The sequence below is a fragment of the Pelobates fuscus genome, chromosome 5, assembly GCF_036172605.1.
Source record: "Pelobates fuscus isolate aPelFus1 chromosome 5, aPelFus1.pri, whole genome shotgun sequence".
Taxonomy (NCBI): domain Eukaryota; kingdom Metazoa; phylum Chordata; class Amphibia; order Anura; family Pelobatidae; genus Pelobates; species Pelobates fuscus.
The window spans coordinates 259,207,121-259,351,299 of record NC_086321.1 but is presented as its reverse complement, the minus strand read 5'-3'; the positions used below and the strand labels follow the sequence as shown (position 1 = coordinate 259,351,299).

The 144,179-nt window shown below is 41.5% G+C and overlaps 2 protein-coding genes across 4 annotated transcripts; one reads left to right on the top strand and one right to left on the bottom strand.

The window, feature by feature from the left end:
• Positions 1–27,952: 27,952 nt before the first annotated feature.
• On the top strand, positions 27,953–85,545 carry RIGI (RNA sensor RIG-I). 2 transcript variants are annotated; one of them, XM_063455254.1, is made up of 20 exons: positions 27,953–28,062; positions 45,545–45,713; positions 46,617–46,748; positions 49,478–49,659; positions 50,024–50,174; positions 50,990–51,103; positions 52,327–52,386; positions 52,522–52,626; positions 53,916–54,069; positions 57,817–58,075; positions 59,119–59,281; positions 60,671–60,775; positions 68,223–68,380; positions 68,838–68,973; positions 75,983–76,125; positions 77,393–77,483; positions 79,537–79,707; positions 80,771–80,922; positions 83,174–83,320; positions 85,174–85,545. In XM_063455254.1, the coding sequence occupies exons 2-20, from the start codon at positions 45,608–45,610 to the stop codon at positions 85,486–85,488; spliced, it is 2,844 nt and encodes a 947-aa protein (XP_063311324.1). In that variant the 5' UTR covers positions 27,953–28,062; positions 45,545–45,607; the 3' UTR covers positions 85,489–85,545. The 2 variants fall into 2 exon arrangements, with proteins under 2 accessions (XP_063311324.1, XP_063311323.1); XM_063455253.1 differs by having other exon boundaries at positions 45,528–45,713.
• A 1,432-nt stretch (positions 85,546–86,977) lies between these two features.
• ACO1 (aconitase 1) lies at positions 86,978–138,716 on the bottom strand. Of its 2 annotated transcripts, none has more exons than XM_063455251.1 (22): positions 138,558–138,716; positions 122,886–123,002; positions 122,011–122,179; positions 120,985–121,122; positions 120,285–120,354; positions 119,834–120,017; positions 119,208–119,347; positions 114,971–115,142; positions 113,439–113,539; positions 113,053–113,169; positions 112,320–112,479; positions 111,700–111,835; positions 111,077–111,161; positions 102,655–102,811; positions 101,068–101,192; positions 98,685–98,789; positions 97,233–97,375; positions 96,008–96,155; positions 95,627–95,749; positions 92,246–92,437; positions 90,121–90,247; positions 86,978–87,272 (listed from the first exon to the last, which is right to left on the bottom strand). In XM_063455251.1, exons 2-21 carry the CDS (start codon positions 122,980–122,982, stop codon positions 90,134–90,136), a joined length of 2,676 nt encoding a protein of 891 aa, XP_063311321.1. In that variant the 5' UTR covers positions 122,983–123,002; positions 138,558–138,716; the 3' UTR covers positions 86,978–87,272; positions 90,121–90,133. The 2 variants fall into 2 exon arrangements, with proteins under 2 accessions (XP_063311321.1, XP_063311322.1); XM_063455252.1 differs by having other exon boundaries at positions 120,285–120,345.
• Between the last annotated feature and the right edge of the window lie 5,463 nt (positions 138,717–144,179).

Genomic DNA, 144,179 nt, shown 5'->3' with positions numbered 1-144,179 from the left:
AGCAGACTTCCTCAGCAGTAATCATCTGGATCCCAAGGAATGGCAATTAAATCCCAAGATATTCCATCAACTGGTCTTGAAGTGGGGACGACCAGAAGTAGATCTAATGGCTTCAGTGAAGAATGCTCAACTTCCAAAATTATTTTCAAGAACCTTTCATCCCAGAGCTCTGAACACGGATGCCCTATCTAGCTCCTGGGAGTTCATGATGGCATATGTGTTTCCCCCATTTCCTCTTATATGGAAAACATTGAAGATAATCAAGAAGGAACATCTCCGAGTAATAGCGATCATTCCATTTTGGCCTCACAGACCATGGTTCCCCCTCCTCAAGTCTCTTGTGATCTCCAAGCCGTGGAAATTACCGGACATTCCGGATCTCCTCATTCATGGACCAGCAGTGCACCCGTCGCCAAGGACTCTACATTTGATGGCATGGAAACGGAGAGGAGGTGTTTAGCAGACAATGGCTTTTCGTCAGCAGTAATTGACACTCTCTTGAAGTCTAGAAGACATTCTACCTCTTCTACGTATTACCGCATTTGGACAGTATTTGCAGATTGGGCTAAATTCATTAAAGTCTCTTGTTTGTCTCCCACAGTCTCTAACGTTTTGGAATTTCTGCATCTGGATAGGGGTCTAAGCCTCAGTTCTCTCTGTGTTCAAATTTCTGCTTTATCGGCCCTTACTGGCTACAGGTGGGCTCTGGACAACATGGTGATCCGTTTTCTAACTGCAGTGAAAAAGTCAAGACCTTCTATCAGATCTTTAACGCCACCCTGAGATCTTCTGTTAGTTCTAAGGGCTTTGTCTCTCCATTCAAACCTCTTTCAGATGCCTCGGATAAATTGCTAACTTTTAAGGTTCTTCTTCTTGTGGCTATTACATCCGGGAGAAAGGTATCTGAAATTCAGGCCTTATCTACGGAAGAATCCTACATGAAGTTCTATCCGGATAGAGTGGTACTAAGAACAAATCCGGAATTCTGGCCCAAGGTAATGTCAGAGTTTAATTTTCCTTCTACACCAGAGGAAGAGAGGTGGCACACTCTAGATGTCTCCAGATGCATTTCTATTTATCTGGACAAAACGGCAAGTTGGAGGAAATCTCCTACTCTTTTTCTAAACTTTGTGGGATTCAGAAGGGGATTGGCTGCATCAAAAGCCACTTTGAGCCGATGGATTGTTTCAGCTATTTCTTCTGCATATCAGTATCAGGAATCTCAAGTCCCTAAGGGATTAAAGGCGCATTCTTCTAGATCTCCCTCTACTTCATGGGCAGCTGCTACTAACACTCCTATAGAAAGTATTTGTAGAGCGGCTACTTGGGTTTCAGCTAATACCGTACGCCCTGGATGTGAGATCCAAAGCAACCACTGAATTTGGAAGAAATGTTCTTTCCTCGGTCTCTTGACTCTGAATAAACAAATGCTTATATGAGCATGAATACCTTGTCTTAGTTTTATTTGTCCCTCCCATAAAATTAGCTTGGGTATTACCCTATCGTGATGCTGCCATGGATTAGTATCCAGGAATTCTGAAAATTTCCTCATACTTACCGTAATTTTCTTTTTCTGGATACGTCCATGGCAGCATCTATTATTTCCCTTCCCATTTTTGTTTTTCTTCGAGCGTGTTACTTGACTGAGGATGCCAGGCAAGGAGGGCCTATTTGTAAGTATTTCCTGTCCTAAACATCCAAGGGGGAGGGGCTAACCCTATCGTGATGCTGCCATGGACGTATCCAGGAAAAGAAAATTACGATAAGTATGAGGAAATTTTCCGAATTGTGACTAAGTGGCTACTAGAAAAGACTGGGCATAACCCATTTGTAATTCCTTGGGTTGTCTACTTTTGCAAATGGTTGCCATCATGGAGGTAATTTTCATTCTTGGGCTACCATTTGGTCTCGAAGGCAACGTAACTAATCTGGCGAATTTCAATGTGTATAAACTGAAAAATGTAACATGCTATATTTGTCCCTGTAACCAATGGCATACATATAGGGGTCACTATAGGGGGCCCGGCCGCCCTGCGGATCCCTGCGACTGGGTGCCTGGTCAGGGAAAGTGGGCTCATGGATCAGTTTCGCACCAGGGCCCCATGGATTGTGTGTATGCCACTGCCTGTAACTTTCCAAAACTCCATAAAACCTGTACATTGGGCGTACTGTTTTTTTTTTTTTTTGTAAATCTTTCTTTTATTGAGGCATATGATTATGGTGATACAGAATAAAGAGAGGGAGACTTGCAGGGGTTATACAGGTTAAGGACAGCATAACAAAGTACATCATCTCCTAAACTTATCAGCCTCATTTTATATGTATATAAACACGCTTAAAACATCAATTGTGAAAACAGGTAGACAGAAATATATGTCTTAGTATTCAAGTTTAAGTACACGTTAGGAATCATAGGATCCGATTGGCTACATGCTAGAGTATTATATAACATTAATTTGTGAAAACAGGTGTACAGTAATATATGTCTTAGTATTCAAGTTTAAGTACACGCTAGGTATCATAGGATCCGATTGGCTACATGCTAGAGTATTATATAACATTAATTTGTGAAAACAGATGTACTGTAATATATGTCTTAGTATTCGAGTTTAAATGCATGCTAAGAATCATAGGATCCGATTGGCTACATGCGAGAGTGTTATATATTTACGGTTGTTTTCAACTGAAGCTTAAGGCACAAGCAGTGTGGACTCATTAGCAGTATAAGTAAGTATGTAATCAAGGATCATAGGGAAGTTCACGTTGCTTATGACGATATATGCAGGACTCGCTTTGAGCTTATTAGGAAAACAGGTAAGACATGCTAGATTTACACCAGGTGCAGGCTGGGGCTTAAGACCTATTAGTAGCATTTGCAGTATGGACAGTGGATGCATGGGACTCAGCTGTGTAAGATGTACATTACATGGTTTATGCATCAGCTAGGTAGTAAAACAACAATCTTGTTAGACTTGGCAAAACTAGGCTGTGTTTGATACACCCGTGGAGCAGCAGAGTCAATGATTTAGTCATTGGGACAATGCTCATAACTATCAGGTTAATAGCATGGAGGAAAGATTGAAGGACAGAATTGAAGCCGTTTACAGGAATATAACTGCTAGACTAATGAGATGAGAGTGCATCAGGGTGATAGTTAAGAGTGTGTAGACAGTCAGCAGTAAACATATAAAGCATACATTGCCCTAGCCAATGCTATCTCTGCACGCTGAGCCCACAGGGTTTGAGCAGTTACATTTTTGAGGCCCAAGTCCCAGCCATGGTAAGTAATATGGCTATTGCCAGGGAGTCCATTGCTGTTCTAGTCTGCAGTCTTCCCGGTTCGCAGGGTATTGCGCTGTATCTCGGGGTAGGTGCCGCTTGCTGTTTAGCTGGATGGTAGAACAGCCCCAAGCAACTGATCATCCCAGTGTCGTGGCGACTCTGCATCCGGGGCCGCTGTTCTTCGGCCTGAGGCCTTAGTGGGGGCTCGTGTGCAATCGCCATTGGTCCCATCAACAGGACCGTGGTCCCCGGGTTCCATCGGGTGCCGGCTTTCCCCTGGGGGGTATGGCGCGCTCTGGAGGGGTACCTCCCGGTGAGCTCCCAGCTCAGAAGAAGGGTGAGCGGTCTCTTCCGCCGGGCCGTCCACGTGGGTGGTGTTTCGTGACGGGTTATCAGCGCCATGCCTCTGGATTGTCTCCCTATGCAGGCGTTGCCGTGAGGTACGGGTCGCTTGGTTCATGTTGCCGTCGGGTAGACGGTGTCCGGATACCGCCATGGGCTCTGTGGTGCGGTTCCCGCTCGCCTGGCATCCGCCATCTTAAGTTTGGGCCCGATGGCCCAACAGGGTCCCCGGGCATAGCTCTGAGGCATGGACCGGGATCACCCCCCCGGTCCAGAGGGGGGGGAACCGGGGCCGGGTCCGCCGTGATCCATGTTCATATCAGGCTCCGTTGGGCAGGATAGTGGAGTGGCGGCCGTCCACTCCACTCACCGCCAGGTAGGCCCTCCGTCTGGTACAGTAGGTGCCTCTCCTCCGAGGGACTAGAACTCGAGGAGCAAGCCTCTCCCCAGCTCCGGTAGCCTGTGTGCATCGAGGGTCGTGGATGGTGACCGTTAATTCCCCCGAGAAATTCAATTTATGTGTTTATCAGGTCATATTGTGCGGGAGCCGATCTATCTTGCGACCTCTCGGCTCGGCGGCCCGGCCCCACCCCTGGGCGTACTGTTTTACACGTGAGACATCGCTGAATACAAATATGTGTATTTTATGGCAGTAAAGGCAAACAGTATTATGACATTCACAGTTAACATGTCATGTAGAACTAAAAAAAAATTCTTATTTTTTTTATTATATTTTATTCATATTAAATTATGTTTCATAGCTATATATTTGATGTTAAATGAAAGCCCTGTTTCCCCTGAATAAAATGATATATAATAAGTGTGTGTGCACCTAATATAAAAGAGGTGAATTACACCTGAAAAGACACATAGTCAAATTCCAGGTTTTGTTTACGTTTTATTTTGATCACAGCGTGTACATTTGGCTCAGTCGTTAAGGGGTTAATGAATAGCTCTGCACATACTTATTTTTTTCGGCACTAATCTGCAATGCATGACAAAGGTTGCAGACATAAAGACAGAATGTCTCTCCAGGTTTTCAGTCAATACTTTCATGAAATTTCCTAAGTTTAAATTTTCATTTAAAGCCTGGATTTTAGGTTTCATGTGGAATGAAAGCGCAACTTTCACCGTTGTTTCTTACATTTGCCAACTTTCACATGCATTTATTAATTTATTATGGGGTTTGGTCATCCTTTTTTGGGGGGACGGGGTACCTATAGTAACAAACAGGCTGTCAGGATGGATTGTGGCTTGATATTGCATGGTTTTAAACAGTTCATGATTTATATGGTTTGTGATATATTTATAAATAGTGTTTTTTCTTGTGTTTCCTAACTCCTTTCGATAGCTATGGCCCTTTATATTTGTATACACTTTCTTACGTAATTTTTGTTTTTTAGGTCTTTGTCTTACAAGTTATAAATAGTTATAAGCGCGTTTGGGCAGATTGAGGTTACATAGTTACATAGTTAGATAGCTGAAAAGAGACTTGCGTCCATCAAGTTCAGCCTTCCTCACACCTGTTTTTTGCTGTTGATCCAAAAGAGAAAAAAACAAAACAAAAAAAAAAACCCCAGTTTGAAGCACAATTTTGCAACAAGCTAGGACAAAAAATTCCTTATTGACCCCAGAATGGCAGTCAGATTTATCCTTGAATCAAGCAGTTATTACCCTACATTGAAAGATTATATCCTTGAATATTCTGTCTTTGCAAGTATGCATCTAGTAGCTGTTTGAACATCTGTATGGACTCTGATAAAACCACTTCTTCAGGCAGAGAATTCCACATCCTGATTGTTCTTACAGTAAAAAAACCTTTCCTTTGCCTTAGACGAAATCTTCTTTCTTCCAGTCTAAACGCATGGCCTCGTGTCCTATGTAAAGTCCGGTTTGTGAATAGATTTCCACACAATGGTTTGTATTGGCCCCGAATATATTTGTATAATGTTATCATATCCCCTCTCAGGCGACGTTTTTCTAAACTAAATAGGTTTAAATTTGTTAACCTTTCTTCATAGCTGATATGTTCCATTCCTTTTATTAATTTTATAAACTTATAAATAGTTGTAAGCTGATCCCCCTTTACCTACAGTTTCAGTGCATCAAACATGTTTTGTTAGAATTGTGTGTCTTGTTTACCTACTGTACAGCGCTGTGGAATATGTCAGCGCTATATAAATAAGATTGTGAATGTTATAGTAAAAATAGTGATGATTTTCTTGACCTTATCAAGAAAGGATTATTGAAACACTGTAGATGTGTCTTTATGCATGTTATTGAGCAGAATAATATAGAATGGCCCCCTCTTCCACGAAGCTTTGTCAGACAGTGAATATGACTTGAGGACTTGTTGGAGTCTGCTCAGTGTCTCTGTTACAATGTAGTTTCAGTTTCATTTCTCTCCCAGCAGAGCTCCGGTGTTCTATCAGATCTCTATACCTTGTCAGAATGGTATACCGGAAGTGACGCAGCCGCACCGGAAGTGACGAGGCCGCACCGGAATTGACGTTTCGGAGCTGGAGGAGGAGGAGCGCCTGCGCAGAAAAACAGGTAGGTGAAAATTTCACACAGATCGGGAGCGAAGGACACCTAATGCGCATGCGCGAAACCCACACTGCGCCTGCGCAAGTAGCTACAAGGGAGGGGGGATGGAGGGGATTTAACGTGCCAGTGCGCACGCGCGCCGAAGTACTCCCGCCGGGCACAAACAGCGCACCAGCGGGCAGGGAGATCGATTCAGCCGAACATTCATCCGATCTCCCTGCCCCACACTGCGCACGCGCCCACCAAGCCAGGACAGCCTCGGACACCGCGCATGCGCACTAAGGGGGTATAGAAATCTGATGGCCATATCTTCTAAGAAATCTCCTACCCCCTGAGTGCGCATGCGCGGTGTCTGCACTGTATCCTGACATCTCTCAGGTAAGCCTCGCTCACAACACTCTCAGCCATCAGGGGGGACTGTGCTGTATGGAGGGGGTGTATGTACAGTATTGGGGGGGGGGTCTGTACAGTGGTGGGGGGGGGTCTGTACAGTGTGGGGGGGTCTGGACAGTATGGGGGGGTCTGGACAGTATTGGGGGGGTCTGGACAGTATTTGGGGGGTTCTGTACTGTATGGGGGGTCTGGACAGTATGAGGGGGGTCTGGACAGTATGGGGGGGGGGTCTGGACAGTATGGGGGGGTTCTGTACTGTATGGGGGGGTCTGGACAGTATTGGGGGGGTCTGGACAGTATTGGGGGGGTTCTGTACTGTATGGGGGGGTCTGGACAGTATGAGGGGGGTCTGGACAGTATGGGGGGGGTCTGGACAGTATGGGGGGGGTCTGGACAGTATTGGCGGGGTCTGTACAGTATGGGGGGACTGTACAGTATGGGGGGGGGTCTGGACAGTATGGGGGGGGGTCTGGACAGTATGGGGGGGTCTGGACAGTATTGGCGGGGTCTGTACAGTATGGGGGGGACTGTACAGTATGGGGGGGGGGTCTGGACAGTATGGGGGGGGTTCTGTACTGTATGGGGGGGTCTGGACAGTATGGGGGGGTCTGGACAGTATTGGGGGGTCTGGACAGTATTGGCGGGGTCTGGACAGTATTGGCGGGGTCTGTACAGTATGGGGGGGACTGTACAGTATGGGGGGGTCTGGACAGTATGGGGGGGGTCTGGACAGTATGGGGGGGTCTGGACAGTATTGGCGGGGTCTGTACAGTATGGGGGGGACTGTACAGTATGGGGGGGTCTGGACAGTATGGGGGGGGTCTGGACAGTATGGGGGGGGTCTGGACAGTATGGGGGGGTCTGGACAGTATTGGGGGGTCTGGACAGTATTGGCGGGGTCTGTACAGTATGGGGGGACTGTACAGTATGAGGGGGGTCTGGACAGTATGGGGGGGGGGTCTGGACAGTATGGGGGGGTTCTGTACTGTATGGGGGGGTCTGGACAGTATTGGGGGGGTCTGGACAGTATTGGGGGGGTTCTGTACTGTATGGGGGGGTCTGGACAGTATGAGGGGGGTCTGGACAGTATGGGGGGGGTCTGGACAGTATGGGGGGGGTCTGGACAGTATTGGCGGGGTCTGTACAGTATGGGGGGACTGTACAGTATGGGGGGGGGTCTGGACAGTATGGGGGGGGGTCTGGACAGTATGGGGGGGTCTGGACAGTATTGGCGGGGTCTGTACAGTATGGGGGGGACTGTACAGTATGGGGGGGGGGTCTGGACAGTATGGGGGGGGTTCTGTACTGTATGGGGGGGTCTGGACAGTATGGGGGGGGTCTGGACAGTATTGGGGGGTCTGGACAGTATTGGCGGGGTCTGGACAGTATTGGCGGGGTCTGTACAGTATGGGGGGGACTGTACAGTATGGGGGGGTCTGGACAGTATGGGGGGGGTCTGGACAGTATGGGGGGGTCTGGACAGTATTGGCGGGGTCTGTACAGTATGGGGGGGACTGTACAGTATGGGGGGGTCTGGACAGTATGGGGGGGGTCTGGACAGTATGGGGGGGGTCTGGACAGTATGGGGGGGGTCTGGACAGTATTGGGGGGTCTGGACAGTATTGGCGGGGTCTGTACAGTATGGGGGGACTGTACAGTATGGGGGGGGGGTCTGGACAGTATGGGGGGGTCTGGACAGTATTGGCGGGGTCTGTACAGTATGGGGGGGACTGTACAGTATGGGGGGGGTCTGGACAGTATGGGGGGGTTCTGTACTGTATGAGGGGGGTCTGGACAGTATGAGGGGGGTCTGGACAGTATGGGGGGGGGTCTGGACAGTATTGGGGGGTCTGGACAGTATTGGCGGGGTCTGGACAGTATTGGCGGGGTCTGTACAGTATGGGGGGGACTGTACAGTATGGGGGGGGGGTCTGGACAGTATGGGGGGGGGTCTGGACAGTATGGGGGGGGGTCTGGACAGTATTGGCGGGGTCTGTACAGTATGGGGGGGACTGTACAGTATGGGGGGGTCTGGACAGTATGGGGGGGGTCTGGACAGTATGGGGGGGGTCTGTACAGTATTGGCGGGGTCTGTACAGTATTGGCGGGGTCTGTACAGTATGAGGGGGGTCTGGACAGTATGGGGGGGGTCTGGACAGTATGGGGGGGTTCTGTACTGTATGGGGGGGTCTGGACAGTATTGGGGGGGTCTGGACAGTATTGGCGGGGTCTGTACAGTATGGGGGGGGGGGGTCTGGACAGTATGGGGGGGGTCTGGACAGTATGGGGGGGTCTGGACAGTATGGGGGGGACTGTACAGTATGGGGGGGTCTGGACAGTATGTGCAGTATTGGGCGGTCTGTGATGTATATTGGGGCGGTCTGTGCTGTGTATTAGGGGGCTGTGCGTTAGATGTGGGAGGCAGTGTATTAGGGTGCTGTGTGTTAGATGTGGGGATTGTGCGTTAGATGTGGGGGGTGGGCAGTATGTGGGGCCTGTGTGTTAGATGTGTACAGCCCTGGTTTGACTACCAAATATTTTGTTTCAGAGATCTCAGACGCCATGGCCTGCTTTTTGCTACGAAAGCCCAGCCATCTAGTCACTCACCAGGGGTGGATGAGAAACTGCACCCCAGCCAGAGGGACTGCCCCACATCTGCAACCAAATCCGTCTGTCACTGAATTCTGTAATCTCCGTGTCTTTGTGCATTGTGTATGTATAGTACTCCCAATTCTTATATTTAATACGGTGTGTCTCTCACAATCTTTGTGTCTGTCTGCTGTAAATATGTGGCACGCAAGTCTGCATGCACTGTGTCTGTTTTGCCATTTTACTCTAACCATTATATTTTTGTGTGTGTCACAACTCTGACAAGCATGTTCTCCTATGGGGCACGAAGTACATAAAGAGGAATGAAGAAGTCCCCGTTTGAGGCTCGCGTCCAGGGTGGATTATTGAAGTGCCATCTGACACGTGACAAGTTTCTCCTGTTTGCACGGCGACTTCAACACTGTGTACTGTGATCAGAGGTAGGTAACCTTAGACAGTTCAGATGCTGTGAATTACATCTTTGCCAGCAGGTGTAGTCCAAAACATCTGGAATACCGAATGCGTATGAATGAAAAGTATGGTGTGTGTGTGTGTGTGAATGGTCAGTAACAAGGGTTGAAGCCTTGACGTGGCGTTACTGCTCACATGTGTTTTCATGTGCCAATTCAACCAATGTGAGTCACTGTAATACTTATAAGGTAACCAAAAGTACTGTGATTGTGGAGAATTAAACGCCTGTATCACCTACACACTGCTTACACTGTGACCGTATGTCCTATACACTGCTTACACTATGACCGTATCACCTAAACACTGCTTACACTGTGACCGTATCACCGAAACACTGCTTACACTGTGACCGTATCACCTAAACACTGCTTACACTGTGACCCTATCTCCTATACACTGCTTACACTGTGACCGTATCACCTAAACACTGCTTACACTGTGACCGTATCTCCTAAACACTGCTCATACTTTAAGCACAGACATGCTTTTATTCAAAATTGAAAGCGCTCGACCATTCTTTCTATTCTACGCCTCCAATCTCCAACATTGAAATTGTCGTTTGTAATAATATAAAATAAGTATTATGCTTTCTGGTTACGATTTGGTGAGTTGTAACTATATTTTTTATTTTTACAGTTCCAGAGGGAAGGAGCAAACCGCTTTGAGGAGTCCCTGCACAAGAGACTATTGGATACTGAAGGGCTGTACTGCAGTGTCGGCTCTAGACTTGGCAAGGCCTTGGGCAAAACTCATACATGAGACCCCACGAAGAACACCATTATTGAAGAATAAATAGCAGTTGACTTTGTGTATAAGGAGCTGTAGATATATTGATGGGGGAGCTTTCAGCACTGGATACACAGAGCTAGTCTCTGTAAACATCGTTTCATTGTCTACCTGAGTGTGTGTCTGACAGTGAGTATCCTTGTATCTGTATGTATGTTTCTCTGAGCATGTGTATGTTTGTGTACTGACTGGCCTTTGGCACTGAGTTTATGGCGAAGCTAAGTTTTATGACGGTGTGTGTATAATGATTGCCTTTGGGGGGGTGACAGGGTGAGTAAAGAGCAGGAGGGTGCCAGCGTGTTGATGGTTGACAGTGTGTATGGAGGGAGGTGCCAGAGTGTGGAGAGTGGTGCTCGTGTGTACGGGGAGTGGTGGCCGTGTGGGGAGGGTGACATAGTGTGAGGGTGATGAGATGAGGGGGGAAATGACAGAGTAAGAGGGGGGGTGATGTAATGTGAGAGTATGGGTGACAGAGTAAGGATGGGTGACATAGTGTGAGGAGGGTGACAGAGTGAGGGGGTTATGGTGAGGTGACCGTAAGAGGGGGGTGACAAGGGGTGATGAGGTGAGATGACAGGGTGTGGGGGTCTGACAGGGTGAGAGGGGGGTGACAGGGGGGTGACAATAACAATATCTGATATTAGGCCACATGTGCAATTATTATGTAAATAATGGACAACATACTTTTTCAATTTTGTTCAATTAGAAATTAAATATTGTTTGACTTTTTTTATATTGCCACTTTTAAAAAGATTAAAACTCTTATTTTTTAAATCTACAGTAATTTGTCTGTAATAACGTTAACCTGTTAATTATTGTGGGACAGTGGAGAGAAAACCGAAACTGGGACTCTACTGATACCGGAGAAACTGACGGAAGCCAAGCACAGAGAGATGGACACAGGTTTCTTCAGGAAGGAAGAGATTCTTTATTGGATCACCGATCGGGACTCAGAGGGACTAGCGTCACCAAAATACAGCAAAGTCTGAGTACTGAATACATAGAGTACATTCCTTATATAGCACTGTAGCTCCTCCCACAATTAACTACACCCACACATACCCTTAACCTATTTAATGAATAGAGTCTAAACTCATCCATCCGGTCTAACCACGTGGCTCATCTGATACAAAGGAGAGGGACGCGTAATTCCAGTTCTTACATTCCTGCACCTGGTCAGTACAGTGATAACAGTATCTTAGTTACGTGTAATTAACTAACTGATACTACAAACACATATACATACATATGCCTTGTGGCAATCTTAGCCTGCTAAACTTGTATTTTACTGGAATTACATCACATTCCCCCCTTTGATGCCTCTGATATTTCACAATTACTTGAGGCATCACTTAACCTTGGTTTGCATATACCTCAGGTTACCATGAACCAGACCAGACTTATCTTATGATGTGAATCTTTTAACACTCATCTTCCTGCATTGGTTCTCCTTGATCTAGAGCCTTATACTTATATATCGCCATTATCTGTGCAGCAGCCTTCCTCTCTGCTATACTTCCTATCAGGCTTTGCACAGACCTAACTACTAAGGGTATAAGACACGGTAGGAGTAGACACAACAGTAAAATCAGTAGGACTCCACCTACCTCTGCCTTAAGCCCTCCAAACCACTCATACCAGCTACCAAACCAACTACTTGGATTGTACCCTTTCCATACCTGAGTAGGCACATGCACTAGTTTAACCATATGGCTAGTAAGCTCAGCTATTGCTTGCCCTTCGTCATCTATTTGAAGACAGCAATTACTTAGGTTAAACTTCCCACATACACCTCCCTCTACTGCCAAAAGGTAATCCAAGGCTAATCTATTTTGGTACACTGCTGTCCTCATCCTGGTATTATGCTTCGCTAGAAGATTGAGCGCTTGTGATGTCTCATTTGTGATAATCTCAACCACCGCCTGTAATCTTATAATACGGTTGAGCATATAAATTGGGGTTCTATAACCAAAGGTACCATCCTCAGCCCACGTGGCTGGCCCATAATAATCTATGATACGCTGGGGAGGCCATTCATCATCTTCCCAGGCGCCTATCTCTATGGGTCCCCTTTTCTTCCTATGATTCACATCATACACTTTAACACCTAAAGTCTCACCTGTTTCAATCGGTAACAAGAAGAAGGATGGTTTGAGCATACCCAACACACATGCCCCTTCCCAGTCCTGTGGCAGCTCCGAATAGGCTTTCTTACCACAGATCCAGTACAAATTTGCTGGGGCTCTCCAAGTAGATGTGATGGATAGATCAAACCACACATCCTTTAAATTGGCATATCTAGCAAACGGGTTAGATGGTTCTGAGACATTTGAAGCCGACCACCAAGTTGTATTCTTTGTATCATCATCATAAGCTTTTTGCCCTAGACAAGTTAATTCTCCTACAGAAGTATTATACATTATTCCTTTCCTTGCTATGCAAACATAACCTATGATGGAGGTCTTTAATCTCCACTCAGATTTACCTCTAACACTCAAATGATAATCGGCTTGTGTAGATATTAGTTGGTCAACTGCCTCAGAACCGGACATTACCTCCTTTGCTTCCTAAGGCCATTGGTCTCCCATGTTAGTACCTCCACACACATAGCAGTTGGTAACATTAAGACTACCGGCAATACTTTCAGCTAGATCAATGAACAGGTTTTTAGCATTATGGGGGATCTTATTATCTATACTCATCTCTTCGTAAAAGGAATGGTATACTTGATGAGTCTGGGAGGATACCGTATCAGTCTCTATTCCTATAAACAATAATGTCCCAGGATCTAAACCCGTCCCGTATATCTGAAACCCAAATAAATTTCCATACTTATCTAAGAACTTGTTGGGGTTATTAATGAGTATATGGACTGGGTTGCATTCCATAGACTTACAATAAGGGCTAGTCGGCAACTTAGTCACTATCATGTCTTTGTCTACTGTCTGTCCCCAAGTTGCCCACCCCACACAAGACCAATATGGACAAAAGTTATAATCTCTATTTGGGCATCTAGGACTTACATATTTATTTTTGCTACTGGGACAAATATATTTATCGTTAGACCCATACGTCCTCTCCCATCTAAGATCCCCACATACATTCCACGGCTTTCTACCACTCGATATCGCTTTACACGCATCAAATAGCAGAACACCCGAAGAATGTACGGATTCTAACACCGTTTTATTAATTAGGGTCCCCTGAGGATCTCCATTCCTGAGAGTCAACCAAATTGTACGAGGTTGATACTCCGGACTGAAGCACTTAGGTTCTCCTACTCCTAAATGGCACACACTATAATCTATATTTAGGTATCTACATCTTGATACCTCTCCTTTACATTCGTATTGTGAATGCCAAATTAGGGTTTGGGAAATATGGTTACCTGTTCTCGTAGTCTTAATGCATACCTCACAGCTAGGAGTGTCGGTACCTCTACCTTCCTGAATATAAAAACACATATAAATAAACACAATCAAAAGCACATCTTTCGCCGTCATCCTCAGTCTTCGTCCGTGCGATGGAACCTCAGCTTCCAGGATGTGAGGGCTGCAGGGAATGGAGTTCTGCTCGTCTTCACAGGTGTCCCTTCGAGACTTTCCTGGCTTATACACTATGTGTTGGTAAGCGGACAGGCTTTATTATGGCCTTCTCACTCACACCTGTAACAATAAAATTTGTAATCCACAATAATTCCTCGTTACTCCGACTGAGTAGTACGTTTTAACCGGATCTTGCAGGGATTCTCTGGATCTGCTGTAATTTGCCAAGAATCGACTGCTGCTGGTTTAACCCTGGAGTGATGTATCCACGGAGTTACTTCGGCTACTTTTATCGCTGTAGGGGTAGACAAAAGAACAACATAAGGACCTCTCCACTTGGGCCCTAACGGTACATTATTCCACTCTTTAATCCACACTTGGTCTCCTGGATGATAACTATGAACAGGGGGATAAATATTCACAGGTAATCTATCTTGTACCCATTTCTGTACCTCCTCCATAGTCTTACCCAACTCTACAACCTGCTGCCGGGTAATTCCTTCTCCCAACTGACTCAAGTCCCCCCTTAAGTTACCAAGTACGGGAGGTGGTCGCCCATACATGATTTCAAAAGGAGAGAGGCCCATCCTTCTGGTAGGGGTACTGCGGATTCGCAATAAAGCTATGGGTAAGAGAACGTTCCACTTAAGTTGGGTTTCCTGACACATTTTAGCCAACTGGTTCTTTATAGTTCTATTCATTCTCTCTACCTTACCAGAACTCTGGGGTCTATATGCAGTATGAAGCCTCCACTTTATACCAAGCATATGAGTCAGTTGTTGTAGGCACTGATGAACAAAAGCTGGACCATTGTCCGATCCTATAGAACAGGGTAGTCCATATCGGGGTATTATTTCTCGTAGCAGGAATCTTACAACTTCTCCTGCTTTCTCTGTACGAGTAGGACATGCTTCTACCCAGCCTGAATAGGTGCACACAATTACCAACAGGTAACGATGTCCACCCGATTTAGGCATTACTGTAAAGTCTATTTGTAGATCGGACATGGGGAGTCCCCCCATAAACTGGACTCCTGGTGGCTTTACTGGTCCTTGTCTTGCATTATTTTTAGCACACGTTACACATCTACGTACAATGGCCTGAGTCAAGTTGGACAATCTTGGTATGTAGAAATGTTTCCTGAGAGATTCTTCAGTACTGTCTCTCCCAGAATGTGTCCCGTTGTGATAATTTTGGACAATTTCTACCGCTAGTGATGCTGGTATAACTATTCTTCCATCTTCTAGCTGATACCACTTGTTCTCCAAATACTTTCCCGGTTCAGTCTTTAACCACTCCTCTTCTTGAGCTGTATAAACTGGAGTCCATTGGGACAGTGGAGTTGGTATAAGAGCAGCTATATGCCCCACATACTCCTGTCTTCCTGATTCAGCAGCACGCTTAGCTGCACTATCTGCCATCCGATTTCCCTTGGTTACATCACCATCTCCTCTCAGATGCGCTCGACAATGTATGATACCGACTTCTTTCGGCTCCCACACTGCTTCCAATAGTTGTAGGATTTCAGCTGCGTACTTGATTTCTTTGCCTTCTGAATTCAGTAGTCCTCTTTCTTTATACAAAGCTCCGTGGGCATGAGTGGTTAAAAACGCATACTTAGAGTCCGTATAGATATTTACTCTTAAACCTTCAGCCAATTGTAACGCTCGTGTTAGTGCTATTAATTCTGCCTTTTGTGCTGATGTTCCTTTCGCCAGTGGCCGAGCTTCTATCACCTTGTCTATTGTTGTCACTGCATATCCTGCATAGCGGATCCCTTCTTTCACATAACTACTGCCGTCGGTGTAATATTGAACATCGGGGTTCTGGATGGGAAAATCACGAAGATCTGGTCTACTTGAAAATACTTCATCCATTACTTCCAAACAATCATGTTGACTTTCAGTAGGTTGCGGCAAAAGGGTAGCTGGATTTAAGGTGTTTACAGTCTCTAAATGCACTCTTGGGTTTTCACACAACATTGCTTGATACTTGGTCATACGGCTGTTACTAAACCAATGATTTCCTTTGTAATCCAACAACGTCTGTACTGCATGTGGGACTCGTACATAAAGTTCTTGACCCAGAGTGAGTTTATCGGCTTCAGCTACTAGCAGGGCGGCTGCAGCTACGGCTCTTAGACAAGGTGGAAGTCCGCTGGCCACTGCATCCAGTTGCTTAGACATGTAGGCAACAGGTCTTTGCCATGATCCCAAGTACTGTGTCAATACTCCCACAGCCATTCTTCTTTGCTCGTGTACATATAAGTAGAATGGTCGTGTGTGATCAGGTAGACCTAATGCTGGGGCACTCATCAAAGCCTTCTTCACATCTTCAAATGCCGTTTGCTGTTCTTGGGTCCATAAGAAGGGGTCGTGCTCTGTACCTTTGATGGCTGCGTACAGAGGTTTTGCCAGTATCGCATAGCTGGGAATCCATATCCTACAGAAGCCTGCTGCCCCCAAGAATTCTCGCACTTGTCTTCTATTCTTGGGTATTGGTATTTGGCAGACAGCTTCTTTTCTCTCTGGCCCCATAATCCTTTGACCTTCAGAGATATGGAATCCCAGATACTTGACAGTTGGCAAACACAACTGAGCCTTCTTCCTGGACACCTTGTATCCTGCCTTCCAGAGAATATGTAGTAGATCGTGCGTTGCTTGCTGACATTTTTCTTTTGTAACTGCTGCTATCAACAAGTCATCTACATATTGTAACAATACACACTCTCCTGGGATAGACTCGAAATCCAGTAGATCTTGACTTAGAGCTGAACCAAATAGGGTAGGTGAATTTTTAAACCCTTGGGGCAGTCTTGTCCAAGTCATTTGGCGTTTTGAGCCCGTTACAGCGTTCTCCCATTGGAAAGCGAAAATACATTGGCTTTCTGCGGCAATTCGGAGGCAAAAGAAGGCATCTTTGAGATCTAAGACTGTGAAGTAAGTAGCCCCGCCCGGAATTAAAGCAAGCAGGTTATATGGATTGGGTACAACTGGATGTATGCTAACAACCGCATCATTGACTGCTCTTAAGTCCTGTACAGGTCGATACTCATCTGTACCGGGCTTTTGAACAGGCAGCAATGGGGTGTTCCAGGGGGAAGTACAGAATTTTAAGATACCATACCGTATGAATTTATCCAGATAGGATTGGATGTTCTTCTTAGCCTTCTGCGGAATGTGATATTGTCTTAGGCTCACTGGATAAACCCCATGTTTCAGTTCAATTTTTATAGGTGGAATATTGCGGGCCAGTCCTGGTGGGTTGTTCTCTGCCCAAACTCCTGGTATGTTAAACAATGTCTCATCACTCCTAGGGTTTTGGCTAGTCAACACTGTATAAAGTCGCCACTCTTCTTCCTTTGGTACGGATAAAGTCATAATACCTGAAGGTCCATTAAACTTTAAGGATGTTGTTCCATTTGGTAGGAACGTAATCTGCGCTTGTAATTTTGATAGCATATCACGTCCCAGCAATTGGACTGGACATTCAGGCATATAAAGGAATTGGTGTTTTACTACGTGGCCTCCCAATGTACAGAGTCGACTTTTAAGAACCGGTTTTTCAGCACTTCTTCCAGTTGCTCCTATCACAGTAATAGTCCTTCCAGATGGAGGAGCAACTAGATTAGTCACCACTGAATGTTCAGCACCAGTGTCGATCATGAACGCACTCCTTTTCCCCCCTATTGATACATCGACCATAGGCTCCGCTCGACCAAGGGGGATGGAGCCCGGTCGGTATCAATAGTCCTCCATGACAGTGTCAGCCAATCCTACAAAGTCCCTACCTTCTCTATCGCGGGACCTTTGCGCTGCTGGAATATACCTGTCTTCCCTAACACTTCCTCTGTTCCCATTACTCCCTCTATAACCATTACTCCCTCCGGGGCCTCCTCTACCTCTCGCTCTACCTCTAAAGTTTCCGTAGCCTGCCCTGGGTTGGTCTCTCTCGTACTGCTCTCTTTGCGGACATTCGTTCCTCCAATGCCCTTCTTCCTTGCAATACGCGCATTGATCCCTACTCAAAGGCTCCCTACTCCATCTATTATTGCCTCTATCTGGGCCCCGTTTATCTACGCCTGCGATCGCTACCGCTAGCATATCAGCCTTTTTACGCATCTTGCGCTCCTCCTCTTTCTTGCTTTCTGTTTCCCTATTCATATAGACCTTATTAGCTACCTCCATTAGTTGGGAGATTGACATACCTGCAAACCCTTCTAGCTTTTGTAGCTTGCGCTTAATATCTCCGTAAGCTTGGCTGACAAAGGCGGAGTTAACCATTCGGGAATTGTCTGCGTCTTCCGGATTAAAGGGGGTGTACAAGCGGTACGCCTCCAATAATCGGTCATAAAAGACACTGGGCGCTTCATCGCTTTTCTGGATCACCTCAACTGTCTTCGACATGTTAATGGCTTTCTTTCCTCCGGCTTTCATGCCAGCAATTATAGCGTCTCTATAGGCTCTGAGTTGAACCATATCAGCACCATTTACGTTCCAATCGGGATCGGTGTTGGGATAGTGTGTCGCGGCCCATGCTGCTGGGTTAGCTTGGTTCAAAGCACAGGCTCTATCCTCTAATGCTTTAATGGCTGCTTGATTTATTCTTGTCCTTTCCTCATTGTTAAATAAAGTCATTAGTAACTGCTGGCAATCAGCCCATGTCGGATTATGCGTCTGTACTATTGAGGTGAACAGATCAGTCATGGCTTGTGGTTTCTCAGTATACGAGGAATTGTGGGTCTTCCAGTTTAAAAGATCGGTTGTAGTGAAGGGAACATATACGAAGACAGGGTCAGCTTGTGCCATTTGACCTGCGGCATTAATATAGGCTGACCCGGGATTCAGACGAAGAGGCATCTGATAGTGTCTCAATTGTTGGGCACCGGTCAACTGTCGGGTCTGTATGGGGCTACGTGGAGGGGCGTCAGTCATGGGTTCCGGTCGGGGAGAGATAGGGTATGGGGATGTGGGAGGTTGGTTTTGGGAAAAGGTGGTAAATAGAACACTTCGGGCCGAGCTAGATGAAGCTTGACCGGAAGTCTGAAGTGGCGCCAAATCAGGATATTCATTTTTAATGGAGGTTGGTCTATCTGGTTCCGGAAGGGGGGATTTAGTACGAGGGGGGGTGGATCCTGCACTGGAGGAGGAAGCGGAAGTGGATGGGGGTAGTGAGGGAAGGGTTACAGGACTTCCTGCATTTGCGTCACTTCCTCTTACCGGAAAGTAAGGGGGCGGCAAAGGGATCTCGGACTCAGGGGGCGTGTCCAAAATGGGCCTAACACCAGTCCTAGTGGACGAACAAGTCCTAGCTACCATGAGGCGACACTGCTCCTCGTGGCATGTCCGGAGCCATTTTGGCGAGTCATTTACGGCCTGTCTCCAACAATCAATATAAGGAAACTGGCCGTAAAGTTCAGGCCTACCTGATACAGCCACGTGTAAGCGCTGTACCAGAGTTGGATCCAAACTGCCACGTGGCGGCCATGCCGCAACCAAAGTAGGCCACTCCCTAGTGCACAAAGTGACCAAACGTACAGGAGACATCTTTACCCCAAAATCACAAACTTTGAATCCCTTTTTAAAATTCTTAACCATACATCCTAAGGGATCCGGAATCGTTGACTGCGACGCACCCATATTTAACAGTGGAACGTCGTCGACAACGATTACTATACACGCGTACTATTCAACAGTCACACCCGTTTCCTCTGGCAACAGCACCACGTGGTACGGTTATCAAGTGAAACGTACACCATAACAATAAACACTCAGGGAATTCCCGTACACACACAGCTGCTACACCAGTCACTATATAATCAATATTATGCCCTTTGGCGTAACTATACAGTCACCCACGCTATAATTCTCTATATACGAATTACCCGTCTATAACACACCCCAGTAACATCGTCTTTTACAAATAGCGGTTACAGTACGGTTAGCATAGGTCAAAGCACAAGTTAAGGTCACAATACAATTATTAGTGGTTATGGTGTTAAACATGCAATGGACGACAATGATTAGTACTTATTATATAATGTCAGTAAATATACAGGGTTATGGTACCGTGCACTATAATACAGCAACACACTATTAACACTCTCGCTAGACGGCTGAGCTCGCGCTATCTAACAAGATATACACTTTACTAAAACAATCGTTAACACATTTACAATTCCCAACTAAACTATTGGCCAGTACCTTGAATGGACTACCTAAAACTATATACACCCGTTTTGGTTAGCCACACTGCCCAATCACCACATATACATAGCGAGCTAGAGATCCGAATTTACACAGGCGCCTCTTAGTCGCACTATACAACGAGCTAGAGATCCGAATTTACACAGGCGCCTCTTAGTCGTACTATCAAAAGTCTAGTGGGTTCCAAATTTACACGCCTTCCCACTTAGCCCAGATAGGATGAGAACTAGCGAACCGAATTTACACAGGCGCCGCTTAGTCTCCCGGTCCCTCCGACCTAGCGAACGTAATATACACCCTAGAACGCTAGTCTAGACAAGACACCGGTGTCCGGCTAGGGCTATTTACACCAGGACCCCGCCTGACTAACCAAATCAAACGGTCTGACTAAAGAGCGTTCGATCGAGCGGTGCGCCTTCGCTCCTTCCCTCCGACAGAGGGGGCAGATACAGATTCAAAAACCCCTTTGGGCCTACCGCACAATCGGTATACCCCTAGCGGGTCCTGCCGTCTAAAACAGCAGTTATCTTACCTCCTCGTTCCTGAACCTGAGTTCACACTCATCGACGGGGACACCCCAGCACTTCTCACGTAGAGGCCGATGATCTCCTGGACAACAGACCAGTGGCGCCGAGACGAAGGGAGGTCCACGCAGAAGTTCAGGGGTGCAGCCGTAGAGAACGTGGGCAAAGATAGACCGTCTCACGCCTCTGCCTCTCAGCTACCGTTGAACGATGAGCTTCCCGGCCAATGCACCAAATGATACCGGAGAAACTGACGGAAGCCAAGCACAGAGAGATGGACACAGGTTTCTTCAGGAAGGAAGAGATTCTTTATTGGATCACCGATCGGGACTCAGAGGGACTAGCGTCACCAAAATACAGCAAAGTCTGAGTACTGAATACATAGAGTACATTCCTTATATAGCACTGTAGCTCCTCCCACAATTAACTACACCCACACATACCCTTAACCTATTTAATGAATAGAGTCTAAACTCATCCATCCGGTCTAACCACGTGGCTCATCTGATACAAAGGAGAGGGACGCGTAATTCCAGTTCTTACATTCCTGCACCTGGTCAGTACAGTGATAACAGTATCTTAGTTACGTGTAATTAACTAACTGATACTACAAACACATATACATACATATGCCTTGTGGCAATCTTAGCCTGCTAAACTTGTATTTTACTGGAATTACATCACACTACCAAACAATCCAGGACTGTTAGGAAATATGGCTTTGTAACAACATTTGATAATTTATGGTGCATATAGGTCCTCTTGTCACTGTGCCAATGCATAGGTTTGCTTATAAATGTGATGACTTTCAAAAGATAGCAATAAGCATAGTAAGAAGTTGCTCTTTAAAAGCCCACGTCATCTCGTTTAACCCCTTAAGGACCAAACTTCTGGAATAAAAGGGAATCATGACATGTCACATATGTCAGGTGTCCTTAAGGGGTTAAATGGTTTTGTGATGTAATTCCAGTAAAATACAAGTTTAGCAGGCTAAGATTGCCACAAGGCATATGTATGTATATGTGTTTGTAGTATCAGTTAGTTAATTACACGTAGCTAAGATACTGTTATCACTGTACTGACCAGGTGCAGGAATGTAAGAACTGGAATTACGCGTCCCTCTCCTTTGTATCAGATGAGCCACGTGGTTAGACCGGATGGATGAGTTTAGACTCTATTTATTAAATAGGTTAAGGGTATGTGTGGGTGTAGTTAATTGTGGGAGGAGCTACAGTGCTATATAAGGAATGTACTCTATGTATTCAGTACTCAGACTTTGCTGTATTTTGGTGACGCTAGTCCCTCTGAGTCCCGATCGGTGATCCAATAAAGAATCTCTTCCTTCCTGAAGAAACCTGTGTCCATCTCTCTGTGCTTGGCTTCCGTCAGTTTCTCCGGTATCAGTTTGGGTGCAGTGCCAATGTCCCCTTAACCCTGCAATGTTAAATATTGCAGTTTCTGAGAAACCTACAATGGAACGCAGCAAGTGCTGGTATTATTTGTAGCTAAGTAACACAAATTACATGTTAAGGTGTCAGCAAAATACTTTATTTATTCAAAGTTAATATGCAGTTTACACTTTATATGTATAGTGGAAAACATAAAAAGTCAAATTTGGAAACTGGTTAAGAAAAGTCACACTGTGGTATCCAAGAAGGAGAAAGTTCAATCACATGTAAAGAAAGGCTGTATGGCATTAGGAAGGCAGTATCTTAATAATATAATGGTCTCTTTCCCTGGACGGTCCACTGGAAAATGAAGGTTACATCATGTCTGCAGCATGCGTTCCGAAGCAGCCATATGGAAGTTTTCTATAGAAGAAGGTAATCTCTTCTGTTTGAGCAGGTGGAGGTTAATGGTGGTGGGTTTGTCTCTGGAACTGGAACCATCAGTAAAGGAGTGTAAAATGGAGAGGATCACCTTGTTCTTCCCACAAATGTAAGAAAACACAGAACAGAAGATTGAGGACAGAGGTTAACAAATATATGAAACCGCAAACACTAAAACTAACTTGAAAAAATAACATTCACAGTGTAAGCAGTGTTTATGGGATACGGTCACAGTGTAAGCAGTGTATAGGAGATACAGTCACAGTGTAAGCAGTGTATAGGAGATACGGTCACAGTGTAAGCAGTGTATAGGAGATACGGTCACAGTGTAAGCAGTGTATAGGAGATACGGTCACAGTGTAAGCAGTGTATAGGAGATACGGTCACAGTGTAAGCAGTGTATAGGAGATACGGTCACAGTGTAAGCAGTGTATAGGAGATAAGGTCACAGTGTAAGCGGTGTGTAGGTGATACAGGCGTTTAATTCTCCACAATCACAGTACTTTTGGTTACCTTATCAGTATTACAGTGACTCACATTGGTTGAATTGGCACATGAATACACATGTGAGCAGTAACGCCACGTCAAGGCTTCAACCCTTGTTACTGACCATTCACACACACACCATACTTTTCATTCATACACATTCGGTATTCCAGATGTTTTGGACTACACCTGCTGGCAAAGATGTAATTCACAGCATCTGAACTGTCTAAGGTTACCTACCTCTGATCACAGTACACAGTGTTGAAGTCGCCGTGCAAACAGGAGAAACTTGTCACGTGTCAGATGGCACTTCAATAATCCACCCTGGACGCGAGCCTCAAACGGGGACTTCTTCATTCCTCTTTATGTACTTCGTGCCCCATAGGAGAACATGCTTGTCAGAGTTGTGACACACACAAAAATATAATGGTTAGAGTAAAATGGCAAAACAGACACAGTGCATGCAGACTTGCGTGCCACATATTTACAGCAGACAGACACAAAGATTGTGAGAGACACACCGTATTAAATATAAGAATTGGGAGTACTATACATACACAATGCACAAAGACACGGAGATTACAGAATTCAGTGACAGACGGATTTGGTTGCAGATGTGGGGCAGTCCCTCTGGCTGGGGTGCAGTTTCTCATCCACCCCTGGTGAGTGACTAGATGGCTGGGCTTTCGTAGCAAAAAGCAGGCCATGGCGTCTGAGATCTCTGAAACAAAATATTTGGTAGTCAAACCAGGGCTGTACACATCTAACACACAGGCCCCACATACTGCCCACCCCCCACATCTAACACACAGCACCCTAATACACTGCCTCCCACATCTAACGCACAGCCCCCTAATACACAGCACAGACCGCCCCAATATACATCACAGACCGCCCAATACTGCACATACTGTCCAGACCCCCCCATACTGTACAGTCCCCCCCATACTGTCCAGACCCCCCCATACTGTCCAGACCCCCCCCCATACTGTCCAGACCCCCCCCCCATACTGTACAGACCCCGCCAATACTGTCCAGACCCCCCCATACAGTACAGAACCCCCCCATACTGTCCAGACCCCCCCCATACTGTCCAGACCCCCCTCATACTGTACAGTCCCCCCCATACTGTACAGACCCCGCCAATACTGTCCAGACCCCCCCATACTGTCCAGACCCCCCCCCCATACTGTCCAGACCCCCCCATACTGTACAGTCCCCCCCATACTGTACAGACCCCGCCAATACTGTCCAGACCCCCCCATACTGTCCAGACCCCCCCCCATACTGTCCAGACCCCCCCATACTGTACAGTCCCCCCCATACTGTACAGACCCCGCCAATACTGTCCAGACCCCGCCAATACTGTCCAGACCCCCCAATACTGTCCAGACCCCCCTCATACTGTCCAGACCCCCCCATACAGTACAGAACCCCCCCATACTGTCCAGACCCCCCCCCATACTGTACAGTCCCCCCCATACTGTACAGACCCCGCCAATACTGTCCAGACCCCCCCATACTGTCCAGACCCCCCCCCCATACTGTCCAGACCCCCCCCCCATACTGTACAGTCCCCCCATACTGTACAGACCCCGCCAATACTGTCCAGACCCCCCAATACTGTCCAGACCCCCCCCATACTGTCCAGACCCCCCCCCCATACTGTCCAGACCCCCCCATACTGTACAGTCCCCCCCATACTGTACAGACCCCGCCAATACTGTCCAGACCCCCCCATACTGTCCAGACCCCCCCCCCATACTGTACAGTCCCCCCCATACTGTACAGACCCCGCCAATACTGTCCAGACCCCCCCCATACTGTCCAGACCCCCCCCATACTGTCCAGACCCCCCTCATACTGTCCAGACCCCCCTCATACTGTCCAGACCCCCCCATACAGTACAGAACCCCCCCCATACTGTCCAGACCCCCCCCATACTGTACAGTCCCCCCCATACTGTACAGACCCCGCCAATACTGTCCAGACCCCCCCATACTGTCCAGACCCCCCCCATACTGTCCAGACCCCCCCCCCATACTGTACAGTCCCCCCATACTGTACAGACCCCGCCAATACTGTCCAGACCCCCCAATACTGTCCAGACCCCCCCCCATACTGTCCAGACCCCCCCCATACTGTACAGACCCCGCCAATACTGTCCAGACCCCCCCATACAGTACAGAACCCCCCCATACTGTCCAGACCCCCCCCATACTGTCCAGACCCCCCTCATACTGTACAGTCCCCCCCATACTGTACAGACCCCGCCAATACTGTCCAGACCCCCCCATACTGTCCAGACCCCCCCCCCATACTGTCCAGACCCCCCCATACTGTACAGTCCCCCCCATACTGTACAGACCCCGCCAATACTGTCCAGACCCCCCCATACTGTCCAGACCCCCCCCCATACTGTCCAGACCCCCCCATACTGTACAGTCCCCCCCATACTGTACAGACCCCGCCAATACTGTCCAGACCCCCCAATACTGTCCAGACCCCCCCCCATACTGTCCAGACCCCCCCCCATACTGTACAGACCCCGCCAATACTGTCCAGACCCCCCCATACAGTACAGAACCCCCCCATACTGTCCAGACCCCCCCCATACTGTCCAGACCCCCCTCATACTGTACAGTCCCCCCCATACTGTACAGACCCCGCCAATACTGTCCAGACCCCCCCATACTGTCCAGACCCCCCCCCATACTGTCCAGACCCCCCCATACTGTACAGTCCCCCCCATACTGTACAGACCCCGCCAATACTGTCCAGACCCCCCCATACTGTCCAGACCCCCCCCCATACTGTCCAGACCCCCCCATACTGTACAGTCCCCCCCATACTGTACAGACCCCGCCAATACTGTCCAGACCCCGCCAATACTGTCCAGACCCCCCAATACTGTCCAGACCCCCCCCATACTGTCCAGACCCCCCTCATACTGTCCAGACCCCCCCATACAGTACAGAACCCCCCCATACTGTCCAGACCCCCCCCCATACTGTACAGTCCCCCCCATACTGTACAGACCCCGCCAATACTGTCCAGACCCCCCCATACTGTCCAGACCCCCCCCCCATACTGTCCAGACCCCCCCCCCATACTGTACAGTCCCCCCATACTGTACAGACCCCGCCAATACTGTCCAGACCCCCCAATACTGTCCAGACCCCCCCATACTGTCCAGACCCCCCCCATACTGTCCAGACCCCCCCCCCCATACTGTCCAGACCCCCCCATACTGTACAGTCCCCCCCATACTGTACAGACCCCGCCAATACTGTCCAGACCCCCCCATACTGTCCAGACCCCCCCCCCATACTGTACAGTCCCCCCCATACTGTACAGACCCCGCCAATACTGTCCAGACCCCCCCCATACTGTCCAGACCCCCCCCATACTGTCCAGACCCCCCTCATACTGTCCAGACCCCCCTCATACTGTCCAGACCCCCCCATACAGTACAGAACCCCCCCATACTGTCCAGACCCCCCCCCATACTGTACAGTCCCCCCCATACTGTACAGACCCCGCCAATACTGTCCAGACCCCCCCATACTGTCCAGACCCCCCCCATACTGTCCAGACCCCCCCCCCATACTGTACAGTCCCCCCATACTGTACAGACCCCGCCAATACTGTCCAGACCCCCCAATACTGTCCAGACCCCCCCCCCATACTGTCCAGACCCCCCCATACTGTACAGTCCCCCCCATACTGTACAGACCCCGCCAATACTGTCCAGACCCCCCCATACTGTCCAGACCCCCCCCCATACTGTCCAGACCCCCCCATACTGTACAGTCCCCCCCATACTGTACAGACCCCGCCAATACTGTCCAGACCCCGCCAATACTGTCCAGACCCCCCAATACTGTCCAGACCCCCCCCATACTGTCCAGACCCCCCTCATACTGTCCAGACCCCCCCATACAGTACAGAACCCCCCCATACTGTCCAGACCCCCCCCCATACTGTACAGTCCCCCCCATACTGTACAGACCCCGCCAATACTGTCCAGACCCCCCCATACTGTCCAGACCCCCCCCCCATACTGTCCAGACCCCCCCCCCATACTGTACAGTCCCCCCATACTGTACAGACCCCGCCAATACTGTCCAGACCCCCCAATACTGTCCAGACCCCCCCATACTGTCCAGACCCCCCCCATACTGTCCAGACCCCCCCCCCATACTGTCCAGACCCCCCCATACTGTACAGTCCCCCCCATACTGTACAGTCCCCCCCATACTGTACAGACCCCGCCAATACTGTCCAGACCCCCCCATACTGTCCAGACCCCCCCCCATACTGTACAGTCCCCCCCATGCTGTACAGACCCCGCCAATACTGTCCAGACCCCCCCCATACTGTCCAGACCCCCCTCATACTGTCCAGACCCCCCCATACAGTACAGAACCCCCCCATACTGTCCAGACCCCCCCCCATACTGTACAGTCCCCCCCATACTGTACAGACCCCGCCAATACTGTCCAGACCCCCCCATACTGTCCGAGGCTGTCCTGGCTTGGTGGGCGCGTGCGCAGTGTGGGGCAGGGAGATCGGATGAATGTTCGGCTGAATCGATCTCCCTGCCCGCTGGTGCGCTGTCTGTGCCCGGCGGGAGTACTTCGGCGCGCGTGCGCACTGGCACGTTAAATCCCCTCCATCCCCCCTCCCTTGTAGCTACTTGCGCAGGCGCAGTGTGGGTTTCGCGCATGCGCATTAGGTGTCCTTCGCTCCCGATCTGTGTGAAATTTTCACCTACCTGTTTTTCTGCGCAGGTGCTCCTCCTCCTCCAGCTCCGAAACGTCAATTCCGGTGCGGCCTCGTCACTTCCGGTGCGGCTGCGTCACTTCCGGTATACCATTCTGACAAGGTATAGAGATCTGATAGAACACCGGCTGTGATTAGCAGGAAGGCTGTCACACAGGGAGGGATCAGCTGCTGTGCTGGTTGATTGAGACTTTCTTGTTCCCAGGAATTGAGACAGAAACACTCACAGCGACTAGGACTTCTGACCTGCACTGGCTGCTGAGTGACCGACAGGGAGGTTAGTAAAAGAGACATAATAAGTATCGGTTTCCTTATCGGTTTATTGGCAAACGATAATGGGTTATTTGTTTACTATGTGACATTACTGTTATCTGGAAATTGGCAGAATTACAGTAAGAATAGGAAATGTACTTAGTTCTTCTCCCACAGTATTGTCTGTATAGGATAGAGAATGTATCTGGATCACAGAGAAGTCCACAGGTTCCATTTAATGTGCATTCACTCCTAATCTGATAAAATAAATTAATTTACAGCACAGTATCTCAGAGCTCCATTACCACACATACAACACACTAACCCAGAGCTCCAATGCCAGGTACAACACACTAACCCAGAGCTCTAATGCCATGCACAACACAGTAATCCAGAGCTCCAATGCCATGTGCAACACAGTAATCCAGAGCTCCAATGCCATGCACAACACAGTAACCCAGAGCTCCAATGCCAGGTGACACAATAGCCCAGAGCTCCAATGCCAGGTACAGCATAGTAACCCAGAGCTCCAATGCCAGGTACAGCACAGTAACCCAGAGCTCCAATGCCATGTGCAACACAGTAACCCAGAGCTCCAATGCCATGTGCAACACAGTAATAGAGAGCTCCAATGCCATGCACAACACAGTAACCCAGAGCTCCAATGCCAGGTGACACAATAGCCCAGAGCTCCAATGCCAGGTACAGCATAGTAACCCAGAGCTCCAATGCCAGGTACAGCATAGTAACCCAGAGCTCCAATGCCATGTACAACACAGTAATCCAAAGCCCCAAAGCCAGGTACAGCACAGTAACCCTGAGCTCCTATGGCATGTACAACACAGTAACCCAGAATTCATATCCCACGTACAACACAGTAATCCAGAGCTTCAATGCCATGTACAACACAGTAACCCAGAGCTCTAATGCCATGTACAACAAATTAACCCTGAGCTCCAATGCCAGGTACGACACAGTAACATAGAGCTCCAATGCCATGTACAACACACTAACCCAGAGCTCAAAGGCCATGTACAACACAGTAACCCAGAGCTCCAATGCCAGGTACAGCACAGTATCTAAGAGCTCCATTATCACAGATACTACACAGTAACTCTGAGCTTCAATGCCAGGTAGAACACACTAACCCAGAGCTCCAATGCCATGTACAACACAGTAACCCAGAGCTCCAATGTCAGGTTCAACACAGTAACCCAGAGCTCTAATGCCATGCACAACACAGTAATCCAGAGCTCCAATTCCATGCACAACACAGTAATCCAGAGCTCCAATTCCATGCACAACACAGTAATCCAGAGCTCCAATGCCATGTGCAATACAGTAATCCAGAGCTCCAATGCCAGGTACAGCACAGTAACCCTGAGCTCAAATTGCCAGGTACAACACAGTAACCCAGAGCTCCAATGCCATGTACAACAAAGTAATCCAGAGCTCCAATGCCATGCACAACAAAGTAATCCAGAGCTCCAATGCCATGTACAACAAAGTAATCCAGAGCTCCAATGCCATGTACAACACAGTAACCCTGAGATCCTATGCCATTTACAACACAGTAGCCCAGAGCTCCAATACCATGTACAACACAGTAACCCTGAGCTCCTATGCCATTTACAACACAGTAGCCCAGAGCTCCTATGCCATGTACAACATAGTAACCCTGAGCTCCTATGCAATGTACAACACGGTAACCCAGAACTCATATCCCATGTACAGCACAGTAATCCAGAGCTCCAATGCCATGTACAACACAGTAACCCAGAGCTCCAATGCCATGTACAACACAGTATCTCAGAGCTCCATTACCACACATACAACACAGTAACTCTGAGCTCCTATGGCATGTACAACACAGTGACCCAGAGCTCCAATGCCATGTACAACACAGTAACCCAGAGCTCCAATGCCAGGTACAGCACAGAAACCCAGAGCTCCAATAACATGTACAACAAAGTAATCCAGAGCTCCAATGCCATGTACAACAAAGTAATCCAGAGCTCCAATGCCAGGTACAACACAGTAACCCTGAGCTCCAATGCCATGCACAACACAGTAACCATAAGCTCCAATGCCATGTACAAAACAGTAACCTAGAGCTCCAATGCCATGTACAGCACAGTAACTGTCAGCTTCAATGCCAGGTACAACACAGTATCCCAATGCTCCAGTACCACTCACAACCCAGTAATACAATACTCCAATGCCACTTGCAACACAGTAACACATCAGAACTCCAGTTCCACTTCCAACAGTATCCCAGAGCTTCAATAGCACTTACCGCACAGTAAGCCAGACCTCCTGTGCCAATTAAAACACAGTAACCCAAAACTTTAATTCCACTTGCAGCATAGAAACCCAGATCTCCAATTTTCCTAAAATACAATAACCCATAGCTCAGCATAGGCGTGCACAGCCCATTTCATTACTGTGTGCATCTGGAAATTCTTCTTCTATGCGATTTTTTAATGTTATGTGTAACGGATCCCAATACCCCAGCTGAGTATATCCGTGAAGAATCTCCCAAGTCCCAAGCGCAGAAGTGATTATAGTGAATATAGCTCCCAATCCACCAAACATGAGCCAAGCCTTCATGAAGGGGTAAACTGTTCTGTTTAACCCCTTAACGACCGCTGACGGTTCAGGACCGTCATCGGAAAAATCCCTTTTAGGACCGGTGACGGTCCTGAACCGTCATAACGGTATTATGTACTTACCTGATCGCCGCCGTTCCCCCGGAGGCGATCAGCGTTGCTCCCAGTGAGGGGAGACTGCCTGACAGCCCAGGCAGTCCCCCCCCTTCGGCGAATTAGGACAGAGCGGTCACATGGCCGCAATAGGTGTCCAAGTATCTGCATGCAAGGGGACTGTCTGTGCTGACAGGCAGTCTACCTGCATGTGTAAAATAAAAATACATTTTAATAAATAATAATATAATTAGATATGTGTGTGCATATATATATATATATATATATATATATATACCGTATATACTCTAGTATAAGCCGACCCGAATAAGCCGAGGCCCCTAATTTTACCCCAAAAAACTGGGAAAACTTATTGACTCGAGTATAAGACTAGGGTGGGAAATGCAGCAGCTACTGGTAAATTTCTAAATAAAATAAAATCCTAAAAAAATTATATTCATTGAATATTTATTTACAGTGTGTGTATATAATGAATGCAGTGTGTGTGTATGAATGCAGTGTTTGTATGAATGCAGTGTGTGTGTATGTGTGCAGTGCGTGTGTGTATGAGTGCAGTGTGTGTGTGTATGTGTGCAGTGCGTGTGTGTATGAGTGCAGTGTGTGTGTGTATGAGTGCAGCGTGTGTGTGTATGAGTGCAGTGTGTGTATGTATGAGTGCAGTGTGTGTGTGTATGAGTGCAGTGTGTGTGTATGAGTGCAGTGTGTGTGTATGAGTGCAGTGTGTGTGTATGAATGCAGTGTGTGTGTATGAATGCAGAGTGTGTGTATGAATGCAGAGTGTGTGTATGAATGCAGAGTGTGTGTATGAATGCAGAGTGTGTGTATGAATGCAGAGTGTGTGTATGAATGCAGAGTGTGTGTATGAATGCAGAGTGTGTGTATGAATGCAGAGTGTGTGTATGAATGCAGAGTGTGTGTATGAATGCAGTGTGTGTGTATGAATGAAGTGTGAGTGTGTGTTTGTGTATGTGTTGGTGGGGGGTGGGCATTTTGATTATTGTTATTTTATTAATTATTATTTTAATCATTTTTTTTGTTCTATTATTATTTATTTTATTAATTATTATTTAATTTGTTTTTGTTATATTGTTATTTTTTTAAAATTATTATTATTTTTAATATTTTATTATTAATTTTTTTTTCATCCCCCCTCCCTGCTTGATACATGGCAGGGAGGGGGGGCTCTCCTTCCCTGGTGGTCCAGTGGCATTGGCAGTTCAGTGGGGGGGAGGGGGGCTGGCAGAGAGCACTTACCTCTCCTGCAGCTCCTGTCAGCTCCCTCCTCCTCCGCGCCGGTCCGGTTAGCTCCCCTGTCAGCTCACAGTGTAAGTCTCGCGAGAGCCGCACTATGACCCCGCGGCTCTCGCGAGACTTACACTGGGAGCTGACAGAGGTACTGAACGGACCGGCGCGGAGGAGAAGGGAGCTGACAGGAGCTTCAGGAGAGGTAAGTGCTCGCTGACAGCCCCCAGTCTGTATTATGGCAATGTAAATTGCCATAATACAGACAGTGACTCGAGTATAAGCCGAGTTGGGGTTTTTCAGCACAAAAAATGTGCTGAAAAACTCTGCTTATACTTGAGTATATACGGTATATATATTTCTATATATCTTATATATATAATGTCATACTAAGTGTATTTTTATATAAATATACATATATTAATATAAAAATGCACTTATTAATTTACACACATATATATAATATATATAATAACTATATAAATTGTGTATATATATATATTATAAAATACAAATAATAAGTAAATGAAAATAAATTAAAAACACGTAAAAAATATTTTAAAAAATTACAAAAAACTATATATATTTTTTCTAACTGTATTTTGATATTAATATATATATATATATTTATATCCAAATACACTTAGAATGAAATTATGTATACCTCTATGTATATATAAATAAAAATAATACGAAATATATATATCCATTTACAAAATTACATAAATAATTTCATAAATATACCCGTAGACTTTAAATATATAAATATGTATATATATTTAAATTCTACGTGTGTATTTATGTAATCTTTTTACATAATTAAGTAATTTTATTGATTGCATTTTGAGGGACCTGCCTGACAACCCAGGCCGAAAGTCCAGAGAATTTAATTTGCTAGCACTGTATTTAACCCTGTAACTTTCTGACACCCTAAAACCTGTACATGGGTGGTACTGTCTTACTTGGGAGACTTCACTGAACACAAATATTAATGTTTCAAAACAGTAAAACATATCACAGTGATGATATTGTCAGTGAAAGTGACATTTTTGCATTTTTCACACACAAATGGCACTTTCACTGATGACATTGTTGTGATACGTTTAACTGTTTGGAAATACTAATATTTGTGTTCAGCAAAGTCTCCTGAGTATAACAGTACCCCCATGTACAGGTTTTATAGTGTTTTTGAAAGTTACAGGGTCAGATATTAGGGTCAAATTTTTGAGAAATTACCAGGTTGGTTATGTTGCCTTTGAGAGCGTATGGTAGCCCAGGAATGAGAATTTCCCCCATGATAGCTTACCATTTGCCACTTAGTCAAAAACACTGGCCAAAGTTAGCTTTCATAATAGTTTTTTTTTGCATTTTTAACACACAAACAAATATAAATGCTAACTTTGGCTACTAAAAAAGACTGGGCCTACCCCATATTAAATACCCTGGGTTGTCTACTTTTAAAAAATATGTACATGTAAGGTTTGATTCAGACATTTATGACTTATAACAGTGTTACAATGTCACTATTGATACATTTTAAAAATATATATTTTGAAACAGCAATTTCCTATTTGCACTTATAGCCCTATAACTTGCCAAAAAAAGCAAAAAAGCATGTAAACACTGGGTGTTTTTAAACTCAGGGCAACATTTTGAATCTATTTAGCAGTTTTTTTTTCATTAGCTTTTGTAGATAAGTAAAAGATTTTTCAAGTAAAAGTCAAAAACAATTTTTTTTTCAATTTTCCTCAATATTTTATTATTATTTTTAATTAAATTATATGACATGATACAAATAATGGCATGTAAAGAAAGCCCCTTTTGTCCTGAAAAAAACAATATATAACTTGTATGGGAACAGTAAATGAGAGAGAGGAAAATTACAGCTAAACACAAACACCACAAAAGTGGTAAAACAGCTCTGGTCCTTAACGTACAATATGGCCAAAATAGTCCGGTCCTGAAGGGGTTAATCCAGGCCCAATGTCCTGCTTCTATACAGTACGAGGACGCAAAAACCACGCCCATGGCACTCCCATTAGCACACCACAAAATGTCCCTAAAATGCCATATCACCATGAAAAATGCCATGTCACCATGACTAAGCAAAAATGACAATTTACAGCAGTCACACAAAAATACATAATTTGCATAAAGAAACCCCCAAAGTTTATAAAACCCTGGATAGCCTGGATCTTAGTGCCCAACATATCCAAAAAGTGCTCCGATCCCACGAACACAGCCGAATCGCCACCAGGGTGAAGTTTTGACCTACCGCTCATGAGGCGCCTGCCCAAAATAGTTCCACTGTTTTAGAGGTAGTGGTCAGTCATGTCTGGGAGTTCCAAAACGTACGAAAAGGGGAACAGTTCCCCTGGCTCATTGGTAGCATTTGTTCGGTAGGTCCATCCATACAAAGCTACTGAACAGGCTCTGTTGGCTTGACGCGAACAGAAGCAGGCGTTAGCATAGTTTTACCGGTGTTTGTGCCGTCAAGTGTTCCAGACACTAGACGACCAAGTCCCGCTGCCTGCTTTTGTGTGACAAGATGGCTGCCATTTTCTCCACCACGTGGTGTTCGGTTATACGAATGGCGGCCACACAGAGAGAGCACTTAATTCTTGCGGTTTCTTTGAACTTAATAAGCCAGGGGGTGGTCGGTGTTCGATACTTTATAATCCCGAATGGCAGGAGGATAAGGGAACCAAAGTTTAAACAGATTCCCGAACTAAGGAGGAGAATGGCTCTGGGGAAGGCAAAATAGGGGTTTTGTCACATTATGTAATGTGAATATTTATTCAAATGTTAAGTGGACGTGTGGTGTGGGCATGTGTCTTGTGTAGGGTGGCTGTAAGTGTTGAAGCTATGTGTGAGGTGTATTGTGTCTTTCTGTGCATGATGTATAAGGCTGACACTGTGTGTAATGTGTGTGTATAGCTGTGAGTGGTATGTGTAGCAGTGTGAATAGCTGTGAGGATGAGCACATGGAGGGACTGGGGAAGGAAATGAGCAGCTAAAGGGATTCGGGGGGAATGAGACACGTGGAGTAGATGAGATGCGGTGGAATGGGCAATAGAGACAGACTTTGGGAGAAAGACAAAAAACAAACAAAGATAAAGGTTGCGACAAAATAGACAAATATAAATATGTATATAAAAGTCTTAGCTGAAAAGATCTTCTTTAGATCAAATAGTCTATAAAGTGCTTGATCAGGAACAAGATCCTCGCTGTCCTTCCCCAGGGGGATCCAATATTATGAAGTTATAAAACAGATAAAAAGACCAAAGAGTGTAGTACGTCCAATACGGTACAGGAAATAATAGAAGATAGGTAATGCACTCACATGTATTAGAGCTATAGCTAGCTCTAGTATGAAAAGCGTACAGTGGTATGATCCCCGCTTATGGGATATGGTGCAGGCTTCTTCTTCCAAGGGTATGTTCCAAACTCAAAATAAACAATAAAAAGAGAGACGACCAATAGTGCTCACTGGATAAAATAGTATAAATAAAATACATAAAAAGGTACTCACAAGAGTGGAGCAGGCAAACTGCTCCTTGACGACAGCGTTGGTGGTATGATCCCCACCTCAGGATTACTTGGAGTCCAGAAAGATAAAATGCCAGGTAAAAATAATAAAAAATATAAAAAAATATATAAGGTGTATTAAAAGATGATTGGCACAGTAAAAGGTGACCAAAAAATCTTTAATAGAATAAAATACACAATATAAGTTTCCACAAACGCGTTTCGCCAACAAGGCTTTTTCAATATGGAATAAGACATAATACCTGGCATGGTTACTTTAAATAAGAGTACAATTGTTTAAAATTGGCGCCAAATCTAAGGGCAGCCAATGAGAATACAGTAAATAGTAAAAACAATAAAAGTGTTTTAAAACATATTTTGTATAATGTAAATACTAAATATACATTAGATATAACTCATTGCTATGTATAAAGTACAAAAACAAGCATTATTCATCCTGATATTAATGTTTTTTTGCGGGCACGTGACTCACCGCAAGGAGATATGGGAAATGTAGTAGAACGGGGCGCATGCGCACGTCCCTGGAGACTAGTGTATACGTCGGCATGCATGATCCTGCGGCCGACGTAGGGAAAGGGGAGTTAGAGGGGGCGCGCCCAACAGGTCAATACGGCCAATGGTGAGTGGGCGGATAGGGGGCGGTAAACAAGCCACGACCGGCGGCAAGAGGGGAGTGTAATAAATAAAATATAATTAGAATAGGCGGCGGCACGATTAGGGGGCGTGCTGTCGATATGATTGACAAACATATGCCTCATAGAAGGAGGCACCAATATTGGGAAGAGAGGGGAGATAAGTAATAAAAAAATAAAGCAATGTATAACTAGAGCAGTAAAGGGGTGGGTATATAGACTGTGGTATAATGACTGATACAAGTAAAACTTGTGTTAAAATATCTAAATTGAGATGAATATTTAAAACATAAAATGACATAAAAAGTACATTAAAAACATGAAGGGGAGTAAAATTGGATAACATTTACATAAAGTTAAATATATCAAAATCAGCATTTAAACCATGGGGTATAAGGGTATGAAGCTTATGCACCCATTCCATTTCAGATCTTTATTGTGTTGAATAAAATGTTTGGATACTGAATGATTCAGATACTCATTTTTTTTTTTTTTATTCTTTATTTTGTTGGTGCAGTGGAAAGTTTAGCATTATATTGACTTTTACAGGAGGTAAAACATATCATATAACAATGGCGTGTATATCACAGTATTGTCAGGTTAAACAGCACACATTTTTCTTTTTTATCCATGTCACGGAACAATTGTCAACAGTTAGTGCCTTTGTTTGCTCCTAGGTTCATGGCCCTTCACGTTATAGTGTCATCCTATATATAGTGTGCTTGTGATACTATGGGTTGTTGAGAGTAGTTGCACTAGAGTGTGGTGTCAGTATTTTCGTGCAAGGTAGTGTGTCTCCAAGTTTGTACTAGCCTGCCGTTTTGTGCCCTCTGGAGAGAGAGTTAGGGTCTTTTTTCTAGGTCTCGGCTGCTGCAAGTGTTGTGATTGCCCCTAACCTAAGGGGGCAGCTGTGGGGGGGGGGAGAGAGTGTGGGGCTCGTCCACCCTAATGTGGATCTGTGCGGTTATCCCAGGATTTGGCCGTGATGTTAATCCGGGCCGTGTGAAGTGTGTCTGTGTACGAACTATGGCATTGAGCAACTAACTTTAACAGAAAAGATTTAACAAAACAGTATGCAATAACAGTGGGTTCGGTTTGACCGGATTGGGTGGTTTCACTAGTCAGGTCCCCGAGTCCTTGCGTGGGGTGCGAGGGGTGAATGGTCTTGTAGTAGCTGTATCTCCCATCTGGGATAGTCCCGTCTGAGCAGGTGTCTGGGTTGTATCTGGAAGTCCCAGGTGAGTGGAGAATGCAAGGATGTCCGCATCTGATGTGGCTCTGTGAGTAGTCCCATTGTGGGTGATTAAGAGGACCCTCGGCAGTCCCCATCTGTATTGTATGCCCGCCGTCCGCAGGCGGCTTGTTAGGTGTTGGAGCGATCTCCGCCAGTGCAGTGTTGCTCTTCTCAAGTCCTGAAAGAAAAGCAGGTGGGAGCCTTCAAATGGTAAAGGGGTTTTGCCTCTCACTGCTGACATTATTGCTGCCTTTCTTGGGAAGTGGTGCATCGCAGTATGATATCTCTTGCCTCCGCTGTAGCCGTGTTGTTCCCCGCCGGCAGGCGAAATACGCCCTCCAGAGTGATTTTCCGTGCCGTGTTTGGAGGCAGGATTGTGTCCAGAAGTCGTCTTGTGTAGTGAGGCAGCTCCTCTGGGGAGATTTCCGTCGGCACTCCTCTGAGTTTAACGTGATTGCGGCGCAGGCGGTCCTCTTGGGTGGCCACCTGTGTCGCTAGCGCCTGGTAGGCTGCCTGCAAGGACTGCAGGGCATCTGTAAGTGTTACGGTTACTCCCAGGCTAGCTGGAAGCTGGACCGCTTGGAAAGTCTGGATCCCAGTTTAGAGAGAGAGAGAAGCCGCTTTGTCTCGATATCCAGAAGGATCTTGTAAGTGTAGAACAATCCCACTAGCTATTTTACAGCTAGGATACTTTTTCCCCACAAAACGAGTCGAGGCTGCGATTTGAAGGTCAAACAAGAACTGATTTTAATGGCACACAGGGATCGGTATTTATGCAAACTCTCAGGTCCAGGGACAGTCCCCTCTGGACCTGATGGGATACAGGGATAACACAAGGCATCAACCAATGAGAGTACAATGTATCATTTGAATTTGATACCGCCCAGCTTGGAGATAATGAACCCAACGGTTACAGTAATACAATTATCTCCAAGCGCCTAAAACCCACGTTTATTTTCCACACAGAAAACACATTAAAAATACATAACTTCAACAGTTTTGTAGATATTTCGTCACTTTCACCACTCATTTCATAGCTCTGGTCCGTATGCACTAATCTACCGATTAGCGACTCAAACCCACGAACCCGTTGCTGTATTACGTCGAAAGAAAGTCAGTTCGTGTATTTGGGTCGCAGGCTGAAAATGACAGCCATGTTTTTATTTGCAACAATAGGCAGCGGGACCTCGGTGCCAACTCGTGGAACTAATACCGGCCAGAGTTGTGCCCGAATCCCCGCTCTCTGTCTGGATGTGGTCGCTGTTCGGCATCCGAAATTAGCCCTCCGTGAAGGGCCACTTAGTCTGCGGTTAACCGCAATGTTCTTTGTTCTAATTGCTGCCACACGCCAGATTGAAGGTGGTCCCCGTTCGTGCCTCTTTCGGTAGTTCAACCATCGGTACATAAGGCACGAACGGATATATTAAAACAAAGGAAATAACAAAGAAAGGCTGCGCCAAGGGAAATAAATATATAAATGACAATTAGTCCAAATATAAAAAAAGCCTATGGAGAATGGGAGGTCTGTAGATGCTTGGTCAGGGAAAAAGGTCCACGCTGTTCTCCTTCTTGGGAATTCACTCGTATGTGAAAAGATAAAGCAAATACAAAACAGGATAGTGCAATACGTCTGGTAAAAAAATGGATAAAAAGATAAAAGCTGGTATAAAACTCACATTTGTAAGAGCTATAACTCGCTCTAGTGTAGAAGGCGTAAAGCGGTACAATCCCCGCTTATGGGATATAGGGAAAATTTCCTCCGTCAATGGTGTATTCCACGCTCAAAGATAAAAGAGAAACAACCAATAGAGCTCATTGAGTAAAATAGTGAATATAAAATACGTATAAAATGGTACTCACAAGAGAGGAGCAGACCGACTGCTCCTTGAAGATAACGCTGGTGGTATTATCCCCACCTCGGATTACTTGGAGTCCAGGGTATTAAAAAATGCCAGGTAACAAAATAATATACAGTGTAAAAAAGATAAACTGTACTGAATAAAAAGTGTCCAAATAATCTTTAATATATTTAAAATACACAGTAAAATTTCCACAAACGCGTTTCGCCAATACGGCTTTATCAATATGGAGTAAGAACCTGATACCTGGCAGAGAAAAGTTTAAATAACAAATAGAATCTTAAAAATGGCGCCAAAATTAGAGACAACCAATCAAAATACAAGTTGTGAACAAATAAGGATATACATAAAAAAATAAAATGATGATAGTAAATATACAATTTGATCCACTTATTAGGCTAGAGAGTATTCAAAACGAGGTGTATTACACATAAAATTAACATTAATGTTGCGGTCACATGACCGGCAATCAGACCGCATTGAATGCTGGGATATGTAGTCAGGACGTACGGATATATACTGGGGCCGTCAATTAGCCTGCGGTTAACCGCAAACCGCAACTCCCTGGGTGAGCAATTGATGGCACACACTCTCAGCCGGGTGGTCGACCGTTCGTTAGTTGGAGAGGTGACCAGGAGCTGGGTGGTCGGTTGTTCGTTTGATGAACCAGGGTATTTATAGTCCATTCGGGAAAAAGATGTAGTATTCACGTACCGAAGCCAAAGTATCATAACATAGTCAATATAATCCAGGGTAAATAACAGTTTTGTAAAAGTAAGGTTTGACACTCCACTGTTCAGTGTTTGAATTTCCCCTTCCATGGCACTCACACGCTCTGTGGTTTGGCGTACCTCTGTTTTCAGGGTTCCGAGGTCCACAGCCAGCAGGGATTGTATCTCCTGCATCCAGTGCTGCAGGTCTTGTTTTGTGGCGAAGGTGCCGTCCCCAGAGCCTCAATGGGCCGGGGATGTGTTGGTTTGCATGTCCTCTACCCTTGTCTCTGGTGAGTGGGCTTTCTGCTGCTGAGCGGGGGAGGCCTCCGTGGCGGCCATCTTGGACGGGGCCTGTCTCTGCAACATCTCCCTGATATTTGGCTGGTCTGCCACCGCTGCCTGTTGCAGTGTCTGCGTGCGGCGCCCCATGGTTGCAGAGATGTCTTTAGAAGTTGGGGTTTCTGTCTCCTCCCAGGCTGGGTGGTAGTACGCCCCAATGCCGTCTAGGAGAGTCTCCAGGCCATGGCTCGCGGACTTGAGGTAGGCCCGGTTGTACCGTTTCACCTTTCCAGTCCTTGTTTGTTGGAAAAAAGGCATTGGTCGGTTCTGCACGGTTCCCCCGGGCTCGTAGTGTGCTTAGATTGGTTGTGCGGGTTATGATGTTCGGGATATTTGCAGATTAGGTGCCGCAAGGTTGGGAGCCGATGGAGATGGCGTCCGTTCAGTTTCGTTCCCAAACCCCGCCCCCTAGATACCCATTTTTAATGTTTCTGCAATGTTCACTTAATCTTGTTTTAAGCACCTTGTGGTCATTCCAACATACTGGAGGCCACAGGGGCATTCAAGCAGATAAATAACATTTTTCGTACTACAATTAATAAAGTCATTAACTTTATAATCCTTTTTTGTCACATTAGAAATAAAAGTAGTTATTTTAGATGGTACTGTAGGGTCGGTGGTTTCGCAGACTATACATTATTTACATTTACAAAAACCCTTAATTTGGGGGAACAAGGATAAAGATTGTTTCTTTTTAGTTTCTCTAGTAAAATTATTTGTTAAAATTGATTGAAAATTAGGGGCTCCTCTAAAAACTATATTGGGATGTTCGGGTAAAATTTTGTTAAGAATTTCATCCTCTTTTAAAATATGCAAATGTTTTCTTATTATCTTTTTTATATTTCCACTTTTATTGTTAAAATTAAAAATAATAGGCAGGGGCATAGATTCGTCTATGTTTTTTGTTTTGTATGCTAAAAGTTCATCTCTATCTTTCTGTTGAATGGTGTTAATAGTATCTGTTTAAACTAATTCAGAATAATTTTTTTCAATAAACTTATTTTTTTTAAATTCTGCTTGTTCGTTGAAGTCATTTAATTCTGAGCAATTTCTTCTGAGTTGTAAAATTTGGCTCTTAGGAGCACTGTCAAGCCAGGGTTGGTAGTGACAGCTCGATTTGTCGATTTCGGTATTAACGCAAACTTTCTTAAAAAACGTTTGTGTGTATTTGCCTGTTTTTAATAAAAAATATTAAGGTCTAAAAAGTTAATATGTTCCTTACTGTATTCATGGGTTAGAATTATACCTCTATTGTCTCTATTAAGATGGTTAATAAAAGAAATAAGATGATCTTCTGGGCCATCCCAAATAAAAAAGAGGTCATCAATATATCTAAAATAGGAGGCCAGGTTTGCCCTCCAGGCATGATCACTAAAAATGGCTTCGGACTCCCAATGGGCCATAAATAAATTTGCATAACTGGGGGCAAACCTAGTCCCCATCGCTGTCACTCTTTTTTGAAGATAAAAGGAATTTAAAAACCAAACTCTAACAGTTTAATATCTTATATTTTGCAACGAGCTAGCCGTTCAGCGACCATCGCTTGCTCCTTCTATTGTTAGTAGGCCAGGACCCTAGACATATATAGACCAAACATGTTTATATGACGTCTACTCCCAGATCCACGCTACTCCTACCATATCTGTTTCATAATATATAAAATTGTGCAGACATTTTACTTGCCATGTTTGAAAATGTATGATTTTGCGTGTGACTGCTGTTGTGGCAGCACAGGCTCGTTGTTAAAACATGCACAACAAAAATAAAGAATTTCTAAAAAAATAAAATAAATAAATAAATAAAAACCAAAAGTAATTGTTTTTTAAAATAATGTCAATGCCTTCAAGGATAAAATCTATGTGTTTATCGGCTATTTTTCCTTCTTCCATTAAAATCTCTTTAATTGCTTGTCAGCCAATATGATGGGGTATAATTGTATAAAGAGATTGAACATCGCATGTAACTATCCAATATAAAATTGAATTTCCATTTAAAATTACTTAAAAACTTTAATAATACCATAGAATCTTGGAGGTAAGATTTAATTAGCTTGACGGAGGGTTGAAGGAGGGTATCTATATATTGGGAGATATTGCAGAGGAGTGAACCCATACCAGACACAATTGGTCTCCCTGGAGGTTTGGTTTAATTTTTATGTGTTTTCGGAAGAAAGTATATAACAGGTATTTTAGCGAAACTTTATATTTAAAAAATTTAATTCGTGTTTATTTAAAACGTTTGAATCTAAACCTTTGTTTAAAAATTGAATTAAAATGGCTTGTATCTGGGTTGTTGGATCTGATGAAAGTTAAGTGTATACATCTATATCATGCAATTGTCTATGTGCCTCCTCTATGTAAATGGTACTGGATAAAATACCTAACCCTCTTCCCTTATCTGCTGGTTTGATTACTTCTTCTTGGAGCTCTTTACGTGCTTTCCTTCCTGCATTTGTGAGGTTGTGTGAATCATATTTATTATTTTTTATTTTATCAAGATCTTTTGTGACTAATTTTTCAAACATGGTTAAAGGAGCAGATTTAAAATGAGCAGGATAAAATTTAAATTTCTCTCTCAATTGAGTGTTGATTACCTGATGGTCTGTTTGGGATGAAATGGAGGGTAAAATATGGGTTTCTTCGGGTTTGTCTATAAAAAATCTCTTTAGTGTGGCTTTACGGACACATTTGTTTACATCTAGGAAAGCTTTGAAAGATTTAAAAGAGTTAGCTAGGGCAAATTTCAGGCCTTTATTTAAAACCGATATTTGTGCAATACTTAAAACTTTTTGTGAAAGGTTAAAAATGCCAGAGCTAGTGTTATTATGTGTGTGTTTATTGTCTTTCTAGCCTTTCTCTTTTGTTCAACTCTCCCACTTTTTCTTCCTCTAAACTTAAAATCCTTTTTTGAGATCGTAAGGGGGTTGGTGTTTGGACCGTTGTATTGGGATGTGTTCGGATTTCTAAAAATTATCCTCATTATCAAATTCTGATTCAAGTGACAATAGTTGGTATCTATTTTGGTGACTTGGAATCGTGGGTGATTTGAAGTAATTGGAATATTCTCTGTGGTCATTAATGTATCTGGATCTTTGTGGTTTGGGTGAAGGATACTTATTGGGATATGTTGGTGATTGGGGGTAGTGTGATAAGTTCTGTATGAATTCTTACGGTTGTGTTGGGGTGGACGGTATTGGTTAGTGATGGGATTATGTGATATTTGAGGGGGGTCATGCTATTGATTAATTGGGGCTCTGTGTGTGCGTATCTTTTGTGGTGAGTGGGTGGGATTTCTTGGTTTGAAGTTTAGGTACTGTAGAGGTTGATGAGTAAAGTGACGTGTGTCTGAATTCCCATATTTCTTTGGTTCATGATGTATGTCAGTTCTTTCATAGTTATTTTGTCTGTATGGACCATCTTTGTGGGTGTGGTTATGAGAAGTTTATCTTTTATTAAGGTGGTAAGTTCTGACCTGTTTATTGGAATAGTCAGTTTTGTCCCTTAAATATTTTTTGATTTTAATATGCTTTGTGTATATTTCAACTTTTTCAATTTTGCTTTGTATTAGTATGGAGTTTTGTTTGTACGCCTTGGTCTCAATGAAAGGTAGAAGTTTTTCTTTAAGGTCATTTATTTCAGCATCTAAAATTTACAGTTTTTTGTTTCTGTTTATTATTAGGGTTTCCATGAGACCAAGGGTACAAAGTTCAAGTTTATTATTCCATTCTTCCATAAATTCTAAATCATCTTGATCAGCGGTAGGTAGTTTAAGTAGTCTAACACAGCGAGGGGTGATTTGTTCATCAATATATTTTTTGAGGGTAGCTATCTCCTACTTTAGCTTTATTTACGAACTTAATGCTTTTTCTAGTTTGGTAAACAATACTTCTTGACTTAAACTAGGATAATTTCTTTGGATTGGGCTAATAACCTCTGTATCAAATACATTTGTAATATCAATAGTATAATTGTTTCTAAAATCAAAAATAGACATACTGAAGAGTTAAAAAGCAGCTGACTCAAGAGGGAATTAAAACAGGATAAAATCAAATTCAAATACAATAAAGATAAAAAACAAACAAAGATAAAGGTTGCGCCAAAATAGACAAATATAAATATATATATAAAAGTCTTAGCTGAAAAGATCTTCTTTAGATCAAATAGTCTTTAAAGTGCTTGATCAGGAACAATGTCCTCGCTGTCCTTCCCCAGGGGGATCCGATATTATGAAATGATAAAACAGATAAAAAGACCAAATAGTGTAGTACGTCCAATACGGTACAGGAAATAATAAAAGATAGGTAATGCACTCACATGTATTAGAGCTATAGCTAGCTCTAGTATGAAAAGCGTACAGCGGTATGATCCCCGCTTATGGGATATGGGGCAGGCTTCTTTTTCCAAGGGTATGTTCCACACTCAAAATAAAAAGAGAGACGACCAATAGTGTTCACTGGATAAAATAGTATAAATAAAATACATAAAAAGGTACTCACAAAAGTGGAGCAGGCAAACTGCTCCTTGACGTCAGCATTGGTGGTATGATCTCCACCTCGGGATTACTTGGAGTCCAGAAAGATAAAATGCCAGGTAAAAATAATAAAAAATATAAAAAAATATATTAAAGTATTAAAAGATGATTGGCACAGTAAACGGTGACCAAAAAATCTTTAATAGAATAAAATACACAATATAACTTTCCACAAACGCGTTTCGCCAACAAGGCTTTTTCAATATGGAATAAGACATAATACCTTTAAAAACACTACATTTAACTTATTACAAGGGACTGAAAACGGTTTATAAAACATAGATGTATAAAAAAAATATAAAGACAGCAATAAAATACAATATAATATATAACACAGGGGGTAATCAAGGAATACATAAAACTTAGCGCTTTCTACATGACTTATACAAAATATGCAAATATATGCAAATCATTGTTTCAATGTACATAACCAGGTTTTAACCAATAGATGGCGCTGCATCAAAGTCCATGGTCTTTCTAATCTGGGATCTTAAAAATTTTAGATGCGGTATAATCTTTAGATTTAGAAGTTATATGGTTACATATACCATATATGAATATATAAAGTGAAACATTTTGCTCTATCACTTAGTTGCAATATTTGTATTAGCTGTATTTTTCTATTGATTTATGTATACAATGATTTTTTCTTCTCTGCTGTAATGGTAGAAATTCTTACTTCACAGACCTTTTGAGAGGATCATCCATCAGGTTTGTAGAGCTTCTGATCTGCAGTAAGTGGAGAATAGATGATGGATGAAGTCAAGCAGTTTCTGAGAGTCTCAAGAGTTTACATTGAGAAAATTCTTCGACCTTCTTATGTAACAGCATACATGATGACATGGCTGAAAGAAGGTGATGTATTGTCTCCTATTACACAGTGACTGCTAACAAAATACGTTTAATTTGACATGCAGTTCAATACTATGTATTTAAATGAATACATTTTAATTCATTTAATTTCTATAGCCACACTGGTCATACATTTTCAGTGAGATGACTCTCCTGTATCCTAACGTGTTAGGTGACTCATCAGTTAATTTGACTCATGGTCAAATGGAAATGGACAGATTAAATAGTCTCTTATTGGCACCCATTCCTTGTGCCATTCTGAAAGCTGTAAGTGAGACTGGGGTTTCTGGAAGCAATTAAGAGGGTATTATTTACTGCAAGTTTTTTGTTTGTTTATATTTATGGAGTTTTTTTTTATTTTTTTACAGCAATATAAATAGAATAGTACAGTCAGTACTACAACAAATGTATAAAAGGCACTAATTTGATTGTCCAGGTGCAGGAGATATTGGCTGCTGCCCCAAGACCCAGCGCAAATTCAAAACAAGGTTTCTCTGCACTCAAAGTTCAGTGATTCATTTTATTATACCGAGCCACATTTAGATGCACCCAGAAATGTTTAGGTATCGCAGTACCTTTACATAAGTACTACAATACTAAAACGTTACTGTGTCCATGTGTTGTGGCTTGATTTAATAAACATTCATGCTGAGTCTCAGAAGCAGGAGCCCATATCCCTGGTTGCTACAAATGTCACTTTTCACCACTCAGAATATAACCCAGAAAAAAATGTTTATTTCATTAACTTCAAAAGTTATAATGGGTAATAATATTTTTTTTAGCAAGTCAATTGTTTTCATTTGTCATTTGTTGTGATATGTGTCATTTCCCCTCTGCTTATTGTATTGTAACATTGGGCACATTTCATGGAGTGTTGATTACTAACGTTTTACTGTTTTCTTAAAGATGTGATAGAACAAATAAAGCACAAGGAGCAGGAGGGACCCACTGTGGCGTCTACGCTGTTTGTAGATAAATTATTGGAGCTGCAAGATGAAGGATGGTACCAAGCATTTATAGATGCGCTAAGGGCCTCAGGTCAGTTTTCATGTGATAGTTGTGCCTGTTGTGATTTTGGGTCATTTGATATGTGCAGATCTAAAGAATTTTAGATACAACACAGTCACATATTTCAGATTGTGCTCATGCGGCCAATGCAAAGCTCTATGTGAATTTTCATACAAAACCATTTCAAAATTCCAAGTGCATTTTCAAACTGGCACATTGCAAACCTCTAGGAGCATTTTCGGACATGACCATTGCAAGCTTCTAGGCATATTTCTATACATTAACGTCACACATATTTTCATAAAAGATCATAAAGGATTACTCCAACCACCATGACCACTTCAGTGATTTGAAGTGGTCATGGTGGTAGTCGTATTAGCAGTGTTACAGCCTGAAACACTGCACATACTGAGATGTTTGTAATTGTGTACTGGCTGCTAAATACACACCCAGCACACATTTCATTGACAGCCTGGAATTCTATTCCAGATTACCTAAAGTCAATTCTGTGCAAAAATGGTAGTGAGACATGATATGCCCGGTGCTGATTAGATTAGGGAGTTAGGGTCCCAATTGCTCAAATTCTGTCCTTTTCCGTGCGGAGCTCTCACAGCATGCGGCCGCTCGGGCCAGGTCCAGGACACGCCCCCTATACTTGGATTTTAACTTTTATTGAAGTAATTTTGCTGTCACTGCACGGTTAAACAACTTTTAATTAAAATTCAAGTGGCATTATGATCCATCCATGCTAAACCCAACCCGAGCACAGTCTGCCTATCACTGCCATGAAGGCTGGACTAAATTGAACTGCCCATGAGAAGGGAATGGACTAGGGCCAGAATGGACAATTCAGAAATGTTTACACATACACTACTACACATACTGCTGCTACGCAGCCAAAAATTAAGCAAAAAAAGAAAATGAGGAGGAATGAAATGGTATTAGCACTTAAATATTATACACCAGTGGTGAATGCACCAGGGCTAGTGCTCCTCCCTCCAGAAGCCAGGAAAGGCTGTCAGAGTCTTCTCCCATCTGTGCAACATTTACCATGGCAATGCTCTGACACTTTTCACAGCAGCTGCAAAGAGTTGCAGACAAAGCAGGACATCTCCCACTGAAACACCAGGGAATTAGATTCCCCCCTCCCTAGCCCAACTATATAAAATAAACTAATGTTTTTTTCTTCAGACCCTATACTCCCAATTGCAACCCTACTACAGACCCTAACCCCCCTACTACAGCCCACCCCCTACTTCAGCCTTTTTAGCCAAACAGCAGCCCCTATTCCCCCACTACAGCTTAAAATACCCCTACTATAGTTTCTCATCCGCACTGCAGCCCCTAACTCCCACTGCAGCCCCTCTTCCCCACTACAGTCCCAATCCTCCAAATGTAGCTCTTATCCCCCATTTTCATCCCATCATATCCACCACTATAGCCCTTATCCCCCACTACAGTCACTATTATTATTATTATTATTACTGGTATTTATATAGCACCAGCATATTCCTTAGCGCTTTACAATATTATCAAAGGGGGGGATTTAACAATAAATGAGACAATTACAAAAAAATACAGGAACAATAGGTTGAAGAGGGCCCTGCTCAAACTAGCTTAAAGTCTATAGGAGGTGGGGCGTAAAACCCAACAGGACAGGAGGTAGCAGAGAAGTCCTGCAAGCGTAAGTTGGCTATACGGGTGCGAGTAGCAGACAGGAGAAGGTTATGGGCAGAGCGGAGAGACCGAGAAGGGGCATACCTGCGGATCAGTGAAGAAAGATAGGAGGGGCTAGAATTGGTCAGTTCTTTATAGGTGTGGATTAGTACCTTGAATTGACTTCTATAGGATACACGCAGTGGTTCCAAACCCAGTACACATGGAACCCCTACCAGTCCAGGATTTAGGGATTACCCAGTTGTATCTAAGGTGTTTTTAGAAAAAAAGAAAAAAACACCTTGGACACAACAGATCATTCCCTAAATCCTGGACTGGTAGGGGTTCCTTGAGGACTGATTTGGGAACCACTGGAATACAGGAAGCCAATGTAAGGACTGACAGAGAAAGAGGTGTGAGAGGAGCGACAGGAGAGGAAAATCAGTCTAGATGCAGCATTCATTACAGACTGTAGCGGGGCAATACGACTTGTGGGAAGACCTATTACGAGAGAGTTGCAATAATCCATGCAAGAGATTACTAGAGCATGGACAAGCTCTTTAGTAGCTCCTTTTGTAACTATCTCCCTTCTATTGCTTCTAAATCCGTACCACAGCTCCTAACTCCCTACTAGAGCCCCTAACCCCCTTACTACAGCCCTTATAATCAAACAGTAGCTCCTATCCAGCCACTGCAGCCCCTACCCTACTACGGCCTGCACCCCTTAATTCAGTCCCTTAACTGCACTGCAGCTTCTAGCCCCCACCACAGCAGCAATCCCACACTACAGTCACTACCCCCCTAATGTATCTCCTATCCCCCCACTACAGCCCATATCATCCAAATTTCAGCCCCCACCCCCCACTACAGACCCTAACTCCCCTACTACATGATAATTCTGTGTCTCCAGGTTCTCGTGATGTGAATCTGGTCCTGATTAAAGATTCAATTCTCAGTTCTCCGTAATTATTATTTTAGTGAATAATATGTTTTGTACAAAGTTATACTTGCATGAACAGAAGTACAGATTTCACTAATTGTTGTTTTATTGACATGTTTTTAATCAGTGTCTTTGTGTTTCTTTCTTTTTGGTATATTTACAGGATACACTGGCCTGTGTGATGCACTAGAAAAGAGAGATTTTAGAGACATTGAGTGTTTAGAAGGAGACAGACGACATCTAAGCATTATTTATAGTACTGTTAAAAGTAATATCAAACCAGATGAACTAGTGCCATATTTCACTCAATGCTTTCTGCATGGGGAGCTTGAGGCAATTAAACAGGTAAATGTGAGGGTCACTAAAAGAAGCAGATAACCATAAACATTTTTTTTTTTTTTAAACAAGAAGCAAAGATTAAGCTTCATTTTCTGTTGTTTGTAAACACTTAATGTTTTGGCTTTTTTGTCTTGTCACTGCACGGTGCAAGTGTTATGAATGATACATAACCACATAACCGCAGTTGTTTTGTATGATACCATTCAAAGTGAGCAGCAAGGTATCTGCATGACAGGTGCATGACAGGTGTCACCAGGGGTTGTGTTTGCTGGTTTATGTGACAGTATATTTATGTATTTGTTAGTAATTGTGTTGGTAACTCAGCTTACCTAATGTGGATACTCTATGAATATGTTTTTTGTGTTTTTAGGAAACTGTGCAAAAGGGAGATTGTGCAGGAGCTGAAAAACTTATCGATTGTCTGCTTCGATCAGATAAAAAGCAATGGCCAAAGATCTTTACCATAGCCTTAGAAGAAAAGAATTTCACACCGGTTCTTGAGGTGTGGTCTGAAAATAAAGGTAATTAATATTACAGTAATATGATAGAAACTGTAGGGTTATTCCAGTGCAGATAATGGAGAAGATTTCTCAAAGTGTTCTGAAAAGTGTCTTTTATTTTTTTGGTTGCTAGTCTTTTACTGTTTATATTTATTACATTTTACTAAAAAATAGTATAAAAAGTGTTGGCCCTTTTCTTCCTAAACTTTTCCATTTTTTTTGTAGATGTATCCTTTTCAGAAAAGGCAACCAAAGTTAGATTGGTGTAAAAAAAATAGAATTGAAACAGTACATTATTCTGTCAGAAAAGGTGATATAAAGATTTAAAAATCTGTTGAGCTGCTGAAAAAAATTGCATACATTCAAAAATACCTTTTAAGGTGCAAAAGCAACAGACTTACTTTTATCATGTACTGACTATGTGTAATTGTTGTAATGTGGGTTTTGGTGCACAGGTCTGTTGGCAAACAAACCTTCCCTTAAATCTCCTCACCGGTCTGGGGCCCTTGTGGGTTGCAATGCCTTTGATTATTCCAGTCTGCATCACAAAACTGGTATGTCAGGAGAGAAACCTGGCAAATCATCATCAGCTGAGGGCTGAAATAAGTACAAATACTGCCACAAATGGAGGCTCATACCTCTGAGTGTTACTCCCACCATGTAAATCCAGGTGCTATACTAAAGTTAAAACAATACTAATCGTAGCTCTAGCACTAACCTGAACACTAAATATATATTTCTCTTTTGTTCAGTATGTACATAGACTGCATACTAAAAGAATTCATTGTTTTTTTCCCTTTTTATGAATATTTTTTATTATTTTTTGTTGTTTATAGATTCGGAATGCAAAAAGGAAACAGAATCATCTTGTGAAGAAGAGGGAGAACAAAGTACCTTTACTATGTTCCAATATTCAGAAGAGGCTGACTCACAAAATCACTGTCTGTCAGGTGAGTCCGATCAGTTTTTGTTTGGTTGTCTTCATGAAACCTTGAGATCCTCATGCCTCTTATCACTTTCTATGCCATTTTACCCGTCCCTTCCCCTTTTACTCTTCCACCTCTTGTCTCTCCTGTCATTGTGTGTTACTTTTAGTCACATTTAGTTTAGATCTGTCACTCACACCCAGCCTGACCTTTTTGCCAGAAAAGTTTGCAGAGGAGACAATGAGATTATAAATTTAAAGGGACACTATAGTCACCTGAACAACTTTAGCTTAATGAAGCAGTTTTGGTGTATGTAACATGCCCCTGCAGCCTCACTGCTCAATCCTCTGCCATTTAGGAGTTAAATCCCTTTGTTTATGAACCCTAGTCACACCTCCCTGCATGTGACTTGCACAGCCTTCCATAAACACTTCCTGTAAAGAAAGCCCTATTTAGGCTTTCTATATTGCAAGTTCTGTTTAATTAAGATTTTCTTATCCCCTGCTATGTTAATAGCTTGCTAGAACCTGCAAGAGCCTCCTGCATGTGATTAAAGTTCAATTTAGAGATTGAGATACAATTATTTAAGGTAAATTACATCTGTTTGAAAGTGAAACCAGTTTTTTTTTCATGCAGGCTCTGTCAATCATAGCCAGGGGAGGTGTGGCTAGGGCTGCATAAACAGAAACAAAGTGATTTAACTCCTAAATGACTTGAGCAGTGAAATTGCAGGGGAATGATCTATACACTAAAACTGCTTTATTTAGCTAAAGTAATTTAGGTGACTATAGTGTTCCTTTAATGAGCAAGTCTTACCCACCTCACCAATATCTATAGTCTCCAATAGAATGGCTGCGAGATGTGGATGACACAAAGGTTTATGGGATACATTCAGCTCTCTCCTAGCTGTATGTGTAGTGCTGTACAGTAGACACTACATTGAGTAAGTTCAGTCATGAATAAAAGAATGCAATACAAAATGTAATAGATGCAGGCTTCTTTCACATGTTTCATAAATTAAAATGCTTGCATCTGGGTCTGCCTTTAAATAGAATGCTGACTAAACATCTAAGGAATAGGTAATGACTTGTTCCCCCTGTTACATGAGTTTTGTTTTGAGCACTATGAATATGTCAGCAGTAATGGGGGTTACAAATCACCAGCAGACGGAACTCATGCTAGTATTTATAGTACAAAAAGAAATCTGTCTACCAATACCAAAACATACTGGCTTCTTTTCATTTTAGCTGCCCCTGAGCTGCGTCTGAATCATGACAGCAGTGTAGCGAATGTTCCACAACTGACCGGTGAGTACTTCTTGAAAATTTCAGAATTTGTAATGTTATATGCTCAGGTATTTTCTTTCTTCTGGAACTTATCTAGTAGTAAACACTTAATTTTATATTGCATATGCTGACAAACATTTTACTTTTCTGTGCTAGGTTACTTTCATCAATCTACTTCTGAGCTGAAATTGAGAAATTATCAAGAAGAGCTGGCACAGCCTGCGCACCAAGGGAAAAATACAATTATATGTGCCCCAACAGGTTAGACTATTGGAAAGAACATTTTATTGCGCGTGTGAACCACAGTTTATCTAAATATCTAGTACCTTATTATTATTATTTTTACAATTTATGCATACAGACACCCTGGATATACTGATCAAAGGGTTTAATAACACAACTTAATTTGACAGACAGAAGTAAAATGCCCATTAATAAACTTAACTTTTTACTCATTAGTCCAGGTATGCCAAGGTCCAGGGATGGCCAGAGTTTACGCAGATGTCATTTTGAGCCACTTGTTATAAAGGAAATCACCACGTATCTAAAGTCATATAGCCAACACCAGCCTTTGGTAGAGCTCACGGCTTGATATACTATAAAACTTGATGATGCCTTTTTGAAAATAATGCTATAGGGAGGGAAATTACTACAACACATGTCTGCCAGATGCTTTTGTGCATTAAACACTTGCTGACTATACAGCACAAGGGCAGTTATTATATTTTTAATCTGCAGTGCTTGCTATGCAAATCCAGCCTTGGTACTGATATTTAAATAATGGTTATAACCCATCATAAACCATGAAAGTAAAAGACAATGCCGATTTGAATTAACTAAATAACCAGCTCCAGTGTGCTCTGTATGAGCAATACCACTCTAGTGAGAATTTGCATAGCGTTTTATGGTGCATTCATATTGGAGTCTCTCAATATTAAGAAGAGAGGTTAGTTTACTGAACTGAAAACTCACATTAAAAAAACTTGAAAATTGTGGCAGTTACATGGACATTTCATTTTAAATAAAAAACTTAATTGTGACTTTTTGACCTTGAGAATGCTGGCAGTATCTCCTGTAACCTGCCTACTTGAAATGTACATTTGCAAACTGCAGATTATCATGGAAATAGGAGTATGCAGTAAAAAAAAACTAAATAATTAAGAGTAAAAAATAAAAAAGAAAATCACTATCTAAGTACATAAAGGTTTTGTGGTTTGCTTATTGGTTCACATTGTGGCTGACTGTTTTTTTAAATGTAGTTAAAGGAACTTGAACATTTGATAAGGTAAAAATTTTTTCGGAAAACAGACCATCATTTGAGGAATAACATTTCTTGAGTAACTCGGGCAATATATGGTTTATACTTCTTTCAGAGTATTTCCTACTCTAATCTTTATCTCCAACACTGAAATTCTGTCCATTATTTGGTTCATATCTATTCTCCGTAGTCAATCCAGTGGGTTTTTATTGTATCAATAAGTGATCATCACAAAGAAGTTAACCATATAAAAAGTCTAAGAGATTTCTGTTGACCATTTGCATTGATACAGGATCAGGGAAAACAATCGTGGCACTTTCAATATGTGATCGTCATCTAAAGTCCATGCCAGCGGGACAAAAAGGAAAAGTTGTTTTCTTGGCAACTAAAGTACCAGTTTACGAACAGCAAAAAGATATCTTCTGCAAGTACTTTGAAGGCAGCGAGTATGTATCCAAGTCTGTGTACTGTAAATGTTTTTTGTAAATGCTCCAAGAATATAGCGCAATTGTATAATTTTCAGTTTTGCTACTTTGTCCTTAGATTTGATACTCCTTTCTCGATTCCTAGTTTAGTGAAACACCCTGTCTTTGTATATATTTTCTGACAGTTTCATGAAAAGAAAAATAGTACAAACATCCTGTTTTACTTTAGGTATTTTAAACCCCAAACCATCCCAAGTAAGGTATTTAGGCTAAGTTTGGGTTAGACAACACTGGAAAAAAAAAAAGAAAAATAACAGTATTAAATTATAAAAATTACATTTTAAAATCAGAAAAAGTTTATTAACAACAGTGAAACTTGTCTGGATTTAAGTGTATTCAAACTAAATTCATATTTTTCCCTAGTCTTTATGTAGGAAAATAGATATTTTATTTACAGGAGGCGAATATAATCATTTATCTCTCTTTACTACTCCAACTAAAAATAACAGGGTAACTACAGGTTTATATAGATGAAAGAAAAAAAACAAGGTGATCTAACAGGTAACCAATCAAACATGATATAACAGGTAACCAATCAAACATGATATAACAGGTAACCAATCAAACATGATATAACAGGTAACTAATCAAACATGATATAACAGGTAAACAATCAAAATGGCCCCTGATATAAAAGACCCAATCAGATAATTCAGGTCCTCTTTCGAGCTGTGACATCTTGAAGGCTGGTCAAATACAGTCTGCAGAAATAACGTGAAACTGGAGCCAAGTTGTATAAAGAAAACCGCTTCAAGTAATCGGAAGTCGTAATGATCCAGATCCAATTCCTACAGGATAATACCTCATCTTGGGGTATTATCCTGTAGGAATTGTATCTGGATCAATAGGATCAATACCATCTTGGGGTATTATCCTGTAGGAATTGTATCTAGATCAACATGATTAATTCCATTTTGGGTATTATCCTGTAGGAATTGTATCTGGATCAATAGGATTTCTGATTACTTGAATCTGTTTTATTTATACAATTTGGTTGACTATATTCTAGTTTTACAGGAATGTTGACAGGCTGTATATTTTATTTAATATTTTGCAGCACTTTATATGAATTATTTATGCACTTGGTATTTGGCACTCTGTATTTTATCATAGGTTATGCACTATCACCCGCAGGGAACATAGTTATATATGTTTGTTTATATATATTTACTTGCAGACTTGACCAACAGTGACAATGTTATGTGAATAAATATGAAAAACATTCTCTTTACTATATCTTTTTTTAATTTGAGTGTGGTATTCATTTAGTTGAGTGTGGCCATTTTTGCATACCAGTTTGCTTAGCATTGCCAAAGAGATCAAATAACTTTGTCAGAGAACCTTGTTATCTAGTAACTTGTCCTGGCATAATTTAAATGAATGGTCTAACCCTTTACTAGGGTCCTTGCCAGATTTAATAAGAAATTTGACAAGTTTAGAATCCAATGATGGTGTAAAACACTTTTTTTAGGGATACATAGTCATGGGTATTTTGCCCTAAATTTGTTCCTAGCCAATTTATATAAGGGTTTCCTCAACCAATTCTTAATATAGTTAGACACAGATGGCATAAGTGTCTGTTCAGCAGACCTGGTATGTAAGATATTATCCGGATCAAATAAAGGATTACCTTTTACGTCTAATAATGTATTTTCTGTTATATTAGAATTCACTTCAATATTGGTCTCAGATTCAGAAAAATAACTAACCTCATCTGTAGAGGCAGTAATAGGCGTCTCTTACAGGAAGAGTCGCCAAAGGTTATGCAGTAGGAGTTTGCTCCTCCTAGAGACCTTCCGATCCTATATAATCTACTCACGGGCAGAGTGTCAGTTGTGTAATAACGTTGCACACGTATCACTTTTGCTTGATGAACACTTTAAATCAATATGTTCTTGGTGCTTAACTATAACTTGCTCGGCCTCCCCAGAATGAATAAAACCTCTGGTTAGATGTCCTTCTGATTACTCTGCAGACCAAAAGTTGTCTGAGGGAGTTAGTGGACCTTGCACATGCGATTTTATTGGATTAACTTTCGACAAAGCAAATGCCACAGATTTGGACAGTGACTCTTCCATAGAAGACAGTTGTGACTGTTTCATTCATAGAAGAATACAAAAAATGTCCTTATATGTTCCTCGGGGATGAACTCACATTCATTTGAGTTGTTAAAGTATTATGTGATATGAAACGGGTTGATTATTAGCCGCATTTTATAAATGAGTCTAGCATTGTATGTCGTCTTTATATAATATTTTTTTACACCTTGATAAGAACGAGTAGTGTGTAAATTTACTGTGGGAACGCCTGAGTGAAACTGGCCCCCCTACAATTAGCACAAATAAAAAATCCACTGTGTTTCTTTGGTGCTCCTTTTGTGCTGTTTTGTGCTTTTATTTTCACATTCATTCGTGCAGAGGGAACAGAAGGTACTGAAGTAACGTTTTCGACAATCTTCTTCTAAGTCATTTTGCAATGAATCAGAATAAATCTGACAGTTGGGTGTGTAAAAACTGAACCAATCGCTAACATGCACAAAACAGGAACGTGCTACTTATCTCGTCAGTGGAGCAGCAAAGAAAGAGGGTTTTGATTATTTGATTGGGTCTTTTATAGCATGGGCTGCATGTTGATTGGTTACCTGTTGTAGCATACTTCTAGTTATTTGTTGCTATTGGAGTAATAAAGAGAGATAAAGCATAATTAGAGTCTCGTGTCTGCAATAACATTTAACATTTAAATTAACACTGTAGGCACTTTAACAACCTAGTCTTATTTAAATTGTTAAAGTACCTTAAATATGTTCCTCTTCTCTTACTGTTTAACCCCTTAAGGACCAATCTTATGGTATAAAAGGGAATCATGACCTGTCACACATGTCATGTGTCCTTAAGGGGTTAAATCTGTTTATCTGTGTGAAAGCTCGGAAGCACAGCTTTAAGCCACGCCCCCAAATCCTCAAATACTGAGAGCCAGGTATGTAACTTCCCTGCTCTCATACTCAATCTGACGTTTACATAGCACACTGACGTCTACGGTGTTATGCTCCTGGGCACGACCAACAAGCCCTTTCATGGATGACTTTACACATTCGGTTAGCTGATCTCTGCTACAGCTCACTGTTAATGAACGTACATGCTCCGTGCATGGCCGATTCACGATTTCTCCTAGAGATTCATTGAATGCTATGATTCCCCATGAGTATAATTTGATAAGGGCATTTTGGTGAGTAAACAGCATGAGCGGACTGTACACAATGCTTCTCTATGGAAGCTACTTCACCAAAAGTAAAATGTTAGTGTGTTAAAGTTGATGGGGTGTAATGCTGAGTGGACACTTAAAGAATAAAGGTCAACACTTAGTTTAAAATAAAAAGTTGCAATACATTAATAACTGTCAGTAATGTTATTGATATATAGCAGGTTAATATGTATATAATATATATGAAATAGCATATACGTACAGTGTTCTTGGAAAGGACAAAATAGCCAAACTGGAAGCATAAATGATTTGGAGAAATGTTCCAGTTCGAATATTTTGGGCTCAAATGTAAAATCTGCTTCGAATTCTTGATAATTCTTTTGTTAGTGAATAAACCTGAAGGTTTTCTTGTGAGAATAAATTAAATACACATATCTATATTTAACTAATTAGCTGCAAAAATATCACGAGTTGCCCAAAAAATGATATCTATTTTTTTCTTTTTAGCTACTCTGTAGTGGGGTTTTGTGGTGAATCACCAGAGAATGTGCTGATTGGAATGGTTTTGGAAAGCAGTGACATCATTATTCTGACCCCTCAGATTCTTGTCAACTGTCTTAAGGAAGGATCCGTGCCTTCCCTCTCCATATTTACATTGATGATTTTTGATGAATGTCACAACACAATAGGTTCTCACCCTTACAACGTGCTTATGTTTCACTACTTGGATATGAAGCTTGGCTCCACAGGAGAGAAGTGTCCACAGGTAACAAATCAAACACACTTCTTAATTTGTAAATTCATGCTTTGTTAGTGGGTAGTTTTGTGAAAGTCACAACAGCCAAGTCAATATATTCTGAAATTACTGGTGATTTAGTCATTTCTCTTTTAAAATCTTTGTAGATTAAAAGGAACGCTGAAAAGGAAAATGGCCACTACAGACTGCTGTAAGCCGTTAAACTATTCTTAAACAATTTGGCTTTTTATTCTCGGAGGGCACCAGGACACTCCTGGTACTATAACTAATACAGCGGACTGAAGTGGTTATGGTGCTTGCACTATTCCTTTATTAAGCAAGTACAGAATAGAAAAAAGTTATACAAGCACCTCAGAAGAGTTATCTCTGTCTGATTGACAGTTATGTTAAACTAGCTTACAGTTTTTTTTTTTTTGTTTTTTTTATAAATATTAAGCTGTTTTTACATCATCATACAAGTTATAAGCCACTCTCAGATCTGAGAAAGAGTGCTGAGTGCTCCCTGGCCCATAAACGTTGTAATCATTCACAGTTGTTATGGTGCTGTCAGTGTCCATTTAAATGTGGAAACTTCTGACAAAAAGCACTTCTATAGTGGCTATTTAGAACATAATACATGTGAGAGTTTTATTGTAGAGCTGACTGGCAACATAACTATCAGCCCTGGCAAGAATATGGGTAGATCTGACATTCCATAATTTAGCTCTGCCTCATGGATCTCGATATTGAAACATATGCATACCTAGTTCCTACATCCATGAACTTGGATAATAACAACTGATATTTCAGTAAAAACCTATTCACTTAGTGCAGCAATATTTAAAGCGCTAGCTATGTAGTAACCTAACCCATGGTAAGTTAGAAGGTGTTTTACAAAGTTCATAGTAGTATCCAAGTTGTATTGAAAGCAGTTATTTCTAACTCTCTAGTGCTATGCAGTATAAAATTCTAATTTGTCTACTGAAAGGCATTCCCAAACAGAACTAGCTTAATTCAGCCAGGGGATTTCCTTTTCTATTTGTTGCGTACCATTATATATGTTTTATACACAGATCATTGGATTAACGGCCTCAGTGGGAACTGGAAAAGCCAAAAATGAGGATGAAGCTACACAGTACGTCCGTAAACTGTGCGCCAGCCTTGACATTGAAGTCATATCTACAGTCAAGAAGAATGTGGAAGAATTGGAAAAAATTGTATACAAACCTGAGAAACGTAAATATTATAATCCTATTATTGTTTCACATTTTTTTCTTGTGATTAAAAATTGAGACACTTCATCTGTTTTGAGTTTAGTAAAGTATCGATATAGCCCATCAAGGCCTAGAACTGAATTGCATACCTTTGTCCTCATTTCTTAAATGAACACTATAGTCACCTAAATTACTTTAGCTAAATAAAGCAGTTTTAGTGTATAGATCATTCCCCTGCAATTTCACTGCTCAATTCACTGTCATTTAGGAGTTAAATCACTTTGTTTCTGTTTATGCAGCCCTAGCCACACCTCCCCTGGCTATGATTGACAGAGCCTGCATGAAAAAAAAAACTGGTTTCACTTTCAAACAGATGTAATTTACCTTAAATAATTGTATCTCAATCTCTAAATTGAACTTTAATAACATACAAGAGGCTCTTGCAGGGTCTAGCAAGCTATTAACATAGCAGGGGATAAGAAAAGCTTAATTAAACAGAACTTGCAATAAAGAAAGCCTAAAAAGGGCTCTCTTTACAGGAAGTGTTTATGGAAGGCTGTGCAAGTCACATGCAGGGAGGTGTGACTAGGGTTCATAAACAAAGGGATTTAACGCCTAAATGGCAGATGATTGAGCAGTGAGGCTGCAGGGGCAGGTTCTATACACCAAAACTGCTTCATTAAGCTAAAGTTGTTCAGGTGACTATAGTGTCCCTTTAAAGAATACAATTATTATTATCATTATTATTATTATTATTATGAAATATATGTTCCGTGTAGTAAACACATTTTGCTTTTATGTGTTCGTAAATAGCTATATATGTGGGTATTTTTACTGTAAAAAAAATCTGCTATTTCCCATGTTTATTTTCCATCAATTAAAGTGCTTTATAGACGTTTTCTATCTATGTTATAAACAGTAGACGTTTTAGAGACCAATGCCACTTCCAAACATCAATACATGCTTGAAATAGCCCATACTGTTCTCACATTTCAGATATTTTTTGTTAGAATTGTTTGTTTTGTTTTACCTACTGTACAGTGCTGTTGAATTTGTTGGTGCTATATAAATAATTTTATTTGCTCATTATTATTATAAACCCGTACAATCAATGATACAGATTCCGTCATTGTAGTAAGAGAATTAACCAAAAATGTATTTTTGAATATACTGTTATATGAACTCATGTCCATGAATTTAATGAACCTTTAATTATCAGCTGACCTGTCATAGCTCTCTTGAACTGGGGACCCTTGGTCCATCATGAAATCCCTGACCACCCAGTCCATCCATTTATAAAGTTAATCACGTAGAGTTGGTAGATGATGGCAAAATGTTCTTAATTCATTAATGACAAGTGAATTAATATTTTTGTTAACATGTAGGCATTTTAATTTTTTTATTTTTACAGTTATTCGTGAACTGACTCCCCGTAAAACTGATCTTTTTATTAATGTAATGTCAGAAATAATGTCAGAGACAGAAAAAATGGCACGGAACATTTTCCCTCAACTTGGTAAGTTTTTCAGTATATTTGTTTTCAGTTATTGGCTTTGTGTAAAATGAGATAAGATTGTTTTTAATAATTCAATACCCATCACCACTGTTTTTTCGTTGTTTAACTTATAATTGGCTAATTGACTGAACGTTCCAACTTCCTCCATCAGATATTTCAAAGAACTGATTGGGTCAGTAATTGATAAGAGAATATCGTCTGCATAAAGACTGATTTTGAATTCTTTATCTCTTGTTCTATACCCTTTTATGTCTATATTTTTCCTGATATTTTCAGCTAAGGGTTCTATTGAAAGGATATATAATGGCGATAAAATATTATTTATTGATACCCAATCTGAACAAACATTTGGACCTACTATTCTAGTAGAAGGATTTTTATATAGGGACATAATTCCTCTTAAGATCCATCCACTTATTCCATATGCTTCTAGAGTTAATTCTAAAAACTTCCAGTTCAACCTATCAAACGCTTTTTCCGCGTCGGCTGCTAAAGTCATAAGGGGGATATGTTTCTTGTTAGCGTTATCAATTATATCTATAATTCTTCTTGAATTAGAGCCTACCCATCTATCTGGTATAAAACCAATTTGATCGTTATGAATTAACGTTCTAATACTGCTCTTAAGACGGTCTGCCAAGATGGATGAAAAGATCTTTACATCTGAATTGATTAATGATATGGGGCGATAACTAGCAACGGAAGTTGGATCTTTTCCCGGTTTCAAGATGGGGAGCATGTTCGCTCTAGTCATCTCTTCAGGGAAACTTCCTATTTGAACCGCATTATTAAATACTAATGCCAGTTGTTTACTTAAAATAGATTTAAATGTATGAAAAAACATATTGGAAAATCCATCTGGACCGGGTGTTTTCAGTTTCTGAGTTTTTGATATTGCCTTGTTAACCTCCGCCTCTGTAATCGGCTTGTTAAGACTAACCTTCTGAGTTTGATCTATTTTTATTAGATTTGTATTGGTCAGATACTGTTTAATCTTATCCGTAGATACTTCATCGGGAATATTATATAGTTTTTTATAATAGTCTCTGAAGCAGTTTCCGATATCTCTTGGATTTGTATACGTTATTTGATTATATGTAATCTTAGATATCCGAGCGTTAGCTTGCTGTTTCCTCAACTTATTAGATAGCATCTTATCTGTTTTATTCCCTCTACTGTAAAATCTCAGTTTAAGTTTTTTAATATTATTTGCTATTTTAATGTTCAGACATTGTACTATACTCTTTTGTACTTCTGTTATTCGTCTACCTTTCTCTGCTGTAGGGTCTTCTTTATTATCTTCTGTAAGCTTATAGAGTTCAATGTATAACTCCCCTAGTTTTTTTTCTTTAGATTTAACTTCATAGTTTAGCTTTATAAGATAGTATCTCAGAACTGCTTTAAATGAGCACCACGTGTTTAAATTTGAGGTGTCTAAAGGATCATTCTCATTAAAAAAGCAGACTATCAATCTCTCCAATTTAGTCTTACAATTTTTATTATCAAGCAGGTAATTGTTTATTTTCCATGTTGTGTTATTTCTGGCTGTCAGATTATCTTTTATTACAAATATATACATACTATGGTCTGACCATACATTTTCCACTATATTTATTTTTACCAGATTATCTACTAAGTTTAAATTGCCCCATATCATATCAATTCTTGAGTATGTGTAGTGGACTCTAGATAGATGGGTATAGTCTCTTAATTCTGGATTTTGGAGGCGCCAAACATCAAATAAGTCAAATTTATTTTTAGTATTAGTCAGTGAGCTAGCATTTTTTTATTATTGTGTTGTTCATAACACTCCCTTTCAACAATTTTTTATCTTTTTGTGGGTCTAATATGCAGTTAAAGTCTCCTGCGACTATATATATCCCTGATTTAACACTATTTGCTTTATTTAGTATTTTCTCCAATTGGGCAACTGGGGCTACATTAGGAAGGTATATGTTAACTATAGTGTATTTTATTTCATTTATTCGACACACTAAAATCATAAATCTTCCCTCTTTATCTGATTCTTGATATAGTTTCTCCCACTTAACCTTATCCGAAATTATCATTGCTACTCCTCTTTTTTTTTTTTCCTTCATAGATGCGTGTAGAATAATTGGGAACTTCTTTCCCCCCCATGTTAGTTTCTCATTTTGCCTCCAGTGTGTCTCTTGTACCAAGCAAATATCATTTTTTTCTTTTATCATTTGTTCCCCTCTCCTGACCTTAAAACCTTGCAGATAACACATATATTTAACAAACAACATACCATAAATTAGGGACATCTTCTAGTCCCACAACCAAACCTATCTCACAGAATGCTAATCTAACCTCTGTGGATAGACCCCGTCTCGTAGGTGCCCTCCTACCCCGAGACTTGTGCTTAATACCAGCATCAAGCAGGTCTATGAGTTAGCATCATAGGGCATTAGCTAAGGGGGAGACAAAAAATAAATAAAAAATTTTCACCTTGACATAATCTTATCCAAATATTACCCTTAAATATCCTTGTTATACTATATAAAACTTTATGGACAACCTTCTTTATAATTCGTTTGTTCATTGTGCTGAATTATACAACCTTCTTATTAATTATAGTGATTCTATCTCTCCTATGTCCTTTTTTTCTATAAATCCGTTTTGAGCGCATTTCCAATTTACCCTTCGTGAGCCATTATATACTATCGTAATAAGATATAGATTTTCTAACTTCCTTATATAAACTATTACTCCCCAGTATCATTATAGTGATTATTTCTCTACTAAGGGCCTATTTCTATACTTCTATAGTGAACATTTTATACTAGTTTAACCTTAAGTTCCTCTTTTGTATATAGATATTTATACATCCTTATTGTCTTAAAGTGCCTATACCAAAAAACTTATTCTAACCTTCTCTAATTATTACTTTTACTTAATTTACCTCTATATATCTTCATTGTGATATCAAAAAAAAAAGTACTCAATACTTATTCTCAGTTTACCATAAACTATCCTTGTATCCTGTATAGTCCCCTGTGTCCGTATTTATATTACAATTATTACTTGTGTTGATTTATACAAACTATTTCATCCAATATTATTATAGTGACTATTTCTCTACTGACAACCTTTTCCTGAACCTCTATAGTGAATATTTATTACCAATTAACATTTCTCTCTCATTTGTAATATAACCCAATACTCCTTTTATAATTATTCTTACATCTCCATACAAATTTCTACACCATAATAATACATTTTCTTTTCTCTTCTCCCTTTTTCGTTCCCTTCTTTTTCCTTAGTGATCGTTTCTCTACTAAAAGCCTTTTTATGTACATTTATATTGAACACTATTTCCCAGTTTACCATATACTAACCCTTTTATAATATATCAACCAATATTATAATATAAACGTTCTTACGTCATTATTCTCTTAAAGTGCATATGTCCATACCAGAGGACTTATTCTCTCTTTTTCCTCTTAGTTTACCCTTAAATAGCACCATTGTGATGTATTAACCCTTGTGGGAGAAAAAAAAAAAAAAAAGTTCTTTGTATATAAATCTTCATTGTACTCCCTTAACTATTTATTGGATCGTTTGTTTTGAGAGCATGACCGACTTAGTCCAATCTTCTAGGTCTTTGGCTGAAGTAAATGTTCTCCATCTTTCTTCCCACCACACAATTATTTTTGATGGCTGTACCCATTTATATGTTGTATTATTTTTCTTCAGTGGTTCTAAAGCTTGGTGAAAAGTTCTTCTCCATCTTCTAGTTTGAATTGAAAGATCTTGGAATGTAGTGATATCTTTACATTTCTCAGATATATTATTCTTATTCCTCAGCAGGATCAATACTTGTTGTTTGCATGAGTAAGAAAAAAAACATACAATAACGTCTCTTGGGTAATGAGACGGAATCTCCTTAGGTTTCCTTAATCTGTGTGTTCTTTCTATTATAGGAACATTAATTTCACAATGTAGGCCGACTTCTTGAAAAAAAGAGAGTAAGAAATCCTTTAGTTGGTCTTGACCTACAGATTCTGGTATATTTCTGAAACGAACGTTGTTTCTCCTCGACCGATCCTCTAGGTCTCTAATCTTCATATTCATTTGGTGTAATGTGTCCTCTGTCTGATTTTTCTCTATTTGCAAATTCTTTATTTGATCTTCCAGTACATTGATTTTTTCTAATGCGGAGCTTAAATTTATATTTATTCTCTCCATCTCTGTTTTAATTATAATTGAACTGTTAGTGATTTGACTGGCTATAAGTGTCGCCTGCTCATCCAGCTTAGTCACCAAAAAATCTTGAGAGACATAATTTGGTTCTGCATTTTGAGTGCTTATTGTTTGTGTATTCTGATCTTGATGTGTCATATCCCTGTTTAGGGCCCAATTTCTCTCTATTTGGGGAAAAAAAAACGACAGTCTTGTTGGTTGAGAGTCCTCTTTTTTCTCTCTGGTTTTTAATTGTTTCTTAGTTGCCATTTAAAGCTCCTATCGCTTTTTAAGGAGAGGGGTTCTCCTTTAAATGAGGTAGCAATAGTGACCAGTATTTTCAATTATTTTTCTTTTTTTTCCTTTTTTTTTTTTTTTTTACTCAAGTCTTTCAAACTTTCTCTTTTCTCTCTCTCACGATTAAAAATCAAATAAATCTTCAGGTGAAGATGGAAAGAGATTTGAGTATCCCGTATCTGAACTCCCCAAAAAGAAGGGACCTATGGCAAAGTTGGGTTAACAAACTAGAAATTACTATATAAATTAAACTGGTATATAATAGACCTGTAACCACTGAAATAGCAAGAGCTCTGAGCTTAGACAGATCTCTCTCCTGAGCTATCCTCGCAGATAAGGGTGTAATATGTAATATGTTTGTCTATTGTGTTATGTGAATGTAATGAATAAGTTAAGATGTAATTAGACTTGTGACGTTATGTAGGGATATGTATATTTGTTAAAAATGGAATAAAAGAATTTATACAAAAAAAAAAAAAAAAAGATTGTTTTTAATACAGGTTTTGTATAATTCAGTTTTTTTTTTTTTTTTGACAGTCTTTATTTATAAGGTTTGTGAAAAATACATGGTTCATAGAAGACGGTCCAGAACTTAAACATAGTGAAAGATAACAGTAAATATTTATTGACTTCAGGTTTGAGCAGGTTGTCCTTCTGTGCAGAACAATACTTACTAGCAAACTAACATATTAAATTGAATGATGTTAATATCTGTTGGACAATAGATAGTCAATAAAAGTGAATATACTTCTATAATGGAGTACAGTTTATCCTTGTTCTTTGCATGCCTCTACAGTGGTTCTAACTGACCATTGTCTTGTTTTTAATTTGTTTTCATTTTACCAGTAAAATGTTAATGCCTTGCATTCATGTTAATCCTTCTCAAGTTCATTGAGCAAGCATTACTTACAGTTAACTATTAAGTAAAAGTCTTTTCAAACAGAATAAAGAGGCTGTTTACTTGTTTGAAAGCAAAACATTAAAGGATCACTATAGGGTCAGGAACACAAACATGTATCCCTGACCCTATAGTGCTAACCCCACCATTTAGGTGGCTTGCTACCCCTTAGCCCCCCTATAAAAGTTTAAAACTCACCTTATTTCCAGCCCTGCGCGGGTCTGCCGGCACTGGCTCCGCCCACTTTGTGACATTATCAAAATGGCCGATTTTTAGCCAATCCAATGCATTGGATTGGCTAAAATCGGCACAGGGGCAGGGCCAAATGCCATTTTGGCCAATCAGGACCTCCTCATAGAGATGCATTGAATCAATGCATCTCTATGAGGAAAATTCAGCGTCTCCATGCAGAGCGTTGGGGACGCTGAACGGCAGGGCTGCTTACTGTGCAGCCCTGAGTCAGGAAGCCCCTCCAGTGGCCATCTAAGGAGTCGCTATATGGAGGTGGTCCTGGGGCAATGCAAACACGACCCTTTCCCTGAAGGGAACTATTATACTAATCAGAACAGCTACATTAAGCTGGTGATGTCACGCCGCTCCTGCCAGAGAGCGGTATGGGTCATGGCGGGCGCACGTTGTTGCGGCGGCATTCCCACATCGCAAGGAGAATGCCGCCGAATACTTACCTTGTCTCCGGCGGTCGCACCTCATTGTGGTGGCATTCCTACATGGTAAAAGGAATGCCACCTATCGCTTACCTCCTCCTGCGATAACCCCAGTCCTCACTGACAGGCACTCCTCCCCTTACACAGCGGCCAGGTCTGTAAACATTACAGACGCCGGCCGCTGCAAGTTTAAACCTTTTAAGGTTTTCTTTATTAACCCTGTAGTGCCTAAGCATTTGGAACATGTGGGTGATGTCACACACACACGTTCACTATCACATGCTTCCCTGCAGCCAATCAGGCAGCACCTTAGGCTATTTAAACCTTTTTGGGCCATTTCTCTGTGCCCTGTCGTGGTTTCCATTCTGGTTATCAGAGAGCTCGTTTCTGATACTGTTTCTTGTGTATTTTGACCTTGGCTTTCCTACTGACTATTCAATCTATGTATTCCTTGACCCTTGGCTTGGCTCCTGACTATTCTGATTTTCTATATTCCTCGACCTTTCGCTTGCTTAAAGTTTCCGTGATTCATGTGTTCTTGTCCACAGCCTGTCTTGTGGTTTTTCCTTTTATACGTTAAATCTGGCCGTTTTAAGGCCCGGTAATACGTCTTAGGGTTTTCATTATTTTTCTACTTAAGCTCTGCTTGTTGGGCATTAGTTTATTCTGACAGGTGACTATAGTGTCCCTTTAAGAAATGAGTAATATAAGCAAGCACCATTGCTGGTAGTTATGGACAGAATTATTAGCCAAGTAGCCAAACCATGACAGTGGGGAGAGTGTAGATATACATTACTAGCTAAACTATCTTGTTGACTATCTGAGCCAGGACGTAAATTGACATGAAATTAACATCTGAGTCTTACATCAACATCAAGACGTTATCAATTACTATCTGCCACCATCAGCACATTTTATTAAGTGTCTTGCACTTTAATTATCTTCTCTGACAGGTAACATTTATTTCAGGGTAAAACATCTCAGATTACCCAAATATCCACAATACAAAAGTCAATGCATATAGCAATCTGACCTGTTTCTTAAAAATATACTGTTATTGGTCCGATTTTTGTGTAACATAATGATTTTAAATGTTAGCTATGGGTTACACTAAAGTTATTGCCATATCAAGTTATAATCCTACAACCATACTCCTCTTTATGCTGGTGGTCCTAAAAAATGAAGCTGTTATATGAATTATGAATTTAGGCAGTGCCTTTATCATAGTCATAAACAATTCTTAGAATGTTACATGAGAAAAAAACATCTAGAAAAATGGTTTTATAAATGTTAAACAACAAAAATGAAATTATGTTGATAAATGACGTGAATAAAACTATATATAACTTAGCTTTTACCGATCCATAATTCCTTCTTCCATTAGACTCTCTGTCCAATATCCAGAACCGGAGTTTTGGCACTCAAAAGTATGAGCAGTGGATCATTGACACCCAAAGAAAATGTCGCATATTACAAATGGAGAACAAAATGGAAGAGAGCCGTATCTGCCAAGAACTGTTTACATACACAGAACATTTACGGGTACGCAACATGAGGTGCTATTATGCCTCGTAGGTCACTCGCAAAGTTTGAGAGCAACGTATGTACTTTCAGGGTTATTCACTAAAGTGGCAACAGTTAGGAATTCACTACTGACTTAAAATTTTAGGCCAGACTAGCTAAGCAGTAAACATTCTTGTTTTTATTTTCAAATCCTGCGTTCATAGCCTGAAATGTTAAATTCAGTCACAGTTCATGGTTATTATCACTCTCTAATAAATGGAAGCATCTGTATACCTACATGCATTTTTCGGGGTGTCTTTCTCTGCTTGCCAGGTATTGTAGAAATGAATTATCTATCTTGTTATAAGTTAATTATAAATTTTTGCTAGCTGCCACATGTTTCAGTTTTCTGTATTTGACACTAGTAAAGTACTACTTGTTATCCTGGTCAAGGCATAGCAAAACATTTAACTGTGATGTTCTTTCCTTAAAATAGAAATACAATGATTCAATCATGATAAACGATGATGCTCGGACGAAAGATGCCTTGGACTACCTAAAAAACTTTTTCGAAAATGTTAAAAATGGGAGCTATAACCAAATTGAACAGCAGGTGACAAAGGTCTTTGAAGGTATCTATCTATAATAAAATCAAAGCAAACCAATTATTTTTATAAACTCGATATCAAAATAAACATGTACATTTATGGCAACAGAGTTTGAAGATTATTTGTCATTTAAACTGTATTTGACAGGAAAGTAGGAGTGTATAATTAGAATTGGTAGATGGTTTAAAAGTAGGGTAGCAATGGGCAGTGCGAATAGGATAATGTAGTGAAGTGGACTAGGAGTGTTGCGGCTTACTTTGCTGAAGCGCCTCTGTTGTCACCACCATCTTGGAACCCCGTGTTCTTTCAAATTTCTATACTCATCAAAAATTAAGGCACAACTGTTTTGTGTTTAAATAGGGTAATTTTTCTTAGCCACATCTCCCGATAACATCATGTACCAGGGTTAGATTTAGGGAGAATTTTTACTTATAGATTAATGACACCCAGGGATAAAACATTACATTTGAAATTATGTTTAGATTTAATTAAAGCCTTACTCCTAGGGTTAGGGCTAGAATAAGGAGTGAGAGAGGTTAAATTAGTTACCTAACCCCAATTTTAACCCTCACTTAACCCTGTGTCCTTGCGGTTTAGTGAATGTACTAACTATAATGTATGTGTGAAACTAGTTTTATTGACCTTGCAATACCTTGCTGAGGAGGGGTTACCATTCCAGCTGATACCTCGTCAATGAGAGTGATGCAGTGGTCTCGTGCATGCTCCCAGCCTCCATCAGATTTCAACACCCGTCAGGAATACTAACACACATGTGCAGCACAGGTAACAGCTGATCAGCATCACCGGACGTGACACGGTTATAGATCTCTGATGGGGTACAGAAATTGACAGAACACCGGAAACATGTGAGCATCAACGTGATTGCTCAGGCATCAGTGAAAATCGCTTCACATATTCCCTGCAACCACAAACACTAAGGTTGCGTGCACACACTGAGGAAACAAGGTGCCACCCAGTGGATGCTGTCTATTATGGTCTGAGAGGATATGTATGGGGATTAATTATTTATTATTTTTTATTAATTAAAAATAATATTTTTATAAAAAAATGTAAAATGAATAATCTTTATTAAAATATCAGAAATTGATATCTTATCGGCGCTATTCCCAATTTTTTATTTAGAAGCGAAGAGTTCGTAAATTACTCAGGTAATCAGTTACCTTAGTTACGCAACCTGGCAGATTCCTAAGGACAAACTTTAATCAGCTAGCTACAGAATTTTAACCAACTCATTGAGCTGGGGTGAGACGACCGCTCTCCCGGTTCTCTGACCTGCACCTAGCCTTTGGACCGGCGGGGGTTATCCCGGTCCACACAGGCGAACACCAGTACTGTCTGCAGAGTTCAAACAGCAACCCTGATGCAGGCCTCAAAAAGAGCAGACCACCCCAAGATGGCGGACATGCTGCAACCATGCGTGCTAGAAACTACCACAACCACACGAGACACAGTGGAGCAAGACCAAGTCAGTTTAAGCTTTTAACTCACACAGAATTTTAACTAACTCACTGAGCTGGGGGGAGACGACCGCTCTCCCGGTTCTCTGACCGGTACCTAGCCTTTGGACCGGTGGGGGTTATCCCGGTCCAAACAGGCGGACAACAGTACTGTCTTCAGAGTTCCAACAGCAACCCTGATGCAGGCCTCAAAAAGAGCAGACCACCCCATGATGGCGGACACGCCGCAACCATGCGTGCTAGAAACTACCACGACCACACGAGACACAGTGGAGCAAGCACAGCAGCGCCTGACCCGAAATCTTTGAGAGATTCTGGGCCAAGCTCCTCACACACATTGAGACAGCTACGGTGGAAGGGAGAGAGTGGGGACAGGAGAAGAGCAGGCCCCTCTAGGGCGTGCCTTCCACAATGGCGCACATTCACCCCCAGGCTGAAAGCCAACAGGGAAATTAACCCAGTGCATCACCCACACACGCAGAGGATCTATCACCGAACACGGCGACAGATTATCAAGATCCACTGCCTTCCCCCTACAGGGAAGAACTCGGTCTCCAGTGAGCGCTCCCAGGTTTGATGGCCTGGGACAGTGAGCGGGCCCTGTTCGGACACAGTCTCTTCCTGTTGCTCAACCCCCTTCACCTACCACCTAGTAAGGGCATCGGCTGACTCGAGCCTGTGAACCCCAAGCCCACGGATAGATAGTAACGGGACTTCCTTAATAGACTGCCCTAATGCAATTCCAGATAACAGTGCTACGCTTAAACATGTTACTGCTTAGATCAGCATGTACTAAATCATATCTTCTAGTAATCTTTAATTACTCTCATGCAGTTATATCTAGCTTGTTTTACTCTGTATACTTATTATAAAAAATGTGGCAGTCTCTCATGGGAGTGTACTCCAAATCACACTGATGCCTTTATCTTTTGTTATCACGCAATAACTCCACTCTTTATTCTGTACCCCGTGACGCAAATGCCATAGTAAAAGAAAGATTGACAAAAAAAAAAAAAGGTTCTTAAAGGGAAACTCCAGTGCCAGGAAAACAATCTGTTTTCCTGGCACTGCAGGTCCCCTCTCCCTCCCACCTCCCATCCCAGGTAGCTGAAGGGGTGAAAACCCCTTCAGGTCACTTACCTGAGACCCCGCCGATGTCGCTCGGCAGTGGTTTCGGGTTGGCGTCGCTCCTCCCTGTAATCACGTCAGCCGGTGGGCGAGACTGATCCCGCCGCCGGCTGAGGAAACCTAATGCGCACGCGCATTAGGTCTCCCCATAGGAAAGCATTGAAAAAGATTTTCAATGCTTTCCTATGGGGAATTGAGCGACGCTGGAGGTCCTCACACAGCGTGAGGACGTCCAGCGACGCTCTAGCAAAGATCTTTGCTATAAACGCGGAAGTGCCCTCTAGTGGCTGTCTAGTAGGCAGCCACTAGAGGTGGAGTTAACCCTGCAATGTAATTATTGCAGTTTATAAAAAACTGCAATAATTACAGTTGCAGGGTTAAGAGTAGTGGGAGTTGGCACCCAGACCACTCCAATGAGCAGAAGTGGTCTGGGTGCCTGGAGTGTCCCTTTAAGGGTATGTTTCCCTTGCAAAGAGCAGTGGGGGGGGGGGGGAGCCAGCAGAGCAACGGAGCGGTCGCATATCTCGGAGCTCCGGCTCTTACTTACCTAAACAAGGCTTTTTATGGTGGATCCCGGAGCCCAAAGACCCCACAAACTTCAATACAGCTGGCAGTCATACTATGGGTCGCAAGACGAAAAAAGCAAAAGCGGACAGAAGCTCCCAAGGGAGGGATATAGGAGACATGCTGAGGAACTCGCAGCAGGCCACGTGGTCAAATGGCGCTGGCCGACGACCTCACCTTCTATTCCTCGGAGGAGTTCGCATCAGACCTCCTGGATGGAACACCCTCTGGGCCCATGCCAGACCGCAAAATGGCACCGCAGAGAGCAGGAGACCCGGTCACTGCAGACCAACTCAAAATTATGCTGGCGAAACTCCGCAAAGACCTAGCGACTGACATGGCCTGCTATAAAAAGGCTATTGAAGGGGCCGCATTCAAAATCTCACAATTAGAGGCCTGCTCGACTAACCATGCTAGAATCAGCAGGTAGCAGATCTGGCACAGCAGCAACTAACCACATCGGATAGGCTGGACGCCATTGAGGATCAGAGACGGAGCTACAACTTAAAAGTCAGGGGGATCCCTGACTCGGTCGACATCACTGACCTACCCCACTACATACGCCGTTTCATCGGGGGTTTGCTCCCACCAAAGCAGGCGAAAGCCTTGAAACTAGATGGTCTGTTCCGGCAACCAAAGCCAACTAGAGCGCCGGCAACAGCAACAGCCGACCTAGTCCTCAGATTCCAAACCCTCTCGGACAAAGCCACACTTCTAGCGGGTCTGCAAGGGAAAACTCCTATACCGTTCGAGGGCTCCTCCATCACAGTCTTACCAGACCTCACAAGTAGTACCCTAACATGGCGGAAGTCGCTACAACCCCTCCTGCAACAACTCCGTGCCAACAAAATTCCTTACAGATGGGGAACACCGCGAGTTGTCATATTCACCCTTAACGGGACTACCCACAGAGCACAGGGATACCAGCAGTTGGAAGCACACCTGCAATCAACGGGTGTTTGGGGTGCCCCACCACCGACGGGAACAGGACTGTCCAGGCTAAAACCAGCTCCATTCCGGAATTTACCCCGAGAGGGAAACAGCGAGCCTCACCTAACAGACCACCAACCTGAGTGAACGGAGGCTGAACCACCCAAGGGGACTTTGTATGCCACTATTATTTCACACCGTATCCACCACAGTTAAAAAATGCTTTACTTTTGAAAGTTTTAAAAAAATGCTTTATTTTAAATGTATATAAGTTAATGGTTCTCATTTTCGCGCTGCTTAATGCGTAACCTTATTTAGCCTGTAAAGCCTAATAGCAGCCTAATAGCTTTGAGCAGTTGCTCAAACAAACGCTACAAATACATAACAGAGGGAGAGCATTAGCACTCAGTATGGGCTGCTACACATACTACACCGCCTAGTAGCCACTACTGTTCACCAATCCACACCCCCCCTCCTTCCGGGTAACCAATTCTAACGTACTACACACATAGGGGAAGGAGGCAAAACCCTGTCATGGATCTCACCAAGCTGACTTACACTTTTAACACACCCATAAAGGGCTCACTGGCTGACTTCTCTTAATACTGTCTTGTATAATGTACTTATAAAACACAAAATGTGCTATGTTAACAGATTCCGACAATTGTGCACTAAATGTTGAAAGTTAAGCTAGCGATAGCTGTTGGGGTATTGCTTGCGTTTTTGTACCTTACATGCACAATTAAATAAAGAATTTAAATTAAAAAAAGAGATAGCAGTGGTTAAGTTTACAGATGAAGCAAAGAGTAAGAAGGCAGTTCTTCAAGTGTTATATTCAAGATTGTCAGGTGTCAAGGGATCTCTCCAGATGTCAAGAGACATGTCCTTTTTCTTTTTTTTATCCCTATGTCATGGGGTTATATGTCAATCCTTATCTGTTAACCTTCTGACCTGGTCCAATGGAAATCTTGGGGCAAGTCTTATGTTGACGTCATTTTGACATATATATGTTTCAAAAAGCAGGTGGAGCTGTTGGCTTACGTCAGGAATATTACCAGCTATTATCATATGTAAAATTAACTCTTGTTCAGAACAACAAGTAGGAATGTTTAATTTCAATACTCATTAGTCAGCGTTTTTCTTTTCTCAATTTGGATTTTGGTTCCTCAAACCAATGTGTCCTTGCTTACTTAATCATTATTGCATTGTAATGTTTTAATTGTCTTACTTACTCTATGTATAGGTAATTACACATTTATATATATGTTTCTATATATGAATATGTTGCTAACCAAGAATATAAGACATTATATTACTATTTTGTATATAACTAAACTTAATTATATACCTTATAACAATATGTATGTGTGTGGGCTGAGTTAATAAATACTTTTTTTTTTAATTAACAAATACTTGTTCTCACTCTTATCTTTGCTCTTATCTCTTGTTTACACAGGTGTATTTGCATTGTCTGGCATCTTTAAACCAGATTGACAAGGCAAAGCATTGAGAAAAACATCTTGTTTTTCTTCAATTTAGGCATCTCATGGTATATTCGCTAAGTTGCGTTTTTTACCATTATTCAAGTATTCGTTTTATCCCACAATATATATGATTTTCCTTTCATACACAATATCTCTTAGAGGTCCCCATGGTAACCATATTTGTACAAAATTAGGGATGGTACAGCATGTTATAGAGGGACTTCGCTAAGTAAAATGACTCAAACAGAACAGCTGTGCCTCATTACTTAGTTGTTCTGTGCTTCTACTGTTGAACAATTGACTTATCTTTCTCCCTTTGCTCCTGGTTATTGACTAGTCTACCCATTGCCTGGGTTTTCAGACTTTTTTGACCCACATATTGTCTTGCTGTCTGCAAGGAGCTAAAACGCCAAAATCAGTCTATCGTTACAAAAAGGGTATTTGTTGGTCAAGATTTAGGCATTCCTCTACACCTATTTTGGTTCTCTTTAGGATAATGTAGTTGAATTGTGAGACCGTGAGGAGTTAGTTATGAATCTAAGAGTCATAGAAGAGTGGGTAGGAGTCAAGGGAATGTGAATGGTCAGAGTAGTAATGCATAGAGAGCATTAGTTATGAGAATTAAAAAACTATAATGGGAATTGGGAGTGGGACTGGAGTAGAACTTAGGGTGGGGTGGTTATTTTGACTTATAATGGTTATTTGTATTCAGAGTGTCTAGTTGCTGTAGGTATTGGGAATAAGAGTCAAGAATGAATGGTGTTTGCAGTGAATAAAGTAATTGTTTGGGAACAATGCTAGTGATAGTCAAAGCTTGTAGGGGTGTGAGTGTAGCAGATGTCAATGAGCTCTAGGTAGTTCATTAAATGCTGAAACGTTGTATGCTTTTAAGGGTTGATATGCGAAATACTGTTTTATCACTAACCACTGGGCTGCCGGTTTTCTAACTTGTTAGAATTGTCTGCTGAGGATTTCAGTCTCCTCATGGAACGGAGGTTCAGTGGTCTACCACTTATGTGCAGTGCCAACTTTGTGGTTAAGCAGATGGATAGTGAAAGTCAAAGCTTGTAGAGGGTTTAATATAGCCAATGTCAGTCAGAGTATGTGGGATGGTGTGAATCTAAATTATGGAGCTCCTTGACAGTAGCCCAGCCACCATGATAGCAAAATGTAGCAACAGTGTGAGAACACTCCGTGCACACAGCTGCTTTGCTTGGCTTGTTATCTTTATTGTTGGCTACGTACAGACCATATGATCATCTAAACAATTTCACTGCCTCTGAGATTTGTAGCCATTCTGGAATGCTGGCCAGGGGGGCTGAATTTTTAAGCTCATGATACCTGACATATTAGATTTGGCAGAAACATCTTATTAGAGGCCCATAATTGCAGCTTATTCATGTATTTTTCAGGATGTTGATATAAATTTTATTCCATCTTCTTTTGTAGCCAAATTGCCTATTTTGGAGGATATATCAAGCAACAATTTAAATCCAAAGCTGGATGATGTTGAGTTCATCTTGATTGAGGCCTATCATGAAAATCCACAGACACGCACACTGTTGTTTGTCAAGACTAGGGCTTTGGTGTCGGTAGGAATTTTTTACATTGTTATTTAATCAATATTTAACTATTAAATATCTATTATAATACTAATATAGACTTACAACCAGATTTCCTTTTTTAACTAAAATCTTATATGCTGGCTAATTATAGCCTACGAATAACAGATCCTGAGGGGACTACAAGGCAGTTATCCCTATTGAGTTGCCACCTTCATTTATGTTAAGCGGCTCTCTTGGATGCTGTACTTATATAGTTAGCAGTAGTTGTGCAAGTGTACTCGCAGAGAAAGGAGACTTGTCATTGCTTCTCTTTCTCATGAGGTGCAATATTGCTGTACAAGCTCATAACCTTGCATAATAGTAAAAATACAGAAAAGTAAGTGAAGAAAATTCCTCACTCACAAAAAAACATGTAGTCGCAACTCATAAAATTAAATAAGCATGGATATACTGGTATTCATCATACTTATAGCAGTTCAAACGGTGCTTTAACCCCTTAAGGACCAAACTTCTGGAATAAAAGGGAATCATGACATGTCACACATCTCATGTGTCCTTAAGGGGTTAAAAGGGTTACCTTCTCTGTGCTGGAATCCTCCCAGTAATCAAATGATACTTCACACAAGACAAGTTTGTTGATCCGCACTCATAGGAAATCCCCAAAAATACATCAGGAAGAAATCATAGAAAAAAATGCACAGAAAATACATATGGCAAGATACAAAAAACCACAGTCCTAATGTATGCTGTATTCGTCCAAACATGTGAAAATGAAAAAAAAGGTTGTTTGTGCACAAAATATAAAAAGTACAAAACCTGAGCATAGGACCACCTGCAGCTGCTGTACAAGGAGGATACCACCACACAAGCCGACCGTAAATAAAGATTAGAGAAGCCCTGGACGCATTTCGCACCACTACGGGTGCTTTCTCAACATTGTTGAGAAAGCACAAGGAGTGGTGAGAAACGCGTCCAAACAATGTTGAGAAAGCACCTGGAGTGGAGTGAAACACATCCAGGGCTTCTCTAATCTTCTCTAATCTTACTTTAGAGTCGCCTTCTTTGGTTGTTTCTCATTTTTTGGAGAGTAGCTAAAATATAGAAACCCCCCAAAAAACTACAGAATTTCTGACTGATTAGAAATATTCCAGCCATGTAACCTATCGCATTTGGGCAATACTTGTATTCTTTACCTCAGTGGTCAAAAGCCTAATTAGAGTATGATAAAAAAAAGTAGCAAGCTTTGGATGTGTCATTGAGATATTGTAAACATCCTATTTGTTGTAATCTACAGGCTTTGAAAAACTGGATTGAAGAGACCCCAAATCTCAGGTTCTTGAAACCAGATATTTTAATTGGAAGGAATAAAAAGCATGATAATATAGGTATGTTTAAGTTACAGGTCATCTTTGCAGGCTGCAGTTGTGTCCTGGAGCTAAAATGTAAGACCAGTAATATTATGTGTAAAGTTTAAAAAAACATGCAACACTGTTACAGATACTTGGAGAAGAACCATTTTGCACAATCGAGAACAGAAATAAGAACAGAATACAGCGATACGCCGTAATCCTAGCCAAAAAAAAGCAATAGGAAAGTGATGGTCAATCACGGTATCATACCGTCAAACATATGGAGGGAGGTCACCTAAGCTGTGCTCTGGAGGAGGGGGTAACCCTTGAATAACGTTACAGGAAAATAATTGAACCTAATACACTCCACTGACGGGTGTGCAGCAGGAAGAGCACAGTGGTGCGTAAGGAGATAAAAATAACCCTAGTACTTATTAAATTAAACATGTAGATATCTTGACACATATAAGGTAGCTCTAAGATAAAGGGAACTGATCAGAAGGTAAGTGAAAAAAAACTTCAGACGATAGTCTGATATAGAGAGTGTTCACCTAATATCAACTGACCCTGGACAGGTAGATGTTCCTAGGCTGGGAGTGGCAATAGTAAAAATTAACCTTGATAATAACAAGAAGAAATTGAGGGGGGGTGCGAAGGGTAAAAAATAAGTATACTCAAAAAGACCTCTGCTAGACTGAAGTCCAGTCCTATAGGCACCTCTCCCCAAATATAAATCCCTTGTAGTTGTCAAATACGGAGGGGATATGGGGAATGTCCACTAGATAAAACCATCCTGCTCACCCAGAGCGGTCAAAAGAGGACAAAAAAATTGGACAAGCTGCCTTAACCCTATTTACCTCAGCACCGCACAAAGCTTGTGCCTACCTGAACCAAACCATCCTAAGGCTACCACAACAAACACAAAACATGGTGCTACCCAAGTGAAAACAAAAAATCCAAGATGAAAAGAAACGCCCGATGCGCGTTTCAGCGTGCACACACGCCGTCGTCATTGTGCCCCTACTCATTGTGCTTACTCAGCATTTCCTTTACCCTAGCTTTTTTCCTGACTTAGCTGATCTCTCCTTGACTTGTAGCTGTCTCATATTTTAAGCCTGGTCATCTCTAAAGACCGGTAATACATGCTTCTTCCATTGCTGTCATAGATTTGCTTATTGAGATTGAACATTCCTGACATTAACACTCTGAGCCATTCATTGAGTTCCAGACTAGAAGGAAGTGCTCATTGTGATCTTTATCTATCTGAGGTGCCAACACTGCATCTACCCACATGATCAAACAAGATCCCATAATATCCCTGCCATACCGCCAGAGTTTATAGCTCCTCATCCACCAAGATCACCCCCCCACATATACAAAACAATTTGCTATAACAAAAACACACACCACTCAGCTAGCTCACACAACACTCATCCAACCCACAGAGACACACACATCACTAAGCCAACCTACACAACACTGAACTAACCCACACAACACTCAGCCTGGGGTCTTTCAAGGGTGTGTGTCTTCATTGGGTGCATGGGGGTGACCATCATCTATTCCTGCAACATGCTCCTGTGGTTTCTAAGTGTCCCTGCATGGACAATGTGCCCATTCCAACCAGTGCATTGGGGATTTTGGGTTTAGGTTAAGAACCACATATACGTTAATGAACTTAAACTCACTTATTTTTGCAGCTGGGTTATTTTGTCTTGTAATTTGTAATGCTCTGATTAAATTCCATCAACCTTCTGTTTAGTGAATAGCCTTGTAATTTTGTGGGCTACGGATGGTTTTGTTCTTATGTCATTCTCTGTCTGTTTTTAGAACTATTACAGTAGAAACGAGATGGCAAAGCTTAATAAGCAATTTTTTATGTCATCTCTAGTTGTATTTTGTGTATCTATTAAACATGGTAATTAAGATAACAAAAAACACATAATTAATAGCTAAACGTTTTATAGAAATATATACCTTCTTTAAATTTTTCAACATCTAAAATACCAAGTTCATGCTGTACAATAATATCTAAACCTCTAAAATTATATACCATTTCCTTGTCTCTCTACTCTGTTTTATGTTACAGGCATGACCTTACCAAGTCAGAAAGGTGCACTGGAGTCGTTTAAAACCAATAGTGAGAGCAAGCTGTTAATTTCTACATCAGTGGCTGACGAAGGCATTGATATACCAGCTTGCAACCTTGTCATTCTATATGAATACGTGGGCAATGTCACCAAGATGATCCAAGTTAGAGGTACAGAAAGCCACTGCCAATACTTGGCCACTAGGGTATCTAGGAAGACACGTTTTACCCCCCACATTCTTTAGATAAGAGATCTCAAACTACCAACTACTAGGTCATCAAACCACTAGCCTTCTTCATTCCTGGCAGGTTGCCATGTCTTCAGTATACTTGCTGGCTACTTTTCTCCCACCTAATGTAATGCAGCTAAGCAGCATCCTGGCCAAGTCCAAAACAATGTTCTTCTAACAGAACTGATTATGTATTGCAAAACTAATGCATAATCAGCTTATGCATTATCTGTTAAGTGGATGGAACATGACAGATTGTTTTATCACATTTCTCCTACAATGGCGAGAAGATGAAGCTAAAGAAGTTGAGAGGCAACTTGAGGCACGTGTCCTCCTGCTCTTTCCCTCTCTGTGTGTGTGTGTGTGTATCTGTCACTGTATGCTTATATTTATGAGTTTGTACCTATGGTTATACTTTGTGTCTGTGTGTATACAAATATGTATCTGTGTGTGAGGTTTAATGTACAGAGTATTATGCACAGTTTATAAAATACAGCATATGATTAAAACTGCTGGTGAGATGGCTAATGCAGTGCTGCAGGTTTGGGTTAATGATGTAGGGTTAGTGCTGAAATATTATGTATATAGGAGAGCGAGTGTGTGTCCACGCATATATCTTGGAATATGGCTCTGTGTATGGGTATTCGAGAGTACGATCTGCAGCTTCCATGAGAGGAAACAACTTTGTCGGGTGCCTTCAAGTAAGCCGAGTTTCAGACCACTGCTTTAAATCTAATAATTTAACTTGGATTACTTAGCCCAGCCATGCTCATTTGTTTGACGTATGTCTACCCTTACATCTAAAATGCGTGCAGACCTAATTTGTTAACTTATATGATGTAAACCAATACTTCCAATCAGGGATGCATTATATTTTTTTTCTTGTTCTTAAATGATGCTCCAGTAGAACTTAGAAGGGGAGCCATGATGTACAGTCACCTCCGTAGTGCAACGAATGTTTTTTGTTCAATCCTAGAATGTCTTTTATGATAAATTATGCACAGGTCGAGGAAGGGCAAAGGACAGCAAATGCATCCTAGTGACAGGTAAACGAGACGAAGCTGAAAAGGAAAAGATGAATCTGCTGCACGAGAAATTAATGACTACAGCTGTGGAAAATGTGCAAAATCAAAATAAGCAGGATCTCCAGAATATGGTGAGCACTGACTAAACACAGGTGTTGTGTAAAGAAAGGTCCATCCATTTGTATTTAATGTAAGTTAAACTTGGGCAGCTTTTTGTCATTACGTAAAACTCCATATTCCTGGCTAATTATGGCATCACTTATGGGTAGCTCCTCCCCAGCCGTCACAGGACAGGAATTAATTAATTGAATTAATCAGACTGATAGGTATAAAGAGTCCCTCCTCCCTCTATACCATAGTTTTTTTTTCCCCTGTCCTCAGTCGGACAATCAGGAATTTATATCCTACAAATATTTGCTTTTTTAGCCACTTTGTTTGAAGAACTCAGTAAACAGCCTGTATATACAGGACTAACTGAGTTAGGTTCAGTATAGGAACTGGACTGCAACATTTGAATAAGGAATTACCTCACTTACTAATAAGATGTTTGTATAGGGGTTGGTGTTGCCTTAAAAAAAACATTTTTCCTAGAATTGGGTTATGTTCCCTTAAGAGCCATTAGTATTTTGGAGAAGTCATTTATTAATGTGGCTGGTTATATTGGTTTGCTTGCTGAATTATGTCTATAATTGATATGATCGATTAAGGGTTAAAGTGGAATTTCTTCTCCCCTTTTTTATTGGGAGAAGGGTTTATGGTTAGATTGTAGTAGGATTGTTCTTGGAGCATTCCCTCCCCTAACCAGAGTAGATTCTAATATTATCTGCCTTACTTTTTAGCTGTAAGCTTCCTGATGCCCAGCTCCCTTCTGAGTTCGGGCTTTAGTAAAGTTTTTTCCTTCCTGTGGGTCGCGCAGGATATGACTTATTTGGAATGCATGGTGTGCAGTCCATTATAGGGCGCATGCGCGAGTCAATGCTTTTAAAGGGTAACCGTGCAATTTCAAATTGAACTAGTTTTCGGTTCTGGAGATTCTATTTATGCTGTGTATTGTCCTGCTTGTTGCAAGTTGCTGACCTGGGCTTTCAATTATATGGTAAAGGTATTTAAATCTATTTTATATGGTATGAATTTATATTTTATCTCATGGTGTTTGGTGATTGATAGTCAATTTTAAAATGTTCCTTTTAGTATGGCTTCTCCCTCTGCTTCTAGAAGATCTGATTCTAGAAAACATAGGTGAGCCAAATACATTTTTAAGAGGGATCAAAAGAGTGCCACTATGGGCCAGTAATATATTTATATATGGCCTCTTATTTTCAGCCCCAGCAAAACTATTGATTCACCTCCAAGAAAATTTAAGGAGAAATCCAACACATGCTTAAACTGTAATTAAATTGCTCCAGAAGGGAAAAACCTTTGTAGAGCTTGCCTAACAGAAGTAGCTGAGGATGACAATAAAAAATTAGTTCTCCTCAGGAAGACTTGAAGCTTTGGATTTCTCAGGCTATAGCAGAGAAAATAGCATGGAGAAAATGGGGTCATCAAAGGTTTGGTATCATTAAAGGATCACTATGGTGTCAGGAAAACAAAGTGGTTTTCCTGACAGTATGGTGCCCTGAGGGTGCCCCCACCCTCAGGGTCCCCCTCCCTTGGCGCAGAAGGTGTTAAAACCTCTTCAGCAGCTTACCTTAAACCTGCGCCAGGCTCTCTCGGCGCTGGTGACCTCTTCTCCCCATCTGATGTCACTGGAGCGGAATGCGAATGCATCGCAAGTGCCACGCGCACATTCAAAGTGTCCATAGGAAAGCATTTCTCAATGCTTTCCTATGGACGCTCTGCGTGATGGAGGCAAAATTCGCCTCCAGCGTTGTAGATGCGCCTCTAGTGGCTGTCCGGAAGACAGCCACTAGAGGCTGGCTTAAACCCAAATGTAAACATAGCAGTTTTACATGTGAAGGGTTAAAACCTGAGGGACCTGGCACCCAGACCACTTCATTGAGCTGAAGTGGTCTGGGTGACTATAGTGTCCCTTTAACTACTCTATCAAGATCCTTAAAAGTCTGGCTAGAAAATTTAGAAGAAGAAATTGAAAGCAGTGTCCATAGAGAACATCTGATTGAAAGTCTGAAAGACTTTAAGATAGCTACAGCGTTTTGCTCTGAGGCTTCATTGGATATCACATTGGCCATTGCCATCAGGAAACACCATTGCCATAAAGGGGTGTATGTGGTCTGCAAGAATCTCTAGGTAGTTGGTACGTGTCAAAGTAACATTCACATATATATAAAATATAAATTGTAAGGAGTCCACCATTTATTATTTTGCGGAACTAATAAAGGCATAATTCTAATTTTATTGGGTTTTATTATATTTTTCTAGATTATGCAAATTCAGAAGAGTGAAAAAACCCAACGTGACTTAAAGAAGATTATTAAGGGACCAAAGCTAACAGAAGAAAACAAGAGGCTGCTGTGTTGGAAATGCAAACGATTTGCATGCAATACAGATGACATTCGAGTTATAGAGGTAGGTAACCAGAGAAAGCACAACCATCTAATATGGTTGCAGTCATTAAAATGTGCCACGTTAGGACTTAAAGTGACCATCAACTGGTCATCAGGTGGGGAAACTTAAAAATAAAAAAAGTTATGATGGTGTATATATAAAATGTTTTTATCAGTAAGACCACTCATGAGTGGATTGAGACTTGGCAGTCAGAGTACTCTCCCACTTGATATGATTTTGGACATAAGGTGGGAAAGCCTTTATAAGCCATGTTTTTTTTATTTTTTTTTATAATTCTTTATTTTTGCATTGACATACAATACAACTTGTAAACAAAACTTGGGCTTGTGCAAAAGCCAAATTACATGAAGTACAATGAAACTGTACAGGTACAGAAAGAAGACAATGATTTGGTTAGAGGTACAATTGGTTTTTGAAAGGCCTGTCTTTTCGATCATTGATGTTTTTCTTATGGCTGTTGTCTGTCAATGGTCTTTGTCTTATGTTTTACTGTCATCTTTATGTAGTCGTGGGGTTCTAAGTCAGGGGACACTGTATTGGGTGTGTTCCTGAAAAAGTAAAGGGTAACTCTGGAACTCTGATACCTGACCTGTTAGGTTTTGTGTTGTCGTCTAGGTTATGTTCTGTTTAGAGAAGGTCACCTTGTCCCCTTAATATTAACTTGACGTCTTCTTGGCTTCATGGCTGCTGGCCCATCCCTGTTGCGTGTATTTTATCTTCGCAATTGTCCCCTTGTGTTGTGGGGGTGTCTTTGCCTAATGTTGCTAGTTATGCCTTCGTTTCATTAGGATGGGGTTACAGAGAGGAGGAGGTGGGGATTTGTTCTAGGATCTTCTGTTTTGTTTTTGCATTCTAGCGGTCAGCTGGCCGCATTTGTTTCGCTGCTGAAGTGCGATGGGGGTAGGATAAGTGTGTGGTTGTAGTGGGTTGTCATGATCACCGTCTGCAGTGTCGGGGGACCTTTGGTGGTGGTTGCTAATGTGGGGAAAGGAAGATACGGGTGGGGTGTTGGGTTATGAGAAAGGGGGGTGGCGCACTGCCGTAGTGTGTTAGATATGTGTTGAGGGTTCTGCAAGCCATGGGTCCCAGATTTTGTCGCAATGCGTTGTGGTTTCCTGGATGAGGTACGACATTCTATCCATCGTCCTCGCTTCAGTCATTTTGCGTTTGACGTCTGTTAGTGGCCACTCCCCAGTGGGTAGCTATGGCTCTTCTGGTTGCTAGGGCTAGTTTGGCCAGGAGTTTGTTGTGGGCACGGGGTGTGTCGGACAGGAGTTTGGATAATAGCCACAGCCAGGGGTCTGTAGGGATGGTGTCGGGTAGGACTTGTGATGCGAGCGTTGCTATGTCTCTCCAGATTTGTGTTATAAGAGGGCATTCTCACCAGAGGTGGTAGTATGTCCCCTGTTGGCCACATCCCTTCCAGCATCTGTCTAATATAAGCCATGTTTTTTTTGTTTTTTTTTTTTTAACTATTTGCTCACTGGCTGCTACTGTCACCAGTGAGTTGATAATTAAAAAAAAAAAAAATCCTGAAATCCAGACCAAATTCAGGTACGTTCGAAGCCTAAGTTGCAAAATCATTGTTGAATAGAGTGACCAATGTCTGGATTTTCTGTCCAAATGACCCCATATTCAGCCGGATGGCTTAATGAATAAGCTTGTGAGTTTAAATACAACTGGGTTTTATTCACAAATTGTTCACCAAATTACACAATGTAGGCCAAACCTACTGGATTTTAGCGTAAGTTGTGCAACTTGGGTTTCAGTTTACTACAATTTGCTGTTTAGTGAATAAACCCCAGGTGGTTTAACATAGTCCCTTACAATTTATTGTTTTTTCTTGCCTGCAGGAAGCTCATCACACAGTGATTGATAGCACCTTCAAAGAACGCTATATTACAGAACCTCACAAAAAGCCACGTGGTTTCTCTGGCTATACAAAAAAGTTCAAGATATTCTGCAATAATCCTCAATGCAAAGAAGATTGGGGGATTTCTGGCATCTACAAACACTTTCAGGACATCCCTCTGATAAAAATTGATAAGTTTGTGGTGGAAAGCAAAAATGGAAAACAAGAATATGTCAACAAATGGAATAAAGTCAATTTTAGAATGAAGGACTTTGCACTAGAAGAAATATCAGAGTCATTCTCTGCTAGCACATAATACCATAAAGGGACACTATAGGGAAGAAGTGACACTCTCAAATGTTTCTATTACATATATTAACCCCTTAAGGACACATGACATGTCATGATTCCCTTTTATTCCAGAAGTTTGGTCCTTAAGGGGTTAATGAATAAACAATATAAAAAAAAAAGGGTGGGGGGAAATACTTGTAATGAAAGTTAGTTCTTATTCTGGCCTATGAGGGTTTTCATAAACTCCTGCTGGGGAGAGGTTGGTGGTGTACATAGTTTGCCTCTTAACTGTAGTTCCACTTATGTAAGCTGATAGCAGCAGTGTCACAGGCCTCTTCATAATTCTGTAAACCAAGTTATGTGCAGTGATTGCTCAAGCCACTAACAGTGTATCTATGCAGGCACAGTTCGGGCTGTCTTCACATGAATACAGTGTGCTATTCTACTGCATGTGAAAGTTGGACAGATCTTGGACAACAGTGGAGGAAGTAGAATTTTCCATTTTGACATGTGAGATCCAGGCATTCGGCTTCTAGTTACTGGGATTTTAGCTAAAACGCAGCAGTTAAAAACAATTCTCAGCCGGAGGACATGTACAATAACTTTTGCAATGATGCAAAGTTGTTGTGGTACTTAGGGTGAACCTTTCACCAATACAAATATTTGTATAACTTATGAATATGAAATGGCATACTTCATGTTATGCACCCTTAAGTTAGACATGTCACCTTCCGTCACTACCTAAGCCAGTTATATTATCAGTTATCCTTGTTTATTTATTTAAAATCTTTGGTGGAGAATGTATCCACGCAGATTTCGGAGAAGAAAGGACCCTTATCCAAGGAAGAAGATCGATAGACACGTTTCAAGTGTTCTTTCAAGCTTTGCCTGTGTACCTGGCTAATGTATCCACACAAAGATAGGTTTAAAAAACTTCATGTGAATACACCATGCAATTTGATTTTACTCTATTAAAATGAGATTCTAGCCTGTGTTACATATAAGACAGCCAAAGTCAGGTTGTGTTCTTTAACCATCTACACAGCATCCAGTGTACAAATGGATTTGTAAACACTGATCTGTTCTTAGACCATATATAGCCATCTATATATAACAATAGCACAACTTCCAGAATCTGTGTAATCATTGTATTTGTGGTATTAACACTCATGTTAAAATTAATTGTAAAACTGTTTGCTATTGTCAATAAATAAATAAGAAACACAGGCTGCCTTTGCAAATAATATTCAGAACACATACATTGTTGTCCATTAACATGCTCTGCTAATGAATACTATTCAAATATGGACAGAATTTATATTGCTAATAAATAAGTGGAATTTCAAAAAAGTAAAATGCAACCAATGAGCATGGTGTAATGAGGGCTTGAAAACAATTGGAGACAGAACCCAGAAATAGTGACAGGGGTATGCTGAGCCCATAACCAATAATGCAGACTGTAGTGTTTGTAATGTTTACATACATCAAAATTTTATTCTCAATGTAAGAAGATGTAACACTCTTAAAAATAGATTTATTTGGGTTGATTTTACAAAGTAGTTTTATGCTTATTTTTGCAAAGAACAAAGCAAAATCAAGGTCACAGAAAAGTTCGACAGGGATGGAGTAAATTGAAGATTCACATTTATTACGTTTCAGACAATCTTTTAAACTATGCATGATCCAGCGTAAATAAACTCTTTAGTAAAGGCTTTCCACCATACCAAATGGCAGAGTTCTTAGCTGAAGTCAAGATGTTTTCAGAAGAGGTTCCAGAAGTTGTCACCATGTAGGTCCCGTAGAGCACAACTGGAAACAAACATTCACAGTCATTAAGGATGGTTTTGCATGAAATGGGTATTATCAGTGTGTGTCAAACTAAATTTCTTTGGTTAATTGATGGTCAAATACATCATAACTTGCATTTCATGCCAGCGATTAGCCCAATTATAAATCATGAATGCCCTTTTGTGATAAGTGAGAAGAGTGATGTATACAGAAATTCGAGTAATCTGACAAACCCTTATAATGGTCTTTTGCACAGCCTGTCAGAGAGAGAGAGAATGATAATTGTATGAAGCTGTGGTATAGCAAATTGAACACTGAATAATGTTCTTTTACAGACTTGCAAAGTAAGTCACCGACACAATCACAGTTGTGATGAGAAAGATAACATAGCTTTAAATGCTAACGTAAAACACATTGCCATTATATATATCAGCACACAACAATGTGAGGAAAATTTCCAAGAGACTGTTTCTTTTACCATTATCAGCAACTTATATAGGTCTCATTAACGCTCAGCCTTGCTAAACGGATATACATAATTCTAGCCAAACATATTTACTGGTTTTATCAATTTCTAGATGTGAATCCCAGTTTCAATTCACTTGTTGAATGTATTACAACCCTGAAGTAACTGTGTTGGCATACATTGAGATGGCTTGAAATGCAGTGGGTGAAAACCACTGGTATTTGCTATAGTATTTGATTATTATTTTTTAATACAATTATTTCAAAAATTACAAAACATTGTTGGGTTAATACTAGACAGCACCACCATAAATGGGTTTACAAAACATTTAAGTAATTAGCAATTACTATTTAATAAAATCAATTTTAAACAAAAAATATATATATATTATCAATGTGTGCAGTTTTAGTTGTTTCACTAAACCTCGAGTTTGCTCCCCGAGTTGAGAAGGATTATAAGGAAATTGTTGACTATTTCAGCTCCCTAACTGCTACCAATTTTAGTGGTAAATTCGGGATCCCATTGGACTTGTTTTGAGAAAATCATTGAATAGCAAATGTGCGGATGACTTCAAGACCAACTTACAAATAGACTTAAATCAGACGTATGAAAAGGTGCTCACAATACACTTCAATAAACAGGCAGCAGACAAGCTTAACAAGGATACCCCAAAACCTTGTGAACAAATCTGAAAATACAAAAAAAGATATTTATAGCCACTCCTAAAATGATAACCTTTCTGTGAAAATCACAAAACAGGTATATATACATACATATGTTGATATAATTTTCTGTTCATATTTATACGGTTTTTGGGAATCTCAAAAAAAACAGACACAAAAGAATATTAGTGCAATATATCAAATAACAGAAGAGTGAGATATATTACGCCAAAATCACACTCACACTTTCAAGAGCTTCTAAGAGCTCTGCTGTATAAAGTGTTGACGGTACAATCCCTGTCTCAGGATATATGGTCGGCAGAAGTAGTGGTAGATCTTTCCAGTACGTCACATGTATAAAAAGACAAACAGGGGAATATCCAATAGTGCAGCAAGTATGGTAAAATAACTGTAGAAAAGATATAAATAACCGGCTCTAGTGTTGTAATGCTTTGATGATATAATCCCCACCTGGGATATATGTAGATAGAAAGCCAAAAAAAGATGCAGGGTATAATCCCCAAAAATTCCAAAATAAAAATGTAAAAGGATTAACTTTATTTAGTATAAACAAATAAATAAAAGTATATTTTAAAAGACAATCCACATAAGTGCTAAATTCACACTTTACGCGTTTCACCTTGGGGTTTCATCAGAAGAATCCCTTCTGATTAAATTTGTTTATACTAAAAAAGGTTAATCCTTTTACATTTTAATTTATCTTGGAATTTTGAGGGATTTACCCTGCATCTTTTCTTGGCTTCCTATCAACATATATCCCAGGTGGGGATTATACCACCAAAGCATTGCAACACTAGAGCAGGTCCATGCTGTCTCTCATGCAAGTAGGTTATTTATACCTTTTTTTGCAATGATTTTACCATACTGGCTGCACCATTGGATATTCTCCTGCTTGTCTTTTTATACATGTGACGTACTGGAAAGATCTACCACTACGTCTGCCGACCATATATCCCGAGACGGGGATTGTACCGTCAACGCTTTATACAGCACAGCTCTTAGGAGCTCTTGAAAGTGTGAGTGTGCCTTTGGCATAATATTACATCTCACTCTCCTGTTATTTGATATATCATTCTTTTGTTTCTCTGTTTTTATGAGATTCCCAAAAACGGTATAAATCCGAACAGAAGATTCTATCAACATATGTATGTATGTATGTATGTATGTATGTATGTATGTATATATACCTGTTATGTGATTTCACAGGAGGGTTATTATCATTTTAGGTGGGGCTATCTATACTTTTTTTGTCTTTTCTTAAATTAGATGTAACACACAATTAATTCCCTTACTAATTTGATTTTGGATATAATGTGGCAAAAATAAAAATACAATATTTCAAAATCAGAACTAAGTGTATGGAAATGTAGACTACACATTGTTTTTTAATTTAAGTGAAAAACTGTCCTTCAAACCTTAGAAACCTGCTAAACCAGCTCCTTCCCTCCTGTATCCATAAATGTAGCTTTGAGAATAGCCCATGAATTACAGAATGTGGGTTTTTATTATCCATTTTTATTCTTTTCAAAAATGCAGACGACTGACACGGAGTTGTAAAAAGGACAATGTACAGATTAAGCACCCGCTTTCCTACCAAACGAGAAGCTCTATATGGAACAGACAAGTGTGCATAGTGTGTGTTTCTGGAGGAGCCTAGGTGGTAGGCAGGTGGTTTACATTTAAAATGCATGTAATCTTCCACTACTGGTCATGTTACTACCTTTTTGGATGTCCTAACATGCCATTTTACGGATCATATAGTTTAAGATGCCACCGTTGCGATAGTAAGTGAGCTCCACATCTGTATCAAATCTCATGATGGCGTCAAAGGTCTTTCCAGTATCCAACTGTGCAGGGAGTTGATAAAGAAAGTTAAAAATGCAATTGGACTTTGTTGGAGAAATGCATAAATGAAGCACAGAAATCACTTATCTAAGTCCATCTGAACTAGACAGTAAATGTGCATACTTTATAATATAGATATAGTGAAAAAACAACCTTTTTTCCCCCACACATTCGTATTGTATATTTTTGTTTTTCAAGACAGTCAACTTCTGGTAGTGCTTTAACGCTTAAGAAAAAATCTTCCCTTCACTGTCATACTGATGAAACCATCTCTGTATATCAGGGGTTCTCAACCTTGTCCTCAAGGACCCTCTACCAGTCCAGGGTTTAGGGATTACCTGGGTGTGTCTAAGGTGTTTAGCGAAATAAAAAAAAAACACCTTAGAGCCTAAGGTGTTTTTTTTCCCTTTTTCTAAACACCTTAGACACACCCAGGTAATCCCCAAATCCTGGACTGGTAGGGGGTCCTGAGGACTGGGTTGAGAACCCCTGCGGTATATGTTAAAATCCAAAGAAATTAGCCTGTCTTATCTTCACTTCCTGGGAGAAGCAAACCAAGCCAGCTTACAGCACACCAAGTAATTTAATGGATTAACTATAATCTGTCATCATAACCTAGGGTTCCCAACCCTGAGCTTAAATCTTATGCACCTCCCCAAGAGCAGACACAAAGGATAATCTGTATTACGATTTCTAAAGGAAGCAAACAATATAAACTGTAGGCAGTACAATGATCAAAGTCACAAGCCAAGGAGAGGAAAAGTCACATAAATGAGAGAACTATGGAGAACAGGAGAAAACATTGAGACAGTCCTGGTCTGCACCACATGTGGAAAACAAGGTTGAAATGATTATCTGGGGTTGCTGTATCTCTTGTGCAGAGAGCTGGGTTGTATTTTGGAGCTGTTCTGCCCAGAGATGCATTGCCTGGTTCTCTCTGTAATGGCACAAGATGAGCTAAAACCAGCTTGAGAACTGAGCGTGGACCCACTGAAGGGCGGGCTAATTGAGCTGTTGTCCGTTCTCAGCACTCTTGCGACTTGTTTTTTTGCTCCCATGTGGAGAAAAAAAACCCCACAAACAACACACACACCTACCTCTCTCTAAATATAATTAACTTGGAGAAAAAACGGACAACCATCTATACCATCTACAAAGTACAGGCTTAAAATATTGATTTATTGTGTCTGAATCTAATTTACGCATTGACTGAATTAAAATAACTTTTAACATGCACTTTTAGCACTCTGAAGAATACAATATTTCCTCCACAGTCTCAAAATGCAGTGATCATGTAAAGGTTCTAGCATACATCTGTATGGGGTCCTTAAGGACAACCTCTAAGATTTTATACAGCTTTATGACCAAAGCATTTCTTTGTATCAATATGAACTAAACATTCCATCCACCCAAACCTGTGTCAGCCTATTTGAACTCACGAAAATTTAGAGAACTCGTGGCTCAGTGATAAATATTTTAAAATGGTTTAACCCATCTCATTATGATCTTTGGCTACCCTTCGACAAAATATAGAAATGTTTAGACGTCTTTTTATAATATTCCTCGCTATCCTCTAATGGAAGAAGCCCCATATCGAAACCACAATCCTTTTCAATCTTTCTCAATGTTTGTCTTTTGTGTTATGTAATATTTGTGTGTTTGTGTGGATTATTTATATTGAAAAGCTATAAAATCACACTTCACATTACTGTACATTAGTTTCACCAATTTATTTCTACATGTTATGGTGCAAAATATAAAAGTGACAACTATACAACAATGTACCAAATGAAGTCCCCAAAATACTGATAGGCAAGATCTACACATTGCTAAGCAGATACAAGGATTTAAATACTCTCTTTAAATTGCAGTTTGGATAAGAGAATATACCTACCATATGATAGATGTAAGATAGATAACACACAAATCATTTAATAATTTAGAAACATTTTACTTCACTACTACATCAACTGAGGCAATGTTAAAGCAATAATATATACCTTAATCTCTACATTCATGCCAGGTCGGAGATCTTTGTCGTCAGGAATGCTGATGGTATATCGTTCTTTTCCAGTGAGCCCCAGTGCCTCTGCATTTTCTCCTGGCAAATACTGCAGAGGAATTATCCCCATTCCCACCAGGTTACTGCGGTGAATGCGCTCATAGCTTTCAGCGATAACGGCCTTGATTCCCTGAGTGGGTGTTTTTTGGACAATATTAAACCGAAAGAAAGCAGAATTCCACATATTGTAGCAAGATCATAACAAGCAATATCACCTTGCATTATGTAAAAAAAATACAAGTAATTAACAGCATTGTCTATGGGTTATACTGTGAAAGCACAAAAAAAAAAATAAAAACATATACAATGTGGAAGCAAGTTGTAAAAGATGTAATGTGGCTCTTACTGATCTGACACTACAGTAATCCCATATTTTGCTCACTACTCCCAGGTCTCCACTACTCAATTTCTTCAAATCCTTTGCTGGTGGGAGCCTACCACTCCAGGACCAATCCATGGCCCAAGAAAATCAACACAGATAAAATTAGGAGGAAGCTCAACCAATTAAAATTTTAGGTAGACTTGTATTGTAAGTCAAAACGTTGTTGTGATTTATTTATTCATTGTATTTTGATCCATTTATTGAGAGTTTTGGTCTCAAAATAAACAACCAAATGATAATCTTTTAGGTAAGATATAATGTGTAACCTTACAGAATGTAACATAATGGAGGCATTCTCACTCATTCATATAAGTTATTATATAATTATGAAAGTACATAAAATCAATTGTAACTGGTAACAACTTTGCGTATATTGTCGAAGGATCTGGGGTTCATAGCGATTTAGTCCCTTGATGTGATTCTTCTATATAGATCCATTCTGGAAGGTTAAAGGTCACATGGAGCAATGCGATTACTGAGCGAGTATGGCTTCTTTATAATAGAGGCAGTTACCTGTTAAGTAAACAACTTCATCTGTTAATGGGCTATGGTCACCCTTTATCGTCTACCTGCCCAAACAAATAATTAGACTTTCCTTTGAATCTCTCTGAAGACGCTTTTAGGGGCTGGTATTGGCAGAGAATATATACAGGGATTTAGAGAGTAGAGAGAACCATTATGAACCTTAACAAATCAGACCTGATCATTCAAGATTAAGAAAGGTAACATCTCCTTAAATCAGTCTGCAAGAATCTTCATGTAGAATTTAGCTTCAATATTTAAAATTGAAATAAGTCTAAAGTTCTTGCATTCTGGCAGGGGGATTAACCAGCTTCAGGAGCACTATTATATTTGCCAGAAGCATGTCCAGAGATGGACCTTGTGTGTGATTTTGTGTTATTGAATAATGTAGTCAATAACACAGAAGAAACAGAAAAAATAAGTCAATAGAAGAGAAGAATGATTTTTTTAGTACAAATTTGATAATCCATCTGGTCCTCGTGCCCTGTGGGGTCAGAGTTTAGAGACAACCTTTGCTACTTCCTCCTCTTTTATACCACTGCTCAGATATATATTTTTTAAGCTGTAGACAGAAAGGGCAGGGAAATGGAGTATAGCAATGTGTCTATCATGTCCTTGTCTATGGGTGGAGTATCTAGGGAGGATTGTAGGTTATGTAAAGTTTCATAAAAGGGCAAATTCCTTGCAAATCTTTTGTGGTATATAAATCTTGCCTTTGCTTTTGGACAGTTTCCAAGACCCTATATTTAATATGGATAATGATCAAATAAATAAACAGAAGAGGTGCATGATCTGACCATACAATCTGTTGTGAACAGTTGGCTATTTATGTAAAGTCTTCCGGGTTCACACATATCATTTTTGTCTATATGGGTATAAGAGTTGTGCGGTGTAGAAGAAAAGGTAAAATCCCTTTCATTAGGATGGAGAGTTCTCCATAAATGTCAAGTTTTGAAGATCCTATAGATTGCGTAGAGATTTGCATTAGCCCTGTAGGGCTTTCAGTCACCTCGCATTACATCTAGTGGGGAAGTCTAAGGAAGGGTCAGTGACAAAATTAAAATCTCCACAGAAAAACAGTGTTCCCCATCAGACCCCATCAGTCCTAATGCATAGCTTTTCTAAAAAGGAATTTTGGCCATAATTGGGGAAATATGCATTCATGAAAGTGAATGTGAGAGAGTTAATATCACAGATTAACATCAGAAATCTCCTAAGTGGTTTGAGATATAGACACGTTATTGTGTCTCTGGATTTAGTGTGCGCTATGGGATGAAATTGGGTGGGATAGAATAGTTTAAACGTAGAGGAAGGTGATTGAGTTGTAATATATATGCAATATCATTGTATATGACATGTATACGTGTATACGCAGGAGGATCTCTCGGGGTGCAGTTTTAGGTAAAAGTTTGGTCTCCGCACTCTGTGGGCCCAGTCTAACACCAGTTGGTCAGGATGTACCTCAAGTACAATAGCCTTGAAGATGTCTGAGCTGTATGGAGTTAAGGACTTGTGGTCCTCTGATTCTGGAATCCCCCAAATGTGAAGATTGTTGGGTCTTAAACGGTCTTCTAGATCAGCAAGCTTCTCAAAGCAGAGCTGACGTTTTGATCCATCTCCATAACTGCATCCGCTAGGCTGTTATGAGCCTCCACAAGTTTTGCCATTTTTGTTTAAATATGGGACGTCATGTCTCCCAGATAAATAATGTATTTTCTGAGGTCTTCTACCATAATCTTACATTGTTGGACCTGGTTTCTGGACAAAGAGAGCAGCAGCGAGCGCATACTGGTTTCTGTTACAGGCTGTTCTGTAGCCATAAAATGCTCAGCCTCTTGGTGTTGTGCTCATGCAACCCAGGGCCATCTTGGTCACATTCAGTTCATCGCCAAGATTTAGAATGGCCTTTGGCTAAAATAAATATATAAAAAGGCAGATTGGTCTTGTTTAGGCTTAGTCTGTCTGGGTAGCCATGCCTGTGAGGATGGGTATAAGGGGGTAAAATAAAGTGAAAAAAAAAAATAAGACAAATGCTCTAGAGCATTGGCCCCCAACCCAGTCCTCATGGTCCACGAACAGTCCAGGATTTATGCAATTCCCTTTTTTATTCAAATGGAGATACTGGCAAAAGCTGGTCTGTTGGTGGTCCATGAGGACTGGGTTGGGGACCACTGCTCAAGAGCCTCTTGAACGCTTTAGATTGATTGCCTTAGACGGGAGCTCTTAGTTATGTGACCATGTGGCTCGAAGTCCAAGTCACACCCCACGTCATCGAGATACCTTGATTCTACAATAAAAGTCTACAGGAAACTTAAGGCGGTTGGAGCTTCTACCTAAAGTTATCTTATACTATAGTAAGACAGGTGAGACACATGTTTATGAAGTGAAAAAAATACAAAAGGAGCCAGAACGCACCAGTAAGAAAGGTCCTTTCGCAGCCCAATCTCGAGAGCTTCCTGAACCATATTCTTTTCCGGTCAGGATGATTAAATTATTTCCAGCCTGTTGGTATCTCTCAGCAGCATCAAATATATCAAGCTGGAAAAAAAATGAAAAAAAATAAAGCTAGTGAATAAATGTAATCCACAAAACCTGGAAAATGATCAGAATATGTGAAATATCTTTAAAATGTGTTAAAAGGGACAAGTTGTGTTTTGCTGAAAGATAAATAACTTTATAACAGCACAGTAAGCAAGCAAGAACAGATGTACAAAGAAAGTAGGTCAGTTCACCACATGAATGCACTCTTTAAGTTACATACATTTACATTATGTCATAGGTTCTGTAGTCACTCACTGTTTCGTTGGAAGGGATATGTGTAGTTAGTGGCGCCTGCCTGTTGATGAATTTGTTAAAAAGACGGATGTTTGCAAATGTCCCTCTTGCCATGATAGCATCGTTACCTCTGCGCGAGCCATAGGAGTTAAATTCTCTTGGAGTTAATCTGTGAGATAGAAAAGCAATTGAGGGACAGTGAAAGTATTACGGACAATGGCGTTGACTTAATATTATTGGAAAAGCTTTTTAAATGATCGTGATCTGTTAGAATAACTTTTCAAATGATTTAAAAACAAAAACTCCCTTAGACGTTAGTGGTGATTTCTATAGATAAATACGTTTCAATATTTTTCTAACACGAAATTGTCATAATTTGAAAAGCTAATCCAAAATTATTAAATTGTGGCCAATGAAAGCCAGTGTTCAAAGAATATAAAGCACACAGCACCATAGCGTTACCCAGACAGCTATTTTCTTTACATCTATCTCTCCTCCTCTTTACGCACATCTAGAACTTACGTGCAAAGTGCTTCCTGTAATTGCTACCTAGAACCACATCAATATTCAATAACGCTCATTGTTTTTGGGTGGTATACAGATAACTGAATAATGAAATAAATGCAAGATTGAAACTACTCCGAAATCATGTTCATGCACATAGTTATCAAAAATATTAGTAGTATTTATTATATCTGGGTATCTCATCAGTAAATTAACCTATGGGGGAGGGCGCTATGGATAATTGTCCAAGTAAAAGGAGCGTTGCAGTATACAATGATACCAGTCCATACATTTTTTTTTTTTTAAAGGAATACTTATTAAAAAAGAAGCACTCAAGAATTTCTTCATTAGGTCAGAACCAACACTGACCAGAATAACGGAAATTATAATTTCTAATGTAAGATACAAGTGATATACTGATAAGAAAGAGGGGTGTTGGGTGTAAATAGCAAAAGACTGCTCTAAGAGAGATGCAGGGAGGTATGAAATAGTCAGAATAAACCTGGTATAGGAAGAGACTTCCATACATATGAATATACAAATGGATTATGGATGGTGGATATAAGTGAATGCTATATAAGATTTCAGAATCTGCACTTAGTCCTGTGTTTATAATATCAAAACATGTTATCATTTGCACACACGTCTATATAATTCAAATACACTGTAAATCTTAAAAATACATGCTAAATTTGTAGATACATATAAAGAACAAAACATGTTATATTTTATTCATGCTGACCCTCTGCCAGTTAGAAATCGAGCAGCAGGGCTGTTTCGTGCAATATTCCCAGCAGGAGAAATGTGATCAGTTGTTACAGAGTCTCCCAAGTTTAGGAGGACGTAGGCATCAGTGATTGATTTGGGCGGCTGCAGTTCCATTGTCTGAAACGGCACAGAAAAATTATGTTAGAAACCTTGTATTCTGTAAGAGTTCTTCGACAGCTCCTTGCATGACTGCCCAGAGAGCTTGCCCATGACAAAGTGGTTTTGGGATGCTAGGGCATGTTCCTTTGGCAGGGAAAGTAGTAATACATAACTTCCAGGAAATATGACTCATTTAAAGAAAAGAACACAACAAACAACATAACTTAAAGGATTCTTTTGGTTGCCCCATTACATCAAAACATGTCATATTTACACTGAAAGATGTTTTAGAAAAACTTACCTGGAGAAAGGTTTAAAGGACCACTATAGGCACCCAGACCACTTCAGCTTAATGAAGTGGTCTGGGTGCCAGGTCCCTCTAGGATTAACCCTTTCTGAGAAACTGCTATGTTTACAAATGGGTTAATCCAGCCTCTAGTGGCTGTCTCGCTGACAGCCGCTAGAGGCGCTTCCTTGCTTCTCACTGTGATTTTCACAGTGAGAAGACGCCAGCGTCCATAGGAAAGCATTGAGGAGGAGAGTCCCCAGCGCCGAGGGAGCCTGGCGCTGGAAAAAAGGTAAGGGATTAACCCCTTCCTCCCCCTAGAGCCCGGCGGGAGGGGGACCCAAGGACCCTATAGAGCCAGGAAAACTAGTATGTTTTCCTGGCACTATAGTAGTCCTTTAATCAGCATCTAAAGGAAGTTTAAGTCCCCAGAGCCATCACAGAAAAACAAATCTACATTGGCATATAAGACCACCAAAAAGATAAATCAAATCCATACAATAAGGCAACTTCTCTATCACAAGAGATCCTTTTATACCACATGTATATTTTAGTCTTCCTTAGTCTTTTTAGTGAGCTATAGCTGGATTTATTGTATTTTTTTGCAATACCGACAGTGTAAACATTTAAAAATAAACACACAATTTCTACAATTTTACTTTGTGTAATAGCATACTGGAAAATGTAGAGATCTATAAACAACATTTGCCAAGGTACATGTTATTTTTGTGAGAGCTTGTTTCATTTGTAGACCATGTTTATCAGAACCTCAACCATTTCTCAGGAAAAAGGAAAGCTGTAAGATTTTAAAGGTGTTTGGGGAGAACGAAAGTGGAGAAAATACTAAATGCATAGGAAGAAAAAAAAAACAAAACAAAAAAAAAAACCATAGGTTTATTTTGTTCTTAGCAACTTAACTAAATACACAGTTAATTCATCAAATAGTCTTTTTTTTTTTTTTTTCTATTATCAAACAACCTCCATTGGCTTAAAAATAGACAAAGCCTAAACTAGATTATATAAATGTAAAAGGAAATATACCAGATTGTCGAAGAAGGGAGGAGATTTAATGTATGTTGATTTGGCATCCCAGGGGTACAACTTATCTGTAGGTGCTTTTAAATTATTCCAGCTTTCATTGACTTTCTATGAAAAGGAGAAAAAAAAATCAAGATATATAGACAGATATATATGTAATCAATGTATACAAATCACTAAACTAATAAAAAAAAATTATTAACACCAAAAGAAAAATATAGAACATAAATACCAACATTAGTCCCAAAAGTAAACCAGCAACTAGAGAGAACAGAAATTTAACCAAACTAACCCCAAAATAAACTAAATATCACAGTGGAAGAGAGTGGTAGGTATAATGCTGTCATATGCACCATTGTTCTAAACTAAACAAATTTAAATATGTTAGCCTTTCTTCATAGCCAAAATGTTCCATTCACTTTATACATTTTGTAGCCCACCTCTGCATTTTTTTCTAGTGCCCAAAATTGCACAGCATAATGAAGGTGTAGTCTTTTTGATTCCATTGAGTCCATTGTAGCTAAAGAGACACTGCCCATTGGAGTGGTCTGGGTGCCAACTCCCACTACCCTTCACCCTGCAAGTGTAATTATTGCAGTTTTTTATAAACTGCAATAATTACCTTGCAGGGTTAACTCCTCCTCCTCCTCCTCTACTAGACAGCCACTAGAGGGCACTTCCGTGTCCATAGCACAGGAAACCTGTGCTAGAGCGGCGCTGGACGTCCTCACGCTGTGTGAGGACCTCCAGCGTTGCTCAATTCCCCATAGAAAAGCATTGAAAAGCATTTTCAATGCTTTCCTATGGAGAGCTCTAATGCGCGTGCGCGGCATTGCCGTGCATGCGCATTCGTTTTCCTCAGCCGGCGGGCGGGATCAGTCTCGCCCACCGGCTGACGTAATCACTGGGAGGAGCGGCGGGGTCTCAGGTAAGTGACCTGAAGGGGTTTTCACCCTTTCAGCTACCGGGGGATGGGAGAGGGGACCTGCAGTGCCAGGAAAACGGATTGTTTTCCTGGCACTGGAGAGTCCCTTAAAGTGGCAGAATTATATTTTCTTTCTGACAATTAATGCCCCTTTGTATACATGACAATACCTTACTGGCCTAAGTAATTGGTGGGCATTGTTGCTTAGTTTGTGGTCTATAACAATTCCCAAATTCTTCTCGTGTGCTATTTTCCCAAACTCACTCCCATTTAAAGGAACACTATTGGGTCAGGAACACAGACATCTATTCCCCTCCCCATGACCTCCTTTGCACCCCTAAATATAGCAAAATCTTAAATGTATTTAAGTCTGCAGCTGCTGCCTCTGCCCCTGATCTGCCTGCTTGGCTGACATCATCAGAAGTAATTCTCTGAGCCAATGACAATGCGTTCCCATGCTGAGACTGTCAAGGAGGCAGATCAGGGGCAGAGCCAGCACAAGCCAAACACAACACTGAATTAATACATCTCTATGAGGACAGTGCAGTGTCTCCATGCAGAGGGTGGAGACACTGAATGGCAGTGCTGCCCCAGGAACCACCTATAGTAGCCATCTGAGGCTACATGCAGAGTGTGGCGGTATCACTAGGCTGTAATGTAAGCACTGCATTCTCTCTGAAAAGACAGTGTTTACTGCAAAATGCCTGAAGGAATAATTCTACTCAAAAGAAAAAATACATTAAGCTGTAGTTATTCTGATGAATATAGTCCCTTTAAGGTGTAATTTGCTTGTGCATTCTTTACTCTGCAGTGCATAACTTTTCATTAATCTACATGGAATTTTTATCTGCCATATAATTGCTCTGTCTTCTAACCTATCAAAATCCATCTGCAGCCAGTATTCTACTGCTCACACTGTATTACCTTTCCCAGTTTATGTCATCTGCAAACACTGAACATGACTTTCAATGTCTATTTCAACAGAACAGACACCCTGAGCAGTGGTGGAACTACTGCTGGTGCAGCTGCACTGGGGCCAGCATGGTAGCCCATGCAGTTAGGGTCACCTGGTAAGTATGTGTAATCAGAGGTCCTGATTGTGCCCCTTTCATCTCTACAGGGCTGTGAGGAAGTGAGTCTCTCAGCTAACATGCCCGATAGTATAAAAGTGATGTCAGACTCTCCAGAAGATGATGGTGGCACCACTGAGGGACAGGCTCAGTTAAGGTATACTCATCTTTACCTGTCCCCCCCAGCCATGGGACCACCAGGGACAATGTTACCATTGGGGGTCTTAGCAAATTATGCAAAGTCCTCAGATGGTGGCAGTTCCACTTTAAAGTTCCCTGGTCAGTTTCAAGCAATCCATGTTATAGTGAATACATTTATATCTATTTTGTTAAATGTGAAAACATATAGTAAACCATTCTAAGTGCGAATGTGTTTCATGACATCTAATACCTCAATTTTTTCATAGACCTCTTTGAACATTCCTGGAATTACATATTTCTGTTCCACTGCTTGGATCTCATCTCTTGCAGGCCAGATATCTCTCAAAAACACTGGTTTTCCTTCTGCGTTCGTACCTAAAACACATGTGTAAAGAAAGCATTTCCACCTTGTAAACCAAAAGCTGCTTTACCCTCTTAGTGACCAGTGATGATATGTCCAAGGGAGTTTTGGGTTGGCCATTTGGCACCAACCTCATATCTCTTCTACCTTAACTTCTAACCCAAATTCATATATCCTAGTCTAAGCACACGTAAAATTGTGATCATATCTATGGCTAATATTTTTTATCATATTACTAAACTAATTGCAGCTATATTAACTATATTTCCACACTGATTTACGGAGACCTATTTCAGGTGCCTTACTGGTTACTCAGTGGTTTACAGGCACTCGGAAATGTATTTGTATATGTAATTTCTGCAGTTAAAGGCTGCAAATTGCCACTCTTAGTTTCAACAAAAAACAAAGAAAAACAACTCAGCTGAGAACATTGATAGCCAAATGGTCAATTAATTGTTCTTTTTTAATGTTGGTTCTGCTATGTGTTGCTTAGTGTATGAAAGAACCCCTATTGGTAGAACAGGCAGTTAATGTTATATAAAAAAAAAAAACAGAGAATATAAACTCGTTTTTGCTCACTAGAGGGTATGAGCTACACTTTGCGGATAAGGCCCAAGGAAGGGTGAAACCATTGTCTAGGGTTGCTATATCTCTTGTGCAGAGAGAACTTGCTGGCAAAAACTAATCTGAGACCTGAGGGGGATTTAACGAAGGCCTTCGTTTCTCTAAGTTTTTGTCTGTTCGCAGAGTATTCATATTCACGTTTTGGGCATTCCCGAAATTGGGCTCTCCCTAAGTTAGAAGGTTAATCCAGACATGAACTCTATTGTCACTGTGCCATGAGGGAGATCAGCTACATCTCACTGGCCATGTTCTATCATGCATAAAGAACTTTCTGGCAATTCGGTTCTTGAGTGGCCTTATGGGTGGGGATCTGTCCAATATGCAAATTATAGAGGTTCACTCTGTAATGGCAAAAGTGAGCAAAAACTAACAAAACGAACAGAAAACCTGAGCAGGGACTATTGCGTTTTACTAAGCTTTTGTCAGTTCTCATATTCTGTTTTAGTTATGGTTATATGTGTGACTACCCACATCTACAGGATAATACATTTATTAATAATAAATATATATTTTTTCCTGGTCCATTTCTTACCCAAAGATTTTGTTGTATAACCAAGGGGGGGACTTAAGCATTTAAATCAAATTTGAGCTAGGCTTTTATAAATGAAAGGAGCTGCATTAAAAGAATACTAAACCGAGATATCAAGATGTTATTGTACAAAACTCAATAAATATGATCACAAATGATTATCTCTAGCCACAGATATTATTACTAGTGTATCTATATATACACACACACACACACACACAATATCTAACCTAGTCAAATACATAGTGCTCTCATGAACTCTAAGAGCATAATACATTCTGCTATGGTTACTAGTCAGCAATATAATTAGCTACAACACTTACCCAAAGGCTCTTTCTCAAAGTCTATCCTGATGGTCCCTGCTATGGCATAGGCTATGACCAAGGGAGGAGAAGCCAAGTAGTTTGCCCGTGTATTTGGATGAACACGGCCTTCAAAATTTCTATTGCCAGATAGGATGCCTACAGCCACCAGGTCTCCCTTTAAAAATGGCAAAATATGTTATAAGGATCAGGAACCAACAGTAAATTGGCAAACCACGTTATTCCTGAGAAACAGAACTTACAATATCTTTGAGGTATAAAACTTCCCTAAACATATATTTTTGAACTTGTCTGTTCTTTCCTGGTGAAACATGGGAGCATTTACTTGTGGGTTAGCTCCCCTGCTCACAGCAGAAAGGACAGGGAAAAGAACTCTGAAAGTAGTATAAATCAGGGCTGCCCAATAGGTAGATTCCCAGATATTGTATAACTACAACCGCCACAATGCTTTGCATGCCTTTAGAATGACAACGCATCAATAAACTTCACTATTAAACTCTGAAGAAGTTATACATTATAGATTACTTTATTTTAAGTCCATGTATTTATGTTACTATATATTTATTTTAACCTGCACATATCAATATATAAATCTCAAATTAATTTAAACATGATGATAAACCAAGAACTCAAATATAGGTGCCAATAGCTGCGCCAAAATATTCCTTGCTGTGCCCTTTTCATTTTCTTTTTCTTTTTGTTCTGTTAGGAGAGGTGCAAAAGTGCTCCTTTTTATTACAATAAATGTTTTGCCTCTGTCAGATTGGTGGGTTTACAATGCAGCTTTCATAATATTCCTTTTTGTATTATGTATCCTTCAAATTCTGTATTCTACTTTTTTTCCAATCAATATTACTTATTTATCTTATTTTGTGAATGTGAATGTAATCAATGGTAAAATAAATAGGAAATAATTGACCAAGCGCACAATACTCACGCAAATGTGAAAGCAAATGCTTTCTTATATATAAACTACAATTATTTTTGTTCAATCAGTTTTATACGTAAGAAGATTAAAGAGGTGCATAATACTGTCGCAAATGTGAAGGCATTTGTATTTTGTATTTTTTTTTATACATAAATCGCTTTTTCTTTCTATCTCAAGACTGGTTTCCTACATGGACACAATTACAACACAGCAGAAGGAATCGCAATGACACACAATTTCTTTCAAATAGCAAAATTAGTGCCAAGATTCTGGACTTAGATCAAGCAAATAACTACTAAAGATTAATATATATTGTCAAGATATATGTTTTGGTGATATTTTTGAAAACTGATTAGTCAACGAATACTGAAAAATTGTTATACTTGAATCTAACCGACTCAACTTTTGTACGGATGTCTGTCAATTAAATCCAGACGGGCATTTATTTATTATTCATTAAAAATGATTGATATCACATATGATGCTAAAAACCTTGAAAAAGACAGTACCCTTACATTTGCTGGGTTAAAAAATACAATAAAAATTACATGGTATAGAATTATAGAACATGTACTCGGGGGGCGTGGCCGGACCGTGCATGAGAGCAGACGTGTAGTCTCCGAGCTCCGTGCCCTCGGCCTATACTGACAGCTACCAAAGCCTGCAAAAGACCCCTAAATGGTCCGTACAAAGAGGCACCTGCTCCTGGGTACCCCCCACACCAGTTCCCCGAGGAACAGTAGAGGTACCTTAGACGATTTTGTGTCCACACCGTCGGACTCTCGCTCCGCCGGGCCTACTACAAAGATGGCGTCGGCTTCCCCTGATGCAGAAAGCGCGGGAGCCCCCTCCGAAGACGGGGAACAGGCGGATGCGCTAACACTGATCCGGCAAGAACTCTCACGGATCTCGTCCAGCATGCTCACTAAAGCAGACTCTACCGGGATGCTGAAAGAGTTTCGCGCAGCAATGCGAGAAGAGATCGCCTCCATGCGCACCGAGCTGACGGCGGTAGAGGTGAGAGTTGAGGCCCTTGAGACTGAAGCGGAGGCGAGCCGGTCCCAACACAGGTCTGCTGAGGTTGCCGCCACAAGACAAGGCAACCTCTTACTCACTCTAAGGCGGCAGGTAGAGGACTTAGAGAACCGGAGCCGCCGCCAGAACATCCGCATCCGAGGCCTACCTGAACCAGACTCAACCCCGCTGTCTGAGACGGTACAGGCCCTGTTTAGGCAGATCCTAGGCCGCAACTGCCCAGAGACCATCCAATTCGACAGGATCCACAGAGCCCTGGGCCCCATGAGGCAAGATGGGAAACCCAGAGATGTGCTATGCTGCCTACACGCCTATAGCCTGAAAGACGCACTAATGGCTGCCACCAGAGGCTCAGACTCCATATCGTTCCAGGGCGCAAACGTGGCGCTGTTCCAGGACCTCTCCAGCCTGACCTTAGACGCTAGGAGAGCACTACGGCCCATAACTGCCATACTACGGGAGAAAAATGTGCCCTACCGCTGGGGCTTCCCGTTCAGCCTACAGATTCGACAGGGCAATACCTGGCTACACATCAGATGGCCGGACGACGTGGCCCCCACTCTACGTGCGTTACACATCCCCTTCATACGCACCCGTAACTGGCTTCTAGAGACACCATTGGCACCCAACCGGAGACGAGGTACGGGCAGCCCACCGCCAGACGCGAGGAGAGAGCGAGACCCCCCGGCTCGGATGATTGGAGGCCCGACGGGATCTGAAGAGTGACCCAGCAGAGATCTACAACTGAGGTACCTGGGATGGGCATCGAGGTTGACCATAGTGGGCAGTAGTGGATAGGTTGGGAGGGGGGCCTGAACCTCGGACACTGGCCAAAGGTGACTCTGCTGCTGCCCCCCCCCCCCCCCCCCGCGCTGGTCGACATCGCCATGCACTTGGGACGCTATCCAGTAACTACGCTCACCCCCCCCCATATTGATAACTTTGGGTTAGCGTATTTACCAAGCGTCAGCCCCTCCCTGGGATTTGGGTGGGGGACCGGTTTCCGGACAATACCACCCGGATGGGACTCGGGTGAACTGGCTAAAACGACCCAACTTGAAAGTTGCTTTTGGGGTGGCATGGGTAGGGGAATTGAATGTGTGTAAATAATAGCAATAGGCCCAATAACATATGGTGTGCCTCGCGGCCCGGGGGGTTGGGGTTTGAAGATTAGTCCGTTAGCCTTGATTTAAGCCCCCTGCACTGTAAAATATTAACCGAACCCAGAGAAGTACCTAGACCTTAACCATAGTTTTGCTCAAATCAGACCGGCCGAGGGCCGGACGTTGTAATATACGACACACTAAATTTCTCTATTTTGTTAACACACTGTACCACATTAACACTGAATGCATTGAGTATACCTGTACGGTTTCTGTTTACGACCCCAAGGACAGACTGCGGGTTACAGACGGGAGGACCGCGGGCGACTGAGTCACTTAGAGGGCTTGGGGTCTCAGACCTGTCGGACGCCTTCCACACAGTCAAGTCCATTCACTTTTGATAGCGGTAAAACCGCTATTTCCTGACCTCTCTCCCTACCTCACTGACCACCCACACCCCCCCCCTGACAGTTGCCCTACCCTTCCCCCCCCCCCCTGACTGCACCCCTCCCTCCCTCCCACTCTCCGAACCCACCCCCCCCCTCCCTTGTCGGCTATGGCGGGGAGCCCTGGTGGGGGTTTCGGCCCGGCCCCTCTGCGCCTCTGGACCAACAATGTGAGGGGCCTTAACACCCCGGAAAGGAGGTCTCATTTGCTCCGGTCCCTGTGGACGGCTCGGGCCTCCATAGCGTTCCTCCAGGAGACCCACTTTAAAGGTGCTGCTCCCCCCCCCCTGAGGGACTCGAGGTTCCCAACTGGGTATTTCGCAAACCACCAGTCAGCTAAGAGGGCAGGTGTGGCAATTCTAATCTCCCAACACATCCCGTTTTGCTGCCTGGATACAAAAATAGATCCGAACGGGCGCTACTTATTCCTAAAAGGCACAATCGCCGATAAGAAATATACACTGGCCACGATATACGCCCCGAACTCGGGACAACACCGATTTTTATCAAGGACCCTCCAACTCCTAGACAGGTTCCGAGAGGGACTACTCATAGTAGCTGGGGACACTAATGTCCCATTAGACCCACGTCTCGACACCTCTAGAGGGTGTAGCTCGCACTCCGGTCTCTGTGTCCGGACAGTAGGGAAGGCCCTGCGTGATTCGGGTTTGGCTGACGCTTGGAGAGTGCTCCACCCGGAAGACAGAGACTACTCGTTTTACTCGCAGGTCCACCACGGTCACAGCCGCCTGGACTATATCCTGATTGCTCAGGAATACCTACACCTCCTTCTGACCTGCGACATCCAGACGACCGTCTGGTCAGACCATGCCCCGGTACTAGCCACGCTGCGCTCTCCCTTATTTAAACCAAGTGACAGACAATGGAGACTAAATGAACAGGTGCTTGGAGATTCAGTTGTTTGCACAGACACGAGAGAGGTCATCCGACGCTACTTCCTAGAGAACCCGGCCACGGACACCTCCCCACAAGTTCGATGGGAAGCCCACAAATGTGTCCTCCGAGGCCACTTTATTAGGACCTGCACAAGACGCAAACGGGACCAAAATCACGCACTGAAGGACCTACACAAACAAACAGCGCAGCTGGAACTGGTACACAGAGCTGATCCGACCGAAGACAACCTCCGCCCCCTGCTAGAGGCGAGGAGGAACCTACGCTCCCTCCTGTCCAGGAACCTGACACACACACTCCGCAAATCCCGGAGATTCTTCTATGAGAACTCGAACAAATGCGGTCGCCTTTTGGCTCACATGCTCCGCAAGAAAAGGAGACGGTCCCGCATTACTCTCCTGCAAAAGGCTAATTCGCCCCCTGAACGGAGGCCACAAGCCATCATGGAAGAATTTGGAGAGTTCTATGCGAAACTATACAACCTACCGAAGGAGGAAGGAGCAGAGGCGAAACTCCGGAGACGTGCCGACATTCGGGAATACCTGGAACAACATCTCACCCAGAGGCTCACGCGGACCCAAGCCGAGGACCTGGACGCCCCCATCACCCTGGAGGAGCTCAAAGGAGCCCTTAAGGCAGCAAAAGCGAACAAGGCGCCGGGTCCCGACGGCTTCCCGGTGAGATATCTGCGGACATTCGAAGAGTTGCTCATGCCCGAACTACTGACAAGCCTTAATTCGTTGCTGGATGGTGGGAGGTTCCCAGAGGATACATTGATGGCCACAGTAGCGGTGGTCCCCAAAGAGGGTAAGGACCCTACATCCTGCGCCAGCTATCGACCTATCTCCCTCCTTAATGCGGACCTCAAGCTTTTTACGAAGATCCTGGCCCGACGAGTAGGGGAGGTCGCACCAGAACTGGTGCACCCGGACCAAACAGGCTTCATCCCAGGACGTGAGGCGAAAGATAATACGACCAGAGCCCTCAATATCATCCATTCCGCTAAAACCACCTCCCGAGGGGGCCTCCTGCTCTCCACCGACGCCGAGAAGGCTTTTGACAGAGTCGACTGGCAATTCATGGAAGCAACCCTCCAGGCAATGGGTTTCGGCCCCAACATCAGAACTTGGATAGCAGCCCTATATACGTCACCGAAGGCCCGCCTGCGGATTAACGGAGCACTATCCCCCGCTTTCCCCATCAGCAACGGCACGCGACAAGGGTGCCCCCTGTCCCCCCTCCTGTTTGCCCTCACGCTAGAACCCTTTCTGGCGGCGGTCAGACAGGATGGGGGTATTACGGGAATACAGGTGGCCAAATCGGAACACAAAGTGGCCGCTTATGCGGATGACTTACTCTTCTTTATCGGCAACCCGATAGTCTCGCTCCCCAATCTACTACGGTCCTTTCGAACGTATGGAGCACTCTCCAACTTACGCCTGAATACGGAGAAATCCGAGGCTCTGCCCTTGGGGCTCCCCCCCGGCCTAACAACCCATCTAAAGGCAAACTTCTCATTTCGTTGGTGCACGCAACGCATTAAATACCTCGGCATCTGGTTGATGAGCGACCTAGCAAAGATGTTCACGGAAAACTTCCTTCCCCTCCTACGGACACTGGCCGCGGACATGAAAAGATGGGGGGGATCCTGTATTTCATGGTTCGGGAGGATAAACGCGGTGAAGATGAACCTCCTACCGCGCCTCCTGTACTTGTTTCAGACGATCCCCATCAAAATCCCCAAAACCTTCTTCAACGAGATGTCCACGGTCATCAATCGCTTCGTCTGGGCTTCAGGAGTAGCCAGACTCCGACACACGCACCTGATTAGACCAAAACGCCAGGGTGGAGTGGCACTTCCCTCGATCCAAACATACTACCAGGCAGCTCACCTCCTCAGGGTGATAGAATGGCACGTGCAGGACTCAGATAAACAATGGGTTAGTCTAGAGCGAGCTGCTTCCAAAGAGCGCCTGCCCTGGATTACCTGGTTGCCAAAACCCGCACAGACTAATGAAATCAGGTCTCACCCACTCATTGGAGCTACACTGCAGATCTGGGCGACTCTACGTTACAAGCTCGACCTCACCACCAACCCCAATCCGCTGACCCCAGTGATCTACAATCCAGAGGTTGCCGGAGGATTGGCCCCAGGGGACATCACAGGCCTAGGCAACCCGAACGCCCCATGGCTTGGAGACTGGTGTGCAGACACACACTTGAAACCCCTCGAGACGCTAACCTCCTTAACACCTCCAACGGGGCTAGCCCGTTTCCGTTACCACCAGATCCAACACTACCATAGCTCCCTCCAGGGAAAGCAACTACTATCCAGGAAAAAGACGGGCTTTGAGACTCTCTGTACGGAGAATCGACACCTTCCGCGAGGTATCTCCACGCTGTATTCTATGATACTACAAGCTACCAGGCTCCCCCCTGCGAGATACCAAACTAAATGGGAACAAGCCACGGGAACTACCCTCACTGAAATGGAATGGGAAAAAATACACGTCCTCGCCCATCAAGGTTCGACCAGTGCGAAACTTCAAGAAACCAATTACAAGCTTATGACGAACTGGTATCGGACCCCCAATAAGCTTTACCAGATGGGGTTGCTACCATCGGCTAGGTGCTGGAGATGTGGAGCGGACGATGGCACGGACCTACACATCTGGTGGTCATGCCCGCCTATCGAGACATTCTGGCGACAAGTACACGGGAAGCTACGCGAGATCCTTGACTCCGACATACCACTACAACCCCTACCGATGCTACTCCACCACTCAACGATGCCCCTAGGAGCCTACAAGAGATCTCTCACGCGACACTTCCTAAACGCGGCCAAGAGCCTCATCCCCGCCCGCTGGAAATCCACAACAACCCCCACCATGGCTAACTGGATGGAAGCAGTTGAAGAAGTATACAGTATGGAAAGCCTCACAGCTGACCTACAGGGGACGGCGGAGAAGTGCGCCCGGCTTTGGGCCCCCTGGATCGAATACATGGCTCGTGTGCCGGCGGGTTCCCGGAGACGTGGGACCGAATAAACGGGAGTGTGGGTGGACTCGGGTTGTTGGGCTATGGGCCGGGGTGTCGCTGGCGGACCCTCCCCCTGGTTCCCTCCCTGCTGCTGCCGACCCTCTCTCCCCCCCCCCTGTAATCCTTCCCCATCTGCCCTATACTTCCTTGCCTAAGCAACAGTCCCTCCACTGTATGGCCCTCTGACCTAGCTATGGTTACGGATGTAACATACTGTATATAGACGACGAATCTACCCGCCTTCTCTTAAGTAGTATGGACCGAGGTGTCTACCTACACCACCGGGCGCCTAATTGACGTTGACAAGCCCTGACAAGGGACCCTTGACCACTCAGACTTGCCCCCGACCTGTTTCCCACTCCTTCCCTCCCCCCCCCCCCCCCCCTTCCCCCCCCCATAGGGGGGCAGACAGATACCGAATAGGGACAATATAGTTGCGCAGTTGCGCCTGTTCAGGGCATCACCAATTAGGGTCTAAGTAGGGTGACAGTTCCAGCATTGATCTAAGTGATTAGTCAACCAAGCTAACATACACCTGGGCTTTAGTTTGAAATTTTGTAATACAGCTGAGTTGGGTGGCATACGAGACCTATCAGGCAATATCTGTGTTATAAGCAAGACCCCCTAAGCTGTAAAAGGCCCTATATTTCCCATCTGACACTGGGAGACTAAGCTGAGCCCCCCCTTTACAAGACGGGGCTGAAACTTCCTGGTTGAATCTCCTGTTCCCTCAATGTAGAGGAGAACACCCAACCCGCTTTGTTCACCTATTTCGATATACAACTCCCACTGTGTATGTTTACGCACTTTCCCTTATAACTGCATATTTGTTTGTTATGTTATACTGTCTTGATAAAATCCAAATAAACATTCAGATTGTCAAAAAAAAAAAAAAAAAAAAAAAAGAACATGTACTCAATCCATTTAAATGTGTAACTAGTCATTTAAATTTGTACCTGTGTGATGGCTTCCACAACAGAGTCAGGCAGTGGTCCACTGTTGCCGATGCAAGTCATGCATCCATAACCTACAACATCGAATCTGGCAAATAAAAAGCAATGTTATGTATTGGAGACAGCAATGTATGTTTAGTCAAAAATCACAACGTACCAAAATATTGACAGTGATGATCTTAAATGGACACTATACATCATAACTACTACAGTGCAACATATTGTTTATAGTACAAAGAGGCTACAGGCATGGATTTTGTCACACTAATCTTTCCAGACCACCCCTTCCTCATCTGCACTGATAATGTGGGACTTACACTTCTATGTTATATCAATTCCAATCAACCTGGAAGACCTTGAAAGGCTGAGTTTGCTGTGCTAATATACCTGCAGCACTCCCAGTCTGTTGCTGCTGTCCAGGTTGGACAGAATTCCCATTAATAGTGTAAATTCCACATTATCAATATGGCTGAAGAAGGGTAGTATCTGGCTTTCGGTGAGAGTTCAGGTTATTGTTATACAGTACCTAAAATGCTTGACCAGTAAATGTAAAAAAAAAAAAAACAGCACCCATATTGGCAGCATAGCCACTACACTGAACTGCAGTTTGCATAGTGCATACTTACCCAAGTTTGGAAAGATAAGGCAAAACCCCGCTGTCTTTTAAGTAATATGTAACCACTCCACTCCCAGGGGAAAGACTGGTCTTAATGTAAGGCTTCACTGACAGTCCAGCTTCAACTGCTTTTTTGGCCAATAATCCTAATTTGCATAAAACAAAGAAGGATGAATTAAGAGGAAGAAAAAAAACCTTTAAAACCCCTGTTTGAGTAACTCTTATAACCAAATATCACAAACATATTAATGTTAACATTCACTGGTGACAGTAAAGATAGAACAAGGATATTGCTCAATTTAGCAAAGGTTCATCTTTCTTTCCAATAAAAAAAATATACATAAAGAAAATCTACATAAAATCATGATTTAACATATATCCATTGTGGAAGTAGTCATAGGGGACGATGGGATTCAAGAAAGAATACAAGGCAGTAGTTCACCCTAAATTTCAAGAGGATGGCATGACATCGATCGGGTAATTTTGCTTTTTTATGGTTATTGTATTCAGTGTAATCTGAACGTACACATGCAAAAAGACACCCTGATTCTGAAGCTTCAGCTTGAAAACATAACTGTGAAGGGTTCTGTTATGTAACAAGCAGTGTACAGTACTTTATTTTAGACTCACCTGCCCCTAGCATGACCGAAGGGTTACTTGTGTTGGTGCAACTAGTAATTGCCGCAATCACTACAGCGCCGTGAGAAATCTCAAAATCACTTTCATTGTAGGAGAATTTGACTTTATCGTTGTGGTGTCCGGGTGCAATCTGGAATCCTTTAAATCCTTGCTGTTGGAAAAGAATATACAAGGAGCTTCGTTTTCATTTAACTACAAACGTGATCATATGCAATCTGTGTGAACGCTTGCTTTTCTAACATTCATTTATATGTGGCACAAGTGCAGACCAGGGATTTAGCAAGATGACAAGAAACAGAGAGTCTATATTGATCATTTAGTCTCTATGGAGCACCTGAAAAAGGGGTATGCAAGCCTAGACAGAAGCACTCCAGGATATCAGGAAGTCACTCTCCCTATAAACACTCTGACCTGCTTACATGGAAAGCTGTCGAAGAGCTCTAACATGGGATCAAAATCCAGTGTGAAACATACACAGAGCGAGAGCATCTAATGATCCTCTCATATTGTGCTTTCTCAGCACTTGAGAGAGCAAACCTAGGAGGACGAGGCAGAAGCTCAAAATAAAAACTGTCCCATCAACTCCAGGTCTGTTGGGAGTTGTTTTAATGTGATGACAAATAACATATAATGATATTTTTTCACATACATTTAGGTCTTTATTTTTTCTTTCTATTTTTCTTTCACTTAGAGACACAAACATGTGTTGTTATGGAAAACGCACCTTTGCACCCAAGCAATTCTCGAAATCTGATTTCATTTCCGAAACTGCAACTTTGTCTTGTGGTCTCTTCGGTCCACTGCAGCATGGAACTACAGTGCTCAGATCCAGCTCCACCACCTGCACAGGTACAAACCCACAAACACATTAACGAGTACCACGTGTTTGTATCACAAACATAATGAGCAATCAAAAGAGAATATACCATATTCAAGGAACGTTAATGTCGGCTAACTTAATGCAGGTATAAATATAATCAAAATATTGTGCTGGCCAAATCAACAGCATGTTTTAAGTTTAGATACTCTAAAGATCTCATAGGTCTCTAAGACACCAGAAACCGTTGCAAGTTTTTTTTTTTTTGTTTGTTTTTTTTTTTTATACCATACCTGGGTAAAATCTGGGTCCTGCTCTGTATTATTGAAATCCCTAAATAGCCCTGCTGCTTCCAGATATTTCTGAATGAATTGCACTTTTTCTTCTTCTCTACCTGAAAATAATAATAATACACAAATCATTACATTTTCATAAGCTGAACACATGTCCCAGGGCCATTAAACGACAAGTTACATCTTGCCAAGAAAAGATTTAAAAACTAAAACTAGTTCGCCATTTCAAAGGATTAAGCTCAACTGCAGCAATAATGACCTACATGGAACATAATAGATTACTAAGGATTAATTTGATCAATTGATAAATTCAGTAGGGGCCCTCAATAATAGAAAACACAAAATAAAACCAACAGATTCTGGTGGTGTTTCCAAAACAAGAAGCCACTATGCAAAGAGAACAGTCTCCATACCATTGCCAGGCCAAATGATAGCGTGCTTTATCCACTGAACAGACTACTTGACAGATTTTTTTTAGAGAATACACTCGAGATCATTCACAAGCCACTTCCGTGTCATGAACCAGATGGGTTAACTAATTCCATTGCAGCACTTCCAAACTTTGAAAGGCTGCTACATCAGGTTATCTACCAAGAGACTAGATCAGCGGACGGCTCTCGAACTATGACTCACACCAAGAGTAGATCTCTATACATACTTGGAGACTTTTTGAAAAACAATAAGTTCTAGGCTTTTCCCCTGCCATAGGTTGGACTTGTGGTGGACTGAGGCAAACTCCCGAAAACACCTATTCAATATACCACCATAAACCAATTCAAGACATTGCCAGGGATCCTGATTGTGTGCTTTAAACAGTTTAAATGAAGAACACAATTGTAATTGTATTGTGTGTATGGCATTTCCTAATGTATAGACTCCGCTGTTATTTTCACTAAACAGCAAACAGTTATTATGTGAACATTCTGTAATTACATCCACTTTACTGTTGCTTATTCCACAGAACGATTAAAATTCATAATTTGACCTGAAACAGGGGTTGATTGTTTTATCATTGTACATTTTGGGAGATCTACAGTAGCTGGTACTTTGCCTAAATATTGTATTTAATTACTATGTAAAGCGAGTAGATGTGCATGTTCTATATATTAAATTGTATGCTCACAGCAATCATCAGAAAAGTTACTTTTTTATTGTTGCAAAGCTCTGGATTTTTGTCCATCAGTGAAATAAAGAATTTGTTAACATAGCACTGGAATGTTGGTTTTCCCCCAATTTACCAGATCAGGAATGAAAGGCAGAGCTAAATTACAAGAGCCAGCTTCATTAATAATAAGACTCTAAACGATGCAAAAACATGTTTTTGGAGCTTAGCAGAAGGATGGCTGCTTTCACACAGTAAACTTCTAAAGAAGTCATTCTCTGAACTGGGCCCTATGCCAAGAAATCTCATATTGAAGTCTGTGTGTGGTGGTGCCTAACCTGGCCTGATATTAAATCCCTACGTTTGAATTATTTGGAAATATTTGTTCAAGTCACTTGTGAAAGGACATCTGCATGGAGTACATGCTTACCTGTTTGCCGCAGGTACTGTACACTAACAAGATCAACCGGAAAAAAGGCTGCTGTGGCTCCATATTCCGGACACATGTTGGCAATAGTGGCCCGATCGGCAATAGAGAGACGAGCAACACCGGGACCAAAAAACTCCACAAATTTACCCACAACTCCAACTTGACGCAGATGCTGCAAAGATTAAAAAAATACTATAAGGACTGGGCATGTAGATATACATGACACATTCATCTGTGCTCATAAAAAGGGTGAATGAAGAAAGCTTTAAACTTAGAAGGACACTAGATAATTAGTGGAAGCTAGTAAGGTATCTAGGTAATTTAGCACTACAGCTCAGTAGTACAGTGTACAATTCATCAGGGCTCCACTGCTCTCCACACACAGAGACTGCTAATCCTCAGTAGAAAGAACACTTCCTCATTATCACGGTCTCTTTTGTCCAACCTAAATAGCATTGATTTGTGAAAGTGCTGGAAGAGGTCGAACCAACACTCGTGTTATACAATAAAGTGCTTCTTCCCTTAATACTATATATTTATATTTTAGTTCATTTCCATTATCCGGTTTCTTCCGGATAGTATCAATCATGTTTTAAGTGGGTGTTAGACAGTCTGTAAGCCCCACCTCTCCTGCATACCATTTGGGAAGAACAGAATTGCTTCACATAACCGGTTAAAAAAAATAAAATAAACAGCATTATGTCGGTTTTATGGCATGTATATAAAATATATCTGTTCTCGATCTCTCTCGATTCTCAGATTGCTTGTTCAATGCTCCTACACAAAAACATATTCTGCCTTTCTTCAAATGCAGTTACTGCCACTCTCACGTACATCCTGCCCCTCCTCCCCACTTGCTCTTAGGCTGAATGCAAGCAGGAGAGATGTTGACAGGAGGGCTTCCCTGATAACAGATATGAAGAGAACAGAATCCTTATCTCTGCCAACTGGCACACACTGAATTGACTGACAGGAGGGGGAAAGGCTGTCTTGTCTTTTTTTAATTCTGTTTTTTTGCGGGTGTGAAGCATAAATCAACAAAACAAAGTGACAATGATATTCAACGGTACATCATATACATGTAGGTTTATAACAAGTCAATGATAGGCACTCTATTTTAGAAGTAATGACTAGTCGTAGGCAATCATCGAGTCAGGATGGCATATTAGTTGGAGCGATCGCTGCCGTTATAATTTTCCTGACCTATCTATGGGTCCCCTAACCTATGGGGCAATGGAGGGGGAAGGTGGAGATATTTCAGAGTTTGGCTGCACAACAAACAGATTTTGGTAAAGTATAGATAAGGAGGCTACGACCTCTCGTTAAGTGTAATTAAGTGCACTTAAGAGAGCAGACCAATGTGGCATAAAAGGGAGAAGATAGGTGTCTACTGATAACAACTGGTATAGTAAAAGTAAATGAAATAAAATAGAATTGAACGTAAAGTACCGTAGTAAGATACAGTAAAAAAACTTTTCTGTGTGTGCTAAAATGGCCCAAAATGAAAAAAGAAAACTGTTAGCGAATAGAGATATATGATGACAGACAAGTGTCAGCATCCCGCCTTGTCCAGGGTACAAATGGGGTGATGTTGTTCACATTCCAGGTAGGCGTTGATGGTTGCGTGACAGGTGGTGCTGATAGGCCCAGTGCCTGTAGGAAGGCTGTGCAGTCCGACGGACCAGAGGCCTTGAAGTGTTTACCGTCCTTAGTGACTGTGATAGCTCTGGGATAAAACCAACGGTATGCCAGTCCCACCGATTTTCTCTAGAGTAGCGTGGCTCTGCAGAGATCTTAGAAGAAGGTGAGCGAGTGTGATTCGAATTGCACTTGCGTTTCCTCCTTCAGGGCTGTGAGAATTCTTTCTTTATCGGTATATGACTGACAACATAGTATGAGGTCTCGGGTCATGGCAACTGGAGCTTGGGGAGACTTGGCAATGCGGTACACTCCATCAAATTAGAATTGTTTCTCAGGGGGGAGCATGTCAATGACCCCCCATATCTCAATGTTTCTGTTCCTGCTCCTGTCGTCTAGTTGCTCCATTCGGCTTGATAAGTAGGAGTAAGAGGAGCTGAGATGTTGGACAGTGTCCCCAAGGCTGTCCATGCCCTGTTTCAAGGTATTTATGCCGGCCTCGGTGTGAAGCCTGGTGATTACCGTTTGGATCTCCGTTTTCACTGCTGTTTAGATCAGTAGTAAACCGCTTCTGCATGTGAAGGAACAAGTTGTATATGTCCCCCTTTGTGGGCAGAGCATCGCTGTCCGCTGATAGCAGGGACCCCAGATCTGGGACACTTCCCTCAGGTGTAGTAAGTTGGGCCTCAGGCCGTGAGGGCGCCATTTCTTTTCTGAGCGGCACCAAGGTAAGCATTTGCCTGATGTCCTGGTTGTCTCTTGCTGTTGGCTGGCTTAGTCGTGGGTTTTTGCGACCCATTGCATCATTGAAAGGTTCACCGATTAGGCTCTTGGTGAAAAAGTTGAGGGTTGATTCTAAGCTGCTGTCTTGTGTCAGTCGCGGGCTTCCCGCATGGTAGGCCCGAGATCCTCGGCGCCGGGTTTTAGTGGTCGCCGGGAACAAAAAGGGCATCTGCGAACTCGATGAGGTCTTCCGAGTGTAGATCTGCAGCGTTTGGGCTGATTTAGTGAGTATTTCCCACCAGAAAGATGAGTGTTGTCGCTCATTTGGCCGCAGTCGTTCGTGATGGCGTCCGTTTCAGTGTGCTGCTTGGCTCCGAACCTCCGTTTTGTCTTTTTTAAATCACTGATTTTAAAGAAATCTACACAATTACCAGAAATTCTGTTAGCACTATTTACAGATGAAATTAAGTTATTTATAATTTATACCCTTTAATTCCACTTTATCAATATAGGCAAGAAGGGAGTGCTCTCTGGGCGGCGGTAATAGCCATGCTTTACCAAGAAGCTGGACATTAAACCCGGTAACTTGTAGAAAATTAATGATGGTTCAGGCACTCAAGTTAAATCCAGTGAGCAGATTTATTGAAGCAGATGCAAAGAAATGTTTCGGCCCACAACAGGGACTTTGTCAAGCTCAGCTTAGCTTGACAAAGGCCCTGTTGTGGGCCAAAACGTTGCTTTAATAAATCTGCTCATTAGATTTAACTTGAGTGCCTGGACCATCATTACTTTTCCACAAATTACATTGGGAGGATTGGCCAACTGCACGCCTGGTTGCACCCTGGGATCCAGGAGAGTGCGGCATCTATTTTGGTAATTATATTAAATCAGGTAACAGCACACCAGACTGTAGTCATGGTGCTCACAACCCTCCTTTAATTCCATTGAATGTGCAGTAATCCTTGGATATATTTCTTTGATAGCAAACAACTGACCGGTTTATCTAGACAAATATACAGAACAGACAAAGTTAAGGGATCTCTCACATCCCACAAATGTGGACTTTTCTGCTTTATGACACATTAAAAACGGCTTGCACCAACCAGTGCTTATTAACTAAAGTGTAAATTTAAAACTAACTTTGAATTAAGTACAAAGTAGCCTAACTGAAAACATAGCTAACAATTGTTGGATAAGATTACTTCTAATTGCCAACAGGTGCCATTGGGGCCCTTCCTGGCTATACAGGCACAGCCAGTAGATCCCACCATAAAATACAGGGAGACAGGGCCCGAGGTGAGACATTTCAAGTGCATACCACAGGGCAGCAGCAGGGACAGCTGGACTCAGAGAGGGTGAGTGTGTGTTTGGGTGTCCATTTATGTATCTGTGCATATGCGTCAGAGTTTGAGAATATGTGTGTGCAAATCTGTGCATTTGTGTCAGTGTGTGGGTCTGTATATATGTGCCAGTGTGTGAGGATATCTGTGTGTGGATATGTGCATGTTTATGACTGTGTGTATGTGTTTGTACCACTTGAAATGTATCGGTTTGTTTGTTTGTGTGGTTGTATCTTAACGCATGTGTGACAGTTTAGGTCAATATGTAAATATGCTCCTGAATGCAAACACCAACACACCCCTGCATTCACACAAACACACAACTGCATCTAAAAGCAAACACTGTGCACAATAACAGTGCTGCGTGAAAACACACTCCTGCATTCATACACAAATGCTACACACAAATACACCACTGCATGCAAACTCCTTCTCTACGTAGGGGCCCCAAAGATATTTTTGCACCAGGACTCTCTCTACATTAGTTCATCACTGCTGTACAGTGTTTGACTCGTATCACAGTGCCATGCTGTTACCTTAGTGACTGTGAGTACAATGTCCGTGGAGGTTACCAAAGAGTCAGGGTTGCCTTTTAATTTGTAGCCAATCACTTCAGGAAGCACCATGCTGATTGGTTGGCCTAGCATAACTGCCTCAGCTTCAATGCCACCAACACCTGATAAAACAAGAGAATTCTCACCTTGTTTATTACTCAATTGTATAAAGACAGCGATAATTTATTCTTACAAACACTCCACTGGTATTAACACAAGTATCAAATAGCCATGATTTTTATGTCTTTAGTAGCAAAAAGGACATGTCAGATTATATTTTTGGAAAGTTCCATTTATCTCAATTCACAGTTTCAGATGAACACTGATTTTAAAATAAGTAAATATTGTTGTAAATTTATTAGAACAAATGGCAGACTGTTTTTATTTCTGAGAATAAAGCGGATCATCAGACTTTTACAGACATTTGACTATGACACTTAACATACCCCTGTACATTTCACGCTGACTATAGTTTTTGTCCATTATCAAACCCCCTTAAAAAAAAAAAAAATTTAGATTTCTGCAAAAATCTGCTTCCTATGTAAAGTGACATTAATAGATATATATAAAAAATTGTTTTGAATATATAACCTAGTTTATTTACTTACCCCAGCCAAGCACTCCCAGTCCATCAATCATGGTGGTGTGGGAATCTGTCCCCACCAGGCTGTCTGGATAGCAGAAACCATCCTGAAAAAACACCACTCTCGCCAAATACTCTAGATTGACTTGATGTATGATGCCTGAGCCTGGAGGGATGATCTTCAGGTTTTGAAAAGCTTGGGAACCCCACTAAAATTGAATAGAAGAGAAAGGAGATTAAATTGCATCCCTTGAATCATTTCATGGAAAAAAAAAAAAAAAAATATATATATATATATATATATATATATATATATATATATATTACCAGCTGCTTTGCACTACCAACTTTAAATGAATGGAATACAATAGAGATACAATAATCAGAACAATAATTTGATATTCAAAAACATTCTGGTTTCCCCAACATCTTTGTTTAAACTAGGATTGTTATCAACCCAGAATCTGTCAACTGACCTTTAAAAACTCAAACCGTTCTCTATTCCTTTCAAACTCCAATTCCTGATTCTTCTGTAAGCTGTCAGCCCTGAAAAAGAGGGGATAAGAAGAAGGAGGCATGCAGACAAAGGAGGATTTTTTATTTCCTGTAAAAGCATTGCCCGACTTAGTTTTGATAAGGATGCTGCATCCTGTTGAACTTGCAACAACGAATACAAGTGGAGAAGCAAGATACACTAATCAACATACCAAATCTCACTCATTGATAACATTTAAAAATAAAAAACTTAGAAAATTAGAAAACTCTGAATTCTAAACAAGTGAATGGGAAATCATTTAACTACTAAATGATTGATGCACTTTTACGCTAGCACGTTGTTTGATTGTAGCGCAAGAATAGATTGGAGGGATTTACTTTCTTATTTTTTTCCCCCAACCATTTAGGAAAACGTCCTTAGGCTATTAGTCCTTTGCGGACACTAGTATTTGTTTCAAAGACAAAGACTCAACATGCCTAATATTTTAAATGGATTACAATAGATAAGAGGTAGGCAACCTTCGAAACGCCAAATGTTGTAGACTACATCTCTCTTACAGCCATAATGAAAGCCCAAGAAAGAGGTAGTCTACAAGATCTGGAGTCCTGAAAGTTGCCTAACCCTGCATATTACACAGATGAAAATTAGAAAATAATGTGATCGTGCTGGAACAGTCTCACCTCCTGTTGAAATCAACTTGGATAGAGTGATCAATGACGAGGTCTGCTGGACAAACAGGATTTATTTTTTCTGGGTCACCTCCCAATATCTTTACTGCATCCCGCATAGCAGCAAAATCCACCACCGCAGGCACACCGCTGTAAGAGGGAAACATTATTCTGTAAAAACATACATTTTTCGTATGCCATATTGCACAGCAACATGCAATATATCATAACATAAAGACAAACGATAATTGAAAGTTTCAAGCTGGGGAAATTTCTTCTGGAACATGAAAGCAAATATTTTGCATATATGATTACCGGTACTTAAAGGGAAACTCCAGTGCCAGAAAAACGATCCGTTTTTCTGGCACTGGAGGGTCCCTCTCCCTCCCACCCACCAATCCCCGGTTACTGAAGGGGTGAAAACCCCTTCAGTGACTTACCTGGGACAGCGGCGATGTCGTCTCCCCATAGGAAAGCATTGAAAAATAATTTCAATGCTTTCCTATGGGGTTTTGAGCGACGCTGGAGGTCCTCACACAGCGTGAGGACGTCTAGCGACGCTCTAGCATAGGAAACCTGTGCTAGAAACTAGGAAGTGACCTCGGAAGACAGCCACTAGAGGTGGAGTTAACCCTGCAATGTAATTATTGCAGTTTATGAAAAACTGCAATAATTACACTTGCAGGGTTAAGGGTAGTGGGAGTTGGCACCCAGACCACTCCAATGAGCAGAAGTGGTCTGGGTGCCTGGAGTGTCCCTTTAAAAAAATTAAATTATCACTGTTTCCAATGCAAGAGTCTTTAGCCAAGACAAGCTTATGCTTCTCTAAAGAAAATGTGAGGCATAAGGTGCATTTATCTTGCAATGAAGGTCTCATTTCACTCATGGCAAAAACAAAATCGCACATTCCGGTTAAAACAGAAAAATGATTAAGTAAAGCTTTTCTTCACATCAGCGATATGAGGAGCCTAAACACGGGATTTAATATATTATCTACAACACGATTCCAGATTTCAAAAACAAAAAATATATAATTACGTGAAGTCTTGCAAGATAACTCGTGCTGGTCTAAAAGGAACCTCCACATTATTGTGCTGAGTAACTTTCCAATCCAAGATGTTCTCAACATCCTTCTCCTTTACTAGGAAGTCATCACAGTTTCTGACAGCAGCCTCGAGGAGGACTCTAATAGAGTATGGCAAACGTTCTGTTGAAAAATTGTATGTACAAAATAGTAAATAACTGAAATCATACACTAGAGCTTAACACAAATAAAGACATACTGCTCGATGGCACAGAAAAGCAACATAACTGATTTACAGTAAAGATATTTTTCAATCCCACTGAGAAATTCTTTCTTGACTGATCGTTTTCTTGCATGTAACACATAACATGCTACAATTTTCCATTTACACTTTCATAGTTCAATTCAAAGGGGGCAGGGAAGTTTAAACACCTATCAATTTTTAGGATTACAATCAGTGCCCTGAACCCATGCCGTCAGATTTGGTAGTGTAAAGAAATAAACAAATGTTTCACACCAAAAACGCACAAGAGTTATTAGCCACTTTTTTTTTCTTTTTAAAAAAAAAAACAAAAACATTTTTGGGATACAACATCTCTTTAACAGAATACAATTTATTGTGTTACAAAAATACACATATAAAAATATAAAACAAAATATCTTATTTAAGATTCCGAAATTTAGCACTAGAAAAATTCCATAGGTATTTATGTCGGGATAGATAAATAGAAAGATTGCGTTTTCCCTCCAAACATAAATCTGGGATTGTGGTAAACATTTTAAACGGTCAGTGGTCAGGTTTCTATTGCAGTGTAAAAAAAAAAAAATTACTGAATGAGAATCACCATGTGCAGATGAGTACATAACACTCAGACTGTATACTACATACCATATCTTGGGTCGCTTAACTTGTTGAGATTGTAAAACTTCTTGTCTGGCTGTGCAGGGTCAAGGACTTCCACAAGTCGTTGAAATGGGTTACTCATAATTAATATTTAAATCACACCTAAATGTAGATATAAATACATTAAGAATGATTAATGGGGTGATTTAGAACCAAATACTGTTTACTAAAACAATTTGTGCACTGTATTTTATACAATATATTTCATGTACAACAAACTATTTAGAATGCAACCATTATATGAAATAGTAACTATAATAAAATTGTTTTTGTTGGTGTAGATACCCCCTAAAAAACAACACAAAAAAAAAAAAAACTATTTAGGACGGAGTCTCATAACGCTGTGGAACTTTAAGCGATCTTGAGCATTACATTGGGACCTATGTCTCTAAGTCTACCTTATAATGTGCTTTCACATCATTTTTGGTCCAAGATGCTGAGGTACTGAGGTTTTGGTAAATATCTGTATAATCAACAATTGTCATGGGCCATGACAGAGAGATGGCTGCCGTGGTTAAACCAAGTATATATTTAAGCCTTTATAAGCCCGCCGCTTCTTCCGCAGCCCAGACCTTCTTTGGCTGTACAATCACACATATCCCAATGCGGCTCAATAAGAACTCTTTGCAAGGCAGGTGCCTTGGGCAATTTTCTGCCTTCTTGAGATATACTGAGCTAAACAACCTGGATTTCTATCTATCTGCACTTTTTGTAATATGAAAAGAAGACATCCTTCCCATATAAAGCATTTCAGCAACCTAAGGTTCTTTAGAGGTCTGGAGAGGGTCCATTTAACAGACATTAGAATTACTTAATAAATGAAATATTATATAGAGTTCAAATCCATGTGTCAGTAAAGTCTTAGTATGGAATCAGATCACTAATGGGCCCCATTTAAAAGAATTCAAACCTAGGGAAGACTCAAACTAAACAGACTAATGAGAGATTCATGCCTCTTTTCAAAGTAACTTACACCCTGAAGGTCTTTAAGGACCACTATAGGCACCCAGACCACTTCAGCTTAATGAAGTGGTCTGGGTGCCAGGTTCATCTAGGATTAACCCTTTCTGCTTTAAACATAGCAGTTTCAGAGAAACTGCTATGTTTACAAATGGGTTAATCCAGCCTCTAGTGGCTGTCTCATTGACAGCCGCTAGAGGCGCTTCCGTGCTTCTCACTGTGATTTTCACAGTGAGAAGACACCAGCGTCCATAGGAAAGCATTGAGAATGCTTTCCAATGAGACTGGCTGAATGCGCGCGCGGCTTGTGCTGTGCATGCGCATTCAGCCGATGACGGGAAAGGAGGAGGAGAGTCCCCAGCGCAGAGGGAGCCCAGCGCTGGAACAAAGGTAAGGGATTAACCCCTTCCTCACCCTAGAGCCTGGCGGGAGGGGGGCCCTGAGGGTGAGGGGGAACCAAGGACCCTATAGAGCCAGGAAAGTGAGTATGTTTTCCTGGCACTATAGTGGTCCTTTAAGGTAACTTATTTAGATGCATTGATTTTGTATGATTTTGAGTATGTTTTCCTGGCACTATAGTGGTCCTTTAAGGTAACTTATTTAGATGCATTGGTTTTGTATGATTTTGTATTGTGTATGTTTGTCTGAATGCATACTAAAGCATGTTTTGCCAAGGTCTTGTTAAACTGACAAATTAGTTTATTATATTGACAAGTTCAAAGTTCGTTTTCACTTGCGTCTCGTACTAATTATACTTACATTCTACTAAAAGTGCACACATTACAGTTATATGGTATGGTAAATAAAACTGCACTACTGCATCTTTTTAAAGTACAATTGGATTATAAATATATATTATATATGCAATATATGCATTATATATAGATATACAAACATATATATGCGTCCAGGAAACAAGATTGTACAAGTAACAGCTTGTTTTTCGCTGGCTGACTTTTCATCTAGAAAATTCAATTAAAATGTAAAAAAAAAAAAAAGACTTACCACAAAAGAGTACTGTATACTGGTGATTTACAGTCGACACATTTGCAATGTTAAAGGGACACTATAGTCACCTAAACAACTTTAGCTTAATGAAGCAGTTCTGGTGTATAGAACATGCCCCTGCAGCCTCACTGCTTAATCCTCTGCCATTTAGGAGTTAAATCCCTTTGTTTATGAACCCTAGTCACACCTCCCTGCATGTGACTTGCAGAGTCTTCCATAAACACTTCCTGTAAAGAGAGCCTTATTTAGGCTCTTTATTGCAAGTTCTGTTTAATTAAGATTTTCTTATCCCCTGCTATGTTAATAGCTTGCTAGACCCTGCAAGAGCCTCCTGTATGTGATTAAAGTTCAATTTAGAGATTGAGATACAATTATTTAAGGTAAATTACATCTGTTTGAAAGTGAAACCAGTTTTTTTTTTCATGCAGGCTCTGTCAATCATAGCCAGGGTAGGTGTGGCTAGGGCTGCATAAACAGAAACAAAGTGATTTAACTCCTAAATGACTGTGAATTGAGCAGTGAAATTGCAGGGGAATGATCTATACACTAAAACTGCTTTATTTAGCTAAAGTAATTTAGGTGACTATAGTGTCCCTTTAACCCCTTAAGGACACATGACATGTGTGACACGTCATGATTCCCTTTTATTCCAGAAGTTTGGTCCTTAAGGGGTTAACTACCTCCAAAGCCGTTCTCAAACCAGCTAGTGAAACTAACGTCAAAACACTTATGTGTCACCAATAAATGACCAGAATGTGATAATGTGTGCCCAGCTCTCTTTTTAATTTTTAGTAAATAGATGTTTATTAGGGTTTTGTTTTTTTGTTTCATTCAGCAATTAACTTGCAGCATCAAGGCAGGACTCGCAGGTCCTTAATAATTAAATGCACTTTCGACATTGTCGCCACACAGGGCTGCAGTGACTTGAGTTAAGTTATACAATCGTGTGTTTTAACCATTCATTTCATGAAACATTACATAGCAACAAAAAATAAACAGAGAACATAAGTTCAGAAAACATGGGTGGTTCCGGTGTGTATTACACAGAACCATGTGTCAATGCAGCGTTTCCCAATTTGGGTTCCGCGAGAACAAAATTGAGGTTCCGTGGCATTTAGCCACATTCAAGATGGCCACCGCTACCTGCTGTTCCCGGAAGGTCAGAAAAAGCAGAGATCGCAGGAGCGCAATCTTAAGCCTGCCCTGCCGTCAGCCTGCCTTGCCATTATAGCCCGCCCTGCCATCAGCCAGCCACTTAAACTTAGCTCGTCCGTGAGAGAGACCGCCCAGCCGTCAGCCAGCCCTGCCATCAGCCATTTTCTATAACACGTGGTAGTGGAGTGATAGAGAGAGGAGTTGTCTGTAAGGGACATTAAAAGGCTCTGTCAGGGGCACTGAAAGGCTCTGTCAGAGATTGAAGAAGACTTGCTTCTGTGTAAAACTTTGAAAACTCATACCACTGGTGAGAACATCTTTAACTGTATCCAGAAGTTCATGAACACACACAGTATAAATTGGGACAAATGTGTAGATGTGTGCAGTGATGGTGTCAAAGCAATGGTTGGGAAAGTGGCAGGCACTGTGACACGAATAAGAAATGTTGCAAAAAACAGCACCAGTTCTCACTGTGTTCTTCACAGACATGCACTGGTAGCTAAAAATATTTCAATCTCAACTGTGCTAGAGGAAATCGGTCCAGATTATGAATTTTATAAAAAGTCCACCATTACAGTCACGACCATTTAAAATTGTATGTGAAGATATGGGTAGTCAGCACTCTGCTCTGCTTTTGCATTCAGAAGTCCGTTGGCTATCACGAGGTAAAGTCCTTGTTAGAATGTTTGAATTGCGTCAAGAGGTATTTGTATATTTCCAGGATCATAAATTTGGATTATCTGATCGATTAACAAACACTCTGTGGTTATCCAAAGTAGAATATCTTGCAGACATATTCACAAAATGAAATGATGTATGTTTATAACTCCAAGGAAAAAAAACACAAGTATTTTTAATGCAAGAGATAAAATATTTTCACTGTCTCGTAAACTGCAGTTTTGGACCTCATCAGTTGAGCAAAACATTTTATAACTCTTTGCCAACACTTAAGAATTTTCTTGAAGAATCAGAAATTGAACTTGAAGACAAAATTCTCAATGAAATTGTAGATCATCTTTACAATTTAAATCACACCGATTAATTAGTATTTTCCATTCTTTAATTAAAACAATAATGACTGGGTTAGAAATCCATTCATAAAAGACAAGCCAGCCAACTGTTCTGATGTTTTGAGAATCTGATCGACATAACTTCTGACAGTCAACTAAGCAAAAAATGTAAAGAAGTTTCTCTTATTGCTTTTTGGGGTGATTTATGCAAAGAATACCCTGAATTGTCCAACCGGGCAATCAAAGTTCTGTTGCTATTCGCTAAGCACATACTTATGTGAAACTGGATTCTCGCTTTGGTCTGCAACAAAAACAAAGTATCGAAATCGACTTGACGGAACTGCAGACATGCGAATACAATTGTCAACAATTAAACCAGAAATAAAAAGAATTTGCCAGCAAAAGAGAACATTACACTCTGATCATTGAAAGGTTTGCGCTGGGCTGCGCTGCGCTACTCTACAGCACACATTTTTTTTCTTGGGGTTCCAAAGTTTTGCTATACCATGTCAGAGTGTTCCAAGGGAAAAATAATTGGGAAACCCTGTGTTAATGTATAGTGAGCGGGGATCCTTTCAATGTGTTATAGTGTTGTGGCTCCCAATTCCTTATTCCCTACAGTAAACGTGCCTCCTGTGAGGCTGGTGAATCAGGTGACCCTTTGGGTTTCGATCTGGTTAGCTCCAATGAAGGTCTTAGTTCCTATCCCCCCTTTCCAACCCTCCCTTTATGAGGACAGAGGTAAGAGCGGGAAGTTAAGGTGAGGGGGAGACAGTCCCCAGCTCCTTTGGACCAGCAACCCGAGCCCTCTATTTAAGTCAGGTTCTATTCCCAATTGTTGTACTCCCTGTCTCCCATGTCAGCATGCTTTGAAAATCAGGGCGGTAGACCTCTAGTAACCAGTGCATCCATATGTCCAGATACGTTTGTGGGCGACCCTGTGCATTAAACGTCAAGTCTTCCAGTCCACGCAGTTAGTCCATTTTCTCAAACCAGGTCGTTAGCAGAGGGGGTGTGTCAGTCTTTCAATACAAGTGTGCCCAGCTCTTTTCTAATAGATACTGCAACTGAAGGCGTCTGGACACTAATGTCTTTGTTGCACCAGAGGTACGTTACCTATTTAGCAAGCACCTTCTTCACATAGATACATAAAATGTGACGGCAGATAAGAACCATTCGGCCCATCTAGTCTGCCCAATATTTCAAAATACTTTTAATTAGTCCCTGGCCTTATCTTAAGTCTAGGATAGCCTTATGCCTATCCCATGCATGCTTAAACTCCTTCACTGTGTTAACCTCTACTACCTCAGCTGGAAGGCTATTCCATGCATCCACTACCCTCTCAGTAAAGTAATACTTCCTGATATTATTTTTAAACCTTTGCCCCTCCAATTTAAGATTATGTCCTCTTGTTGTGGTAGTTCTCCTTCTTTTAAATATAGTCTCCTCCTTTACTGTGTTGATTCCCTTTTATTTAAATGTTTCTATCATATCCCCCCTGTCTCGTCTTTCCCCCAAGCTATACATGTTAAGATCCTTTAACCTTTCCTGGTAAGTTTTATCCTGCAATCCATGAACCAGTTTAGTAGCCCTTCTCTGAACTCTTGATGTTGACAATTTAGCTAACTTCATTATTCCTGGAAATATTCAGAGATTGAAACTAATCAACAGAGAGCAGAAAGAGTAACACTAGCAGTGTTATAAGCTGGCCCGCAGAATAATTAAAAAAGGAAAACAAAAATTCATGTGACCAATCATCGTGAGGTTGATACATCCCCGACCCCACCCCCTCAAAAAAGTTTTTTATTATTATTTGCTCCTTTTAAAATATGTCTGCAACTGCAGCATGTAAAAACAGCACACTACCTGCTGAACACCAAAGACAGTGCTGCCCATTTTATAATCTCCCCTCACTCCTACTACTACAGAAAAATCACCCCCTACTGCCAAATATTGAACCTTGGGACCCAAATATTGTACTTTTCCATGGCTTTTACATGCTAACAATAAATCCTTACTCAAAGGTCTTCATAAACCAAAACAAATCCTAACCCTAAGGCAGTGGTGTAGATATCATCCCAATATTAATAACTTAAAAGATTAATTTTAGGCAGACATGCATCAGGCAATATCTGGGCTTACCAGTTGGTGATGCTTCAGGTAGGAGGAATCCAGGCATGTAGGCAGCCAAACAGTAAAGATGCTTGGAGAATCCAGTGCATCACTAAACTACCAAGGTACAACATATTCCAGTAACATTACATTGATAAAGCTGACTTTGGAATTTGGGTCTGTAGACAATGATAACTACATTGAAACTTTAAAAGGTACATTCCAGACAGTTTTTATTAAAGCACAAAAATGTCACTATGACTCTTGTGCATGCTAGTAAATGTGCAAAAGGAGGAATATGTTCTCCTTTTATATTACCTTATGTCTCTATAAAATTATTTTTGTTGGTTTCAGTAAACAGTTGTGTGTAAAGCTGTATGCGTAGACTTTTTAATTAGTAATGAATTAGAGTTGATCGTGCACGGATCCTATTAAATGTTCAACTCTAGGATTAAAAGTACCCAGTACAAGTGAACAGCAACATATTAAAGCAACTTGACTATCTCTGAGAAGTAATGAGATATCTGTTGCTATCAGTGCATGCTTTCAAATCCTTTTTCCACAACTCTATATTCAGTAATGACAAAGGTGAGCAGCAAGGGGGGCGCTGAGAAATAAAATAATCTGCCAAGTGTGCAATTATGTACGCAAAATCCATGCAAGTACAAGTGGTTGGTAACATATGTTTGTATTAGTGGTTAGTTATATATTTTGCTAATTAAAGGTCATATTATTATTAGAATCATTATTATTAATTTGGCATTCATGTAGCGCCGATGTATTCCACTGTGCTTTACAAGATTATAAGATTAGAGAATTTAGCAATAAATGAGACAATTACAAAATGTTACAGGAACAATAAGTTGATGAGCCTGATTGAAAGAGCTTACAATCTAGAGGAGGGCAGCGTGAGGGTTAGCAATCAAGCAACAGGGTGGGGAAAGTAGCACAATTGGAAGGTAGGAGTGGAGTGTGGCCCTTTAAAAGAGAGCGAGAGATAGATCTGTGAAATAAAAAAATAAAAAAAGATTCTGCGAGGCCATAGCAGGTATAGGCATAATGCTGGCAACGCATCATGGGAGGTGTAGTCCAAAATATCTGGAGTGCCGAAGGTTGCCTATACCCATAGGCGATTCTGAAGTTTTAAGGGACTTTAATTAATGACTACTTGAGAGTCTGATAAGAGTAGGCAGGCTGTTCCAAAGGAGTTCAGATGTCCATAAGAAGTTCTTCAAGCGTGAGTTAGCAGTAAGGGTGCAAGCAGCGGACACGAGACGGTCAATGGCAGAACAGAGAGAGCGAAAAAAGGCATAAATAGAAATCTGTAAAGAAATGTAGCGGGTGGGTAGAGTAGTTGAGAGCTTTATAGGTAAGGGATAGTGTTTTTAATTTAATCCTGTAGGATAAAGGAAGCCAATATAAGGATTGACAGAAGGGTGAGATTTGAGAAGAGCATAGGGACAGAAAAATCAGCCTGGTGGCAACTTCCCTTATGGAGTGTAGTGCAGTATTACGGTTTCTGGGGAGATCAAGTATTAGGAGAGAATTACAGTAATCAATGCGAGAGATTACAAGAGAAGGAACAAGCTTTTTACAAGAGGTCATATAGGAGTGGTAAGTTACACAAGCATGATTAATTAGGTGAGTGGTTAGTTATGCATGTTTTTGTAAGAGATTAGGTTCACATGTGACCATGTTTTCAATGGTTAAATTAGCTCTGTTATAAAAATACAATATTTAACAAATACACATTGACTGTTGAAATCCAACTGAAATTACAATGCCATAAAAAGATATTAAAAGACAAAGTAGGATTTACTTTATCTTATGGTCATGTCTGCGGTTGACAAAACAGATTGTGACAAAAGAGAGTTTCTGCCTTCAACTTTTGTTAATTCCCATCAGCCATGGCTAGTCACATCTGTGGGAAAAGACTTTCACTCTAGCATCGATAAGTTTTATAAAGTACCATGGGGTCTCATGAGGTCATGCTTAGACCTCTGCATGTGCAAGAGTACAACAGAGACAAGGGAGGATGTATCTTTAGGAGCAGAGGGCTGAACCTAACTGAAAGAGCTTCTGGCCGCGCTCGCATTAGGATCTCCCCATAGGAATGCTTTCCTAGGGATTCCGGCGACGCTGGAAGTCCTCATGCATAGCGTAAGGACGTCCAGCGTCGTTTGGACAACCAAAAGTAGTCTAAGAACCCGGAAGTCTCTATAGTCTCTGCTAGACAGCCACTAGAGGAGGACTTAACCCTGCAATGTAATTATTGGAGTTTATAAAAAATAATTACATGCTCAGGGTTAAGGTTGATTGGTGTTGGCACCCAGACCACTTCAATGGGCTGAAGTGGTCTGGGTGCCTACAGTATCGCTTTAACTTAGTCAGATGGAAGACATAGAAAGTCGGTTTCTGAATCAAACTGGGTAAGGAAATTATTGCTTGCTCAGCAAGAGATATGTTTGCAGGCTAGAAGTAAAAATGGAACAAAGTTCACGGCCAGAGTTCATTCTTCTAAAGAGGAATTTGGGGAGTGTATGTGGGGTGAGGGGTGGGTAAATATGAATATTTGACTACAGAACCAATTGAAAATCACATGATGTGTTTTTAAGAAAAACACACACAAAGTAAAATACAAATGTCAAGAAACAGTAGTAATGCATTTACCTTTCTATAGACACTATGGGCTTATTTACTAAACCTTTGCAGTGAACAATAGCTGAAAACAAAAAAAAAGAAAATGTTCAATTCAAAACTCACAATTTGGTTTAACCAAGTCACTGAACATGCTAATATTTATGATTATACTGTGATAATTTCCACTTAACCATTCAGTTTCAAATGAGTGAAACAAAGACAAAAACTAAAATATGAATATCAGATCTTTTGGAAAACAGCACCTCTTAAAAGATAAACAATAAAACCATGTCATTAGTGACTCAGCAAAAAAAAAAAAAAAAAAAAATTTCAGCTAGATCCTTAAAGAAACACAGAGGCAGGCACAGCTTTGCAATAGCATAACAGGTGAACTTCTAGGTTACCCATTCAAACTCATTAGTGGGAAGGTCTCAGTTGCAATTAAATAAAATGGAAATATCTTGCACAACAATTCAAAACATTAGTATTTCGTTTTTTGCACATACATACGGAATTCTAATGGTGACTGTTGTGTGTGTTCTACTACTAGATGAAAGACCCCCCTATTAGGAATCTGCGGCATCTCCTAATTACAGCTAATACATGTGTCAGGTGTTTGGGGAACTTTTAGGGTTAAACAAGAGATATGACCTAATCTTCATACGCCTCTTTACTTACTTCTCAGCAGGGTTGCCATCAGGGCATACACCTGCAAGGGTTACGGGCTGCCTGAGTCCCATATAGCAAATGTATAATCTGTATAATTAGGGATGCTAAATGATGTAAAAACACATATCATTACACAAATTGATGGGCAACATACAGAAGGTGCTGCCCAGTAGTATGTAGAATTCCCATGCTGCAGGTAGTAAAATCAGATGACAAATAAATCAGGAATCCTGCAGCTTATACATTATCTAATATTACTCATAATACAGGGCAGAATCAACACAATGGAATTTTGTTTGTGCCAGAAAACCTGGTAGGATATGGCAACTCTATGTATTACACAATAATATATATATATATATATATATATATATATATATATATATATATATACAGCCCGGCGCTGGAGAAAGGTAAGAATTTAACCCCTTGCTGGCTCTGTTTCCTCGTCCTTGGTTTGACATCAGTAATAAGGGGGGGGGGGAGAAATCTAATGCGCATGCGTGGCAAGCACTGCACATTAGGCCTTCCCCATAAGAAAACATGAAATCAATGCTTTCCTAAGGAGGATTTGAAGACGCTGGATATCCTCAGCATGAGGACGTCCAGCGTCGTTTTGCAGAGTTAAACTCTGTGTAAATGAAGAAAGCGGCCCATTGCAGTTTCTTTGAACTTGGGAACTTTTCAAGAGGGAAAAAAAATGTCAAAATGATAATGTGGAATTTTAAATTATACATCGCACCAGGAAAATATATATAGATCTCCCTCTCTGGCCCGCTAGCAGTGTAATCCTGCAGCCGGCAGCAAGGAGAGAGGACCTGTGGGAGCTCTAACATGCAGTTCTGCCAGGTTCACCTCTCGCGAGCTAGAAGCGTTGCAGCGGTTACCATGGCAACACGCTGAATCTCGCTACCGTGTTCTCTAGCAGCTCCTGAGGCTGCTAGAGTTCACTCTCACCACTGGTACCACAAGGTCTTCCCCACCGGCCACCAGGGATTAGTACTGTCCCCCATCCCAGGCAAAGGTAAACAGGGAGGGGGAATATGAAAATTATTATTTTTAATTTAAAAAAATTATTATATATTCATGAATTTGCCCTCCTACCCCCACAGACCTCACAACACACAACAACTTCCCCCATACACACACTGCTCTCCCCCCATAACTACAAACTGTACCCCTCACACTCTGTACCCCTCATACAAGCTGCCCCACATACACACACTACTGCCCCTATACCCGTCTACAGCGTCTATCCCAGCATACCCCAGGTAAGTTATCAAACTGTTAAGTGCACAAAGTGCTGTAGTGGTTATTGCGCCTGGATTGTTTATTTAAATAATCTACCAGTGCCCCTCCCGAGATTAGGTTTTGGATCTCGCTTGAACGGCAAGCATTGTACATATACACAACCTAGAATTTATTTTTACTTGGGGCGCCTTGGAAAATATTTAAATATTAAAGGACCACTCTAGTGCCAGGAAAACATACTCGTTTTCCTGGCACTAGAGTGCCCTGAGGGTGCCCCCACCCTCAGGGACCCCCTCCCGCCCGGCTCTGGAAAGGGGAAAGGGGTAAAAACTTACCTTTTTCCAGAGGTGGGCGGAGAGCTCTCCTCCTCCGATCCTCCTCTTCTCCTCCCCGTCGGATGAATGCGCATCGCGCGGCAAGAGCTGCGCGTGCATTCAGCCGGTCACATAGGAAAGCATTCAGAATGCTTTCCTATGGACGCTTGTGTGCTCTCACTGTGATTTTCACAGTGAGAATCACGCAAGCGCCTCTAGCGGCTGTCAGTGAGACAGCCACTAGAGGATTAGGGGGAAGGCTTAACCCATTCACAAACATAGCAGTTTCTCTGAAACTGCTATGTTTATGAAAAAATGGGTTAACCCTAGAAGGACCTGGCACCCAGACCACTTCATTAAGCTGAAGTGGTCTGGGTGCCTAGAGTGGTCCTTTAAGGGCGCCTTGAACCTAAAAATTTTGAGAACCACAGAGTTAAACAATTAAATGTCAGTTTATTCACCTATTTCTATGCATTTATAAAGTCTCCAATAATAATGGTGGATATCTGAGCATTGACAAGCAAATAAAACAAATTACAGGGTTACTAAAACCACCATGACAACTTCTGCTTTTTGAAGTGGTCATGATGGTCATGATGATTCTGCTTTAAACGCTGCACATCCAGAGATATTGTTTATTGTGTGCTGAGGGCAAGAAATACCCACATATCACAGATTGCTATGTTTAGAGTGGGTTTATTATTCTCCATGAAAATGTGTAAATAAAACATACAGTGCTGTACACACACGGTTAAAAATTTTATAAGCTACACACACACACATTAATACCAAGAGCTACACAAACGAATCATGAGGCTGTTACTCAATATATGAACAGTCAAGAGACTTAGTTCTTCAAATATTAGAATAGGGACGACGTGTGATCTTAATTAATTTTACTACGGTAGGATTGTTGGTACCAGACGTGGTGGTTTCAGGATCTTTGAAACATCTGACTTGCAGGGACTATTCACATACTGTTTCCTCTAGGATTTACAAAGAATAGTGGTATAAATAATGTAGTGATAAGGAACACCTATTTAAAAGGAACACTTCAGCCAGTTAAATCACTTAAAGGAACACTATAGTCACATGAGCAATTACAGCTTATTATGGCGAGTATAGTAAGTTCCTGCAGGCTTTTTGCTGTAAACATTGCCTTTACACAAAAAAAACGTGTTTCTTTAAAATTACAAAAAAAAAAAAAATCTAAAAGTTCTTATTTGCAGCCTCCCTGTTGACAATCAGACAGATGGGAGGGTTTGCTGTCTCTCTTGTTTTGAACACTTGCTTAAAATATAAAGCAATGTTTTTTGCCGAGTAGCACTGAAACAAACAATGTAGGTCCCTAAAACTTTATTGGGGTGTTCCTTTAAAGGGATATTGTAGGCACTTTAACAGTTTAATGTTTTTTGAAGTTGTTATAGTGCCTGCTGTGACTGCCTTGCCTCCTCCACCCCTTCCCCAAAAACACTTTAGTTCACTAATAAGTGCTTGGAAGCACAGCTTAGAGCCTTGCCTCTAAGCCCTCTGGGTAGGAGAGACCCGGGAATCTTACTGTCAGGTTCTCATTACGCAACACATTGTGACGTCACGGGCATGGGATGAAGCAACCCAGGAGAAGGTCGCTGCAGCGCTGAGGGAGACACGGCGCTAAAGAAAAGGCAAGTTGTTTTTTTTTTTGTTTGTTTTTTTACACAGGAACCTAATTGATTAGAGGCATCAGGGCAGTAGTGTTAGGAATACGGATATGTATTCTTAAAGTTACAGTGTTCATTTAATGAATGTACAGAGGAAATATTTGTTCAAGATAAAAAAAAGGCAATGAAAACACAGATGATGACAGACACACACACACACAAAAAAAAGTTTTAACTGACAAGCAGTTTAGCTGAATCAGCAGAAGATCATGGCAGCTTCCACTATGGTCAGCTAAAAACAACAGGATGAAACTACTGCAGACATCTGGTTACCAAGACTGGAAAGTTGAAGTTTGGAAAAATGTTACCTGTTCTAAAAACTATGGTTCCGTGAGAATAAAACTGGGTTTCCGCAGCGATTTGCCCGTCGGGTGGCCCAAGCATTTATACCCGATGGGTATTGTTAAACAGAGGTCCGGTCAGGTGCCATGGGCCTCTAAGACCGCAACCGGACCCCTGTTGTATGTGATGCTGGAAGAAAGTGACAGCACTTCTTCCCAGACAGAACGTGCCGCCTGAAGGGAGAGCGGGAGCGTAGCAGGGAGTAAGTAGCTACCGACTTGGCACACCACCCTCAGCCAGCAGCACTGAAGGAAGAAACAAGGTAAGCAAAACATACGTGTCAGTGTGTGTATATTTGTGTGTGTATGTGCCAGTTTGTGTATCTATGTGTCACTGTGTGTGTATATATGGGTGTCAGTGTATCTGTCAGTGTGTGTGTATGTACCAGTGTGTGTGTATATCTGTGTGTGTCAGATAAATACACACACTGGCACATACAAACACAGATACACACACTTTGACACACAGACACACAAACACACACACCTAAAGCAAAAGAAACCTTCACTGTGTGGTATGTGTACCCACCCCAGTGAACAAACGGCGGAGCCCTAAAAATTTTATCACTTACCCTCACTATATGGGTGAGGTATAGGGTCCTATAATGAAAAATACTAATATAGAGTAGTATGTCCAGTAGAGTACATACAAAAATATCTTATTGTTAGTGCACTCACATTTAACTGCAATACAAAAAATAGAAGAGTGAATCTAGTGCAGTGTGTCAATATAATAAAAGTGCAAATATATGAGGTTGCAAACTGCTCAGCTTGTTCAGAGCCTAATATACTTGGCTCTGAGTTTGTAGACTTTTGTGTCTATAAAGGGGACACAAACACCCTTCTGTAGAGTCTCCAAGGAGGAAAAAATAAACAAATTTATGTACATCAACTTTCCTCTGAGGGAATTAGGGAAAATATTGAATGTAAAAGTAGAAGAAGAAGAAGAAAAAAAAAAAAAAAAAAAAAGAAAGAAAGAAAGGAGCATATCAATAAAGATACAGTAGTAAGTATCTGAACAATTGATAAATCATTGATACTTTAAAATGGCTTTACTTATTGTTCTTCTAAACAAAGAAGAAAAACATAACTTTAAATAGTTAGCATTTTACAGTCACATTTCATAAAAAAAAGTCTGAACTACTTAACGGTGATACATTTAAAAGACTACATTACCGTTTGTTCTATTTTGTGTGAATGTGAGGGATATTCACATATAGGTGGTAGCAGCTCACTAATACAATAGCTGGGAATTTATAGTCTAAGCCCACATTGCACAACTTACTATTTTTGAACATAAACACACACATACTGGAACATACAAACACAGATACACATACCTTGACACACAGATAGATACATACACACACACACACAGATACACACTGTGTTAAGGTGAGTATATATATATATATATATATATATATGTATGTGTGTGTCAGACACACACACACACACACACACACAGATACACACACCTTGACACACAGACACATCCCAGCACATTCAAAAAAAAGTTTTATGCAACGGCGCAAAAGGGAGGGGAGTTACGTGAGGTTGATACACTATGTCAAAGGGTTCCACAGGAAAAATTAATTGGGAACCCCTGCTCTATATAATCTATACAACAAAGAATTCAGTCTGTTTCAGGAGAAAAACTGTGGAGAGGTGAAGCTAAAATAGTGTTGATTAAGATTGTTTTCCTTCTTCTCTAAGGCTCGGGCGGTAGGTTCAATTTGAATATCATATAAAATATATTTTGCAATCTCGTTACAGTTTTTACAAACAAGTCAGTTACACTAATCAGCTACAGTGCCAGATATATTAGGTCCAAATAGATCCAAGAGAATAACCATATTGGTTGTGGTTTAAAAAAAAAATTATATAATGGCCCATAATCAAAGGTTACACTTACCAAACTGAATCCTGGCAATGTAAAATGTGAGCCAACACTTGGGTGTCATAGACCTCATACAAGATTTTTTACATTGTCAGCACTTAGTAAATAGTCCCCAATAACAAAGGATAATGCAACAGTGTATCCAGGGTTTCAAATGGTTAAAGTTTTGAAGATGTTTAATCTAAAAAATATCATAACATCATTAGTCTAGCGGTGGCTTACTTGTGCATATATATTTTGTATTTATACTGTACAACACAGGTTTCTGGTGATTATCTCCTCCAGGATCTGTGGTTGTCATGGCATGTCGTTGCATGGCTAAAAAAGGACTTTAGCCTAAAAACGATTTCTCACACTAAAATCAAACCACTATTACCTGGCATTTATGAAAAATAACCATGTCTTTCTCCAGTCTCCCTATCTGAATACGGTCTGCAGTACTGCTTCCCCCAGATCTACGTTTAAGAAGGAACACATAGGTCTCCCTCACTCTGACAGCTCTGCAAGGCCTCACACACAAGCACAACACATTAACCCCTTACAACGGTTACATTACATTCTAGAACACATGTAGGGCGAGGGGATATGGATACTCACACAAGACAGCTAAGCCTGCTGTTCAACCACTCTCATCAGGGCTAAAAAAACACGAATGACAAACAAATGTGGGTGGGTGAAGACAGCCCTGCGACTTGTCCTAAAGCCGGCCAGGACTGTATCAGTTAGACTTTGACAAGTCACTGTGTAAAGATCGATCCACCCTCTGGATGTACACGCCTCCCACAGGCCATGACAGAGGACTGGATCAGACACACTCAGCAGAGGAGAAAAGAGGGAGGGGAATAGAGACAGTAGATTATTCCAAGTGCTAAATCCCCAACCCAAGGCGGTCCTACAGTCAAACACATGTCAAGGTTTATTCACTAAACTCAGAATTGCATGACATTAAAATCTGAATTTCAAAATCAAAGCAATACTAGCTGATCTGGAAAAAGTCTCAAATTAAGATTTGTTTCCAGTGTCACTACCTAAAATTCGAAATTCACTTAAGATGCCGTACAATCAAAGGGTTACTCCAACTGTCCTGACCCATTCTGCTTTTTTAAGTGGTCATGGTGATAAGAGTATGTATGTGCAGTGTTTCAGCTTGTTTTGTTTCCTATTGTACAGCATTGCAGAATATGTTGGTGCTGCATAAATAATTGTAATTGCTAGAAGCTTCTGTTAGCTATTGAGAGCTAAGCCCTGCTCTGCTCATAAACCCGGCTAATTGTAAACCATTAGCAAACACTCTGACAACTTACTTCTGGAGATACCAGTACACTTCTGGCACTGTGACCAATACAGGGCTCTGTAGTGGTTGTGGTGCTTTGATTGTTCTTTTAGGTGTGAATGTGAATTCAAACAGAATTTAAAATATTAGGCCAATATAACCAAACTAAAATGAAAGTAACATTTTTAGCCTAAAATTTTCAATTCACTTTGAATAATCTATAATTGAAATATTGGTTAATAATCCTGCCAGTAATTGAAAATTTATCATTTGTATCACTGTACATTTCTCTACCAAAACAGTTATTCCAGAAAATTACCCTGGTTCTAATGCTGGTACAGGTTGGTCAAAGGTCTCTTGACTTGTTACCTAAAAACCTCTCAGCTGACTAAAGAGAACCAGTCGTAACAGATTCACTGCTTTAACATATCTTCATGTACTGAATATTTATTTATGTCTAAAATATATTACCATTAAAAATACATTGATTTGGGGCGGAGCCTGATCGCTGATTGGATCAGACATGCTTGGTCTGGGTTCCCGCATCTGAGCCAGAAAACATGAGATAACTTTGTGCCACCAGCTAATACTGACCCAAATCGGCGATCCTGTTACTCATAAGCCGATGGTAAACTCTTATGGGGGGGGCTGGCTTGGACTCTGCCTCTTGCTCTCATGCCACCCCTCAAGCCTGATACCAAGCCGAGGCATCGGCTGATCCAGGACCTTGCGCCATACGCACTCAGCAAACTCATGACCTCACGATTAACCGATACCGTACTACATAGAGCGAACACACGCACAAGACACATGCCTAGCGCTGACACACACCAGATGTGCTACACATGACTACACTCAATGCACCCACTACAACACCCATCTTGGGGCAGCTAGGCTAGACCGACTTATACCAACCGCACAGTGCAGTGAGATGGGGAACCCGTGGTCTCCTCAGCTTGGAAACACGACATCTCTGCTAATTATAAGCACACACACACACACTCAGCCTGCAACACTTAGGTATCTCGCTCAAACTATTTACAGTAGTATGCGCCTGTATACCTAGCCTGACACATCACGCTTTATATTAATCTACTCAGACATATCAAGCTTGGTAAAACTAACTCCTCAATACAAAGGTGACTGCCTCATTTATAACCTCTTCTGCTAATCATTATTTAAAAATATGTCTGATGTTTCTCTATTAAACTTCTTTGTTATTAGCATGTTACTATTATAAAATTGTGCATGCCATCTCAAGTAACCCACATGTACTGCATTTTGCCATGCCTGGGGATTTCCGTTGGGGTACCTCAGGCCTGTATGTTACAATCATATGCACTGCAAAAATATTAAATAAAATAAAAAATATACATTGATTCATTTCCTGTTTTTAAAGGAACACTAAAGAACAAAACCACTACATCTAATGTAGCGGTTTTGATTAACAGAATCTGTCCCTGTAATATCACAGATGTGAGAAACAGAAATCTTTATTAGACTTAAAGCGGCACTGTCATGCCGAACTTACCTTTCCCCAATCAATTCCTCTTCTCTCCCTCTGTCAGGATCTGTTCTTCCTGTCTGCTCTAGTTTATTTATTTTTTTAAACATAAGACAAAGTAGGGACTATTTTGTCTTATGGAGGTTTTCTTACGCCTGACCATCTCTGACCAGCGGAGGAGCACAGTGTGCTCTATTTCCTGTGGTCAGAGAAATCTTCCCACAATTCTTACCTTTCATCCGTGATCTCGCAAAGCTTCCTGTCAGTATTCCCGAACGTCCTGTCACTTAGACAGAACGCTGACAAAACTACCGAATTTCGTCCTAACAGAATGAGAACAGTTTCTCCATTTGTGTTAGGACACAGTTCAGGACTTTGTTTGGATCGGAATTCCATTCGTGCCTTAGTAGAAAACTCCCTAATTCCCACAGTATCAGGGAGCTATCTACCAAGAGGTTGAAAGACCTAAATTGGTCTTTCAGCCAAATTTACTAATAGAAAGTAACGATTACGTGGTATTAGTAAATTCTGCCCCTACTTGCTATATCGCAAGTAGGGGCATGTCTATTAAACAGTAAGCAGCCTGTGGCTGCTCACTGTTGTGAAAAAAAAAAACTAGCTTCCCCTCTCCCGAGCGCTCACTCGTGCCACGCTAGTGGGGCTATTAAACTGAAGGCGGGTGGGGGCCCTAAATTTGGTGGTTGTCATGGGCCCAGGGTTGTGGGGGGCCTGGACTGCTCTGGGAGTCCCAGGCCCCACATTCAATATGTGCTCATTATAGATAGCGATTATCGCTATCTATATGTGCACCTGTGGGCCCCGGCCACCTGTATAATGTAGAAGGGGGTCAGCCAGCACCATCTTAACTTCCATCAGCTCCTGTGCCTGTAACTCTTGCGAGCTCCGCGGCCGGCAGAGCGTTGTTACGGGTTACCATGGCAACGCTTCGTGCGGCACGCAGGCACAGGCCGTGAGAGTTACAGGCACAGGAGCTGCTGGAAGTTAAGATGGTGCTGGCTGACCCCCTTCTACATTATACAGCGGCTGGCTCCCTCCATCATACCACCGGACCACCAGGGATGCAATCTCCCCCTCCCTGACCAAGTAAGAAGCAGGGAGGGGGGAATAAAATAAAGTGTGTTCAAATAAATCTAACCACCAAAAATGCTCTCCTGCCACCAAATGCAGCCTCTATTCTACATAATTATACAAACTAAAAACACAACACAAAGACACACTGCATTCACCATACACACACACTAAAACCACAACACAAACACACACTGCATTCACCATACACACACTAAAACCACAACACAAACACACACACTGCATTCACCATACAAATACTAAAACCAGAACACAAACACACACTGCATTCAGCATAAACACAACACATCCACAAACATACACTGCATTCACCATAAACACAACACATCCACAACACAAACATACACTGCATTCACCATACACACTAAAACAACAAAACAAACACACACTGCATTTACCATACACACACTAAAACCACAACACAAACACACTCTGCATTCAAGATAAACACAATACATCCACTACACAAACACACTCTGCATTCACCATAGACACAATACATCCACTACACAAACACACTCTGCATTCACCATAGACACAATACATCCACTACACAAACACACACACTGCATTCACCATAGACACAATACACCCACTACACAAACACACACTGCATTCACCATAGACACAATACACCCACTACACAAACACACACTGCATTCACCATACACAAACTAAAACCACAACACAAACACACACTGCATTCACCATAAACACACTACAGTGCCTTGCTAAGTATTCACCCCCCTTGACTTTTTACCTATTTTGTTACATTACAGCCTTAAGTTCAATGTTTTATTAATCTGAATTTTATGTGCTGGATCAGAAGACAATAGTCTAAGTTGGTGAAGTGAAATGAGAAAAATATATACATAAAACTATTTTTTAGAAATAGAAAAGAGAAAATTGGCATGTGTGTATGTATTCACCCCCTTTGTTATGAAGCCCATAAAAAGCTCTGGTGCAACCTATTACCTTCAGAAGTCACATAATTAGTGAAATGATGTCCCCCTGTGTGCAATCTAAGTGTCACATGATCTGTCATTACATATACACACCTTTTTTGAAAGGCCCCAGAGGCTGCAACACCTAAGCAAGAGGCACCACTAACCAAACACTGCCATGAAGACCAAGGAACTCTCCAAACAAGTAAGGGACAATGTTGTTGAGAAGTTCAAGTCACGGTTATAAAAAAATATCCAAATCGTTTATGAGCCCCAGGAGCATCATCAAATCTATCATAACCAAATGGAAAGAACATGGCACAACAGCAAACATGCAAAGAGATGGCTGCCCACCAAAGCTCACGGACCGGGCATTAAGAAAGCCTTTACTTTCAGCAAAAAACAAATTGGCACGTTTTGAGTTTGCGAAAAGGCATGTGGGAGACTCCCAAAATGTATGGAGGAAGGTGCTCTAGTCTGATGAGACTAAAATTTAACTTTTCAGCCATCAAAGAAAACACTGTCTGGCGCACACCCAACACCAGTGGCGTACACACAACCCATGGGGCCCCGGTGCGAAAACTGATCCGTGGGCCCCCCGCCCCGGGCGCTTACTCTGCGTGGGCTGGGGCCGCAATACATGGCGGCGGGCACCTGGTCGCAGGGCTGCGACCACGGTATGTATGCCAGTGCATGCATAAACACGTACACTTAAAGGACCACTACAGACACCCAGATCACATCAGCTCAATGAAGTGGTCTGGGTGCCAGGTCTCTCTAGTTTTAACCCTGCAGCTGAAAACATAGCAGTTTCAGAGAAACTGCTATGTTTCACTGAAGGTTAATCCAGCGATTCTCACTGTGAAAATCGCACTGAGAAGACGCTGAACGTCCATAGGAAAGCATTGAGTAATGCTTTCCTATGGGCGGTTTGAATGCGTGCGTGGCTCTTGCACGCATGCGCATTCTGAGCTGAGAGGCGGATCGGGGCGGAGAGATCCCCAGCGCCAAGGGAGACCCCAGCGCTGGAGAAAGGTAAGTGCTTAAGACACACACACACACACACACTCTCATGAACAGACGCACACATTTACTGACAGACAGACACACTCACTAACAGACGCACACAAACACACTCAGTCACTGACACACTAACACACACTCTAACACTAACACACACACACACTCACTAACACACACACTAACACACACTCACATGCTTCCTCTTCAGCTCCCTCGTGCGCCGCGTAGGTATGCCGGCGCCGGAAGATGACGTCATCTTCCGGCTCCGGTATCAGTGCGGCGCGCGAGGGAGCTGAAGAGGAAGCATTCGAGGGAGAGTACTCCCTCATGCGCCCACCAGCCGGGTGACAGCAGGGCCAGCCTCG

Excerpts from the sequence above, each read along its gene's own strand:
- RIGI (XM_063455254.1), top strand. The coding sequence starts at position 45,608 with ATGATGGATGAAGTCAAGCAGTTTCTGAGAGTCTCAAGAGTTTACATT. Across the intron at positions 49,660-50,023 it reads AGCTTGAGGCAATTAAACAG|GAAACTGTGCAAAAGGGAGA; the intron begins GTAAATGTGAGG and ends TTGTGTTTTTAG. Across the intron at positions 60,776-68,222 it reads GAACATTTTCCCTCAACTTG|ACTCTCTGTCCAATATCCAG; the intron begins GTAAGTTTTTCA and ends TTCTTCCATTAG.
- ACO1 (XM_063455251.1), bottom strand. The coding sequence starts at position 122,982 with ATGAGTAACCCATTTCAACGACTTGTGGAAGTCCTTGACCCTGCACAG. Across the intron at positions 122,180-122,885 it reads GTTAAGCGACCCAAGATATG|AACGTTTGCCATACTCTATT; the intron begins GTATGTAGTATA and ends ATTTTTCAACAG. Across the intron at positions 112,480-113,052 it reads AGAATTGCTTGGGTGCAAAG|CAAGGATTTAAAGGATTCCA; the intron begins GTGCGTTTTCCA and ends CTTTTCCAACAG.